The sequence below is a fragment of the Coptis chinensis genome, chromosome 8 (genome assembly GCF_015680905.1).
Source record: "Coptis chinensis isolate HL-2020 chromosome 8, ASM1568090v1, whole genome shotgun sequence".
Classification (NCBI taxonomy): Eukaryota; Viridiplantae; Streptophyta; class Magnoliopsida; order Ranunculales; family Ranunculaceae; genus Coptis; species Coptis chinensis.
The window spans coordinates 73653087-73781119 of NC_141463.1; the positions used below are offsets into that span (position 1 = coordinate 73653087).

Sequence of the window (128033 nt, forward strand, 5' to 3'; positions counted from 1 at the left end):
CATCTTTCTTGGGCACTGCAACCACGTTAGACAACCACTGCGGATATGAAACTAGTCGTATGAACTGAGTTGAGAGTAACCGATCAATTTCCTCTCTGACTTTGAGTTTTCTATCCGAAGCCATGCGCCTAGGCTTCTGCCGAACTAGCTTGATGGTAAGATCTATGTCAAGTGTGTGGCATGCAACTTTTGGGCTGATTCCAAGCATCTGCTCGACTGACCAAGCAAAGATCTTTTTGTTCTTTCTGAGGAGTGCTACCATTTCTTTTTGTTCATTTTCCGTTAGTTCTGCCGATATGAAAGTTGTTTCTCCGCCTAAATTTCCAATTTGAACTTCTAAGAGGCGGTCCTTCATTTTTTCAACTAGTAGTATAAATACTAGTGCGTGATTGATCCTGATTTAGACACTACTTGTGAATTACTGAGAATTATATTTCCCCGTATATCCGACTGACGATATTCCTCCAAGACTTTTTTGTGACAGCTGTAGGAATCCATCTGGTCGCCGTGCATCTTATAAATTTTGTCAAGAGATGGGAATTTTACTGCCTGGTGAAAAGTAGAGACTACTGTGCCCATGCTGTGGAGCCATTCTCTTCCTAGGATTGCATTGTAAGAGGACTTGCAATTCATCAGGAGGAATTCAATGTTGATGGACTTGTCTATGAGCGTGACTGGTAGAGAGATTCTTCCTACTGGGGTTGTTGCGGTTCCATCAAATCCAATGATTGGAGTATTTTCTGCAATAATTAAATTTTCTAACAGCTGCATATTCTTGTAGCAACCTGCAAAAATGACGCTGACAGAACTTCTAGTATCTATCATGATGCGCTAAACTCGCCATAATCCAATGAAAGCTGAGATGACGACAGCATCATAATGAGGATGATGGACGTTAATTAGATCTCTATCACTAAAACATAGGGGACCAGGCTCTGTGGTTTCTGAACGAATTTCTTCAACAAAATCAATGTTATTGACGTGATAAAATTCCCGCAATAAACCAAACTTGGCTCGTTGTTCACACTTTTGCCTTGTTCGTGAAACATCATTGATTTTGGCATGACCAGCTAGTATGACATTGTGGCTAGTCATTGCTACATTTTGCTTCACAATTTTTGAAAGCACAAACTCATCTAATTGTCCCTTGTCGACTAGCCTCTGTATTTTTCCCTTGAGGGATCTGCACTCTCCTGTTTCATGGCCGAAATCATTGTGGAAGTGACACCAAAGATTTTTGTCACGTGTAGACTTAGTGTTTTCAGGCAAGGGTAGCGAAGGAAAAAGTAAGTTGCATCCCTTGATCTTTTCATATATCGCATCGTACTTGGCATATAATGGAGTGAGCTTCATTTCCTCACGAACTGTGTTAACCTTGTTGTATTCTAACTTCTATTGTGGCCCTTTCCGATATGTTCTGCTTCTATTTGCCTTTACCTTCGTTTGAGTCTTTACTCCGAAAGTCTTTGTCTCTTAAGGCTTTTGATCTAACATCTTCCTCTACATTAATGAACTGCTGCATTCGTGCAAACAAATCGGATTTTGATTGTGGGGGGTCCTGTACAAGGGAGTTGTAAAATTCGTTTTTATTGAAATGGACTCCTTCCTTGAATGCATGAATGATCATTACGTCAAGGACATCGGTGACCTCTGCTTGCACTTGGTGGAAAAGAATTACGAACTTTGCCAATGCTTCATCATTTTGCTGCTTGGTGTTAAGCAAGATGTTGACATCCTTAGGACGTGTCCAATTATGCTTAAACCGATCTGTGAACTGGTTTGCTAATTCCTGAAATGACGCAATAGATTGAGCTGGCAAGCTGGAAAGCCAATGTAGAGCTTCTCCTTTTAACGTAGACGGAAAAAGTTTGCACAAGAGGGGCCCCATCTTTGCGCCATAGAATTACCCTGCTTTTAAACTCTATAACATGATCGTTCGGGTCTCCTCCTGCTTCGTTGAACGTAAAAGGTCTGGTTGTTTGAATCCTTTCTGATGCTCTGCATTTTGTATCTTTAGGGAAAATCTCCCGACGACATCTTCATTCATTGCAAGGTCTTTCCATCGTGCTTCAGTGATACCCACATTGGTCATTATTTTCTTGATGATGTCTTTGATTTGTTGTTCCGTGAATGGTGCACCTGTGGCTTCTAGATTTACGACTTAAGGAGTAATTCACTACGTTGCATCTCACGGTGTTGTCGCCCCCAGTTGTTGCTTGCTTCTATATTTGGCTGGTTCCTTGGGCTGCGAGACCTATGCCGATAAAACGGGCTAGGATGTCGAACTGGGGACCCATTTCTTTGGTGTCGCCATATTCTGGGATGACCGTCGTTAACCTGTCTGTATCGGTTTGCTGCATTCAAGCCATGTCTAAGGTCATGTTGCAATTCGTCCTTGAGGTCCTGATCTTGGCGTCCAGCATTGCGTCTTATGGTGGATATTGTCCACCATCCTGGTGCGCTATGATCAACATTCAATGATCTTGCCATGTTATGACCACTTCTACGCCTAGTGTTGTTGGTATTTCGAGATCTGGATCGTCTTCTTGAGTGGGATGAATGCCTGCTTGACCTTGAGTGATGATGCTCAGGGACAAGCTCCAATGGACGGGATGTACCGTAATTAAATTGTAATCGGTTGGATACACTCCGGTTTTCACCGGATCTGGGAGCTCTTGCCATGTGGAAGATGCAGCATCGGCGTCATTCTTTTGTACTTGCTTCTCTTTGTCCAGTTGCTTCTACAAGTAGTTGCTATGCTCCTTCTCTCTTCTGAACCTTTGACGCAGTACTTCTAACGGCATGTCTTCACTACAAGAAAATTGAGTTTTTGCCACAGGTACAACCTTGTTTTAGCCACAGTCATCAGCTGCTGCCAGGGTCGAACGGCCTATAGCCGTGGCCAAGTTTTTAAGTGGTCATGGGGTATTGTTTAGGTAGTTGAGTTTTAGTTCCCATTTTGGCCACGGCTGTGTCCATTTGTTTTATCCACCGTTGGATCAAACTTGAATTTTGATGTCCGTTAAGATCTCATGAAACCCTCATGAAAATAAAGAGGAACCATGAAACAACTATCAAAAATCAAAGAAGAAGACTCGAGTTATTCGAAAGAAAACTCGATATTAAAGCAACAACAAGATTTGGCTTCCTTCTCTCTCTCCTCTATAAATAGTACTTCTATTTTATTCACTTCTCTCATCTAACAGAACTTTCCTCCTCCCCCTCTCTCTGTCTCTCACCCAGGTTGAAGATGGACGAAAAGCATCAATTTTCCTCCCTCACACACTCTCTCTTTCACGCTAGAGTCACGAGGACCAGGTTGGATTGCACTCTTATATCTGTTTTTTTTTTTTTACTTATTTTGATGTTAGTTGCTAATTTAGGGTTCCTTGATTTTAATTTTTGTAAGAAAATTTTGTTTTTTTTAACACCAATTAACATTACAAAATGTAATTGAGAAAAGTTCACAAGTTCCTTCATATGAAAAGGGTGAATATATAACTGACCGAGTCTCTCTCTCTCTCTTAAAATCTCCAAAGTACTAAAGATCAGTAATTTCCGACAACTTCATCAAAATTGCTCGATGGGGATACAATCCCACTCCGATCGACTCACGCCATAACTCTAACCATATGACACATCATTCTTGAGAAGCAACAAAAGACTCATCTTAAGATTGTTCTGAATCTGAAATGACAACCATCTTCTGAATTGAATCAACATCCCTAGCTTCAGAGAGCGTGTGTGTCAGAAGAGTAACTGCATCCTCGTCTGTAACTCCAAATATCTCTTTGATGATTAAGGAGCTCTCCCTTGAACAGAATTCTGGCAGCTCATATAGATAAAATATCTTCCCAAAGAGTGCCTGCACAACAAGTTTTCTCTTAAAACCCTTCTCTGAGTATCTTGAAATATCCATGACAACTGGACCTTTGTCCCTTACAATTCGTCTTGATATCTCGTTTAGAATTTTAGCAACCTGGGCATCATTCAGCATAGAAGCTTTTCTGAGTTGGATCAAGTCTGCCAACATGTCTGGGTTGAAGGGTTTTTCATTCATTGCATGGCGAATGTACTTGCGCAAAATTTCCTCCATGCCAAATCCTATCTGCTGCACAAGTTCCAGTAGAGCTTGATTCTGAACTTGATTTCATCCTTTGAGGAGTAAGTCATCTATGGATTTGCATAAGAAAGCATTTTTGTTTACCAGTTTGTGTCTCTTAGCCTTTGGTGAATTTGACTTTCTGAGGGTCTTGACAAAGGTAATAATGAAAGTGAGTCCAGCATAAGCCATGGGAACAACTAGGATCCAAGGGAGAGAGCTCTGACCCCAGACCTCTACAATTGGTTTGGGATATATTCAGTAATCTTCTTTAATCTCACTATTTTGTTTTCTTGTTATCTGCTTTTGATAGACTAAACCTCATGGCCATGGTGATGTCCATTTGCTTCTTTACTCTAGTGGTCTTCTACGTTTGGTATCGTTACCTTTCATAGAAACGATTCGATTTTCTTTTTGTTGTTAGAAGTTATTTTTCCTGTTAATAATGTATTAACCTTATTATGTTGATTGATGATGTTTAGATTCATACTAGTCTTAGGTTCCATTTTTATATGGTATTTTTCCTGAGTTGCCTCTAATATGACAAGTTTCATTACTGTCTTAGGCATGATGCAGGATTGAAGTGGGTTCTCTTTTATTAAGATACGAATGGATTACTCTTCAAGGTTAGATGAATGTGTTGTCATGACATATTTGACTTGAATGATTATCTTATGAGCTTATATGGTTTTTTTAACTTACCACTTCTTTTGAAATTTTAGTGTTGCTTCTTGGTTCCGTTTGAAATACCCCCACATTGCTTTGGCTGCTTGGGCATCTTCTGCTCCTATTTTATACTACCTGGGTGATACCAAGGTCAATTAAATTTTGAACCTCAACCAATTCCTTGTATGTAATACCATGTAGGAAACAAGCGTTAACTGTTATGAGACCATAAAGAGAAGCTGGGACTTGATCGATGGTATTGGATCCAGCGGCAACGGTTTGAAGGAACTTAGCCAGAAGTTCAAATCTTGCAGGTAATCTTATAAATTACACAAGTATTATGCATCAAATACTGTTCTCATTATTTTGTATCTATTCTACTTCCTATGATAATTGCTTTCAATTTGCTGATTTTATTTCTTTTCTTCCTAGCCTTTTGAAGTCATCCAAAGAGTTGAAAGATTATCTTCAAAGGAAATATCAAGATGTTTGACAAGACATTATCTTCAATCGGAGGACACCCCAGTGGAAAAGATATGCAGTGTTATAGATGCAATGTCTACAAATTCTGATGTTCTTAGCAGAATATTTGCAGGTGTTGTGTTTTAGATTTTTAAAGTTAAATATAAATATGTGTTTTTTCTAAGACAATCACTATATATAAACTGGTTTCTCAACTTATTATTCTTCGTTCGTTCGCGGATAAAGTTTGGTTTACACTAACAAGTAACAACTCTCTGTGTAGGAATTGAAGCGATTGAAGGAAATGAACCACCTAAATGTTACCCAATATTAATACTTACGACTTATGCGAGCATATATCAATGGACGTGGCAAGTATCTCAAGTATACTATCGTCTCAGGCTCTCAGCCATAACATTTTCAGATGGATTTGCTTACCTTATTGTTTGTTGTGATACTTCAGATAGACACGGAGCTGATAGAACCAAGTACAACGAGCACTAATGAGACGATGTTCCAGATTCCCAGTGCAAGTTACAGTCAAAAGGAGTATTGTGAAGAACTGTATGGACCTCTCAACCATCCTGCCTTAGTGTTCATTGAAGCCTGAAAATTTATTGAAAAGTTATAGGAGTGATGCCCAGGGACTTGAAGCCTGAAAATTTCTTGCTAGTGAACCGGGGTGAGGATTCTCCTCTTAAGGCCACCGATTTTGGAGTCTCAGTGTTCATTGAAGAAGGTTAGTTTCTATCAAGCTGTGTTTGGCATTGCAAAGTCTAGAATAACTTACAATATGTTAAATGAGATAATTGATGTACATATCTTTTTATGCTGACTATTCGTTTCAAAATGATTGTCCAGGCAAAGTTTATCGTGACATTGTAGGAAGTGCTTATTATGTGGCACCTGAGGTATTGGGTCAGAGCTATGGGAAGGATATAGATGTATGGAGTGCCGGGGTAATTTTATATATTCTCTTGAGCAGTGTTTTTGCTTGAACCAAGCACTGCCTCAGTTTAGTTAGTCTCATGTCTCGGTTGTTGAAATCAATGCTCAAACAATATTCTCGACTGTTTTACTCGGACACTTAAATGAATGAACCTGACGCAGAGACGTAAAAAGGGATATTTGAAGCCATCTTAGAAGGTAAGATTGACATCGGTTTAACCTTGGCCTTCTATATCCGACTGCTAAGGATCTTGTAAAGAAGATGCTAACATGGGACCCTAAGAAACGGATTAATCTTGCCCAAGCCCTTGGTGAGTACCATGGAAAAATGATAGAAGCTCTAATTTATTTACTTTATAGTCACTCCCTGTTACATCGGTCTCATTCTATGAAAACTTCGGGGTGCTTGTTTCAAAGAGTAGTAATAATAACTAATAGAGCTATATAAAGTACAGCTTGAAACTTCACTCATATTGCATTAACAGTGATCTTCATCCCGCACTCACGATGCCCAAGATAATTGAAGATAAAAGAGTTGGGACCCTTTGCCAATCTGATCCGATCAGTCCCACTCTTAAGCACTTTTGCACCCCTTGGAATCCGGCATGTGTTGTAGCTCCTCGGGTCAACGGCAACCACGTTATGGAATGAAGGGTTGTACTTGAAAATTACACCATGAACACACGCTTTAGCATGTATGTGAATTTTAATCTAAATGAGTCAAGACACACAAAAGAGCATTTTCCGCATGCACGCCCCCGGCGTAAGTTTGATTTCATCTTATTATAATAATAAAATTAAAGTGCTAAAAACAAAAACTAAAATGTTTTTATGTGAATATGGTCAATATCGCCTTTTTTTAAGGATCAATATTACAACCCGTTGCATTCACCAAGAGCATCCGAATCTTATCTTTGAAGTTGCTACCGAAGCTATCTGTAATAACTGTTTCATGTGTAGTCTTAGCATGTTTTAAGGATGTAAGTAATGTATACTACTTGGGATCAAACTCATCTGGGTAGATATTGGGTTCATTTGTTGACGATATAATAAGAATAAAGAATATCATTTTTCTTTGTCATTTTTGGAATATGATCGGAAAGAGACAATGATCATTTTGAGTGTAAGCAAGGGACTTGCTGACATTGTCATTTCCATCAAAGACCTGGAAGAATTCAAGGGATTTTACTCTTTATTAAATATGGAAACATGGTTTGGTCAGGCTAATGGGATTTAGGGATCCTTACCCTGGCTTTGCCGTTGTTTTGCTTTTCTTAGTCAGTCTGTTTCATCTACTTATGTAATTATCGTTGGTAATCTTTGTTTGAGTTCAACTGTTTTACATCTTCACATTCACCTTCTGTAGTTCTCTGATTTCCAACAATTAAATTCTCATTTCAGACTTCGAGAGAGCATTGAGGAAGTTAATCGATTATTAGAAGCAAAGGAAAATGCTCTTGATGGGTTGCAGAACTCTCTTTTTGAGAAAGAACAGGTTTGGACATTCAAACATCTTTTGAAATACTTTAGGGTTACTGCTTCCTGAGAATTTGTGGGTTCATCTTGTTATACAATTATTATCCCCATCACACTACTTATGTGGGATTGTGTCATCAAAGAGTGCTGATTAATGAAGACGAACAACAAAAGAAATATATTATTAGTTTTTATGACATATTTCACATATTTTGGCAGGGGACAAACATAATGTCGGGTGGTGCTACAAGTTTTGGGAGACTCAGCTGGATCGTTTAGCTACCAAAGATCAAACTTACCAAGTACATCACCAGCCCCGACCTCTTTTCCCAGTAGGCCGACTTTACTGATGTTAAAGGTCCAACCACGAGCATCTCCAACTGTGTAGATTGCTGCATGAGCAATTTCACAATGAACCAGTAGGACTAGTAGTGTGACTGCAATGGTCACAACATGATTTGCACTGCCTGTTATTCGCACCATCTTAAGAAAAACAATAACTATAAGTGAAAGATGAAAACTGAGAAACTTGAGGTTTTGTGGTGATGGACTTCAACTGAGGAGATCAGCATGCTCCGCCAGGTGCTCTGTCATTTAACGTTACATAACTTATTTTCACATTTTGTTCAAGATGAGATGATTGACACACGCGGTGTTCTGTGATGTTTGGTTTGGCTAGCTGTTCAGATTGTTGTCGATTGCCCTAGGACTGTACCTGATGTTACTTTCTTTCAGCAATTGGAGGTTCATAAATCCTTGGAACGAATTCTATATACGTGGTGAGTTCCTTTACATGATTATATGGGATAATTAAATGTATACTATTATGTAGACCTTTAGGCATTTAAAAGAATACTATTACGATGTAGACTTTGGCAGGGATTAATTAGAACAACATTCCATATGTAATGGTTAGTACTTTCTCCTTCATTTGATATTTGCTATATTAGATGATTTTCATTTCTAATGATTGCTTTTAAATATTGTAGAAATATCTTCAAAGCCTACTCTAAGGCAGGATCATGAAGAGGTACAAATGAGGAATATCGTCTATCGAGTTTAGGCACTATATCTCGATGATGTTTTCATTTTTCTTAAAAGTCATTCTAAATAGTGTTTAAATTTTTAAAAGTGTTATATTTGTTCTTTTATGTAAGTTAGGATACCTAATGGGATCTATGTTGTAAAAAAAACTTATGCCAAGTACATATTGAGTATGAAATATTGAATTGTGGATAATTAAGATTCTTGTGGGTTTGATTGGAATGATAGAATTTTGTATGAACTGCAGTGATCGCGAATTGTATGAATTTTGTGCGGTGTTAGAATCAATTTTTTTATCCAACAAAAGACATTTTCCACGGCCATAAACTGTGGCGAAATTTTAGATACACTCCATTAAAGACATTTGCCACGGCCTAAACCTGTTGCCAAATTATAGATCCCAAATCCACAAAGACATTGGGCACGGGTCGTGTGAGGAATGGCTACGGTTTAGTGCTGTGGCAAAAGGAGACATTGACCACGGCCCTTGTAACGGTTTATATCCGTGGCCAAAAATGAAGCTATACCTACGGTCTTTAGATGTGGCCAAAGATTAGCCACAAGTGCATTGGCTACGGTCCTGCAACAGCTATAAGCCGTGGCTAAAGGTCTTTTGCCACAGCTCATGACCGTGGCGAATACTCGATATTCTTGTAGTGCTTCATCTCCTATCTCCATATTTTCCGGATCTACTTCGTTTGCATTTGTAACATCTAGATCTTGAAGGTGAGTTACTGGAGCCTGAGATGGCAGACGTCTAGATCTGGGTTGTCATGGCACTTGGAGTTGAAAAGGTTGATCTTGCAGATTTGTTGCAGCAGGTTGTTCTATCACCTCTTGATTGATTACTACTTCCGGATTTTCGTCTTGTTGTTGTTGTGTTCTTGCATTCTTGTTCGCCTGAGACCTTGTAGTTTTTGCCATTAATGGTGTTTGGAAGAAGGAACGTGGAAGAAGGCCCGTCAATAAGGACCACGGACGGCGCCAATTATGTTTGGGTGATAACTCACACAAACACACCAATGATCTTGTTGGAGAGGTTGATAGAGAGTGAAAGAGACTATACCACCAATGACTACCTACGTATCTAAATTGTTCTCTGGAATCAAGTCTCAAAAATGCACGTAGTTCTTTGTTTGAAATGATTGTTGGGTATTTATAGGAATCTTATTGCTTAAAATACCCTTTCCTTATTTGATGAGATATTTTTCTCTTTGTATGAAATCTTTTCCAAAGCTTCATATGGAAAAAATCCCTTGACATATCTCCGGACCTGCTATATATAACTTGGTGCCATATTAGTGGGCAGTGTCATTGCTCCAATAGGGGGCATGCCCGAATGCCACACTAGTAGGCAAGCGGGACTGCCACAGTAGCGGGCAAGCAAGCCCGCCTCACTAGTAGGCAAGCGATGCCACAGTAGCGGGCAAGCAAGCACGCCTCACTAGTAGGTAAGCGGGACTGCCACAGTAGTGGGCAAGCAAGCACACCTCATTAGTGGGCAGCTCTTATAGTAGTACCCAATGATGGTCGTTCGTAGGGGTATGAGTACACTAGTACATACACTATCTAAATTCTATTAGTGCAATCATGCTATGGCTGAAAAGGTACCAACATGAATGTAGGTCACACGTCGCAACTGTTTCGTGATTATATGGCTTCTGGATGCAGTCACTGAATTAAAAAAAAATATCCCTTTGAACTGCATGTATTTAAAATAATACTACACCGACCCACTTATTTGACCTACCCAAAAGTCCTAATCATTGATTTATATAGAGATAAGTGTCCGTGTATATTGCAATGCAAACCGACGTTATCCAAATAATGAGTCGCAATAGTAGGTCTAAAAAGTAGATCCATGTAGCACAACTCTAGTGCTTAAAATATGTAGTTCGATAACCAGGAGGATCAACCAATTCTAATAACAAAACCCTTGTGCACGTTAATAGTTTCTGTGAGCTTGGTTGGTGGATCATCTCACAGTGCCTTTCCAAGGCCCATTCATTAAATTGAGTTATGAGGAATCCTTGTGAGTGCTCTACCCATTATTGGTTGGTAAATGCCCAATCCAATGATGTATGGCCAAAGACAAAATCCTAGTTCACATTTAAAATAAGTACGTAAGTAAAACTTCATCTAGACTATGAATTCAAATGTAATATTTTGTCGGTATAATATATTCACCATAAAGATCATTTCCACAAAATTTTAGCTCATTTGGAAACCTCTAACCTAGATAAAATATGATTGCAAAAACTTGATATTTCTAGACTATTAGATTTCTTCTTAAAGATGACATCAATTTTTATCTAGGTTAAAATTTTCCAAATGAGCTGAAATTTTGTGGAGATGATGCTTTATGGTGAATATGTCATATCCACAAAAAATTACTTTTGAATTCTATTTCTAAGTGAAGTTTTACTTACATACATATTTTAAATTAAAATAAGTATGTACTTCTAAGATCGGCCCTATATATATACTTGCAAAAAATCCCATCTCGGATGAACAGTATCGATAAATGTAATGCATCTCGGATGCCAATGCATGTGCTAGAAAATGGTCAACTTTACCGCGGGGAGTATCACAATGGTGGAATGACAAAGCCCCGTTCCTAAGCAAGATTGAGCATCTGGATCTGACTTACTACATATTTATGAACTAGTGTTAAAAACTTGTAATGTTGAATGTAATGCATCTCAGCCTTAAATCGAAATATTCTTTGTAAATTTCTACTTTATATTAATACAATTATCTTAAGAAAAAAAGAACAGTATCGATAAATAGTATCGGATGTATAGTATCGAGGAATAGTATCGGATGTACAATATCGATGTACAATATCGGATGTGTTAGAAAAATGGATTTGTACAAATCCATTGAGATATGAATGAGTAATTTGTCTCCCAAGTTATTCCACATTGAGATGAAATGAGTTTCTCTTGAAACAGTACGTAGTGAGAAAAACTTTTTCAAAAGGGTGCACTAGTTCAAAATAGTGCATTATGTCGAAAAGGTGCGACCTTTCAAAATGTGTACTGGTTCGAAACAGTGCATCATGCCGAAAAAGTGTGACATTTCGAAATAGGCACTGGTTCGAAACAGTGCTTTATGCCGAAATGGTGTGTCCTTTCGAAACAGGGGGGGGGGAAGAGCCCTTCGTGGAGATGATGTCCAATTCAAACTTTAGGGCAAAGAGAGTTGCCCCAGCAGGCTCTTAGGGAGAAGGGCCTCAGAGCATAAAGTGTGCAAAATAATGATAAGAGAGACAACCGAAAAGCAAGGGTAGAGTAGGAGAAAGAGTATCGTATATTATTTTGTAGGGTGCATGTGTCACTATGGAAAGTTGTCCAAACCCAAGAAGCTAGAGAGGAGCGGGAAGGAGAAGCTACAGCCTCGAAAACCATTGTAATAAAGTAAAATATGAGAGTAAGAGCAAACAGATGCCAAGTGGGATTAATACTTGAGTACTGAAAAACAAAAGCAGTAAAGGATGTAACACTAGTACATGAAAGAAAACATCCATAATGTCAAATCCCTAACAGAAGGAATACAGAATTCACACAAATGGGCACACAAGGTAAAATAAACAAGTTGAGTAAACAAAAAGCCAAGACTAGGAACCCCTAATCGGAGTCTCAAAGTATTTCGGAGGGTGGTTCAATGGAGGTGGTGTCCGCAGCAAAGACCTCCGTAGTATTAGTTACTGCTTCATTGGTGGTATCTTTTGTGGTGGATCCCAACACCTCGACTCCCACTACAGCTTCAGGGTTCCCTTCTGTGGACTCCTCAACAGGGGTGGACGACTTCTTAGGAAGAAGGTGTCCCTCCTTGAGAAGTCGAGCATGTTAGTTCTTCTTGTATTTTCTTGGCCACCCTCTTGTCCGCCAGGGCCTTGAAACGACTTTGGAGAGTGACCATGTCTGCATTGTGTTGTTCTAGAAGGGCCGCGGTACTTTCTTGATGTTGTAGAGCAAGAGCGTCAAGACTGGTTTGGTGTTGCAAGAGGAGGGTTGCACGCTGATGACTCAAGCGATCGTTGACACCGTCCATATATTGCTGGTGGTTGGCTTCCGCAGTTTTTAACTCGTCTTGAGCCTTAGTTTTGGCTAGGTTTGTGGCTTCTAGTTCCTGCTGGAGTCAAGCACAAGTGGCTCTTAGTCCATTGGGACCGCTGGATTCTTTCTCCAGGGAATCCACCTTAACACGAGCGCCAAAGAGACCGCGGATCATGTAGGAGATGTCAAGGCTCACCTGAAAGCAAGAAGGACAATAAGTCAAAGGTGAGAGGTGAAAGAACAAGGGCGGAGATAAGAGTCGGTACCTTCTCCCAGTTGGTGTATAGGGAAGTTCGGTGCTGTTCAAAGGTTCCCCCTTCTGCGTAGGCCATATCTCTTGGAAGGTGAGAACCATAGAAGAGGGAGGAGGCCACGGCCGGATTCTCAAGAGTAGAGTCTGCAACGTTAACCTTACGGTTGGGAACTCTTCAGGTGTGGTATCTTTGCTGGAAGGGAGGCCGAGCATGCTCTTTACCGTCGACGGCCGACAGGTGAGCACTGAAGGGGCCACAGAGTTAGATGCCAAAGTTGTAGGGGCAGGTTCTTTGGACACAGAGGTCCTTGGTCTTTTGCTTTGCGGCCCCTCAGCAGAAACAACCGCCTCAGTGGGCGTGACTTCCATCACTTCATCATCATCGTCATCAGCATCACTGTCAAATAACTTTATTTTGATAACATCCATATCTGCGGAGGGAGAGAGTGGAGGGGTGTATTGGTCTTCCCAGGTGGAAATATACCTATAAGAGGGAAGGGGTTCTGGAGCGGATGAGGAAAGAAGCTCACTAAGTACAAGAGCAGTGGGAGAGTGGGAGGAGTTTCAGATATGGTGGCTGATCATACTGTATAACAACGGTCCGGGTTTGCCATTTTGTTCGCTTTTCAATAAAATAGCAAAACGTTATTTATAAACAAAACTAATATGATCACGTGAATTTGTGAAAGTGAATTTATGTGAGAAAATAATGAAAATAAAATAAAATAGACTTTGATTTCGTAGATAGAAAATCCGTTTGAGTGAATCATATCTCCGTTAAAAGAGTTAGTCTCGATTTTTGATCTCTAATAACAACTCTTCATCTCTGAACGAGCGTTATTAGCGTGTGGAATCGATTCAGAACTCCATCTCTGGGTGAACTTACTCGGTTCCTAATCATTATAATTATCGAAACACCCTCCCTAACAGATATAATCCTCACTCGGGCAGAGTTTCTACTCCGAGATCAAAGAAACTAAATTGTTATTCTAATTAACAGAAAATAAAACTGAATTAAAAACTGGAAATTAAATTCTTTATTACACAAGGAAAATAGTAAAATACTCTACTGTACTCCTACTGATGGAATGCTAACCATTCCATGAGAAAAACTAAAACTATACCCTTCTATTTATAGTTGAATGGATGGTCGTGATCGAATCTCAGAAATTTTATCCAACAATTGAGATTTTATCACTATTCAACTTTTTAACTTTAAGGAATAGTAATCACTATTCAACACTATTTGACACTATTTGGAACTATTCATCTTTTGACTTTACAAAAAGTTAAATAATAAAAAATCTAAAATATCTACGTAGTCTTCAATGAATAGTGACGTGCTTGACTTTATTTCTAATTTCAAACCATACGTCCATTTTGTAGAAGCAATATACCGTTGTGTAGAGTTTTTTGTGCTGATCATTTTGACAAGTCATATGCTTCAATCAGAGTTAGGAGACGAAGATGTCGCCGCCGTTTGAACTTTATCCTGATTCTCGGGTTGTTTTAGGTCAGTTTGACCAAGACTTGACCCGAAAATGACTCCTTTGACTAGCTCAGGGGCTTAAGTTTTGTTCTTTTGACTTGTTTCATGACTCTTTCCATGGTGAGGTCCATTCCTGTGGTGGGACCTGTAACTTTTACCAGTAAGACTTGAAAGTTGACTTTTTGGACAATCTAGTATTGGATATGATAGAGCATGTTGCACTGATCTTCTGGGTAGGTCACTTATAGAATTTGGAGTTCATAATAAGAAGATATGAGCTCTGGAATTTGGTTGACTTTTTGGGACTATTGACATGTTTTGGCCCGTTGAGTCCATAAGCTTTATTTTGGCATCTGTGAGCTTTAAACGGCTGAGACGGAAGATTTCAAGACCAAGCTTTATTCGACCGTATTATGTGTTAAAATGCAGGTTTTGTATGCATTTTATCGTTGACTGTCGAAACCTGTGAAAACATGAAAATACAATTAATTTACATTTAGTAAACACATAATTGACCCAAATGTAATGTCTCTATGGGGTTTAAAACAGTTTTGGGTACTTATTAGCGGCGGGGAGTATGGAGGCGGGAGCGTTTCTTGGGAGGAGGCGATGCTTGAGGTTTCCTTTCTTTAGGAGGGGGAGGACGGTACAAGGGAGTGGAGAATCCGGCGATGGTGTGGAGTGCTGGCACTTCTAACAACGAGTACCCGTGGTCGGATGGAGGTTCAAAAAGGCAGCTTGGGCAGATCCTAGCTAGACTGCGGAGTCTTTCAAAAACGGAAGAGATTGTTCCTGAGTATAAGCGAGACTTGGAATCAGACCGCCAACCTGCAAGGAAAGACATCCATAAAATTGTTAACAACATGGGTTAAGTGCAAGAAGAGAAGGAGGCTACAATAAGACTCACCATTGGATTGAAAAGCAAGATGGTTAAGTGTCAACCCGGAGGGGAGGTCTGCGGTTAAGAAATTCCCAAATACATACAACGGGTAGTGATGCCACATTTTATTAGAGGTGGTGATGCGAAGGACAAATGATTTCTTTTTAGGGCGGACACAAAAAGATTGGTACCCCACGCTGACGTCTTTGGTACTTGTCTTTATGAAATAGTGATAATATCATAGTATGACAGTTTGGGATCACCCGACCTATTGTAGTAGTTCGCGAGCATACATCAACCTCTAGAAGTTCCCATTGCCATAGTTCTTAATGCCTTGGCAAGGAGGGATGTTGAAATGATTGCACACCTCAACGTCTAATAATGTGAGGGGAAGCCGCAACCCGGTGACAACCTGACTGACGGAGACTATAAGAGACCCCGGCCGCCGGGGAACCAAATGAGGTAATGGGTGACAGATGGCACATGTTCTAGAATGATGTCGTGGGGGGGATTCCATAGGCAGCCCTAATCACATATAACGGAGGGATGAGTCGCCCTAATGTGGACGGGACTGCAGCAGCGACCACTGGAGGTGGAGAGGCCACCTCTGTAGACCGGGAAAAGGAGGAGTCCTTGGAGTCCGATGTCGACATCAAGAGGGGAAGATGAACAGACTCGAAGAAAGGGGAAGACTCAAACAGTTGCTATGTAAAGGGAAAAAAGGAATTAAAGATAAACATTAAGCCAAAAGGAGAGGGAAATGACAAACCTGAATTAGAATCCCAATAGAGAAGAGTTGTACCGGAGCAATCACCGAGGGTCTAAGTGGATCGGAATGTGTGGAAAAGGAGGAGTTGTTGGAGAAAGAGAGAAGAAAAATGAGAGAAGAACGAAATGAAGAGAGTAAGGGAGAAGAAATGAGCAGGACTTTAAATAGAGGAAGGACAAAAGAGTAAAATCCCTAGGGTGAAGAAACCGAAAAGTCGGCAGGTGGTCCAACAGATGGGTGACACATGGAGGCTCAGAATACGAAGAGTTACTGAAAAGACGTGTGTGATGAGTACTCTCTGCAGCACATACATACCGATGAAGAGTCAAAAGAGGAAGGCCGGGTGCAGAAGCAAAGAGTTGAGGAGAATTCTCGACCCGGCCTATATATGGCCGCGAATAGTTGGCCTGATGTAAATGATCAGGGGTAATATTGGCCCGATGTAAGTTGTGGTAGTGGAAGCCAGGGTGTAGAGGATCAACAGTAGGATGGGCCCGAGGCAAGATATGTGGAGAACTCGCGAGCATAGGATCGGTTCGCGGTCTCACATGTACGCGGTAGAAACCCTACACGTGGAAGAAGAGTGAGCGAGGGATGAGGGAACAGGTGGACGACTACGATGGAAGACAAAGGTGTATAAAGAGAAAATGGGGAATGGGGAGAGAGAAAAAAGGACTTTTGGCAAAACTAGATAGACTAGACCTAGGAAAGAGAGGAGAGTAGAGGGTTGAACACTAGAGCTCCAACAATAGAGATGAATGAAGGTGCCTTCAACAATCTAAATTCTGTTAGTGCTATGGGTGCAAAGGTCCCAACAGGTCACAAGTTTCAATCTGTTTCGGAACTTCGGGATTACTTGGCTTCTGGATACAGTCACTGGCTTGACCTTCGTTTTTCCTTTAAACTGCATATACGGAAATATGTAGGAAAATCAACCAATTCAAACACGGGAGGGGTTCTATGGACATATTTTATCTTGACATTTAAACAAACTCAAAATCGTTAGGGCATTTATAAGTTTCGGATTAGGCTAATATTTTGTAGATATGATCTCCTAACTATTCTAAACATTATCACAAATAATCAAAAAAATAAAAAATTTATAAACTTGTAAAATATAGTATCAAAAATGATGAAATGAACGGTCTACAATTAGCCAAATTTTGTAAATTGTTAACTACATTTTGCAAGTTTGGAATTTTTTGATTTTTTTTATTATTTGTGACAATGTTTAGAATAGTTAGGATATCATATCTACAAAATATTAGCCTAATCCGAAACTTATAAATGCCCTAACGATTTTGAGTTTGTTTACGTGTCAAGATAAAATATGTCCCTAGAACCCCTCCATTCAAACAAAACCCTTGTGCGGACATAAATACTGTTGATGAATTTGGTTCGGGGACGAATGCGTTTCCAAGGCCCAAACATGTTATGGGTCGTTTTTAAGAATTTACGCGTTTTATACTTATGCAGTTAATCAGTTATGCATGGTACGTACGGATATACACCACACAAGAAAATGAGTAGATCTAGTTCGACTATTAAAACTGAATGTGGTATCATCCCTTCACTGTTGAAATGGCTTTCCCAGCATATCTGTTCAAATGGTTGGCAGAGCAACAACTAAAATATTCTTATCATCTCTTCCCATTCTCACTTCTGATCTCTTTCTTCGTTTTCATCCTGCTTAGGCTGATCAATGGAGCTTGGTCGCAAAAACCAAACTTACCTCCTTCTCCACCGAAGTATCCAATTATTGGAAACCTTCACCAGCTAGGCACACTTGTACACAGGTCTCTTCGAGATCTATCGGACAAGTATGGCCCCATTATGCTCCTGCACTTAGGTGGTGCACCAACTCTTGTTGTTTCATCGAAAGAGTGGGCAAAAGAGATTCTGAAGACTCATGACATTACCTTTGCAAACAGACCTCACACAACTGCAGCTAAGCTACTTTTTTATGGTTGCATCGATGGAGCTTTCGCACCCTATGGTGAATATTGGAGACAAGTACGAAAGATTTTTGTGATTGAACTCTTGAGTATCAAGAGGGTGCAGTCCTTCAGTTTCATAAGGGAAGAAGAAATCACCAATATGATCGAAAAGATATCTCATTTGTGTTCAGAGGGAGCTACAATCAACTTAAGCGAGATGTTGCTTGGTCTGTCCAATGACATAGTCTCGAGGTGCGTTCTTGGCAGGAAACGTGAAAAAAAGGATGGTGAAAACAAATTTGGAGACTTGTCCCGGGAATTGGTGCACCTCTTGGGAGCTTTTAGCTTTGGAGATTTTTTTCCATGGCTGGGATGGATGGACTCACTCACTGGCTTGATTGAGAGGATTAAGAAGGTTTCAAGAGACTTGGATACTTTCTTAGACGAAATCATCGATGAGCATGTGAAGCAAATGAAACAGGACGGTTCAGACGACAAAAATGATTTTGTGGATATTCTCCTCCATGTCCAAAAGAACAATATCCTAGACACCAAATTTACCCGAGAGAACATTAAAGCCTTAGTATTGGTATCTTTGCACCCTGTTTTTCTACCTCTTTTATGCTTCTGTCAAGGTTTTTATATTAATTATATTTCTAACATTGCATATTTGCATACTGTCAAATGGTCAAACCATCTAAAACTTTCTTTTTTGTTCAAATTAGGCAGTACTAATCGATTTTTTCTCCTTTACAGGACATGATTGTAGGTGGAACTGATACAACATCAACAACAATAGAATGGGCAATTACCGAGCTAGTAAAAAATCCGAACATAATGAAAAACGTGCAGGAGGAAATAAGAAGAGTGACAAGTAAGAAACAGAAGCTGGATGAAGAGGACATTCAACAAATGGACTACTTAAAATCTGTCGTGAAAGAGACTCTAAGACTACATCCCCCACTTCCTTTATTGGTTCCACACGAGTCCTCTGCAGCTACTAACTTGAAAGGCTACCATGTCCCCTCCAAAACAAGAGTCTATATTAACGCGTGGGCAATTCAAAGGGATCCAGAAATGTGGAACAACCCAGAGGAGTTCAGTCCAGAGAGATTTAGCAGTGACAATATAGTTGATCTTAAAGGCCAAGACTATGAATACTTCCCCTTTGGCTCCGGAAGAAGGGGTTGCCCTGGGATGTTATTTGGCCTGGCCGTCAGTGAGTTTGTCATTGCAAACCTTTTATACTGGTTTGATTGGGAGTTGCCTGGTGGTACCAACAAGGAGGACCTAGACATGACTGAATATTTTGGGCTTGTTGTGACTAAGAAGATTCCTCTTCATCTTGTTCCTACATCTCATTGTTTTTAGGTAACTTGTTAATAATGCGCACTTTTGATCTATATTTGTGTGTACTGTACGTATTTGGTTTGTATCACAACAAGCAGTGGCTCTGGTAGACATTGATTTGTATCACCAACAAAGCATAAGAGATTTTAAGCTATAGTAGAACAGGGGAAAAAGTTATTACCAGAGTAAGTAGTTGTTCCAATTAAGCTAAATATGCACAAACAGTACCAATGTTCTGAATTGCAACTGGAGTAGCATTGATCTTTGGTATTTTTGAAACAATAAAACCACATATGAAATCAGAAATTTAAGCAAAACTGTGAAACACAAGAAAACAAACACTGAAGAAAAGCAGCAACAACAAAACAAGATCGAGGACAATTTTGTGCCAATCTACTAAAACGTAATAGAGCAACAAAGATAACATCTTGGTAATCGTACGAAAAACGCTTTGGGCCAACCAAGATCAGCCTAGTGCAGAAGTTGAGATGATGTGTTTTCATTACCTCTCTTTCGGTTTCAGCAGAGCTAATTATTAATGACTACCATATTTGATATTTCTTGGAGAGCTTCCAAAAAGAACGGTAAGGCAAGACTCCAAGTTGATGCAAGTTACCTATGATGGGAAGCATAGGAGGGCTAGGTGGAAGATTGGGTTTGCTTTCTTGATTACTCTTTTTCATAATACACATTAATTGAAGGAGAAGAAGAGGAAGTAGGAGAAAGATGCACAGATACAAAATTGGGAATGCATCCATTACGATTAGTTCATTTGTTATCCCTGCAATGTGGATGGAGCACTGCATCATCAAACTATAAATAACAAAGTATCTGCATGGCAGTTGTTATTACGGAATTCCAAGAAGCAACCATCTTCTTGTATCGTTAATAAAACTAAAAAAACACCAGTATGCGTTTACTGGAAAATGATTAACACTTTGAAAGGGGAGCTTCAAAGGGGCACACCTAACCCTATATATAGAACTGAATGTTGCGCTAGACGTCTAGTCCTGGACAGTTGGACAGTTGATCAGGTTCTACTTAGAGACAATGCTTATTTGGGTAAAAGCCTCAAAGGCGAGAAAACAGTGACTCTAGACTCTAGACAGAGAGAGAGTGGTAGATATGATTCTCCGTGGGGGTAGATATGCCGGAAACGAACCTATCGGGAATTCACGATCATTATTCACAACTTAATACACTGGAAAGGCCATTAAATACTGCTAGTCCGACTGAAAAAACCATTAAATACTTTGCTGTCCAACTATGTTGGACGCTAGAATAAGCGAACAACTAATGAAAGAAATCATGTGAGCAAAAGACGCACCGAAGTAACATAAGATGGTTTGGAGTGAAGTAAAGTACAATGTTGGTCTCTCACACTCTCTCAGTTTACTCGGTACAACCGTACAAGGCCCTGCAATTTTATTTCCACTGAAGAAACAATGGATGATTGACTAGTCGAATTATTATTGTGGCTACTGATAATAACGCCACACTGCAAGATAACCAAACTTTTCAACCAAAGATTGAGACGTGGTGATTGTGATTTGTGTTCATTAATATTCGGATTTTACTATATTGTTGATACTTCAGTAGTAATTTTTCTTTTACCAGCTGAGTTGATAACATGAAATGATATACATGGCATGTCAAATGCAATATATGTTGGTCTCAATTCTAGTTTTCTCCATAATTGAACACTGTTATTTCTCCTACTGTGCTCACTCAACATAATTGAAATTTATGTTGTATGAGACCACCAATAGGTAAATTGTGACATATGGCAATCAAGAGTCAAGACCATCAATTTCCATATGTATGACATTAGCTGTAGTGATCAGATCTGCAAACAGATCAAACAAAACTCAAATGGCCCCCAGTTTTTCATGTTTTGCTCTAGAGACAATTTATACTGTGATGCAACACAGATATTCAGGTCTGCATTAGGAACAATGTATACAAGAAATACCTAAAGAGAACAATTTGTGGTCGTCATCATTCTAACCCTTGAAAACACCTCTCTCTCTTTGACCTGACAGATTCTGCTATCTGCAGGCCAAAATACAATGAACGAAAGAAAGGTCATGCTAGCTGAAATTGGTATTGCTACAACAGCTTCAACGCACCTGTGACATCATCAACCAAATCGGCAGGTCCTGCCAGTAGAAAACACACAAAAGATATAAATAGAAAGAACTGAAAACTGTTCCTCCTCATTAAGTTCTGCACAAACAAGTAGAAGAAAGAGTAATTAAGTGCTAAACAGAGACACCCAAATGCCATCTAGAAGAATATTTGACGAGTGCCAGACCAGAAGAAGGGAATTCAGGTAGCTCAACCCAAGTATCAAAAATGAAAAATTGCAATATTTATCGGGTGATTTACTAATAAAAGTACAGTTATCTTGGTTGGATAGAAATCTTATATGGCTTCAATAAATAAAATGCAAAAGGTGAGATAGTAAGAGGGACTCGGCCGTTACTGGTGCTTGTTTTCATCTACTAACAGAGCAACACTAACACTAAAAAAGATGACAATGACTGTGTTGATGATAATGATGCCCAACTTAATCACAACAACTTCTCATAAGAGCTTCTAGCTCAATTGGTTGTGTACCCCTTTCCTCATGGGAGAGGTTGCAAGTTCAAATCCCACCAAGTGTTGGTTGGAATTTCTTTCTTGTGTAATTATGTGATGGGCCAAGTGAGCCTTCGGGTAGAGACAAGGTGCTGCTATGATGGGTGGACCGAGCAGCGAAAGCAAGTCTTCATGGACAAGGTGGAGGTGGTTGCGTCTATTCAAAATGGCGCATCAGCGAGAGCCTTCGGGGTTGGTGAGCCTTCGGGTAGGGTCCTTCAATGTAACCGGTGTGGGTCTGCCTTAACCCTCTAAATATTTATAAAAAACACAAAAAACTTCTCATAAGGAAAATAAATTCCCAGGGAGTGTTAAAGTCCTTATGGCGGGTAACACCTAACATAATTTCTAATTCTCCAAAAAAATTCACTGCATCAGCCATTCAGCTCCTTCCCGTTGTCTGCTACAGGTGTCACCTTATACTCTAAATTTTTTTTTGTGAAGTACTAGGTTTAGACACACATTAGAGCCAGATTCACAGATTCACCCCCTACCAAAAACACCTTAGGTCCCAAATTATCAGTCTGTAGTCTCTATACACACCAATCCTTGCAAATCACAAAACATTCAGCAAAAGAAACTGTGCAACACCTCCTTTAGTCCAACCAACTTGCTTCCTGCAGTGACAAAATGCCCATAAGCATAGTGAAATTCCCTATAAGCACCATCAACAATGGTCTTGTCGAAGATCCTCTGAGATGAAATAGGGAATTTCCACTGAAACGTCAAAGCACATACAGGTTATTCAGTAGGGACTATCGTTTATAGAGATTATCTTTCAAATGCTCGTCACATAATCAATGACAATATAAGCACAGCATGGAATGCCTTAGAAGTCAATATATTCACCAAAGCCAATAGTGTCATTCTAAACTACCATGTGGTACCACAATGGTCCACTTCAGACAATCAATAGCCATGAATGTGAACTTCGGAAAGCTCCCTCATTGGTCAAAGCTTCAACGAGTGCCCTGGGTGCCAACCTTTTATTATTCGTAGGTCTCCGTAAGTAAACCACCTTTAGCTTCTCCCTAAAGAAATCTCTTAACTGAACATTTTCTTTTCTCAAATCTGAACTTCAGAGATCGTGTTTTTCAGCATAGAAATATCACTGCAATGAAAGTGAAAGAAAATACAAAGCAAAAGGACGAAGAAAACGTTAAAGAGGTCTCAATGAATATGGGGGTCATCATTCTATACGCTCTATCCATATTGTCATCTCTTTCTCTGTGTTCACTATTCGAGCCAAAGGTGTTTTCTTTTAATGGATGGAGTCTGTAGATAAATATATTTATCATTTTCATAACAGAGAAAATTCCTTTAATTTTTTTACTCTGGTAAAAGAGAGGAACTCCATTACTGAACGATAAAAAGATTGCATGACACACATTAATGTGGTCTCTTATCTCTGATTAGATTCTTTCCTGAATATCAATGGTCTCCATCTTGTAAAACACTAATTTGTTTCTAATAATAATGGAGAAAAACAGGGAGATCTTTTCCAGCAACGATAAAACGATGATAAAAAGATTGCATGGCACACATTCATGTGGTCTCTTATCTCTGATTAGATTCTCTCCTGAATATCCACGGTCTCCATCTTGTAAAATACAATTTTGTTACTAATCGGTGTAAGAAGATAGCGTTTGACTCTCTATCAGAAGAAAATTAATCCCAGTCCCATGTTTTTGAAGAAACTTTGTCTTCGAGTTCACTCCACAGTCGAGATATATGATTGCTCTGCAAGGTGCTTCGCATGGGTGCATGGCAATGTTTTCCTTTTTCTTTTTGGCTCACTACTATGTCTTTGTGTGTGTGTGGTGGGGGTGTCATTTAAGCAAATATTCACTCAGCACTGCTTATGTCAGCCCTACAGCATCCATGACAATGGTTTGTTGGGCCTTCTTTTCCATAGTCCCTCCCCCCCCCCACAATCTTCCTTGAGTACATAAGTACATAACAATACTCCTAGTACAATTTACTTCATTATTACAGTCTATCCACATTTTAATATGATCAAGATCTCTACCATTTTTTTTTTTCAATAACCACCACCCTTATAAAGATCTCTACCATTTTCATAATCATCGTATGTAATGGTGCTGTTTCAAATAGTATTCATATTTTTGGTACTACTGCCTACATACATCAGTTCTTAACCATGCATGAGCAGATTACTACAAGTTTTAATAATATAGCGGCTGCCCAAAAACGCAAATACATTTCAATATTCAAATGATATTACCAATAAAAATTACCACAAAACCCAATTCAGATTGAAACAGTAAGACTTCCTATAGAACTTGTGTCATTTAGTCAAGTCTAGCTAATAAGTTTCATTTGAATGGGAAAGGTAAACCACTCACCAAGCAAAGCCATCACTGTCCTCGAATCTGGAAAAGGAAATAAAAAAATAAAGAAAAAGAGAAGGATATTAATCAAGTTGGAGAACACAACTAAGGTAAAAAATCAATCTAAAAGTTATGTAATTACTTTTGCGGTGATATATCCTTGTTATTTATTTTTCAGAAAACTGGTATAAATTCTAAGCAAATTCAAAACTGTCAGCTCAATGTCCAGCACACAAAATGTATTGAACAAATTTGTAAAAGAAGTTTCATGCAAACCCACTCACTTGGTGCAATCTGTGTTCTTCCAGCATCAATTGTAATATGGGTTGGTAAGTTCAGTGATTTGGCCCTTTCCTGTAACAAATGCATCCATACAATTAATTCTAAGATTCTATTATTTCATGATTTGCTATGGTGCTTGTTTGTTTGCTGGTGTGTTCCTATTTTAGCTTAAGAATTTGCTCTTACTCCTTGATAGAAGTTTACAACCGCATAACAGATACAAGTTGTATTACTAGTAACCATATGGCATATGCATGAGATGAAATTAGAACTACTGATTTTCTTCTGTTCAAGGTCATATTTCAAGTTGACTGTATCAGGAAAAGGATGAGAGCTAGTACAAAAGTGGAATAAGTTGGACCACATGATGACATTTAGAAACATATCGTGTTTGACCTATTAGACATTAAAACATATTAATAAGCTGTAATAAGTTTCGGAATATGTTTCATTATCAGGATACAAACTGGGGGTAAATACTGTGTTCATTAGCTAACCATTCCAAGAAAGCATGAAGAAGAATAAAATGGTCGCTATAGGACCTCCTAGATGTCAAAGAACACCAATAACAACTCAACTATATGCATACGCCATATAAACTTACTTGCAACACTAGCAAATCATCCTCACTTTCACTTTTCAAAACCACTTTCACTTGCCCACACATCTCCCACCTGCAAATAACAGAACAATAGAACTAAGGACTTCCACTGAAACCAAATTAAATAACATTCTTATAGTGGTAGTACGAGCGCGTACCTGTTCAATGCTTTAGGTGCTCTATGAAGAAGCTTCTTATAAAGGCCCAATGTCGCATGACTACACGTACAACAAAAAAAAACACATGATTAGACAAAAAAATGCAAATGAACATCCTAAAAAACGAGGTGGGCAAGATTGACAGACAAACCTGCATTGGGCAGCGATCTTTCCTTTGCCCATCTTTAAGTCATTCCTAACAACCAAAACCATTTTAAAATCTTCCAAAATCTCAGCAAGCTTTTCAACCTCCACAAGACTCGATTTTGACTTATTATTTGTAATAGTATTATTACTCCCCGCTGCTTCTTTCTTAGTAAGAGAAGCCCCCCGGAAAGGTAGGTGAAGTAGTTTTCTAATAGGAGTAGCAGCAGAAGAAGTACCAAGGATGTATCCAATTGCAATGCAGCCCGCTGCCCCAAGAAGAATGGCACTCAACCAGGACACATCCATTTTTATTATTCCTTTAATCTAATTCTCCCTCTCTTTTCACATTACACGAACTGGAGTTAACCCGCAAAACAGTTTAAATTTTAAAATAAAATCCGTTAATAGTTCGGAGATGTTACCTGAATAATAATAAAGCACGCGGTCGTGGGTTTCAGACTTTTAAGTCTGTGCCTGCTTGCTACTGATTTGGACGCCGTTTTATGTTTTCCGAAAATCAAGGGTTAGCACGAGATTAACACGTGTTGATTCTTTTAATATTCCGATTCCTTATTCTGGAGAAGAAATAGAAATTGCTTTTATTTTTGGGCCTCAGTTTATAGTTTATACTGTTCCTTTTGCTTTCGCCAATTTTCAAGTACAACGAAAATTTTGGATTTGCATACTAAGTACAGGTCTGTCTGAGGCTAACTCCAATGGTTTGGTGCACCAAAACACCAAACCACAATATTAAATATCGGTTAAAAAAAAAAACCAAGCTTTTTTGTACGCCATCACCAGTGGCGGGCAAGAAATAAAAAAAAAAAAAACCAAACTTTTTTGTACGCCATCACCAGTGGCGTGTAGTTATTTATCTTCCAATATTATCCTTTAAAAAAAAAACCCCCATAACACAAAAAAGAAATAAATAAAAAAAAAAACCAAAAAACCAAGTTTTTGTACGCCATCACCAGTGGCGTGTAGTTATTTATCTCCCAAAAAGAAACCCCCAAGAACACAAAAAAGAAAAAAAAAAAACACTCTCTCTCACTAAAAAAAAAAAAAAAAAAAAAACTCTCACCGCTCAACACTTCCTCAAAAAAATCGTGGGCACTCTCACTCTCACCGCTCAACACTTCCCACAAAAATGGCTTGAAAAAGATGGAGGCAAAAAAACTGCAGCAGGTAATTCTACAAGCTTGTTTATAGTACCCTTGTGCTTGAAATCCCTTTGTTTTTTTTGATTTATAGTTGTTTTAATTCTCCAAGTTAAAAAACTATTTCACTCTTCAGAAACGTCAAGTTACCAATTCAAGCATAAGGTTTCACAAATAACTTTTCAAAATAAACCTGAAATTTGGTAGCCTCGACTAACCTGGAATTTGGTAAAATTTAAAAGAATGGGTTCGCGGTTCAATCTTTTCAAGTAACATGGTTAATTGTAAGGACTTTCTTCAATGGAGTTGAAACATAGCCAAAGTATTTGCATTGAATTCAGTTGCAGACTTGCAGGAGTCCTGGCCTCTCAAAACTCTTTGCGTCTCTCTCTTGCTTGCTGAACCTCCTAATGAGAGAAATGGTAAGTACTCATTTTTGTATCTCTGTTGATGGTGTTTGGTTTCACACTGTAAAGGGTAGGCAGTAATAGCTTACTTAACGTTTTAATTTTTTATTCACCGTTTTGGTTCGGCAAGGTAAGTTTCCCTGCTAAAATGTAGTACTAATGACAAAACAGTATTGGCTAAACGGTTTTTGCTTCTTTGATAATATGTGATACTGAGTGTATGGATGTTTGTCATCAAAATAAAATAGTTTGGCAAGATCAAGTGTTCAAGTGTGATCAAATGTGAGTCACACTAATCTTTTGGTTGAGAGTCCACCAGCTTGCAAATAAAATGGGTCTCAAGTGGTAGGGTATAATATCATATGTATACCTGTTTTACTACTGGGATGATTCGAGCTAGTCACATTGTACTTAACCATTCATAATCAAGTGTTGGCAAAAAATGATTCTATGTGATGTGTTATAGTGGTGAAACTTTGTTATTCTTTGCAGTATAAATCTCGATTTTATACCCTATGTTATGAAAATGTAGTAAATTTTTTATGCAATATAATTCCAAATGCACGCTAGTCACAATGTACTGTTGACAGACAGTGGTTCTGGGGAATGTTTTTTATTGCAAGACTTTATTAGTTTGTGATATTTTTATTGTTAGTTAATAGTATTGGCTTTGCGAAGGTATTCAGTACAATCTTATAGGAATCTAAGTGCTATAGTATGTACAATCAGTCATCTTTATGTGATAGCCGAAATGTTCAATCTCTAAGAGCTTCAATTGTTATTTATCAATATTTCACTTTGATGTTGTTCTCTCAATTTTGCTTTTATAATTTCACTTTCTTATCGTACACAATTATGCTTTTATAATTTGGTTAGATTTTCGTTAATTTATAATGATGTGTTATAAAACCATGGCAGGTTTCAATTGATGTGCTACAAGTTTTTGTGGGACAATTTAGTCACTAATAACTTCCCTGCAAGCCAGTTCTTCAAGCAGTTTGACTTGGATTCTCAATACATATTAGCGAGTTGCTCCTTCATTTGAAGCCAAGGTTAGAAACACATTGTCTAAGTCTCAGCAATACGATTGTGTGTTGATATACGTAGAATACTATAGTGTGGTCTAGTTTTGTGTCATACCATTAAATGAACAAGATGGCATGGGGGGAACACCTGATTCTGAAATGCAAAGACTTGGTTCATCAAAAAGACCGGATTGTGGAAGAGACAAATCAAAAAAAAAAAAAAAAAAATTGATAGTCAAAATGAAACTTCTCTCAAAGAATTAACGCGCAATCTCAACGGGCGATGGAGGCCATTGAGGCAGCAACTGACCGTGGGAAAAAATTCTATGAAAGTGAAGCGTTTAATCCTTCAAGGATTAAACTTGCAGAAAAAAAAAGAATTCCGTGAGACATTGGCATGGGAAAAGGAGATCATGAGCACAAATACATCGACTATGACACCTCAGGGAAAAGAATGGTACAAAAACGCAAAGAAACAAATTTTGAAAGATCAAACTCTTCGCAATTCACGGACTCCTTCAAGAAATTTGCACTTTGAAGAATACGGAGAAAGCGATTGATTAATTTGATTAAGAATTTTAAATGTTTCGTACGTATTTGATGTATTTTTAATGTATTTCCTTTTAATTTGTTGTTTTTTTTTTTTTCAATAAATATTTTATTTAAATAATTAATTAAGTTGTTGCAAATCGGAATAAATTTAATCTTAAAATTGAAATTATAACAAAGAGATACAAATAAATCAAAAAAATTTAAAAGGGTAGGATAGAATGGTAATTGCATAAATTAAGTTATTAAAAAACGAAAAAAAAAAAAGAATCAATTCTAACCGCCATTGGGAGTGGCGGGTGGAAAATCATAATTGAATTCTGTACGCCATTGTGAGTGGCGTGTAAGTTATTATTTGAATTAATTCACATTCCTACCCGCCACTGGCTACGGCGTGCAAGACTAATTTGGATTTTTTTGATTGCCCGCCATTGGCAATGGCGTACAGAGCATACGCTATAACGTTAAAATTGACTGCAAAAATAGAGAAATTTATGAAGATAGCGTTGGCGGTATAACGTTTAACGTACCATTGGATCACATTTTACGTTAAATTTGATGTTTTGCAGCACCATTAGACTTAGCCTGAGACATTTTTCTTGTGGTTAATCTCTTATGATTACATTGAGCGTAATGTCTAACAAAATGCCTCCTTAATATTCTTTTCTCCTGTTGTATCAGCCAATGGCATATTAAGACTTACAAGCAGAATAACAGACACAGGTAGGAGAGCAACACCCTTGAGAAGTAGATCATTATTCATACTTTATTATGTGTGGATCAACAACCATCAAGATAAACTATTCCATTTACCATCAAGATAAACAACCATCATTATTCATAAAAACACTTGAAAGAAGCAACATTCCATTTACCAAAACAAAGATAAAGTCAGATAAAGATAACTACATGTTAAATAAAAACAATTAACAACTGCCACAAGATTCTATACAAAACACACCCTGCCAAGAGTTATGGAAGACCATGTCTACTTATTTTCATTCAAAATTACAATAAAGATCAAAGGGGTTGAAAGCAGGAGAGTGATGTCCATTCCAGCCTTTGTGAGTCATTCTCCAGATTTCTGTTGATAAAAAACCAACATTAGCAACAGTCAATCCGACGTTAACAAGAAAAACAAAACAAAACAAATTATAAATAGACTATCAAAACATTCCTCCTACAACTATGTCTTTTTTTTGACAAAGGCTATATTTAGAGTAGAGTCATCGCCTTGTGCAAATGTAAGATGATGTAACACTGTTCTTCAAGAGTTGAAAGTGAAAATTGACAAGCACAAAGAAAAGCTTTCCCCTACAGTGGGAACAAGCATCTTACATGCCTATGAGCATTACTACATATTGAACAGAATAAAAATCCACAGGAAACGGACTGAGAAAGAATAGGAGCACTGCTCGGGATACATAATTTCTTGGTAAAGACTCTTGAAAACAAGAGATAGAGCGGAATAAGATATTGAAGAAGCATAGGAAAGAAGAGTTACACTACATCATATGCTCCTCTTTAAGGAGAGTGGATTACTTTCAATTAAAAAGTATCTTGATTTCCCTCAGTTTGGTACCCTTTGCAAGGAGCACGATATGTGGCTAAGCTTACAATCTATCCATGATTACCAGCTATGTGTTCTTTGTTTGCAAATATAACCCTCCCGGGTTTTAGGATTCGCACAGCTATACATATCTGAAAGAGGAAGTGCACGACCCAGGAAAGATATGCTAACCAAATTTACCAAGTAGGTGCCTGAGAAGTACGCCACAATGCTACAACACATGTTCCTAGAAGAAACTGATGTGAAATATCCGCAACAAGAATTACTGTTTAGTATGCAAAATAAGTGCATACCCCCAAATATGAATTCCCATGAAAATAGTGATGGCTTATTTATTGTAGCAGTCAATATTCATGTGCCATCAAAATCTACAAGGTTCAAAGATACATTACGATCATTAGGGCAAAGCTAATGGACCCCTTAATCGGTCTCTATTTTCATATTTGAGGGAGCAATTCAAAAAACACCTCTCCCATGCACCCCCTATATGGGCCTCTATTATTGCCAATATACCACCCTTGAAAAGTGTCTTTCTATTTTGAAGACATAATTTATGGTGTTTGGGCATAAAATAAAGTTCCACACGTAATTTCTAGTTATGCAAATTTATGAGTGAATATATCATAAATTTCTAGATAAGTTGGTAAAACCTTTGGGTGATGATATCAGAGGTCTGGGGTTCGAACCCTGCTACACACTATTGAGTTATTGATCTCTTTAAAAACAGGCTTGCCCACACATTTGCAGGTGCCGACTAGCAAAGTCGGTAAAACCTTTGGGTGATGATACCAAAGGTCTGGGGGGCTCGAATCTCGCCAGCATCAAAGAGTTAATGATCTCATTTAAAACAGGCTTACCAAACAAAAAAAAAAATTATGAGTGAAAGTATTTCATGCAAACAATAGCAGCTTAGTTGGTCAAGGTCATTGTCATTGGACTTGCAATCTTGAGTTGGAACACCCGCCCCAGCATAATGGATTGTTTTTATAATTACAAAAAATGGAAAGAAAAGGTGTTCGTATAAGAGTCGCACATGCGACCTACGGGTCTGTAGACCAATTACACATGAACCGAAAGGTTTTGCAGAATCCAATCAATATTTTGAATGCCTGCGCTTTGGAATTCCTCTTTCACAAGTCCACTCTTTCATAAAGAACTTTAAAGGCTGATGTGGCCCTTTATATCAGTTGGCGATGCCCTTAAGGTGTTTCTTCTACCACTCCTTTATATGCATCATCTCGAGCCCTACACTAGGGTCTAGGAACGGTTTTGACTAATAATGACCAACTCAATGTCATGAAGGGAAAAGTAATCTTCCAGTGACACCTAAACTAAAGTAATAAGATAGAGAGGTGTGTATCCCACACACATGGTTTAAACTTTAAAGGATGCATAAGCATTATCCTCATTTCCCCTGCCAAACTCATCTTCATACACAAAAAGAAACTGCATCCAAAACTTCACTCACACAGTCACACTACCAAACTACAAAAACTAATCTAATCCCTCTTCCATAACATCCCCAACTAAAAAAAACGTTAGATGTTTTAAACCCCAACCCCTGTGGCAACCACTTGAATATTACAGAACAATAGATAGTGCAACAAAAATGCACAAATTTTCTCTACGAATTTTTATTAATACCATTGTACTCTTAACTTTCTTGCTAAACTATATTATCCCATACAGTATATACTACTAAAAAGCCCAAATACTCTTACTTCCTATCCATATTACCCTATACTAGTATTTGTTTTTCATAAAATAGTATTCCTAACTGTAACCTCACAAATGATGAAATCTATTATTACTCCACCACAAGATCAAAATAACTTGTATTTCTAAAATGGATCTAATATAAAGAACAAATCTTTTTACCGACAATAACACGAAATCAATTAAAACAGACCTTGTCAGATTTGTCCTTATCGGCAGCTGCTTTCTCTTTCTCCAACTTCTTCTTCGCTTTCTCAATCCTTTCTCTCTCCATTTTCTTCAAAACAAAAATGAAACTTCAAAAAATCAATCAAAACAATTAGCAAACTGAACTGACTGACCTTAATGTAGATGTTCTCAGCTGCTTTTTCTTCTTCGCTAAAAACTCTCCCATCACTACTAAAGTAACGAGGAATCATCTTTCGTGAACTTTCCATTAGGCAAACTTGACTCTTCACAGCTGCAGCTCGCATCGCCATTTGATCAAACTCCCAATAATGGTCAAATGAGACAGTGAAATGAAAATCCACTTTTTTATATTGGTTTACAGTTTTCGATATTTCGGTGAATTTCGATTTTGATGGATGAGATGAAATGCTGCTAATAAGCAACGCCTACTTTAGATCGTTGCACGCGACTGCAATTGTGCAGTTCATGTTCTGTGCTCGGGCTTTTGGGAGAATAATGCTTTCAGAAGAAATTGTCAGACGCATACTCTACTTTAAACTCGAGAAAGAGAAGAGTTAAGATATGATTTTTTTTTTCCGCGCATATATTGCAACAGCTCTATTTCTGTTGTTGCACGCAGTAGATTTGCCAAACCAAGTTCTGCTATTGACGTTCCCATATTCATTCCAGGACACTCTTCTACCTCTCATCAGCACCACTTTATTAACTATGTTCCTTAGGTAAAAGTGTAAAACCATTGCTTCTATGGAAAAGTTGGTACACCAACACAGAAACAAAGTCGATAAAGATAACTACATGTTCTATGAAAGCAGTTAACACCTGCCACAATAATTCTAAACAAAACACACTCCTGCTAAGAGTTATTTAAGACCATGTCTGTTTATTGTCATTCAAACCACCAAGACCAGAGCAAAGGGGTTGAAAGCAGGAGACTGAGATGACCATGCAGCCTTTCTGAGTCATTCTCCAGATTTCTGTGGATAAAATTACTAACATTAGAATTGAGTTGGCAGTTAACGATAAAACTAACATCAAATAAATTATAAATAGACCGTTAAAGCATTTATTCTACAACGTTATACTGAGTAGAGCTGTGGCCTTCTGTGAATGCATGAGAAAGTAACAATGTGCTTTGAGAGTCTGAAACTAAAGATTGAGATGCAGAAAAAAAAAATGCTTCCGGTTACAGAGGGAACAAGCATCTTACATGCCTCTGAACTTACTACATGTTGAAGAGGAGAAATCCACAGAAAATGGACTGAGAAAGAATTAGGAGCAGTGGATGTATACATAACCTTCTTGGAAAGACTACTCTTGAAAACAAGAGATAGAGATGAAAAAAAGAGGTACGGTACACCATCTGCCCTCTAGCCTTTAAGGAAAGTGGATTACTTTCAATTAGAAAGTATGTTTGATTTCTCTGATTTGGGTGCCCTTGCAAAGAGACTTCTTTGGCGATGCATACTGCTTACAATCTATCCATGATTGCCACTATACCCTAGAAATTCTAGGAACTAAATGCAGCCTAAGTCATTCTGCCGAATTTGGGATTTGCATAGCGTGTACATATCTGAAAGAGAAAGTGCATTACCAAGGAAACATATATAAACCAAATACCAAGCAGGTACCAGAGAATCATGCTAAATTGGTACTACACATGTTGCAAGAATAAAGTAATTTGAAATATCCCCAATAAGAATTATAATTTAGTATACAGAGTAACAAGGATTAACACCCCCAACACAGAACCTTAATGAATATAAATTTCAAGAATGTGGTGATTGTTTATTTATTGATAGCAGTAAAAATTCAGAAAAAGAAACATGTTTTTTAGCTCACCAGGTTCAAAGATATATTAGAATCATACTCATTAAGGTGTTTATTAAACTATTTTTTTATTTTTATTTTTGATAATGAAATAACAGAGAAGTGAGGGAGATCCTTATCTACTGCTGAACCTAAATTACACCCAAAAGCACTAGACGAGCTAAGTACACAATAAGCTAACACCACCATGCATCAAACATATAAAATTGTTTGCTCCAAATCAAGAATTGAGTCCCTGAAATGCAGTCTTATTCTTCCTGGTGAAGTAGATAGCCAGAACCACAAGAACACCTTGGCCTCGATGTTTGCTCTCAACCAACACCTCCTTCTGCCTAAAGAACTCGTTGTTCCTCATCCTCCATAGAGCCCACAACACTGCATAGGGAGTTAAACTCCACATCTTTGTCCCTAAGCTTCCAATACTTAACTTAGACCAAAAGTAGCCATTCCTTTCGGGACACTACTTTGGCTACTTATGGCAAGGCGAACAACAGAGTTGCCCACCGGCTGTAACATGCTACACCAAAACTCCAGCGCACATAAACAAGGAAGAAAGAGATGAGAAGAAATTGACTCATTTAGCATGCCGCACATAGAACAAATTGGGGAGACATTTTTTCTCTATGGATGAGAGTCAATTGTAAGCGCGTGACCGGTAATGCAGACCACAGCAACACTTTCACTTTGAGAGGGATTGGAGCCTTTCATATGAGCTTCACTGGGAACACTTGCCGTGTAGCATTTCCATCTCTATTAGTTTCCACCAGCACTCCATAAAATGATTAGGCAGAAAAAAATACCTTTACTAGTCCAACGCTGCCTCCAAGAATCATTTCAATTGGCCAAGTTGACTGATTGATGAAGAACCTTGACATCAACAAACTGCTGTAACTCTCAGTCGTTACGTGCCCTCCTTAAGTGAAAATTCCATGATATACCGAAGTCGTCCGTACTTGCAAACTCATTGATCTTGCCGCCTTTGAGATTTGAAACATTAAAAATCAAAGAAAATTGCTTATAGACAAAGGTCTCTCCCCCAACCAGGTATCCAACCATTGCCTACAATGTAAGAAATGCCAGTCCATGTCATAACCCCACAACCAACAGCCTAAAAGAGCGTTGCTTGTGGTTACCGTGTCATGAACACCAAGCAGTCCTTTTGATAAGCATACCGTATCCCAACTAAGAAGGTGATATTTCCTTTTCTCTTCCACTGAACCCCATAGGAATCCATTGTTGTTTGCTCAATTCTTTTGGCTACACTGACTGGAATTGTTACCCTCGAGATATAGTTTTGCTTAATTCTGTTGGCCACATTGACTGGAATCCTTAACATCAACAAATAGTACACCGGTATATTGGCCAAGACACTTTAAATTAGAATGAACCTTGCTCCTTTGGACAGCAACTTGCCTTTCCACCCTCCCAATCTTCTTTGCACATTGTCAATCACCGAATCCCACATCCTTCTGTTTTTGTAAAAAGACCTTAAAGACAAACCCAACAACCGGTAAGGTAGTTTACCTGTTAACCCAATAAGCGCGCCATCTAGTCCATGTTATCCGCCACACCATCCTCAAAGAGAGGTTTTTGACATGTTAGTCTTAAGTCGCGACAAAGCTTCGGCCACACGGAGAATAACTTTATCACCAAGAGCTGAGAGATAAATGCCTACAACATAAATAATGTGGCATCCGCAAATTGCAGAATAGCAACTTCTAGACCACTGGCAGCCATTTTAAACCCTTTCACATACCCCCAACTCAAGTTCACATACCCCAACTCAAGTGAATTAGACAGCAACCTGTTTTTAGCCTCCATAACTATATTAAACAAGAATGGAGATATTGGATCTCCTTGCTGTAAACCTTGTTGATTTCTGAAATAACCCTAGGGTGAGCCATCCACAAGGACTGGAAAAACGCAGAAGAAATGCCAAAAAGTCATCTATTCATTCATGGGATTAGGATGACTACGGACCCCAAATAAGTTGACCTTGCTCCTCGCTTCGAGATTAAGGTGATAAAAGTGGCATTGTCTTCTGTCCAGCGTCCCTGAATACTACTTCCACAAAATCAGACCGAATCCAACACTTTTAAAGACCATCATCGGGAACTCGTCTGGACCAGGAGCTTCTATCACCTCCCAATCCATTGATAACAGCCAGAACTTCATTCTCCTTGATAGGATTTTCAAGCCCAAGCGCCTGTTCACTAAAAATAGTATCAAACTCCATGTCGTTCATACAAGGTCTCATAACGGGATCTTCAGTGTACAAAGATACATAATAATCAATGATATGCTTTTTGATTATTCCACATCACTAACAAGTTCTTCCTCAATATGTATTCGGTTTATGCTATTGACTCAGCTCCTTATGCTGGCGGTCTTATGAAAGAAATTGTCTTGTCTTCGCCTTCCCTGAAGTATCGAGTTCGGGATTACTGCCTCCAACTTATCTCCTCCTTCCTTGTAAGGACTTGTAATTTAAAGTGCTGGCTCATTGGACTTCTTCATATCGAGACAGGGCTTGATTATTCTCTATTCTATCCAACATTTCAATCTCTTGCAGTTTGGCCTTGATGACTAAGTCTACCCTGCCGAACAACTCTCTATTCCAAGTACACAGCCTGCTTTTAAGTTCCTTGATTTTGCATCACCAAATATAACTAGGTGGTCCTTCGAATGAAGAAGACGCCCACCACTCTTCGATCAGCACTACTAAGTTAGTACCTCCAAACCGCATGAGTTCAAAATGGGAATGCAATGGACCTCTAGAAGACTGGCAACAATCCAGGACAAGCCCCCTGTGACCATAAAGAAATTTGGCCTCAGCTATTTCCTTCACTTGAGGGAAGTGTGCATCCCAATCTGTCGAGGGAAGTGTGCCAGAAACCTGTCAATTCTACTCAAACGTCTTCTATCCGACCAAGTATATAAGGTGCCATTTAGCGGACAGTCTACCAACGAATTTCTGGAAACATTGCATGGTACTTTATTATCCTACACCTCCCAGTTCTTTCATGCCTGAACCTTACGAAGATTAAAATCCCCAAACACCATGACCACTCATAACAAGAGCTCATATCCTCAAGTTCTTCAAAGAAGTGATCCCGAACACTCTTCTTAGTAGGACCGTATACCCTAGTTAATAACCACGCAGACCCATTTGTTTTCAGCGAGCATTCAATGAACAAAGAAAAGGCACCAAAAAGGTGGTCATTTACCTCCACAAAGATCATAATACCAAGCAAAATAACACACCCTCCGAGAAACCAATTGACAACATATGAAGGAACTGCATGGATGTCTCCATAGTCAGTAGTAAAGGGTGTTGTTTCTCCTGCAACAAGAAAATTGTCGGATTCTGAGTCCTCTTCAAAAAAGGCGTATACTATTGCAAGTCTCATCAATACTAAGAGTCTAAGATCCTTAGGTTCCAAGATACATTCTTAATCGACATTGGCACCGCCCCCCAAACAAAAAAAAAATCCACTCCCCCTTGTGCCTGCTTTCCCCAACTTCAATCCCATACGATTGGGCTTCTACAGCTGGCTCCTCAACTTGTGGCCCAAGAGATCCTGTGCAACCCTCTTCATTCCGATGGACAAGGTTTCAAAACCTGTTTATTTCTATCTCTTCTTGAAGTGTCAAATTGCAGGGAAAAAACACTTCTGGGGTTGGGAGGTCCCTTTTCTGGTTTGAATTTTTGAAATTTAAATTAAGTTGATTTGCTGCCTATGAATCACCAAAAACTGATGGCCTAGATAAGTTTGATGTGGCAGCAACATATATCACAGCTGGACTATGGGTCACACACATGTTGTTCCTATCACCTTCCAAAACAGCACCTTCGTCAGAAAACATGGCACTTCCCGGACCTAGATTCATCTCTGCCGGCCAAGTTGGGGTAACCTCCACCATCTTCGCATCCAAGTCTATATCCACCAAGATAGGGAACACATAACCCCTCGCTTCAAGATTAATTACTCTCGCTTCTACCCTTACCTCTTTGACCTGAATTTTCAAATGGATAACTTTTTTGTCCCAGCTCAAAGAGCTCTCATCCTGTACCACATATTTTCCACGGGCCTTGGCCAAAGCTAAAGCAACTTGCTAAGTTTTAGGTGAAGTGGAACTCCTAAAAAGTACAACCACAACTCTCTTTCTCTCGTTAAGAGAGATTGAATTCAAGATACCAGCTTCTGGAGCCACCTCCTAAACACGATTTTCCCAACCCCAGAATTGGAGTTTAGGCATTCAGAGTAATTTTTCAACCTCTTCTTCAGATGGCAGAAATACTAAAGCACCAAATTGCATTTCACCCATCTCCAATCAGGAAAGCTATTTTCTGAAGACCATAACAACGTCGTCTTCCACCACGAGGAGTGGAAGACACCTCCAACAGATCTGACCAGCACCTTTGGCTTTCCCCATGTTCCAGAGACTACAGTCAAGTTACCACTTCATTCTTTGAACCCTGCCTTGCATCAGTCGTTGTGTTCTGCTAAGGGACACTGGCCACTTCAATCTTTAGTGCTGGTCACTGGTTGAGTGAAAGAGATTTTAAAAGCTTCAAAATCTTAGACCCAACATCCTCCCAAGTCCCAACCGTTACCTTCGTTACTGAACGGCAAAAAGAGGGATTTATGTCTGCGTGAAACAGATCGAGAATATAAGATTACGTGAAGATAGTTCTCCTTTCTGTTTCGTCGCACAGTCCCGATCAGTTGGCTGAAGTCGTCGAAGTATCTTATAGGTTGGCCAGGACTAAGCACAAAGAACTTGACAGATTCTCCATCCACTTGCCTCCTCCAATGGAAGTGGAGCATTCAAAGATCCCTCCCCTACCTCTTTCAGTGAGAGAAAACTCTTTGGCACCAGAAGAATTCCTCCACCACTCAACGTCAAACAACTCGTTCTCCACACAGCAAATACCCTCCTTCTCAGCCCCGAATAACGGCTGTTCACCATTCTTGACCCTGAAGACTGGCTCTCAAATCTCAGAGTTAGTTTGGTATCTTTTGTTGGGCACTAGCTCAAAAATATTTGCTCAACTTTCTCTGCACTGAATACATTGACACATTGTCTGCATTAAGGTGTTTCTTCTACCACTCATTATATGCATCACCTCAAGCTCCATCACTAGGTGTTAAAGAACACTACTTTTCACTATTAAAGACCAACTCAATCTCATGGAAGGGAAATTCATCTTTCAATTGTTGGTCTATCACACCTAAACCATACTCTTAAAAAACCACCCTACTGGTGCTTGAAGGGTTCATTACTACTAACATACTTATTTCCATGACTAAACTCATTGTCATAGAGAAATAGCTGACGAGTAATTCATTCAAAATTTTGCTCACTACCAAACAATCCATGATTGGCTATACTAGTACAGTACCTAGCAAATTGGTTTGATTTCCCTGATTTGCTTACTCTTTAAAAAAAATACAAATTTGAAACTTTTGTTGCTATACGAACAAGGTACAATTTCAATCTACTCATGATCAGCAATTTTGTGTTCTTTGTTTACGAAAATACGCTATAAACACCACGAACACAGCCTGAGTCATTCCACGGATTTTAGTATTTTGCAAAGCTGGTACGTAAACTGAAAGAGGGAGTGACTGACCCAGGAAATGGAAATCCAACTGAAATCACTAAGCAAGTACCAGAGAAGCATGCTAGACCACATGTTTCAATAACAAATTATTTGAAATGTATTCAATAAGAATTACGATTTGGTATATGGAACGACAAGTTCATACACACACCCCAAATCTGGATTCCATGAAAGCAGCCACTATTCATGTACCATCAAATTCACAAGCATTTCATTTAACTCACCAGGCTCAAAGATATAGTAGGTGTTGAACGCTACTTTTCACTATTAATGACCAACTCAATGTCATGGAAGGGAAATGTATCTTCCAATTGTGGTCTATCACACCTAAACCAAACTCATTTTTCATAGAGAAATAGCTAATGGCTATTATAGATTAATCTAATCCGCCTTCCTTGCAGTGACTTATTAAATGAGACTTATACCACGACAATAATCATCTCTACAAACTTGTCCCACACGAGAAGCAAAACTAACTAATAAACCATATCACAAATAAATCATACTTAAAAACATAAGATTGCAACAAACCTTGTGGGATATCAGTTTTCTCAGCCGCTGCTTCTCGTTTCACCAGCTGCAGGCTCCATTTCTTGCAACACCTTGGACTGAGGAATGTGAGCAATAGTAGGTGCATAAAACATCACTGCTTTCATTGTTCTATAATTCGCCTCCAAATAATGAGTGGGTAGTTCTATCTTTTTTATTCTTCGTCTCCTCGAATTCTAATTCATCAAAATAATTAACACAAACAATTATTAAATCAATTAATAAACAAATAAAGATTTTATTTTTCTTTTACCATTCAAGTTATTATTTATTATTATTACCTTGATATTTTGCCAGCCTTTTCCATCACTACTGAAATAACGAGGAAGAACCCCCATCTTCATCATTGTGTTTCGTGAGGCTTGTAGTAATAGGTTTAGTGAATAACGATTTGAAGTTGCCATTTTGATGGTGAAAAAATGAGACGATTGTTTTTTGTTTTGTTTTTATAGTGTTCAAGATATCGTCAAATATCGGTGATTTATATGCCGATTTAATTTATTAGAAAATGAAATGCCGCTCATAAGCATCGCCTATTTTATTTTATTTTGAATAGTTGCAGCACACGTGACTATAGTGGAAGGGGGTTGAACAAGTTGGAGAAAGCAGCTAATAAGACATTTTTGAATGGCCAAATTCCATGGGGATATATTTGAGTATTGACTGAAGATCACCTTGATTTGATTTGGAGGGAGGCAAACTTCTCGGATGATGCTTTAGCAAAAGCAGTGACCAGTCTTTCTATCACAATGTTCCGGGAATGGGAGGTTTTCTTTAGATTCACATGATGTTAAAATGTTAAATACCCCAGTAGTTATAAATGGGACTAATATTTTGCTTCTTCTAGTTTGAATTCCCTTAGTTTTCTATTTTCTCGTATTTAACCTCTTTATTTCTTATAGAACTTAAACTTACCCAGCAGAAAAAACAAATATTATTGCTGGGGATGTTGCATGCCAGTGAACACTAATAATGTCCGACAGAAGGTGTATTATTATATTTACATCGATCATTATTGCGACATTACAAATACAGAATACAAAAATAGGCTCAAATGGCTAGACATAACACCTGACACGAAATTATGTAATGTTAGAACCGATTATGCAATGTTAGAACCGATACACAGCTCAAATTGCTAACTCAATTATGCCACTTATAAGTAGTAGAGATGCTTCAATTAAAAAACATCTAGACAATCTTCTCAATTGACTGGCAATTGTATTTTTTAGATACAAGGTAAAGTGGATGTTTCTTATGGATTGAAATACCAAATTTCTCATCCATGTTTATGTCTGTAGTTTTCATTCCACTAGGCAATTCCCAGTTAAAGCAATAGAGTAGATTTGCCAAACCAAGTTCTACTATTGACAGTCCCATATTCATTCCTGGACAAACTCTTCTGCCAGACCCAAAGGGTAACAACTCAAAATCTTGTCCCTTGTAATCAATGCAGCTATTCTTGAACCTTTCCGGATAGAAGACATCAGGATTTTCCCAATCTTCAGTACTTCGCCCGATTGCCCACACATTTACTAAGACTCTTGTTTTGGGGTATATATCAAATACATTGATCTTACATTGGTTCATGCATTCTCGTGGTACCAGTAAAGGCGCTACAGGGTGCAACCTTAGAGTTTCTTTCACTACCATCTTCAAATACTGAAGTTGGTTGATATCGTTTTCTTCCACCGTTCCTTTATTTCCTACAACGTTTCTAATCTCATCTTGAACTTTCTTCATGGCTTCCGGATTTCTAGCCAACTCTGTCATTGTCCATACCATTGTCAAAGCTGTAGCCTCCACCCCAGCCAGAAATATATTCTGATATAATAACATACAATGCAAATATATGAAAAAAAAAATAGTTTCAATGTTATCGAAATAGTTTGAAAATAAAAACATTAAGCGAACTGAAGGTAGCTCACCATGAGGATCCCCTTTGATATGACTCTCAGTGAGAGGAGTTGTACTAGATTGATTTGCTTATAACCGAAGCATGACGTCGATAATGTCTTCCTTCTCTGGCTTAAGCAGAGGAATAAGGAGAAAATTACATAGATAATAGATGAATGTATCCATGAGCTAGGATTTTGATCTGCAATGAGTATCAAAGAATGTATCCTCTAAATAAATAGACAAATGTATGTGCATCAATGCATGGATTATCAACATATATCAATCGAAGCACCCTTATTGGCTTGGAGAAAACACATACATACAGTTTATTGGATTTTAAATTAGAAAACCTGTTGTGGATATATATATCCTTCTTGTATTTTTATTTTTCTTATTCAAATCACTATAGGTAGTTACTTACTTTCATTTAGATTTGATGGCATTATTGCTTTCCAAGTTATGGATATATCCTAGGAAAAATAATCTCTCTATAATTGACATTGCAAATGACACTTTGCTTAAAAAAATAATAATAAATAAAGAAAAAATCACACTACAGGGACTAAAATATTGCTCGAAATTAAGACTCCAAAACATAAACAACTGGCAACCAATTGCTTCAAATATCTTTAGCATTATGATTTTAAAGATATTTACTTCTAGATCATTCACTGCCAAAATTCACTACTTAAACCATAGTCATTTGTTCGATATAAGAAACCTATGGTCATTTTTGCATCAGAACCATATTAATTGGTGCTAACGCGGTGTAAATAACATGAATAAAAAGATAACAGAAGTAGAGATGGATCAGCAAGACTGCAGTGAGGCGACGAAGTAACTATTTTAGTTTTGAGTGAAGTATAGTCCTTGGTTTCCAGATTTCTTCTGTAAATAAAGAACGGATGATAGACTCCTAAATATGGTCAGTGAGGGATAAACAGGACTACTAATTGATTGTAGAGTGCCACCGGCTTATACGTTATAATCAGAACTCCTTACAAAAAGAAAAAGAACTGAATTTGTCACACACCACCTGCTACAGAACCAACTTTCTCACCAAAAGATTTCATAATTGTGGCAAAGTTTTTGATGGGCAATAGTTGATAGTTGTCGTATAGATAATTATTTTTTTCTAGTTAGTTAAAAACATATGACTTGTCATTTTTTCAAAACAACGACTACTGGATTAGACCACAATCTGGACTAGACACTTATTGTTCAAATGTTAAGTTCTTTCGCTCCTAGCAGATTTGCAAGTTCTTTGAGCATGTCCTGTCCACATAGCACGAACAGCGGGTTTAGATCCTCTGCCCATTGCTTGAAGGAGCCTCTGATCTCCCATTTTACTTGCATTTGTTACGATGCATTATGACAGTTTGGGTTACTTGTTGATTAGCTTTCATCATATTAAGTTTACACTCAAAGTGAAATTCAGATGAGAAAGAGCATAGTCGAATATTCGACACTGTGGAGGTTCTTTTTAGGAAAACTGCAAACAACCTTACAGATACTAGAGAAATAAAATGAATTATCTACTAGCAATGGCAGGAAATTAAAAGGTACAACAAACCTGTTGCTCAATGCACTTACATTATTGTACCACTCACAAGGCACACTATATATCTTACATCCCATTCTAGCATTACATTTGGAAATATAAAGAGACAAGACTTTAGCAGTAAGAACAGGCGAACGCTCTCTACCCAAAGTTCTCTTTTCATTGCCAATTGTAGTCTATAGGTACAAGGTGAAGTGGAACCTTTTTATGGATAGAAATACCCGCTTTCTCATCAATGTTTACATCTTCACTTTTCATTCCCCTAGGCAATTCCCAATTAAAGCAATAGAGAAGATTTGCTAATGCCACTTCCATTGTTGCAACTCCCATGTTCATTCCAGGACAAGCCCTTCTACCTGACCCAAAGGGTAAGTACTCAAAATCTTGTCCTTTAAAATCAACGGAGCTATTCTGGAACCTTTCTGGGATGAACTCATCAGGTTTTTCCCAGTATTCACTGCTTCTTGCAATTCCCCACACATTCACTAGGACTCTTGTTTTCGGGTATACATCATATCCATTGATCTTACACTGACTCATTCTCTTGGTACTAATAGAGGTCCTGGAGGATGCAATCTTAGAGTCTCTTTGACTACCATTTTGAAATATGGAAGTTGATTAATATAGCTCTCTTCGACCTTCCCATTTTTCCCTACACAATTTCTGATTTCCTCTTGCACCTTCTTCATTACTTTAGGATTTCTGGCGAGCTCTGTCATTGTCCACACCATTGTTAGAGAACTTGTCTCTACTCCAGCAAGAAATACATTCTGATATTTACAAGAGATGCAAACGAATAAATCAAATCAGTTTCGTTGTAATATGTAGGAATTATATCTAATAGGAGCTACCTAAGTGAATTTGCCCAAAATGTACGTAAAGATGGCTTACGTACCATTAGGATCCCTTTGACCTGACTAATAGTAAGACGAGTTGCGCCAGATTGATCATGAGATTGTAACCCAAGCAAGACATCTACAATATCTTCCTTCTCTGCCTTTTTCCTCTCAGGATCGAGGTGCTCATCAATGACTTTTTGGTAGAAAGTGTCGAATGAAAGAAATAGCTTTTCAAGTCTTGAATTGAAACCACTGAGCACATCAATGATCCACCCATAATATGGGAAGAAATCTGCTGCAGCAAAACTACCAAGCATTTTCATCGCTTCATAGACAACATCATGAAATTTACCAACATCAAAGTCTCTTCCTTGATAACTCTTTCCAAAAGCAACTCTACACACTACGGTCTGTAAGCGAAAACAACTTCTCAGTAAGATTTATAGGACCTGAAGTTTCAGATATAGACTTCACCAGAATTGCAACTTCTTCTTCTCTTACAAACCCAAAAGATTGCACCCTCTTCAAGCTAAATAGCTCAACAGCACAAGTTCTTCTCAGCTCCCTCCAGAACTCACCATAGGTACCAAAAATGATATCTTGACAATCGTAAGAAAGACGCTTTGGGCCGACTAGGGAAGGCCTATGGCAGAAGTTGAGGTCATGTGTTTTCAATATCTCACTTGCAATTTCTGCTGAAGAGATTATCAATGTTGGCTTACGGCCAAATTGCAATAGCATGATTGGACCATACTTCTCGGATAACTTCCATAATGAACGATGAGGCAAGTCTCCAAGTTGGTGCAAGTTACCGATGATGGGAAGCTTAGGAGGACCAGGTGGAAGACCTTTTCTATTCTTTCTCATGGAAAGCAATAGTGGAAGGAGAAGTAGAGGAAGAAGAAGGTAAAAAGGATATGAAGAGCTGAATGTATCCATTAGAGTACTGTCTCTTGTTCTCAATGCAATGTGCACGAAGGGTGAATCCTCTAACTTAAATAGGGTGCATATGTGCATGGGTTTATTATCAATAATAAACAAGTACCCTTAGGCCTTATCTATTGATTGTTGGCCCTTATTCAATGTATGCAGTAAATAACAGATCATGAGTTATGCCTGAAAAATAATAGAAGACCTCAAGGACAAGCTGATAGATGGTAGATGAATGTTTTCTAAACATAAATTATCAGCATTTTATTTCTTCAGCTACAGCCTACAACTTATAATACTAACGGATAAATGGACAAATAAACATCAAAAGTATACTTCTTAATTTCTTTGCATTCTTAATTAGCCATGTATCATGCGTGCTAACTTAATATAGCGTTAGGCCCTCCTTCAATAAACACGGGTCAAATCAAACACATATTAAAGCACTTCCAGTCTTCCCCACTCCACACATGTAACATGTGTGACTTCGACAGCAGATGCTAACAACACTACTGGAAGTCTGGAAGGCACAATGCTACGCTCAAATAATCCATTACAAAAGCAATTTGGAATCGATAATCCATAAATATCTTTCACTATTCTAAAATGATATTACAAACATTTCGGAGGTCATAAAACTCTACTTATGGTCATTAGGATTTTCTTCAAATGGTCGTACAAAATAAATGGGATACAACAGCAATAGTTAGAATAACTTACATAGACTCTCTGTAAGTCAGTAGAATACAACAGCAATAGATAGAATAACTTCAACCCACACCAAGGTAAACACCTATTTTTGTTTTATTCCTGGACTACTTATCAACTTTATCAGAACTATCGGCTCTGGACCAACACTACAATAAAAAGCTACAATATACAGACGCACACCCAGAGAAGGAAGAAATACACGGTCAAAGCAGATAAAGCAAACGTCATACTTCATCGAACTACAAATAAATCCGTTTCTGAGTTCAGTCACCCATTAACCATCTGCCCATCTCCGATTTCTTTGTCACCCATGAACCATCTGCATACAGATGCATAACATGAATCAGAATCTATAAGAGGATAGTTAAGTTATTTACACTGGTGTAAAACTGCAAATTGCAATGTGTATTTTTAAGGTTCTTATTGTTGTGTTTAGGAAACAGAACAAACAAATCATAACTGAGAACTGAGATGAATGCGAAATAGATCAAAATCTTGGCAACCTAGCTAGCTTCGAATTTTCCTTTCTTCTTTTCGAAAATTTATATCTCCTTGATGTTTTTGTTCTTTATAGTCTCTTCAGACTTTCCTCTGGTACACCCAACTACCCAAGACCTACTGCAAAAAGCTTTTCTGACAAGAATGCTGATGAAACCCCAAAATTCATAATCATAATAAAAATTGCATACAATTAACAAGATCATATGAACCGAAAAGAAGCCGATTAGACTTAATTGGTTACACTTAATTCCACTAAAGGAAGATGAGCTGGCTGTGCTAAAAACAATCGGATATCATCATTTTTAGAGGGGAAATAAGACAAGCAGTTTGTTATGCTGATGGTCCAGGGTCCAGACTTTTTTCTTTTTCTTTTTCTGGTGTCTACCATGGATTCTTTGAAGCATTCCAGTGTATCCAAAAATCAAAAGGATACATAAGATAAATCATGTAGTAGTGGACTAGTGGTCAAGTGGTCAAATGTAAAAAGGAAAAAATCAAGTTTGATCTCACCCAAAATGTTTCAAAAATAAATTTAAAATATCCACAATGAAGCAGGTAAAAACAAAAGAAGGATAAACAATTAAACATGCCATGAATGATAAGTACATACATCTATGCACATATGCAAAGTGTATGCACCCATTTAAATAAGGCTTCGCATTTTCGCCTCAAGAGATCTGTCTAAACGTTAGTCCGTTTCGGACCGCCATAAGTGACAATTAACTCCATGAGACACACGATACACTCTCATTTTTTTTTTCAATAATACCAACACCACTATACACTCTCATTAAAGTATGAATTTATGCAGGTACAATTCCAAATATTCAAAAAAGTAGCCCTCAGAAATTAGAATCATACAAAGATGTGCCGATGTCCTAAGCTCCTATCATGATTCAGGAATAAGTTTCACAATACACCCTATATTAGATGTGGGGAAAATAAGGGATATAAATAAATAACACCAGGGATGTTAAAGGAAGTTTGTTTTACCAGATTAGTTGAGTATCTGTTTTTTAAAGTCGTCATTGCTGCTTCAGCAAAAGCTTGTGCCGCATCTGCATCAGCTTCTGCTGCCTCTGCCTCCTTAGCTGCCTCTTCAGCTTCAGCCATTGCAGCTTCAGCCTCAGCAACTGCTCGGGCAGCAGCTGCAGCAGCCTCCTGTACACTCATAGTTCTCATTTTGGCCAGCTCAGCATCAACTTGGGATTTCATAAGATTACGGATATCATCTTTTTCAGCTCTAATTGAATCTCTATGCCTTCCTTCCAGGACCGGCATCCCAGGGTTTCTTCTTACTTGAGGGAAAGCTGCAATCGGTGCAATCCTGTACTTTCGATTCACCTGTTATATGAAAAGGCCAGCAACAGGATCAACAAGCTTAAAAAAATTGAACAGGCATACCACAACGATGTCCATAACAAAAGACAAGAAAAAAAGAGCATCAACAAGGCTTCACATTGGGTGAACATTTTCTAGGGAGAAATTGTAAAATTTTCATTTGAAGACCCTTGAAAGTTGAAAACAACTGAAAAATGATAATATCAACAGCATAAATAAAATAATTGATCAATGTGATGTAGCACAAAATACACTCAGAAAGGCCACAATGTTATGAAATTTTCACCCAAAATACTCATAAAGAAATCATCTCTTTTCCTTTAGTAGATAAATTACAACTTACAAGTTAGTTTGGTGGCATACCAAAACAGAAAGTCTTTATTAAAACAAAAAGGACGAAAAATCACAAACCTAACAGATTATAACTAGATATTGGAAAAACTCTAATAAAATTTATTTAACCTAGAGTGCTATCCTTTCGGATTAAGTAATGGCCAAGAAGTATAGTCATACTGTGTATGTGCAGCTCACATCAGATGGCCTTAGGGTCTTAATTTGTGCAACCCAAATTTTCCTCTACTATTGACACATACCGAAAATAAACCTCCAAAGTATCAAAACAAAAACTGCATACTGAAAAAAATATTTTTTAAAAATTAAAAAAACCTCTCTGCATTGAAATCTATCTAACCTTTAATTAAAGGATATGGAATGTAGATACTCCGAGGATGTTCTTTTCTTTCTAAAAAGTTTGTGGAAAAGTTGAAAACAATCACGTTCAAGTGATATGAAGTGTCCAGATTAATAAATATGAAAACCAGTACCTTAATCAATTTACCACTTGCAGCCAAAGCCTTTAATTTTGGTGACAAGATCCTCTTAAAGTTCGGAGGTGTGTTGTATTGATCCTGCACAAGAAAAATTGGGAACATTGTGAACAAGATGAAACTCTGAACATCACATGTTTTGGAAAAGCTTCTGCAAAGTTTGAATGTTTTCTCTTGGTAACATTGAAAGTTTTACTTTGGGGAAAAACCACATTTACTTTTTACCAGTGGAGGAACACGAAAACTCCACAAAAACTATAATAGCGAAAAACATATGCCCTAAATAATAGCCTAGAGGAACATAGGCAATTATAAATAAAGTGAACTGTTATCTTCTTTCTTCAAGTAAGACAAGAATAGAAGTATCCAAAGCATGCTTCCAAAATACAAGAAAGCTTACCTCTATGTACATAGCAATATTACTCTTGTTAGACCCACTAGGCTCCTTCAGACTGTTTATAGCTTCTATAATTAGATTCTCCAGCCTAACCATGAGACATACGTCAACATGTGCAACCAACAATTAAACTAAAAAAACATGTTAGGCTTCTACAATGTTAAGAATGAAAAACATACATTTACAATAGGGAAAAGCAGTAACGCAATCAACACTCATAGCTTACAAGTATAAATACATATAAGTCAATCCTAAAACAATAGAAGAAAGAAACAATGGAACGAAAGAGGGGTGTTCAAACATCCAGAAACACAGGTTCGTAAACTTATAGACAAGATCAAAGAACAACTTTTTGATTATATAAGTGCTTGTCCAAGATTTACTGATTTAGGGGTGTGCTTTTTCAAGTTTTCATGTGCAACAAATAGGATTCACTTGTGTTACGAGTGTCTGATGTTGTAATGCGGTGCTTCTCTCTTTGGCCTTAGGTAGGTCCTTGCTATGACGGGCTAAGAATGTTGTAGACTTGTAGTAGTCCATAAGCTTCGGTTACTTTGTTTTAAAGATAAAATTGGATTTTATTTTGAAAAATTTAAGAATCCTAATAACAGGAGGAGCCCCTGCACACTAAGGGTGAACCTAGCCTACACAATAAGCTTTGGCGAGCCTCTGACTGCAAAACGTTGTTAAAAGCACTTTGCACACATTTTAAAAACGCTTAAAATTTTATCCATAGAGAAAAACACTGCAATTATTTTTACTTTCAATGGGAAAAACATGAGTTTAACAGACTCACTCAAATTAATCTTGGCTGTCACTCTTTCAGTGTCCGATATCCAAAATAGCGGACTGTGATCCAAATCACGTTGTAGGCCTTGGTTAGAACTTCAACCCAACTGGCTACTGACCCTAACCTAGTTAAATTGTAGATAGAATTGCAAGTTGCAAGAGAAGCAGTTGATTATATAGATCAAACCCTAAAATTCTAAATACTTCTATTTTACAACCCTTTCAGTAAAACCTTGTCTTCTCAACTTCTTCGCACTCTAAACTCCTCATTTGCAGGGTTAAGCCCTACACAGAGGGGTTTAAACACTACTTAAACCCTACACAATAAACCTCTAAACTTCTCACTAAAACTCCTTAAACTTCTTTGTCGAACATTTTACTGGTGACCCCAAGGAACCCCTACCCACAAGGGGTGAACCTAGCCTATGCAGTAGACCTTGGCAAACCTCTGCATAGTATTTTATTACGTGTTCATAAAACTTTGAGGCTTAATGATCCATAAAGCAAAACACTGCAATTCATTTTTTTCTAATTGGTACCAAAACACCTTATTTTCTAATTTGGCTTCAATGAACTGCATATAAATGCTACGATATCCAACAAAATGCAACTAGCATGGCCACACTAATTCGTGCTTATCCAAGTAACCAGCAATGATCAGGGGTGAAATCTATCGTCTTTCTACACCTCACAACAAATTATCGCAACTACAAAAGGTAATTTTAAATTTCGTAACACTATGGCCCTGTTATGTAACATTTCCATTTCATGACAAAACAGTTTATTTTGGTCTTGTTAGTCCCTCCGACTTCCACATATGAAGTGTAGACGACAATTACTTATAATGAACAAAGTGACAAACCTAGAGACTGGTTGCTTTGGAGCAGCAATCTGCAACAGTCCATTAGAAGTTGTCAGAGACTTAACTTCTTCATCATCGCTATCTAACTCTAGACTAGCAGACGTGTCCTCATCACTTCTATAGATATATTGACTCCTCCGGAGTGCTAACCTGGCCTTCTCACGAGACCCCCATCCGTTTGCTGTCACACTCATGTTTCTCCACTTGTCCTGTTAAAAAATTGTGATAATACATTACCATGAAAGTGAATGGCATCATATTGTAACGAGAACGAGAACTACTTGTAGAAATTACACGACATAAATAAATAAAGAAATAATACCTTTAGATCCACATTGGAACGCGAGGACAAGATAGCACTGAATTCTGGGTCTTTAAGTATTGTTCTCCATTTTCCTGCCCCATGCTTAACTACACCAGCTTTCAAAGCTGATTCTTCTTCCGATGTCCATTTTTGCTTTGGAGCACCCATTAAGAAGACAATCTTAACAAACCAAGTGTCCTGTAAATAAAATTTCTTTCCTTTTATCAAAATATTATCTTACAAGCTCAAATCCAATCAGACACAAATAACAAATCAATTAATCATAATAAACCCTTGAAAACATAATTAACGAAACAAAATAAAGAGGGGAGCTGAATTTTGCTTACGTTGATTCACATGTTAAAAAGCTGACTGGATCTGGTTGGAGAGGTTTTTCCCTTTTTTTTTAGGCTGAAATAATTTGGAGAGAGAAATTGTTGTTGGTTCAGCCAATTTGTTGCCCGTTTGTTTGGGTTGGGCCCAGGATGTATGGGCTTGGGTAGCTGAAAAGGACTAGCCGAATTATCATTGTACATATTCTTGGTATTTCTCTTTTGTGTATGGAGAATCTTTAGCATGTAATAGACATAAAGTCTGAAATGAGCTAAGGGATGTGGCCCTTATGATCCTTGACCTTGGTGCCTGTTTGGGGATTTTAACGCTATCACATCCCTAGAAGAAAAAATAGGGAGGAAAAGTATTTTTGATAAAAACATGCTAGAGTTTAATGAGTTGATTAATGACCTTAGTCTTATTGATCTGGGATATAAATGCTCAAAATATACTTGGAGCAATAATAGATCCCCGCAAGATCATATTATTGAAATATTAGACAGAGCTATGGCAACTGATGCCTGGCTCCTAGCCTTTCCTCATATGCAAGTTAATAATCTAGTAAATGTTACCTATGACCATCTGTCTATTATGATCAATCTAAATAAAAATGATGATAATAGAACTGAGCATGAAAAACATTTTAGATTTTATAATATGTGATTTTCATATAGTACTTGCATGCCTGTTATAGATACTACTTCGAAATCTATTATGCATGATATGCCTAATGTTAATGTGATTCTTAAGCTTAAAGTTACTCAGTAACATCTAACCATTTTGAATAAAAAAGTGTTTAATAATATCTTCACTAATATCAAAAAAGTGTAAAAAGAGTTGGAAAATATTTTGGTCAAACCTTTTTCTCCAACCAACTATGAGAGAGCTAAGGTGCTTAAATCTTAGTTGTTTGATTGGTTAGCAAAAGAGGATAGTTTTTGGAAATAAAAACTCATTACTCACTGGTTGAAAGATGGAGGGAAAAATACTAGATTCTTCCATCTCTCCACCATATATAGAATAAGAAAAACAAGATTGAGAAGCTCAAAAAGAATGATGGGGGTTGGAGCTTGGGGATAGCTAAAATGGGTGCTAACATTAGTACCTACTTTAGAGATATATTCAGTTCAGACCACCCTCAGGATAATGAGAGTATTCTCAACTTGTTTCAACCTTGTATTACTGAAAGGGAGAATAATATCCTTACTGTTGTTCCTACTAATGAGGATATTTGGAGAGTGGTCAGGAAGATGAGAAGCATGAAGGCCCCTGGGCCAGATGGGTTCCAAATATGCTTCTATCAAAATACTTGGAACATAGTGGGAACAAGTATCTCTGCCTTTGTGAATGATTTTTTTTCATTACTGGGGTGCTTAATCCTACCTTTGATGAAACTTTTATTGCTCTTATTCCCAAAGTAAGTAATCTCGAGGCTATGACAAATTTTAGGCCTATTAGTCTTTGCAGTTTCTGTTGTAAGATTATTTCAAACAAATTAGCCAATAGGCTTAAGTGTCACCTGAATAAAATAGTCTCTCCCTTCTAAGGGGATTTCATAAAAAAAAGATGAAATATTGGAGATAATACTGGCTTGGCTTGTGATTTGTTTCATAACATGAAAAACATGAAATCTAATAATCATGGTTGGGTTGCCTTAAAGATGGATATGGCCAAAGCCTATGATAGGATTGAGTGGTCATTATAGATAAATTTTTTGATAGGCTGGGTTTTAATAAAAAAAATGGAGAACTCTTATTCATCAATGCTTATCTACTATGTATTTCCAAGTTTTGCTTAATGGTATTCTCTAAACAATATTATCCCTGAAAGAGGACTCAGACAAGGGGATCTTCTTTCCCCATATCTCTTTATTATAGTGTCTGAGGCCCTATCCAGGATGATTGCTAAAGCTGAGATGGAAGAGAAAGTCCATGGGATTAAGATTAGGAGAGTTTCTCCTCATATCACTCATCTCCTCTATGCAAATGATTTGATTTTGTTCACCAGAGACAATCTTGAGGATCGGGGACATCTAAAAACCATCATCCAAGATTACTGTACAGTCTCTGGTCAGCTAATTAACTTTGCCAAATCTAGTATGTTTTTTAGTAGGAATGTTAACTTTAGGAATAAAATCAAGCTTAAGAAGTTCTGAAATATGATATTGTTTGACCAAAAAGATAAATATCTGGGTATCCCTATTATGTTATCTCATAAATTAAAAGGCTGAGAACTTTGATTATTTAATTTGGTAGATAAGATTCACAATAAGATCAAATGGTGGAAGGCTAAGGTGTTATCTCAAGCTGGTAGGGCAACTCTAATCTAATATGTGGTACAAGCCACCCCCCTGTATGTTATGGCCATGTATATGCTTCATGTGTCTACTTGTAATAAGATAGACAAGGCTTGTAGAGATTTCTTTTGGCATGACACTGAATACTCTAAAAGTGTCCACACCATTGGGTAGGATCACATTTGTAAACTCAAGTTTGAAGGAGGCTTAGGGTTAAAAAATATGAGGGATATGAACTTGGCAATGCTAGCCAAACTCTCTTGGAAAGCAGCTACTGATATAAACTCTATATGAACAAAAACTTTAGCAGGTATTTATGGAAAAAACTGGATTGGAGACATCTTGAAGCCTCCTGAGTATGCTTCCAACTTTTGGAAAGGCATACACATAACTTTTAACTTCATTAGTGGGGGTTTGATTTGGGGAATTCACAATGGAACCTCCACTTCAGTCCTGGATGATCCTTGGGTCTTATGTAATGGAAGACCTAAGACTTTAGGGAGCTAGGAGTGGAGGATACCAGATTGAATGGCCTCCATGTGGCTGATTTGTTTAAAACAAATGGGATTGGTTGGGATGAGGCAAAACTAGCATCCCTCTTCCCTCCCTTTCTAGTTCAAAGGATCCAAGAAGTTTTGATAAGACCTTTGAGCATTGGCAAGGATAAAATGGTGTGGAGTGAGGACAAGTATGGGAGGTTCACTGTGAAATCTGCTTACAAATTTATTACTAAGGTAAAAGATGTAAGGCAGAGCTCCAGTTTCAACTCCCACACTCTTAAGCTTATCTGGAAAGCCAAACTATCAACCAATATCCAATTGTTCTTATGGAAAGTTTTCATGAATGTCTTACCCATGGGGGATAGGATGGCAACAAGGAATATGATTGGTGATTTTTCCTGCCCCTTGTGCTTCAAGACCTTAGAAATTTATGGCCACCTGTTATTTGACTATGAATGGTCAAGAGCTATGTGGTTCTCATCGGGTTTGGGTCTAAGAATGGAGAGTCAAGGCAAGAATAAGGCAAATACTTGGGTTACTAAGTTCATGACTTGGTGTCATAGCAAGAATAAAGAGATATACCAAGCTGGGACGAAGGCATGCTACTTGTTATACAACATATGGATTACAAGGAATTGAATGAAACAAATTAAGTTTAAAATATAAGGCCTAATTGGGAGAGAACTATCAGGAGAAGTACTGTGGAGGCTGAAAAGTGCTACACAGCCCTTGCAATAGGGAACCCTGGACATCTAAACCCTAATCCTCAATTTTCTTACTCTGAACAAGCTGTTTTTTATTCTATTTTTCCTATAATCCCTAATGAATGTATTAATATCAGGTTTGATGCCTCCTTCCAGCCTACAATAGGATGGGCAGCAGCTGGAACCATGGCTTGGGACAACGAAGGAAAGATAGTAGAAGCAGGAACCAGAAGATTCAAAGCCAGGCCAGCAGAAGAAGCTTAAATGGTGGCAGCTGAGGTAGCAATTTTGCTAGAGCTTCCGAGTGGACTGCTGTTCTTTTGGAAGGAGATTGTACAGAGGTTATCAAAGTGTTTAATAGCCCTACTTGTTCATGGCTACTAGAAAGCTTGAGAGACTCTGTTTTAAATTTGATTACATCCTTCTCATTTTGTAAGTTTAAGTGGATCAATAGGATGTCCAATGGAGAGGCACATTTGCTGGCGAAGTAGGCTAACCATCAGCAACAAGTGTGTCAGTTGGAAAAAAAAAAGGTAATAAAGTTTGATTTCGTACTTAGTTTAAATATTACAAAGAATGGGTAGGATATTATCACACCCCAAATTTCCAGACAATATTTAAAACAATTATATTTAATTATCTGGAAACCCGAGGTGAAACAAAACCCAAAACACTGTTATCAAACACGATATATACAAAAACTGAAATCAAAAGAAACGAAAAGGAAAAAAATCCTTAAATTACATTATTAAACTATAAAGAAACTAACCCACTCTTCAGAAAATCTTAAACCAAAAGACTCCAAGAGCAACTCCAAATCACGTCTCCTTATCCACTGCACTCCACCATCTATGTTCCCAAGAACACACCCACGTTGCAAAACAAAGCAAACATGGGTCAGCAAATTGAATTTGCTGGTATGAGTAGACTAACAACAAAATATATAATAATCATTTAAATGAATAAATGTAACATTTCAAACAATTTCAACTTGGAAGACAATATAGTTCCGTTTTCCAAAAACGGCGTGTAGTTTCTTCCCAAGTAAGATTTCACCCCCAATATACAAATTCCAAGAATCTCATATAACAGTACTCGTCATTCCAACTTTCCAAAATAACTCACAATACAATATCACTTACATTCCATTTATTAAATGCACATATGACAACCTAATTAAATATGTGTTTGGTATACCTTACCTTTAAGCCAACACGTCGTCTTAGGGTAGGATATTTACGTCCCTCGCAGAAAAAGATTAATAGATCATACCCTCCCCGCAAAACGAGTTAGACATCACAATAAAATGATTTATCTCGGCCAAAATTCCATTCATAACCAAACCTCATTTAAGACAATTAAGTCTAATTGATATTACCCGGTTCGTCCCATATTATTCGGGAATACCACTTATCATAATACCTTCATCAAGGGTAGTCATTCATATGACATCATTACGTCATAAAGTTTCTCAAAGGCATAACCATAGATCTCGGACTATCACAAGTCATTAATAGTTTCAGTAATAACATATCAAGTTATAGTCATTTCACGCGTCACATAGAAATCACAATCATTTACTAATATTATTTACCGTTACACTTCATATCCATAACATTACACAATTCATATACTTTTACTTTAGTATCACTCGTCTACTTATGAGAACGAGGAAAAGTCACAACCAAGGAGTACATTCATCCCTTGTGAGTATCAACTCATACAAACCACGTAAGCATTTATCATAAGAAATCATATACATCATATGCAATAACTCCATCACACGTAAAATCAATATTTTACTTTGCTTATTAATTATCTCGTTGACTCATTTATTCAAAGACACAGCCCAACCTTTAGTTCCTACTCCACGATTTGCACTACACACATTTGCCAAATCACACATATCCGTGTGCCTCACTCACACCGAGTACCACTACAAGACATATGTCCCAAGCGGGATATCGCCTCCAGGAAACATATTTTTATCTTGTAAACTCGTAACTTGTGAGTCACAGCCATCTCTGGGCTTTCCATACACATAATCACAAAGCCTCCTTTGGGCATAACAAAATATCAGGTCATTCATGGCACATTCAATGAATACCTTGGGTCATTCCCGCCACATTCAAGGAATACGACCAACCCGCAAGGCGAATACCTTAGTTCCTCTCTAGGGCAGTCCAAACTATTGGGTCATTCATGGCACATTCAATGAATACCCATCTATCACATGACATCACAAGTCATAATATCTCATTACCAAATCGAGGCATGGAGAGTTCTAAAGATGTAGGCGACACTTTAAAACATTATTATCACTTATAATTATACTAGCATTACTCATGTCAAAACAGGACCACACATGTAGAGAGTCATTTTCACGTGTCAAGGCAAATCAAGCACTTAAGCATCATTTAATGTAAACGGACTTATAATTAAACAAATACAATTTACATAACCACACTCATATATACAATATTGTAAACAAATAGTTCATTAACCCAAATTCAAGTCCACACACACTAATGTCCAAAAACGGATCTACATATACTAAAGTCTATATTCATATACAACTTCTATCTCACACATATATATTTATGTAGTATCAAAACAAACAAGATTACTTTCTAACACAATCACATAGTTATCACACAAACTAATATATATATTATAGATATAGTGATCTGCACTGTACATAAAAGAACCTACATTATCCAATCTTTTAAGATTAGAATCAAGCCTTACGTAGCTCTTAACCAATTCTCCAAATATTTTAATAATCACGCGATAAAATAAAACATATAGATATATTTTCATTCCACACCAATATTTTCACGATAGTAAGAATATATCGAAAGTATAATAACCACTGACCATCTAATGCCATCATGTAACCACCCAACTATATCTATTTTAAACTTGAGCTAATTCTAACAACCTTGTTAATCCGTGCCTTGACAGACAACCCACCATTGGATCTGCCTAAAATTTGTATATGTCATTTAACTAGATATCAAGAATCTATGGATTAAATTTGAGGTCAATCCAATAATAGGTTGACCTCCATCTAAACAGAAACAAAGGACTGCACCCATCAGTTTTCTGGTGTAGTTTCTACTACGACTAGTCCCACTAATGGAAGCCTCGACAGATATCAAGCCATTGGATAAATCTAAAAATCTAATATGGAAGACTAAAATGTGTCAGGAAACTATAGATTAAATTTCATACAAATCCGAGTACGGAAAGGTCACCATCTAAGAAGAAACAAAAGACTGCACACTGCAGTTTTTCTGGTGTAGAAACACTAGGACCTGTCATGCTTATGCGCACCTCGACAGAAATCCAACCGTTGGATCTGTCTAAAATTTTAATATGTCAGACTACAATGTGTCAGGAAACTATGGATTAAATTTGAGAGACATCCGTGTGCGGAAAGATCTCCATTTGAATAGAATTAAAAGACTGTGCAGACAACTTTTCTAGAATGGTGTTTACTGTTAACTGTTCATCTTCTTCACAAAACTCTATACAATTTATTAATGACTTTATCCTCCCAATATACAATCCATATGATCACACATAACAAACAACATATCCTATTTCTATGGAAACAATAAAAGAAATAAATATAACTCACCTTATTAAGTCTACAAGATGTAAACAACTATGAATATCAATAGTGCGGTGAGCCCAATACTTTGCGTCCCCTTTTTTCTCTTTTCTTCCTCTTCCCCTTCTTTTTATTGGAGGCTAGGGTTTTGATTTTGAATAATCATATTTTTACAGAGAAAATTCGCAGCTCTTATTTATTCCATGTTTTAAGTCTGTTTAAGGTAACCTATGGGCCTCCAATGGGTCTAAAAACACCCAAGGTCCATACCTATATGAATGGGTACATTTTAACAATGTTTTCAAGCCCAAAATGATTATAAAATACCCACATAAGTTCTAACAAACAATTCAAGTAAAAACATTAACTTTTTTTTTTTGAAAATCAACAATAGCTAAACAAATTCTAGAATAAGCTAGACTTCATAATATAATAGTTATTTTCAATCAAATAATTTAATTTATGTTGTTTAAAAATTGGGGTTGTTATAGATATATAGTTTTATGCCGGATTTCTAGATGCAAGTCTAAGTGAGATTGTTAATAAGGCGGCTAGTTACTTTAAATACGGGAAATAACAAAAGGTTATACCCATACTAGAAATAATAAAAAAATATTGTCAGCTAATAATATGTGAATATGATGCAACACTTCACAAACATCGGATATTTTTAGTTTGTAGTAAAAGAGCAGTCGACCAAGAGACAATTAGCTTCACGGGATCTGGGAAGTTGAAGATATTAGATAACATTGAATTATCTAACTCTGTCCAATCTAGGATTTACATTAAATTTTTTTGTAGAGGGTATGTTCAATGGCGGTGTCATCATGTATCAAAAAAATAAAATTAATCAAACATAGCCAAAGTAATTTCAATATTGATTTTTTATTGTTATCCCAATTTCATAAAAAATATAATACCCCTACTAAAAAAAAAAAAAAAAAAAAAAAAACCAAAACAAAACAAAAAAAACAAAAAAACAAACTATAACCTCTCTAAAACTCTTATGTCACGAGAATGTTTTTCACGACAAAGTGAAAAGTTTACTTTTAATAGAGAATACATGTAAAAGCAAGACTTAAAAAATAAAACCTTCTAGAATATCATACTTTTAAGAGCGCACGGTCTTTTTTACTTTGAAGATTTTGTCTAATATAAATTCATTATCCATCTCAATTTCATCACATTATCTTCATATTCACTTTCCTAATCCAACATAATCTCCATTTCCATCTCCACCAATAAAATCTCATCTCTCACTCTTTACAACCAACAAAATATCTCGATCTCTCTCTCGCCAACACAAATCTCCTCTCTTTAAAACCACAAATATGGTTTCTATAGTATTTTGTAAAAACCAACTCATTATGACTATTATATTTTCATTTATATTCAATAGTCAATAAGTCTCTCAATTGGCTATTCAATAGTATTTATGTATTATACTATAATTATCTAAATTGTATAAAAAAAAAAATTATTAAATTAGTTCTCAATAGGAGATAAATTAGAACATAACATAACATATGCGCTTTTGTAATTGATTTAATGATAGGTATATAAGTCATACATAAAAACAAATCCAACTTAACAACATAGTTAAATATGAAAAATATAGATGTTTTAAGAATATCATCTCTTCAACCATCTATATCTTTTTTTTTTTTTTTTTTTTTCTAAAGACATAAGAATTAGTTTTGTATACTTAGTTAAAATTGATAATCATAATCAAAGTATGATATATATATATCACAAAAAAAAAAAAAAATAGACTAGTAAAGTATAATTAGATTGGGCCAGACCCGGCCCTCATTTGGCCCTAAAAAATGAGGGCTGAGGGGCGGGTTAAGGGCTTGAGTTTTCATTCTTAACCCTACTCGACCCGGCCCTCAATACAAAATAGGGGCAGGCTGACCCAACCCTCAATCATGCTTTTATGGTTTGAGGGGCAGGCTAGCCCGCCCGCCATTTTATCACCCTTATATCAAGTTAGTCACGTGGCTAGTTAAGTCCATGGGCCCATATCCTTTTAATTCTTTTGTGTCATCTTTTACCTAGTTGGGCCCAATATCACAAACCCAACCAAAGGCCCATCCAGCGATCCAAACGCAAATAATAACCCATTTCACCAATGCTCTTTCGGGACATCTCCAATGAATAGTAAAACCAATGTTAGCCAACCAAATCTCGGACTCATGCATTTTTGTTAGTTTCTAAACATTTAATCAACTTAACTTCAATTCCTACAAAATCACCGAAAACACACTAATTAGATCAAACAAATAAAATAAATGGACTAACTAATATAAAATTGTGCGTAAATAATGTAACATTTACGTGTTTATCAATATTACACTAATAAATACCATTTTGTAATATATAAATGAACGTTTTGAGTTTTTATATTTTATATTTTTGTATTTTTATATTAAAAGTACGATAACGTTTGGTTCCGGTTCTGGTCCGGTTTTTTTGTTTAAAAAACCATTCTTTTTCGGTTCTATATGGTCCGGTTTTTTTAGTAACTATTTTTAAACGGTTCCTAAAAATAAGAGTCGGAACCATCATTTTTTTCTACGGTTTCATTTCCGATTCCGGTTAAATGGGTACCTATCGACACCCTTAGTTTAGTGTACCTGCAACTCAAAGCCATCAGGGCCTTATTTTAATTGGGCCCATCATTCTGGGAAACATTGGGCGCTTAGGGTTTTTAGATCCAAGGGCCAAAATGAAACTGTCCCAAAACTTGGTTTGACTAATTTTGACTAAAATTTATTTTGACAAAAAATCGACTTACGCTGCTTAAAACAATATAAATAAGACATATTAAAACAATATGTTAAAAGAAGATGAAGATTTAGAGTATAAATAAGACATATAATAACAAAGCTAACTCAATTGAGAGACTTCATTCTTAAACATAGATCAAAACATATAATAATCGTAATGAGTTGGTTCTTAGGGCATCTCCAATAGAGAGTGGATATATACACCTCCACAGAAGCGCCAAAGAAGCTAAGTGCCACTAGGATTTTATGACCCATACTACACACTAATAGTTTCCACTTCCAAAATGGTATCCAATGCAGAGAAGTTGATGAGTTTGTAAAATTGAAAAAACAACGGTCAAAATCCATTGCAAATATATTTAACTAAAAAGAAAATAAAAGGCATGTCACTCCAAGTAACGTCCGTGAATGATTAAAATAGACGGCCCATAAACGATGGTCTTTGGCCGTCGCGAACATTAAAAAATCTTTAAAAAATAAAACAGACGTGAGTTAATGTGATGTGTGAGATGAACTTAAGTTCAAACGTGTGTTTGAGTGTCGCCCGGGATATTTATCAACTAATAGTGAGATGGGAAATTCCCTACCTCGTCTATGATTTCTATCAACTAATAGTCTATTACCTACGGTATAACACCCCCATTGGAAATAATTTTTTTTGACACTTGGAGTGTAAAATTCCCACTCTATACGGTTTATACTCTCCATTGGAGATGCCTTTACAAAATACTAGAGAAGCCATATTTATAGATATGGTTTATTGGACTATAAGCAATGCAAAATAGAAACAACTTCTAATTCTAATTCGACACAAATTAAGAAATAAGGTGTGTTTGTTTAGTTTGCCACCTTTAGCGGAAAATTTTGAGATTTGTCAGTGTTTTTCCACTAGAGATTTGCCATGCAAATTTATAGTTGGAAAATTACACTTTGCTAGTGTTTGTTTACAAAAATTTATAATGGAAAAATATGAGATTTGTCAGTTTTGTAGGAAGTAGTTGTAATTTTAGTTCATGTTTAGTAGTTTGGGGAATTAAAATTTTATTTTTTCAAATAAATTCTCTTCTTTTTATTTTATGGTCTTCATCTTAAGTAGTTGTAATTATTTGACCATGAGTTAACCACTCTCTTGTGGAGGGTTGGTAAACCCATGTGAGGATGACTCCATTAATAAATTAATGAAGATTCAATTGCTTTATTCAAGTTTAACAAGTTTGATTTTTATTTCAACTACAAAATAGTTTGAAGTGGAGAACAAACTAGGGGTTGAAGAAGTGTTCTAGAGATGAGGTGCTAATTTAATTTCTGATGCTAGTAGAATTGTTTTTTTAGAGATTTAGAAATTTCTATTAGGGATCAAAGTTTGATTTTTCACTTTGATTTGTCTATGAATCAAAGTAAATATAAGAATTAACAATTGAAGTATTCTCTATTAATGGTAGTTTGAATCACATGATAAGTCAATTCTCCATACTTCTCGCCATCTTCTTTAAATTATTTTAATTTAAACACCTTTAATTTATAATCTTCACAAGAAAAATCCTCCTCTCCTCCATCTTCCATGATCGATTCTAAAAACTTTAATCATGATTTTCCTTGCTTTTGAGGTGGGAAGATACCTTGACTCTAATGAATGAATGTTGAGAGTATGGACTTGATGGATATTTGGACAATTGGACTTGTATTATTTCCTTTGGACATGCACTTAAAAAAAAAACAATCCATTAAATTGGCAATAGAACTAGGTGATTCCATCGGGCACTCATCAAATTGGATTGGGTAACCCCTAAAAAAAAGAAATTTTATAAATTTGCCATCAAAGCCCAAGCCCAGCAACCAATTCAACCGGTATCGCCAAAACGAACCCACCGGGTTGTTTTGTTTACACTCAAACGACTTGGCCAAGTCGTTTGAGTGTTAGTTTGAGTTTGAGTTACACTCAAACTACATGGCCAAGTCGTTTGAGTGTTACTCACACTAACACTCAAACTACGCGGCCATGTCGTTTGAGTGTACACCCACATGGCCGCGTAGTTTGAATATACACTCAAACGACATGGCCGCGTAGTTTGAGTGTTAGTGTGAGTAACACTCAAACGACTTATCCATGTAGTTTGAGTATACACTCAAACGACTTGGTCATGTAGTTTGAGTGTACACTCAAACTACTTGGTCACGTGTTTGAGTGTACACTCAAACGACGTGGACACGCACTCAAACGATTCCAAACGCACTCAAACGATTTCAATTGAATTAGAAAAATTGAAATCCGATTTAAAAAATTGGGTTAGAAACAACACAATTACATCAATAAAACTACATGCACTATGCACTCTTTATCTGTTATGACATAGTATCTTTATAACCAAGTTAAAACATGTAATCAAACATGCTAAAATCTAAAATAATAATTTGTTTTATATCTAAACTTGTTATTATTATTATTTTTTCAATTGTTAATCATAAACTAGTTTGGGGTTTGGAGTTCAGAGTTCAGGGTTTAGAAATTTCGTGACATAGTATCTTTATAACCAAGTTAAAACATGTAATCAAACATGCTATAAAATCTAAAATAATAATTTGTTTTATATCTAAACTTGTTATTATTATTATTTTTTCAATTGTGAATCATAAACTAGTTTGGGGTTTGGGGTTTGGAGTTCAGAGTTCAGGGTTTAGAAATTTCGTACCAACATATTTCACTTAATTATTTTAAATAATAATTTGTTTTATATCTAAACTTGTTATTTTTTATTTTATTTTTAAAATTGTGAATCATAAACTAGGTTGAGATTTAGGGTTTAGGGTTTAGAGTTGTTTACAAATTTCGTGCTAACATATTTTACTTAATTATTCAAAATAATAATTTGTTTTATTTATAAACTTATTATTTATTATTTTCTTTTTCAAATTTTGAATCATAAACTAGTTTGGGGGGTTTGGGGTTTGGGTTTAGGGTTTAGGGTTTATAAATTTCATACCGACATAAAAAAAAATTTAATTTCAAACATATTTCACTTAATTATCCAAATCTAAAATAATAATTTGTTTTATATCTAAACTTGTTATTATTTTTTTTTATTCAATTGTAAATAATAAACTAGTTTGGGGGGTTTACAAATATATTTCACTCAATTATTCGAAATATATCAAAATTTCAAATATATATAGAATACTCATTCACTCAGTTTAGAGTTTAGGGTTTACATAGAATACTCAAGTTTCTCTACATACTTAAGTTTCTCTAAATGGAACATGAAGATGAAGAAGAAGTATTTGAGGTAATGTTTGAGGTACAACAACAAATTAGAGAAGAACAACAAATTAGATAAGAACAACACATTAGAGAAGGAGAAAATAGAAGATATGTTGAAAGTGAAGAAGTGGAACAAAATGTTGAAGGTCAAGGTGAAGAATTTGAAGATGCGACAAGTCGAGCAAATGAAATGTCGAGAAATCGTCGACGACAAAATGCAAACCTAAATAATGAGGTAACACTTGATTAAAATGAATACAAAACACTTGATTGATTGAATGAATGAATGAATGGATGCAAAATGAATGAATGCAAATCCCGAGCCCAAACGACATGGTTGGGTCGTTTGGGAACACTATCAAACGACATGGTCGTGTAGTTTGAGAACACTACAAAACGACATGGCGGTGTTGTCACAGCCCGATTTTCTAAACAATTAAAATAAATGAATAATTGAAATATAAATATCTCAACCATCACTTTGTTCAATTGTCTAAAAACCCAGGCTATGGCGGGGGGATACAACAAATGTAAAAACCTAAAACCCACCTCACAACAGGATCAACTTAACAACAATAATCTCCAAATTCCTCAACTATCAATTTATTAAAAACTTTCTTCCATCCCAATACAAACATAAACAACTTTAAGAATAACAATTTCCAACATCGTATTCTCATGTCATATAAAAATGTAACCTACGTTATTACATCCTCCCAAAAGATCAGACCTAATAAACTAAACTCCCAGACGGCTCCAGGCGAGAATCCCAATCACACGCCGCGGTTCCACTGCCTTCCACCTATGTTCCCAAGAACACACCCACGTTGCCAAAACAAAGCAAACATGGGTCAGCAAAATGGAATTTGCTGGTATGAGTAGACTAACCACAGATAAACATTATCATATTTTAATTATCCAAACAATCACTTTATTTTATCCCATAACTCAATCATTCACAGCTTGGAAGACAGGTAGTTCCGTCATTTTAACCGGCATAATTTCTTCCCAAGCAAGACTTCCATTATATAACTCATTATAATACCTCCTTTTAATATCTAAACCATTGAATTAAAACTTACCGATATCCACTGGCCAGATAAGGGTAGGACCGTCCTCAAGACAAAATGTTATTAAGTCCTACCCTCCCCGCAAAAAGAAAGTTAGAACTTCTATATATCATATGTATATATATATTATATTAGGTATTAAAAAAAAAACCCAAACACTCACATAATCAAATTAATACCACTAACCCGCAAGGCGAATACCTTAGTTCCTCTCTAGGGCAGTCCAAACAATCTGGTCATTCATGGCACATTCAATGAATACCCGGGTCATTCATGGCACATTCAATGAATACCCCTATATAACGCTTAATCCGCCATTTATGGCACATTCAATAAATGCCCACCTAACATATGACATCAACAGTCATAAAACTAAAATTTCCAAAACTTGAGTCGTGGAGTTCTAAAAGAGTGCGGTAAATTTATTTACGCATTATTGAACTTTATTTTATGTATCATTTCAGAGAACGAATGAGTATTTTGATTCCTGTATTTTTTTATTGACGCGTTATTAATTTCAGAGATGTCTTAGTGTCATAACGTTGCATATCATAAAATACTGCAAAATCACATAGTAGTTAATACACATACACACGTATATATAGAGGTCTTAGCCTAAAGTCAAGTATACTAATAGCCCTAGACCTACCTTAATAACCCAAATCATAATCCGAGTTAAAAGGTCAAATGGTCAACAGTCAACTCTGGTCAAAGTCAAAGTCAACCATCATGGTCGAAGTCAAACTGTCGTTTCCATGTTCAGGTTCGAGGTCATAGCCATGGTTCATGGCTAAGGTCAATGTGCATGGCTCATAGGCTCATGACTAAAGTAATGGTTCGGACCTAACCGCCAAAGCCCAAAACTTAGAACCCGAAAAGTCTAAAAAGTTGAAAGACCCATGTAGATCTATTTTAAGTCCAATGGATGCCCCCAGCAATAATATTAGAAACGGCCCAAAACACCGACCGAGTTCGGCCCGAAAATTAAACTGAAACCGGCCCAATCAAAACTAAAGTGAGCTGGCCCCATCAACTAATAAAATCGGCCCATAGAAACAAATCAAATAAGGCCCAACTAATCACAACTGAAACCGGGCCCAAGGAACCAAGCCCAAACCCGAAATCGAAATTACTGTTCATCTTCACCAAATCCTCTTCCTCCAGCCACCAAAACCGGCCACCACAATCTCACACGTCCACCCATTTTTAACCAAGCAGTTTTAATCCCTGCGAAAAACCCACTAACTTTAATTAACGCCAAATCCTCAATTCTTGAATTTAACATCTCGACCAAAACTAGATCTGAGACAAAATTCCCGCCGCCATTAAAACTTGTTTTAAGCTTCCAACAGCCTCCACCACCAGCCCGAATCGACCACCACACGATGAGTGCTGTTCGGTCTTCCCATCACTCTTTGTATACTCTTGGAGGATTTAAGGATATCCCAAAATGAGAGTGACTAGACAAGTACAGTTATGACCGTTAACTGCATCACTGAGGACTACTTCAGTTCTAATCAAAGGCAAATGCTATGCCAAAAACTCTAAGCGGATGGAGTTGAATGATAAAAAAATATTATTCATGTCACCAACCCCCATATCAATGACACAATCTGAATGATGGTGAGCAAAATCTAACACCTAGTATGATCCATAAATGATAGGGACAATCAATGACACAACATGAATAATAGTGAACAAAAATAACACCTGCTACGATCCATATATAACAGGGACGAGCCCCTACTCGCCCTACCCGCGAGATGAAAAGTCATATACTTGTTAGTGACTGAACCAAACTTTACTCTTCTGATAGCTAGAAGATCAATAGCTATGACAAGTTCACTTCAAGCTTTTAAATATAATCCAAAAATCATGAGTTAGACTCACAAAAACAGTTTATATGGACAGAAAATTCGTAAATTCTAACAGATGAAAATCATAGTTCTAGTAGTGGTGAGAGTTAACTCTACTCACCTGTAGCGCTCTCCGATTATCAGCCAGACTACCAGAAAAACCTTCCTTTCCTTCCTTCAGTAAAACTCCCATTTTTTTTTTTCTAAAACCCTTGCTGTGTTTTTTTTTTCCCAAAACTCTACGTGAGAAAACTCCCCGAAAAACAAGGACAACACTTATCCATTTATCTACGGGCTTTTATCCTTAACTGATAGTTATCATCTATCCATTTTATCTATTTTCATTATTATTATTATTTATTATTATTCTTCTTAGGAAAACAAATAATAAAAACACGGGGTGTTATAGGTGTAGTTTGAAAACACTACAGAACGACATGTCTGGGTCGTTTGATTACACTATAGGACTACATGGCTGGGTCGTTTGATAAAACTATAGAACGACTTCTCCAGGTCGTTTGGGGACACTATAGAACTACATGGCCGGGTCGTTTGGACCCTCTATGAAACTACATGGCTGGGTCGTTTGGACTAAATTTAATTAAAAGTTTTTTTTTTTGTGACTTTGAAACTAAATGCAAATTGTTTGAGACTCTTGTTTTATTCTTCTATATGTAGAATTCTTTGCCGCTATCCGGGAACCGATCCTCTGCAAACTCGAATGATGTGGATTGTCAACCGATTTTAAGTGATACAACAGAAATTTTTACTACGGAAGAGGTATGATTGAGTAGGCATTGATTTCATTTTTTTTTTAATTTTCTAAATATAATTTTATTAGTGTATTAATAATAGTTGTTGTTTTTTATGTGTTTAGGTCTTTCATACACCTAGCGAGGCAATCGGTTGGGCAACCGCTAGAGGAAGACAAGTTAATGTTGTTGTGGTCATTGAAAAGTCGGAGTATGCCAAAGGAAACCGAGTAGCAAGAATGAATTTGGCTTGCGAGTGCTCGGGTGTGTATCGGTCACACAAGAAGGAAGGCGAAGAGATGGCTAATAAGAGAAGGTTGGGAACCAAGAAATCGGGATGTCCATTTAAGTTAAAAGGTGTTTTCCAACGCGGCACTGTCGATAGTTGGAAAATTGTCGTTCTTAATGGTGTTCACAACCATCCATTGGCGAAGACCCTTGAAGGACATGCATTTGCTACTCGACTAACCGTTCCAGAGTTCGAGTATTTGTCAGAGATGAGTAAGTGTGGAATAAAACCTAAACAAATATTGGATTCCATCAAGAATAGGTATCATGATAACATCTCTAGTATATCCCAAGTCTACAATCGCAAAGACGCCGGTGAGGAAATTGGATATGAGCGGTCTCACACAATTCGCAGAGATTGCGTGAGTTGTTAGCAAAAGAACATTATTTTGAGGAGTTGAGGCGGGATGAGAATACCGGGGAGATAACGGGATTGTTATGGGCCCATCCGAAGGTGTTAAATTGGCTCGGACTTTTCCAACGTTTTTTTTTTTTTTTTTTTTTCATGTTAAACGCTACCTACAAAACTAACGGTATCGGTGGCCTTTCGTCGCGGTTTGTTGGGGTGACTTCAACGTGGAAATCTTTCACCGTGTGTCAGGTGCTGCTTCAGTCTGAAACAACAGTCGACTATCAGTGGGCCCTGCATCATTTTAGTGGCTTGCTTGGTGACATAAGCCCATCGTGATGGATCGTGTCGGCGGGGACTTAGCCCTGATGAGTGCCGCTGACAGAGTTTTCCCTAACGCACACAAGCATCTATGTAGATGGCATATCGCTACGTGTGTCCTTTCAAAATGTTACGATATTTTTCCAACTACAAAACTTGTAGAGAAGGCCCAGTTCTCGTGGAATACTGTAGTCAAATCGAAGACAGATGTTATTTTCCAGCGTAGATGGGATGCTTTGGAAAAATATTACAGGGTTGAGTACTCCAATTTTGTTTGTTATTTGCGAGAGACTTGGTTTCCTCCACGGGGATCGATTCATATGTTGTTGGACTGACCAACACATTCACTTTAAGAGTACAACGACCAATAGAGTTGAAGGGTCTCATGCTTTCGGTGAAGCGTGTACTAGGAAATGCAAACCGTCATGATTTTTGAGTATGTTTAGCTTAATCCACCCAATTCTAGAGATCCGGATGTCCGAGATTAGAGCTACCTTCGAGAGAAGTATGATTGTAACTTCGGCACCACCACCGATTCCTTTGTTTACGCGGAACTTCGGAGGCCTTGTCTCCACGCAAAGTGTTTAGACTTGTTATTTGAAGAAATAGATACCCGCGTAAAGTGTGTTAAAGATGGAGAGATAAGGTGTTGGTGTTATTTGCGCACGAGCCATGGACTGCCATGTGCTCATGAATTAATTGAGTTTGAAGAGCAAGAGCGGTCCATCCCTTTGACTGCTATCGACCCCTTTTGGAAAACATTGTCTGCTTCTCCTAGGGGTGTCTCTTTTTGCCGAATTTCCGATTTTTCCGAAATCCGACCCGAAATTGGTTTGGCTTTGGGTGTAGTTTTTATGGGCCGATTTTCCGATTTTCCGATTTCCGAAAATTCCGAAAAAAAATTGGATCGGATTTGGATATAATTCTAAAATCCGATCCGATCCGAAATTTCCGAAATTTCCGATATTATTGCCAATTTATTTCGAAAATATATACTTATCTCACTATCCACTTGATTAGATCTCGACCGTTCATTCATTTTCTAGTTTTTTACTTCCAAAAACAAAACAAAAACATAACCTAGCCGCTACTTCCCCATTTGAATTGGACCACTCTACTGTCATTACACCGTCTGCCATAACAACAATGATATGAAAAAAAATGTTATTGAGTCATACAATGACTTCCAGACCAATACAAAAGCCAAATTCCAATAGATAGAATATTATGTAAAGCTACTTAGAGTCCAAGACCATAATCCATTATTTATGCAGACACTTCACGCTTTAATTTCCACACACGAAAAAAGATTTAAACATTACAAATACCCAGACCTCAACAGAATGCAATGCTTGCTATTGGTGGCTGCATGTTATTTTTCTTGGATCACTTGTTTGAATGAAAATGGGTTTTCTCAGTAAACAAGTGCGTATTGTTGTTGGTACATTGGTGTTGTGGACATGGTTTTCTCTCCCTACAATGAACATTGGTATGATATTCAAAAATAATTGAAAGTAAAGAGATCTTTGAAAATTTACCAAGTATTCGAAATTTCGAAGTTATTCGAAATTTCCGAAAGTTCGAAATTGGAAATATATTTTGAATCGAAAAAAATTGGATCGGTTTGGCTAGCATATTAGGTTCCGAAATTTTTTTGGAAAAATTCCGAAGGAGGTTAATCCGATCCGATCCGATCCGAAGTCACCCCTAGCTTCTCCCAATGTGTCAGTGGGTGTTGGTCCCGATGTTGCACCTTCGATGGACTTGTTCATGAATAGGTTTGCAATGGTTTCGAAGAAGAGCGAGGTTATGATTAGGAAGCTTATGGAGATTGCCGTACCCGAAAAGTACATGGCTAGTACCGCCTTGTGAGGAAGCAAAACCAAAGGTCGGCCGAAAGGTAGGCTGCAGCAGAAAGCTTCAAACTGGAGATGATAACTCTTCAAAGCGAGATCCATCTCATTTTGAACATTCTCAACGTGACCATGAAGAGTGGGTCTCGTCACAACCAAACACTGCGCCCACCCAAAACACCCACACTACACCAAGAAAGAAGTATTCTCCAAAACTACCAACCCAAAACATCCACACTACACTAACAAATAAGTTTTCTCCAAAAACACCAAAAACAACCACACCAAGAAATAAACCTTCTCCTAAAACACCAAAAACAACCACACCACGAAATAAGCCTTCTCCAAAACAAACACCACCAAATGTGAGAGATGGCTTTCTTTGGAAAGACGAGGGTCCTAAGGATTACGGGTTGGATATTCCCGAAGAGAAATGCATAAATACATTGTTAGAGTCCATGACCACGTTGGCGATGGCAACTGCGGTTATAGAGCTTTCTGCATTGCATTAGGAAGAAGTCAAGAAGAATGGCCACGATGAGAAGGGAGTTGTGCGAAGAGCTTCATCGACAACCTCCCCTTTGTTGTACTTTGTACAACAATCAAAGTGAGGTTTTTATTCGATGAAGGAAATCCTACATGAAGAAGGTTACGCACCCTTAAATAAGTGGATGAGCATGCATTTTGTTTGGATACTTATTTGCTTCAAGATTTAATGTTGTCCTTATGCATTTAGGAGCTCGTCGGTTAGCTTCCTTCTCATGCCGTGAAACCTAAGCAAATCCTCGAGAGTGACCCAAGTGTTGGGTAGCGCATGTTGGTGGAAATCATTTTGTCAATGTTGAACTTGTTGAAGATTGTTCGGTTCCTCGATGTCGCCAATGGCTTAGAGCTCGATATGATATTGCTGAAAGTTGAATTTGGCCTTAACAAAGCAAGGCAATTGCAATTTATGGCATTGAACATTCCCAATTTAATATGGGAAAAGGAGCTCGTTGAAGACCAATGATTACATGTTATCGACTAAGTTGTTTGTATGTTGTCGATATGATATTTTGATGTAATTTGTATTTTGATGTAATTTGGAACAAGTGTAATTTGATTTGATTTTTATGTTATCAATGTTAGGGCTTTTATTTGATTTGATTTGGAAATCGAGTAATCGACTAAGTTGATTCGGACGGCAATCGAGTGATTTGGAAATCGAGCGATCGACTAAGTGATATATTTATGTAATTTGATATTTATTTTGATGTAATTTGGAACAAGTGTAATTTGATTTTATTTTTATGTTATTTGGAAATAATGTTAGGGCTTTTATTTGATTTGATTTGGAAATCGAGTGATCGACTAAGTTGATTCGGACGGCAATCGAGTGATTTGGAAATAGAGCGATCAACTAAGTTGATTCGGACGACAATCGAGTGATTTGGAAATAGAGCGATCGACTAAGTTGATTCGGATGGCAATCGAGTGATTTTGAAATCGAATGATCGACTAAGTTGATTCGGATGACAATCGAGTGATCGACTAGTTGATTCGGACGGTAATCGAGTGATTTGAAATAATGTTCGTATGTTGACAAATAATGACCGAAACTACACGGTCAAGTCGTTTGGCTTTAATCCCAAACGACCCAGCCACATCGTTTGGGATTAAAGAAAAACGACATGAACAAGTCGTTTGGCCTTTAGACCAAACGACGTGGCCATGTCGTTTGGTATAAAGGACAAACGATGTGGGTGGGTCGTTTGAGATTAAAAGAGAACGATCTGCCGAGGTCGTTTGGTATAAAGGAAAAACGATCTGCTGAGGTCGTTTGGCCTTTATGCCAAACGATGCGGCTGGGTCGTTTGGAAAAAAAAATTCAAAATTCATTTTGTTTTTACAACACTTTCATATTCATCAAATTCCACTTTTCCATTCAAACATCAAATATCAAACACTCTCATTCATCAAATTCATCCATTCATATTCATCAAATTCCACTTTTCCATTCAAACATCAGATATCAAACACATTCATCAAATTCATCTATTCATATTCATTAAATTCCATTCAAATATTAAACATCATTCATCCATTCAAACATCCAACATTCATTCAAACATCATATCCATCAATTCATTCGAAGTTAACAAAATTACAAACCCTAAACTGAAACAAATTACATCCATATACTGAAACAAATTACAAACCCTAAACTGAACTGAAACTAAATTATGAAGTTACAAACCCTAAACTGAAACAAATCAACTATAGCGCCCACCAATGTACTTGCACTTAATCAAGTTGTACGCTTCCTCTAGCATATCATTCCCAGCCAATTGCAGACCTCTCTCTAGCAAACGACTGGTTTCATCGATGACGTCGTTCTGTCGAAAAAAGGAAAATCAAGATAAGTTACCAATCGAATGCAAAAATCACGCTTAGAGAAACTCAATTAAAAATCACAATACTTCTACAATCGGGTGAACGGTTAAAGTGATTGTCTCCGGGGATGGATGAATAGGAAGAAGCTTCGGGGTTCACCAAAACTACATGAGAATTCCTCGCGATACCAAGTCATGTAGTTTTGATGACACTTCCATGGATAAGACGAAATAGGTCCTCGGTTGCAGAGTTGGATCACGTGATTCTCCACGACTCGATAAAAGTGGCCCAATATTGGTTCAAATTTCCTCATACCAGCGTCTGCCACACTTCTTGTTCTCCAATTTGGTATTGGAGGATCTTTAGGTACAAGTTGCACGTGACCCAACCGATGCATGCACCACCCTGCGGCAGAAAGCTCGACAATGTTGAAAAAACATAGCAATCCCTCAAAAATGCAATGTCATCGATCGGGTTTGTATCTCTCGATATTTTTTTGTAGGGATGCCAAACAACTGAAACAAAATCAAATGTGTCATTAACAACTCTAATGATCAATTACTAAAAAAATATATAAAACAAACTTAAATACCAAATTGTCATTGAATTTAATACTTACATTGAACTCATTCAAATCATCAATTATCGCCGATAAAACCGCAATGCATACGTTGTGTCGTAATAATAGTGGGAGCGGCCGGATGTGTTTATGAGCACGCCGGTGAGACGAGATATAGTTGAAGTTTGGGACCGCCATGAATACCGAAAATACTCATAGATCTATGCCTAGATATACACAAATAGTTAACATATTGATATAGTAATAAAATTAACATTAAAAAATAAACTCTAAAAATACTCAAGTTTTAGTCAGAAGAGTCATATAGCACCGTAACCCCTTTCACCTTCGCACATGTGGCGGCCCCAGACCTCTATATAAAAAACGCCAAAATTGCTGCACCCCATGCATACTCTTCTATCTCACTGAATTTCAACAACGGCCTTAGATAACATATAGGCACTCCAGTCCCAGACTTGTCAGTAAAAACGGCACATCCAAAGAAAAATAGAATAAAAGCTCTAACAGTCCGTTGAACATCTTGGAAACTCGAGGCCTTCTCTACCACATTCCCAGCAGCGTCACATATAGGGCTATCATGAACCTTGTTCACAAAATGCTTCCGGATGAATTCTAGCCTTATTTTTGAAGTGAACCTGCTAGCTTCCATCTCCACCCTAATCAAATCAATAGGGAGCCCCAGACCAAGATGTAAGAGATTTATCGATTGTTGTAAGTTCACTTTCATTTGTCCCCTTGCACCGCTCTTCCCTCTAATGACTCCACAGATTTGGACAACATCGTCCAAAGTCACAATCATCTCCCCAAACCGGCATATGGAAGGTGTTGGTCTCCGGATGCCATCTCTCCACAAACGCAGAGATCAATGGTGGATCCATATGCTCGTGATAACCTTCCACGAGATCAAACAACCCGATCCTTCTCAATTTGCCGCGCAAATCTCGAGACCTTTCACATTCATTTTTGAAATTCCATTGGGATAACCGGCTAAGTGTGAAACACACTTCAACGCTCCGCGATCCTCCTGAAAACAACCGAAGCACGCATTAGATATATATGAATGAAAACAAAAGATTTTGTAAAAGAAAATCAAAGTACACAAGAAAAACAAAATATTACCCTTCTCTCCCAAACATCGCGGTGACATGCACCGCGTAGTCATACAACAACTCGACTCATCACGGGCCTCCCCATACACACCTCTTTGAAACTCCAAATCATCATTGGATTTTCTTACGAAATCAATCTGGAGGTGCTTCTTCCAATTGGTGGTACGTCTTCTACCACATATTCTTCAACATCATCATCCCTCATCCTCCTCCTCCTCCTCCTCACTCTCCTCTTCTACTATACTCTTCCCTTTGTCCATATTTACATCTAAACCTACATTAGTATCACTATCTACACTATCTTCACTAAACGAATCAACCTCAGGAACCTCTTTTTCCAAATGGTCCCCTCTTACGCGCTGATGCCGTTAAGCCGTCTACCCTATGTCTTTTTCTTCCAACTGCGTCACCGCTAGAGGAACCGCCACCAAACAATTTCTTAACACCCTTGAATGTAGTTTTCGCTACATTCTTCATATTCTTTGATCGAGGACCCATCGCTACAAAGAAAAATAAAACAAGTATTAGTAAACCATATTTAAATAAACACGCTTTGATGTGCTTCATACTTGCACTACAACTATAAACAATTAATAAAGAACTTCAAGCTAAATAGGGGATCTGCTAAGGAGACATGGTAAATAATGGTAAACCTATAAGTCAAGCTATGTTTCTAACAACACTCATAGACAATGCTCATCAATTACAATGGACTACAACTTGATTCATCAAAGAAAAACTCGATGGCTCAATTTGATTGGGCGATTTTCAATTTGATTGTGCGATTCTCAATTACAATTGTATCGATTCTAATTGAATTGGGCGAGAATTGGAATGGTTTTTGGATTGGGCGATTTTAATTCGTTTTTGGTTAGGGTTCGAAGGCCGAGTGTGCGAGAGAGATGACCGGCTAGAGAAGGTTTTTCCGGTTTCGCGATGGAAGTGGGGGGTGTACTGGGCTTTTTGTTGGGCTTCGCGATTTGGGATTGAGCTGGAGGCTGCCCAATCCAATTTTGGTGGCGCCCAATACAGGACCCATTTTAAAAACCTGGTTGCTTGCCATTGCTCATTTTACCCTGCTCTTACAACAGAGGCTGACCGTCCAAAGACAAAAGTCAATAGCACGAAACAGAGCAAGGATTTTTGAAAGTACACTGGCGACCAAAGTTTCTAAGCCAAATTTAGCCAAGAACATACCCAAACTAAGGAATCATGTGACTTATGTCACACCAAGTATTTGTTCTTACTCAAGGAATAAAGTGCTACTGATTACACGCTACCAAAAAAAATAACTTAGTTAGCCTAATTACAGCGATAAGCATTCCATTGGGGATAGAATATCCCAACACGCAAAGTGCATGAATTCAAGAATTTGTTGGTCTAAAACTCTAAATGCCATTGACCAAGAACGATGTTGGTACTTAGGTAGTCTAACTAATGCAACAATGAACTGCTACTCTTAATTGTAGCTACGAAAAAAAGAAGACCCACATACATACCGAATTCAAAACGTTCGGTGGCAATCGTGGCGATGGCAAAATGGAGACTCTAATCATAATTACATTATCCGGATGACAAGCCAAGGATTCTGGCGCATGAAATCAATGCATATGGGTAAGACAGTTTCCTCAATAGGAATGGTCTATGGTGGATGAATCTACGTTTTCGAAGATCACCATTTTTAAGTCTTCCAAAAAAGTACATATAACCAAAGAAAACATGGCAAGGAGATTATCAACTGATAATGCACACTACACACCAACTAGATATTACTTAAAATTTCCAATAAACTGAAACCAAACAAATCCCAGGATTTCAATGAAACAAAAGTAACCAAGTCTCTCAAGTTGCATTGAATCAAAAAGACATAAAAGTAACCAGCAATAAGTAGACTTCTAAGATGAGGTAAACCAAACCATCACTGCAGGACCAATAAGTACTCAGTTAGAATGAGTTTCATCCAATATAACAAGATTCATCACAAACTTCATCTAAAAATAACAACACTAGTTTAACACTCAGTTCAAACACAAATAAATCAAAATGATAACTGAACCAAATCAAACACTCAGTTCAAACACAAGTACACTTGCATCTGTATTACCTCTTCTTGGATAGAGTCATAGAGTCATATTAATAATCCATATATAACATTTCAAAGCAACAAACCATGATCATATCACATATATATGATTACATTATAAGAGAAACTCGCAAATTAAGAAGAACCAACCTGAATTTCAATTGAAGAACTCGCAAATTTTAAGCTTTCACCGCTCTTCCAACTTGCAATTTTGATAAAGCTCGAATTGAGAAACTCAAACGAATTGAGAAACTCAAATCTAGTTTTCAGTGACAAACACATACAAACACATCAATGGTGGATCAATGGTGGATCAAACTGGTGGATCAATGGTGGAGATTGTTGGAGATTTTGATCAATGGTGGATCAAACCGATCGTGTTGGAGATTTTGATCAATGGTGGATCAAACTTGAATTGTTGGAGATTTGTTGGAGAAACTCGAATCGGGCACTCGAAGGTTTGCACTCGAATTGAAATTCGAATTTTTAGGGTTTCGAAGGGTTTGGGCGAAAGAGATGACCGGTAAGGAGTAGGTTTTCCCGGTTTCGATTTGGTGGGGGGTGTATTGGGCCTTGTTGTTTGGGCTTGGGCTGGAGGCTGCCCGATCTAATATGAGTGGCGCCCAATACCAATACAGCACCCTAGAACTATAGAACATTACAGTCACTTTCATTTGGTATATATTTTTGAAGTCTAGAAACGGGTCGGGTTTGAATATGGATCAGAATATATCCATAAACACAGTGTACCCGACCCTTTGTTTTCCCCCTTTTAAGGTTAGGAGCTTCGGTCATTGGACCAAAAGCTAAGCGAAACTGATTTGTAGCTGAGAGAGAAGATAGTAAAAAAAAAAATGTATCACCCTACAAGAGGAGGTGTTCGCGGCGGTCGAGACCGTAAGTTTTTTTTTATTCCCCTGTTAATTAGGGTATGTTTCAATCCTAAATTATCATTCATTGATTTTATGGCAGAGTTCAAGTGGGATGATGTGAAGGCCGATAAGCATAGAGAAAACTATCTTGGTCATAGTCTTAAGGCACCTGTTGGGAGATGGCAGAAAGGTAATTTATTCGTCATCTATTCATTTATTTCTGCTTTCGATATTTCAGTTTCAAGTAACTATTTGTATTATAGACTATCTAACTGCCTGGAATCTTGATGTAGTCTATATAGCCCGACCACTTTGATCTTTTGGTGTGACGCACCATGATGGTGGGGTCGAAATCCTAAATTTTATTGCAATCGATTTTGTAAACTTTTAGAATGGACAGGTACTTAGGTAATACAGACGTTTAGGATTAGGTTAAGCATATACAACTTAATTTGTTAAATCTTTAGGGAGTCTCTGTTGACTGCTGCTACCCTTTTTTCTGTTAGTAAATTGATGGACAAAAAAATCATACCATAACTCCCCCTTTTCATGTTTTTTTCCAACAGGCAAAGATCTAAACTGGTATGCTAGAGGTAAGAATTCTTTGGATGTGGATACAGAGGCAGCCAAAGCTGAGATAAAAAGAATAAAGAAGAAGAAGAGTTGGCAATGCAGGAGGCTCTTGGTTTAGCTCCCAAACGTTCTGGTCGTCCTCAAGGTAATCGACTAGATAAGCATGAATTCCAGGAGCTTGTTAAGAGGGGATCAACTGCAGAAGACTTGGGAGAAGGTCATGCTGAAGCTGCACATGTGCAGGGTCTCGGATTTGCTAGGTATGATCAACAAACGTTTACTTAGTGTAATTATATTGCCATCTATGGTGGAACTGTGAGAGCAGGTCTCAGTCTACGCATGGCCAGCTTTCTTGAACTGGCTTTTTTGTTTTTAATAGGTGTGCTTAGAAGTTAGATGCTAATGAGAAATTTGCCCGACTTTCATATTTAGAAGATACGAGCAATAAGTCGCTAAGTGCATTATAGGAACTATTCATCACAGGTGCCCCATTAGACAATGGATTCTGAAAAAATTATTTGATAGCAACATAATACTGCTGCTTCCTTTGGAATTTGGTTCCTTTTATACTCTCCTTTGGAAGATAGTATACTCAAGTTTTTAAAAGATTCAGTTATTAACAAGTTTTTTTTATATAAATTGTTATAGCAATTTTGAGATTCTGAAAGTCTAAAATACAACAGTTTCTATCTGTCACACACTCACATGTACATCCCCTCTGCCATCAACACTTGCATGCTACTCTTGACCTGATTTGGCCTTTAACGTCCATATATCTAGTGAGATTCTGACCACTTTTTTATGTATATCCCTGTCACTGAATTGTAATCATGACACGTCTTTTACCACGTAGAGTGACATAATCTATAATCTCAATTACTGTCATATGTGCATGTTACTTACTTGATTTTCCCTTTAACATTCATATGTATCAAATGAAAGACTTAAGATTATTATTTTTTGTTTATATCCCTATACTGAATTGTAATCATGACACGTCTTTTGCTCCTATATTGACACAATTTATTATCGAAATGCTGTCATGTGTGCTGATGTGAATGCTGCTTTTTATCTGATTTTTGGATTTGGCATCCATATACTTAATGAATTTGTTACCACTTTTTTGTTTGGTGATGCACCCCTCAATGAACAATAGTGGCAATCAATTATCCTTTGTGCAAAAAAACAGACCACTTGCAATCATGAAACATCTTTTACCATTTTGGTGACGATAAATATGTTATCTGAAACTATGTCATGCTGGATATATGATATATCCTAGAACACACTTATTCTTAAGGACCCTGTAATGGACTGGTTTCTCAGCTGGAATAAAAATATGGTCTCCCTATCCTCGTGCATTAGGCCTGTGGTTTATAGTCGCTTGGTCTGCCTTATCTGTGTTCTTTATTGTTCTCTGTATAAGCTTTTAAAGAAGAAATTTTCCAGAGGTACTGATTGTATGTGTTCTTTTTTCTGGATTATTATTGCAGAGCTCCTCGCAGTGGTGGTATGGAAGAATCAACTTCTCTTCCTACCAGCCAAAGGGATGCTTCGCCTGAAAGGGTGAATGCGGTTCTGCCCAAGCCACAGGTGCAGAACACTAAAGATGAATCTTCAGATGATGAAAGCAGCCGGAAGAAAAGGAAGCGTGAGGAGGGGAGACACGAGAAGCGTGAGCATGGAGATAAGAGACACGAGAAGCGTGACGAGAGGAGACACGAGAAGCGTGAGAAGCGACATTCACGTGATTCAGATGACAAGAGGAAACACAGAAGAGACAAGGAAAAGAGGAGACATGATTCTGATTGATGTATCTGTCATAATCATCTTAAGTTGCTGCCTTTTTTTCTCATTGTGCTTCCAAATAGAGTAAATTCTGTCTCCTCACTAAGGGATGCTCCTGCTAACTACGTTTTCAATTTTTTTTTATTGAATATGTACCTTCTATCTGTTATATAATGTTGGAATACTGAAAATTGGATTTTGAGGATGCTAGTGCACAATTGCACCGTATTGTCGACATTATACTCAGAGTAAAACTCATCTGCAGGATTTAGGTGTTAAAATTGTTCATCCTTAAAGTGTTCACCTCTACAAGTCGTGTAAGCTGGAGCTGCTACGTACTTGTAAGCTGGCTTTTCATGTGATCTACGTAAAGCTGCCAGCTGTAGGTCGTAGCCCTCGGAGATAGATAATTGAGCATTTGATCCCGGCCACTTTGAACTGATATCAATAGTTCCGATACATATCCACGATTATTGCCTTGACCTGATTTCATTTCGGACTAGGTTGCAGGCATAATTTGTCCTCAGAAGTTTTATCTGCATCGTTACACAAGTAGTGTGTAGCGGGTTTATCCTTGAAAGTTGAAACACCATTCTATATTTATGTTTCGTTTTCATTGCAAGAAGCTACTAGTTCAGAAAAGAGATTTGTTATTCAATCCAAATTCAATATATATTAGATCCATTTCTTGTAATCCAACACATGACAACTCATTCACAGTCTCTTACCTGGTCGATTCATGTGGATTATCTCATGAGAAAGCTGTTTCTGTGTCCAAAAGAGTCCAATTTGAAACCTGTGCCAAACCAGATTCCATTCTTAACCTTTCAAGAAACTATGGATTCACCAACACCCACATCTCCAAATTCATTAAAGACTCCCGGAAACTACTATCATTTGATGCTGCTAAAACCCTTAAACCCAAACTCGAGTTTTTCAACTCGTCTCTCTGGTCCCGACCCGACCTTACCCAAGTCATTTCAAAGAACTCACGCATCTTGATGAAAAGATTAGATAACAAACCTATACCATCCATTGCTTTCCTTAAAGATATTTTTCATATAGAAAGTGATGTAACAACTGTTTTTTCAAAAAATGTTTTTTCACTAATAAATATTTTTTCACAATAAATAAATAGGATCCAAACACCCTCTAAAACTTATATTAAAACCATTAATGGAGGAAATACGAAGACATTCGAATCCATCATAGACTGTTGTAGATTATTAAAGTCAAATCAGTGTAAAATTCTCTTTTAATTACGAGTAGCACGAAAGAAAAGTAATCCTAGCTTTCTTGAAGATGTGAACGTTGAGCTTTTATATAAATCTATATATTGGTTTGATTGAATTTCGACAAACGAAAATATAAATCCCTAGCAAAAGTTGTCTTCTTACAACACAACTTCTCAAAGACTTAATTAAACGATAAAAACGATACCTTGATAAAAATAGAATATTAATCCAACTATTTGTTATAAAAATGGATTTGCACAAATCCATTGATATATGAATGAGTAGTTTGTCTCCCAAGTTACCCACTTGAGATGAAATGGGTTTATTTTGAAATAATACGTAAAGTGAGAAAAACCTTTTCGAAAGGGTGCACTGGTTCGAAACATGCTGAAAAGGTGCGACCTTTCAAAATGTGCACTGGTTCGAAACAGTGCATCATGTCGAAAAGGTGTGACCTTTCGAAATAGGCAATCGGTTTCAAAATTGATGCTTTATATGCCGAAATGGTGTCTTTTGAAACATGTGACTTTTCAAAGAGTTGCTTACTTTTTTCCAAAAGTCACTGTGTTGTTTCGAAGATGCACTACTCACCTATAAATAGTTGATGAATTTGGAGAGAAAGACACACCAGATCACACAGAGTTCTGATCTTTCTCTTCTCCCTCTGTTCTTAGTCAAATACTATGTTGTGTTTGCTGAGTCTATAAAATTGAAGTGGTAGCTTTCTATAGAAGGAAATCCGTTCTATCTTGGGAGATAGTTTCCCATCAACCTTCAAGCACCGTGAGGGGGAAAATCTATCTTAAGGACATAGTGATCATCACTAGGCTCGGATTTAATCATTGGTAAATTAAGTTTATTCGTTGAACTAAAATGTTTGTTTGTTTGTTGAACTAAATGTTTGTTCATGATATATTTGTTATATCAATTTGATTTTTCTTGTTTACTTAACAATAAATATATTTTTGGAATAAGTTTCCTACAAACTTAAGACATATTTCCTTCTTCTTATTCTTTACCGAACATAATTTGTTTCTATTTTCTTTTATTTTTTGGTTATACTTATTGTTAATGCACTAACAATCCTAAAACGGATTTTATTCACGTTTCGTTGATAAGCAGTATAAAAAAGGATTGAGATGTGGTAGAAAATATTGATTTTCAGTAACATGTAGAAAAGATGTGAAGGGGTGCAACCTTCACATACATATAAGTTTACTTCTCTTGAAAGTTATTTGTACATGACTATTGTGTAAGCCCGCTTCACTATTTTGCACTTTTAGCTACATATGTTTTCATTAAGGTTGGTAATGGTCTGAAATCAGTTGAGTTTTACTTGTGCTAAATTCTTGATGTCACCATATCAAGCACGTACTTATTGTACTTCTAAAAGTCCAAACAGTGCATGAAATAGATATAGGTTATGGGTTGACATTGCATGTGCTTAAACACTTGGACATAAAGTTTGGATATAGTCAATTATATTTGAAAAAAAAATTAGTTAGTAAGAGACGGTCGAAAAAGTCAGTTATACTTGAAGCGATACCACCTATTGGCAAAAGACGGTCAAAACCTTTACACAAGGCAACTGTTTGTGCCATATTTACAAAAGGCAACGATTGAAATACATAAGGGACAGTTTTTCATGATTTTTGGTTTTAACAGTTGCTTCAACAACTTCATGTTGTTTTAATATCAACAATCTCTTGTCTTTGTATGAACAGAAAGTCAGAAAGTACGTCAATATCTCTTTCAATAGAATAACAAAGTGTGTTTCTATTTCAGAATAGAAATGACAACACCACTAGGTTCTCCTATTCATGTTGTTCCTATTTCATTTGCTAGACCTACTAATTTGTTGAATATTATGGACATTTTGGTCCCCGATGAAGACCTTATGTTCGTAGAAGTGGAACTCAACAACTACGGGTGTCTACTAGCAATGGTGGATACTGGTTCAACTCATACGTTAATCTCTGAGTATATATATCCGAGGTTATTTGATTGAAACTCACAGAATGCAAAGGCTCTATGAGAGGCTTGAACCAAGAAGCTGAACCGGTGAAAGGGATTGCTTTGGACGTTGACATTAAAATGAACAACTGGCAAGGAAAGGTGGACCTGATGATAGCTCGCTTAGACCATTTTCAAGTCATTTTTGGAATGGACTTCTTGAAAGCAAACAAGGTGGTGGTAATGCCACACTTGGGCGGGATTATGATCCAAGATTTCGAGAATCCTTGTTTCATTCCAGATGTTAGGAATGGCGAGTGCTAAAAAGGTTCTAAAATTATTTTATTATTTATAAGATGTATGTGTTTTACTATTGCGCCAAAGAGTGTTAATAAAGAAGATTGCTTAAGGTATTGTTTTGTAAGCATACTTGTAAGCAAAATTGAGGTATTATAAGTGTTTTCGACACTATATGAATGATATGTGACATTCTTTAACAAGACGCCTCACTTGCTAAACATATATCTAAATGGTTTTCCAATTTATTGACTTTGTCATGAGAAATTGGAAAATGTGGGGGATTATGAATCACCTTGAATTAATCAACTCAAAATTGGAAATTTGTAGAGGCATTACTCAAAAGACATCAAATGTGGTGTTTTACTCTAGGAGAGATGCATAAATTTAAAGGAAATCCTCAAAGCAAACGTGCATAGCAAGGTCCACTATGGAATCAAAATTCATAGCGTTGGATAAGGCTGGAGAAAAAGCTGAGTGACTTCGAAATTTCTTAAAGGATATTCCAAACTGGGCTAAACCTGTGCCAGCAGTGTGTATACACTGTGATAGCCAATCTGCTATTGGTAGAGCACAAAGTAGCATGTATAATGGGAAGTCTCGACACATATGTCGTAGACATAACACCGTTAGACAATTGCTCTCAAATAGAGTTATCTCAATCGACTATGTAAGGTCAAAAGATAACATTGCGGATCCGCTTACAAAAGATTTAACAAGAGAGCAATTGGAAAGATTATCAAGGGGAATGGGCTTAAAGCCTTTGAGATAATCAACAAAGAGTCCTCATAATAGAAAAACCAACCTAGTTGACTGGAGATCCCAAGATCTAGGTTCAAAGGGTCAACTGAATTATGTTTGTGACTCAGTTAGCACTGGAGAGTAATATTATACTCTAACTCATTCCTATATAAGACAGTGCATATCTGCCGCGAGAACCAGGATAAGTCAAGCTTTTAATAATTTACTATATCTTGAAAAGTTATGTTATCCAAGTAGAGTATTGCAGGATGCTCTTTATAGAAATCACCTATGTTAGTGCGAAGTGGGGCCGCTTCTATGAGAATTTTAAAGGCAAATGTCTCAAAAGCACTATCTGAAACCAATAAGTGTTAAAGGCCAAAATGAATACAAACGTGAGAACCAACAATATTCGAGAAGATGATTGTCTAGGTTTATACAAACGGCTGACAGTTCAAGGACATTAATTGAAGTCTACTGATCATCCAATTAAATCCGATCATCTTTCACTAAGGCAAGTTCAAGGCCTCCCATGCTACTTGACCTGATGCGGTATCTTTTCATTTGTAAAAGAATAGAAATCCGATGTTTATGATAGAAGAAGCCAAATTTTCATTCATGTGGGGGATTATTAGAAAAATGGATTTGCACAAATCCATTGAGATATGAATGAGTAATTTGTCTCCCAAGTTACCCCACTTGAGATGAAATGGGTTTATCTTGAAATAATACGTAAAATGAGAAAAACCTTTTCGAAAGGGTGTACTGGTTCGAAACAGTGCATTATGCGGAAAATGTGCGACCTTTCAAATGTGCCTTTGGTTTTGAAACGATGCATCATGCGAAAAAGGTGTGACCTTCGAAATAGGCAGCGGTTCAAAATGTGTTTTATCTTAAAATGGTGTGTCTTTTTGAAAACATGTGACTTTTCAAAGAGTTGCTTACTTTTTTCCAAGAGTCACTGTGTTGTTTCAAAGAGGCACCACTCACCTATAAATAGTGGATGAATTTGGAGAGAAAGACACACTAGATCACCCAGAGTTCTGATATTTCTCTTCTCCCTCTGTTCATAGTCAAATACTATGTTGTGTTCGCTGAGTCTATAGAATTGAAGTGCTAGCTTTCTATAGAAGGAAATCCGTTCTATCTTGGGAGATAGTTTCTGTCACGCCCCGAGACCCAACACACATCCCGAGGATGCGAAGATGAATTTCGAGGCAGCCGCTATCCTGATTCTATCGAAATTTCGGCAGAGCCTCATTTGTTTAATCGACATTTCGTATACGAAAAACCTGTCATAACCTGGACATCGCATAAAAAAAAATCTTCCAACAACCATTTCCATATAAAACCTACTTTCTAACAACAGAAAGATATATATACATATCCACAAAATGATTGAGTGTAACTATTACTCCAATACATCGTTTAGTACATCAAAATGACCTAGCTCTCTATATATACAACAAAAGAAACTAGTCTCTCTCTATACAACCAAAATCACTCGACTCTGTCACTTGTCAAGCATAAGGGAAACCCCCCAAATCTCCATAACCATCATCCCCAGTGGTAGGGAAAGTCTCCTCCGCAACGGGCTCGGCTGAAAGGTTAATGTAGGATGAGCAAAACAACTATGCCCAGTAGAAACGCACATAACCAATAAATAGACTACTTATAGTAAAACATTTAAAATATGCAGGTTTTCATAATAATATCCAAATATCGTGACTATATAGTACATCACTAACTAGCATAAATCATTTTGACATGCTTCGTTAATATTCAAAATATAGTTTTCACAAACATCATACAACTATTATGGCCGCTGCATTCTATTAGAATGGTGAGGGTACGACTGGTACTTAGCCCGATCCAAATATAGGCATATCTCGGTTCAAGCTTCCCGGTGTGAACCCATGCACCGTTGTTTTCCCGATTTTACCTAGGGAGGGAAATGCCGTTGTTGTGTTAAATTACACACAAAAATCCCCAAAACTTTAGGGCTCGGGGCCTCACGGACCACGACCCCCATACGGCCGTCACCTAACTTACGGTGGTCAACCGTTCGACGACCTGCAGACTGCTTTCGGGGATCGACACACATCGAGGAGGGACTAAACTCTCACTCCTCGGCCTAAACCTCATCGAGATAACATGTAACCTCACACAAGCTAATCACCATACAAAAAGTGACACGCATAAAACATGGTTATCTAGAAAAGTAGAAAAGGAATTTTCGGACTACATCCGATGATGCATCCCTTTAAAGGTGGCCAACCACCTCGAAGGTGTACACCACCGTTGGAATCTAGAGCTTAACTGCCGTCTCTGGAAATGCGACAACAGTTCCTTCTTTATAGGAATTCACAATTCCTTTTCTAAATCCCCTCGTGATAAGCATAGTAATATATATATACTCGTATTACCGGTTATTTCCAAATACTATAGATACATATTTAGTTTTTCTTTTAAAATTGTTGGTTCTGTATGTGTGAGTTCCTGGATTTCTAACAATCGAGTAATGCAACCTATGATTCCCAAACGGGCCCGTCATAGTAAATGCCAACCGATGATTCCCAAACGGCGAATCATCGTAAATAACAACAAACCATCCATGGACCAATCCATAACCTCACACATAGTTACAAACAACCGGGTAATCCTTACCCGCATTACAAAATCCATCTCTTTGTCTCCTTACTGAGACAAGAGCCGAGAACCCTTCCCGAAACCAGTTTTGCTCTTTTAACAAAGAAAATAAATCCCCGCTACCCAGATTTCGCAAAACCATTTCACACGAAAGCTATTCATATATTTAGTTTATATTGAGTAAATACAATGCAAAACATGAATATCACATATATATGCATGGTTGATACACAAACTATCTTTCCCAATTTAAAACAATCAAATCATGCATGAAAATAAGCATGCTATATATTGGTATGTAAGTTCCTACCTTAGCAAGCTCCGTTCTCCTCAAGCCCACTTAACCGAATCCAGCCCGCTTAACCGAATCCACTCTTATTTAACTCCTATAACATCATAAACATATACGTCGGTTATTAGAATTGATAAACTAATGAGAAATTTTTATCTAACGCAAGCCGAGAAGAAATCTCGATACTACGAATTTGGTTTCCGGAAATTTTTTCTCTAACTACAGTTAACAGAGCTACAGGCCATTTCTAGCACTGTACCTCACGTCAACACCAATCATATCACTTCCAAATTTCCAACTACAACAAATTCCCCACCCTACGATTCCTATTAAATCTAGCAACAATTACGGTTGTGTTCCTTATTCATTATTCCTCACTCGACCTAATCCTAACCAAGTATATAACTAACATAACTTCTCAAAATAGAATGAATATATACATTTCTTACCAAGCCAACAAAATCTCTTCTTAGCTTTCAGCTCCACCGATATTCCACTCAACTCTAGCTCCTCCAAACTGCTACTGCCGTCATTCAACACCCCCAGTTAAATCAATTTCATCAATACACCCTCAAGCTACCGAAATTGAATCTAAATATTAATTTGAAACGAAATTAAACTCACCTTTCGCGGGAATACGATGAAATTCCAATCAATTTTTTTGAATCCCCACACTCGCGTTTACTGTTGTTAAGGATTGGGTGTTCGAATTCTTTGTTTTAATCATTGAAATTGGGGAGAATTGAGGGTTCTCTCTCCTAGGTTTTAAGAGGTGGCGAAATTGGAGAATTGGGTGCGATTTTGGTGTCGTCGCGTTTTGTTTTGTTTTGTTTTTTTTTTTTTTTCACATGTTTTGGTTATTAAGGCCCAAGCCCAATTGTCTAAATTAGGCCTAAAGCATAATTCACTCCTAACCACTAACTAATTTGACTTAGCGTCGAAATTATTTTTCGGCTCATCCAGCTTAATTTAATCCCCTACATTCTATCCCACCGCAGGCTATAACGATAACTCACTCATGCATGTAAGCTGTTAACTCGTGCCAGCTTTGAACGCAGAAAGCCGCTAACCGACATTTTGTTAAATTTTTCTCATATGATTTGCTTATCTAACGTGGCTTATAAGGTTGAGTTAAGTTTCATTAAATTACGTCAGTTTGAAATGTAAACCCGACCGACCAATTACCTAAATGTCCCTAGGTTAACTATGAAATTTACAAAAATACCCTTAACAAGAATTTGAGTATTTACAGTTTCCCATCAACCTTCAAGCACCGTGAGGGGGAAAATTTGTCTTAAGGACATAGTGATTATCACTAGGCTCAAATTTAATCATTGGTAAATTAAGTTCATTTTTGGAATAAGTTTCCTACACTATTAACTAGTCAAGTCATGACATAACATGCAATATATAATTAATGAAGGTATACCATTGATATCAATATGAAAAAATCAAGTTTAATTGCTAAGTTGGAGAACAAATAACCAATTCAACAGTATATACCTACACAAGTCTAGGGCTTAATCTAAGCCCTAACTTGGATTTAGCTAGACATGAATATAATATTAAGACAAAAACTAAAGCAAGTATAGATAAACTCATGTTGGGATATTTGGCCTTTACAAAGGCAATGAACATTTATTGATTATACATGATGATGTTTAATTAAATACACAAATCTTATTATTACGCATATGGGTGAACTAATATCATATGATGAAACCATAAGTTCCATAGGTCATAGAATTAGAACAATAAAGCATATGAAGAGTCATGTGTGGGAGATTTGATTATACATATTTACCTAGAATACTCACAGTTAGGGGTGAATGAAGTCGGACACTTCACTTATAAGACTATAATATACATAACTGCTATATGATAGGATGATGATATCTCAATCATTTGAGTATGACTCTAAGTTTGTATATTGGTGTAGTCACATGACTGACACTGAAGGGATCAAAGTGAGAATACACTATAAATTCGCTGTTAAGGTTAGTGTGCAAATCTCACTCTACCAATTAATCCCTAGACTTGAGGAATTGTGAAAATTTATTGTGTCTCAAATTTATTACTTTGAGACGTTAAAAAGTAATGTCTATTCATAGACTAGACTTGACGTTTTGGGTAATGAATGTAGGACGTCTTGAATCATGAATTCTAATAAAGGATCCACCGCTCTATGGAGTTATGTATTAGGAAATTGTGACATAACTAATTGAGCTCAAATCCGGCCGGTATAAGAAATAGTTTCTTAATGCACAATTAATGTTAAATGTCAAATTGGGTCAATTAGACATGGGTGTGACAGTGAAGAACAAATTCCCAATGGTCTAATTGTGAATACAAGTAAGGTGGAGGGACTTAGATATAATTAATGGTAGGAAAAGACATTCTTGAAAGTTCCAAGGGCCTTATTGTAAATATGGATTTGTTAATGGGCACTTTCCATATTAAAGAGATATATATTAAAAGTGTTTTAAAGAGATATATATTAAAAGTGTTTTAATATATCAAGTACAAGTACTTGTATGACAAGGACTTGTCCTCTTAAGATAAGATTTGGAATCCTAAGTGGATCCCACTACACACACAGTTATGTATTCTCAAAGTTTCTCTATATAAGAGAATGCCTTTTTGGAGAAAAGGACCATTAGTCTTTCAAAGAAAAGTACAACTAAAAGTAGGAGAAAAGCAAAAGTATTTTATGGTGTGTTGTGTGGTGAATACTACTAGAAGGCTGAAGACTAAGTGACTTGGATTCATCTTTGGAAAGTTTCTATTTAGGGTGAACTAGTGTTACCCCCCCACTAGATGAGCCAATTAGGATTTCCCCACTAGATGGGAAATTAGGGGTCTTTTCAACTTGGTTTGACCATTAACTTCAAGTCAAACAACTGAAAATGATATAAATGCCCCCACCTAATTAAAATTGAATATTTTCTTTTTGAAAACAATGAGGGGCATTTGTGTAATTTTCAATTATTTGACTTGAAACGGTCAAACCAAGTTGACCGTGTGTTTTGTTTAGAGACCCCATCTATCTCTATGGGGAAGAATCCTAATTGGCTCATCTAGTAGGGGGGTAATACTAGTTAACCCTTCTATTTACTGTCAATATTCAATTCGGACGGCTTTGAAGGTATTTTTCTTTTAATTTCTTTTTTGATCAATAATATATTAGCATGTTAAAGATGTAGGATTAAAGTAATCCCAACAGTCGACAATAGTTTTGTTTCTCCATCTCTTTAAACTTCTGATTCTCTTTCTTTTATATTGTTCTGTTTCTTGTGTTATGGAGAGGCTCCTTTCAACTCTCTGTCTCCCTTGTTTATATATCCTTCAATTCCAATTAGAAGTTTATGAATTCAAGCTCCAAAGGTGTGTGAGAAATTTGGATTCTTTCCAAATTAGAAAACTGCCGGTCTCCTTTCTTTCCCTTCAAGTTTCTATTCGAATTAGAAGTCTGATCAGGTGGTCCAGATGTATGGTGAGTTGTAATGGTGTGTCTTTGGACTGCATATGTCTGAAAAACATTGGACAAAATTCTGTGTCTGCTCGAGATGAAGATGAAGGGTACTGAGGGCAGGCTCCCTGGAATCCAGGTATAATGAAGGGCATGCGCCCCTTTAGTTCAACTATTGGTTCCCTTTCCACTTGCAGCTATGATTCGGTGGTAGTAGGAGTAGTTAGGCTTGTGTGGTTGGTTCACATGGAAGGTTCGGTGTTCGATATTGAATTGCCGGAATTTGAGGAGCTTTTGGGTTATGTTTTTGTTTGGGAGAATGAATCGGGGAAGAAAACTAATTCTTTGATTCGGTGGTCTGGTTCTAGTGTAACTTGAGGGGTGTTGGATCATAAGCTAATAAATCTTGATATATCAAGTTAGTCACGTGACTACTTAAGTCCATGGGCCTATATCCTTTTAATTTTTTGTGTCATCTTTTACCTAGTTGGGCCAATATCACAAACCCAACCAAAGGCCCATCCAGCGATCCAAATGCAAATAATAACCCATTTCACCAATGCTTTTTCGGGACACCTCCAATGAACAGTAAAATCAATGTTGGCCAACCAAATCTCGAACTCATGCATTTTTGTTAGTTTTGAAACATTTAATCAACTTAACTTCAATTCCTGCAAAATCACCGAAAACACACTAATTAGATCAAACAAATAAAATAAACGGACTAACTAATATAAAATTGTGCGTAAATAATGTAACATTTACGTGTTTATCAATATTACACTAACAAATAATATTTAGTAATATACAAATGAATGTTTTGATTTTTTATATTTTATATTTTGATATTTTTTATATTAAAAGTACGATAACGTTCGGTTCTAGTTCTGGTCCGGTTTTTTTGTTTAAAAAACTATTTGGTTCTAGTTCTATATGGTCCGGGTTTTTTAGTAACTATTTTTAGACCGTTCCTAAAAATAAGAACTGGAACCATGATTTTTTCTAACAGAGTTTGGGCCTAAAGCCCACAGTTCCAGTTTAATTATGGATAAAAGACACCTGGTTTTTTATTTATGTGTAAAGCCCATCCGGTTGACTTTTGAGTTAGATTACCACTTTGCCCTTTAAGACAAAACAAATAATGCCAAATATGAAACCCGGCTTAACTTTCTCATGTGAACTTTGTCTTGAAATTTTGTGAAATTTCAATCGGTAATTTTGTCCTTAAAATTTCCTATTGATTTCTCTCCCGAAATTTCTCCCAAACACTGCAACATGGATGTCTATTAATATTACAACAACCATTGTCAACTCCCACTGCAACATGAATGTTACATTGTCAATTATACTGCAACATGGATGTTGCACTATCTATTACTACTGCAACAACCACTACAACATGAATGTTGCATTTGTCAACTATCTTTTGATGTTGCCTTTATGTCATTACTACTTCCGGCAAGAACTCTTTTAAACATGAATATTGCCTTTGTCAACTCTACAGCAACATGGATATTGCACTGTCTATTACTACTGCAATAACCATTATCAACTCTCACTGCGATATAGATGTTGCACTATTAACTCTTCTACAACAACATGGATGTTGCACTGACTATTACTACTGCAAGAATCACCACTGGCAACTCCTACTGCAACATAAATGTTGCACTGGCAACTCTACTATAACATGAATGTTGCACTATCAACTCTAATGCAACATGGATGTTGCACTGTCTATTACTATTGCAATAACCACTATGAACTCCCACTGCAACATGGATGTTGCACTGACAACTCTACTACAACATGAATGTTACACTATCAACTCAACTACAACATGGATATTGCATTGTCTATTACTACTGCAACAACCACTGTGAAACTCACACTACATACAAGTCATTTTATTATACTCACACTAATGGACATACTTAGTAGAAAGTTTGTCACAGAGATATGGATTAAAACGGTGACAGAATTAGTTGCAGTATTAAGGGCTCCAAACATGAGACATTCTACAAATGACAATTTGTGCATGAGGAAGGTACTTGTAACAAAGTGTGGTATTAGAAAAGCAAATTAAAAGCTTGATTTTTTTTAGTATAAAACAAAAAAAGAGATGTTAGCTTATCTAAGAACAAGAATGTGTTTTTTTTATAGAAGTATCAGGATCACCAATTTTCTCGAGGATGACTCCTACAATTTCATACAAGTTTCCATGGTAAATAAGTCTTACTTGCAAAAGATTATCCAAGACTGGCGCAACGCAAGACCTCACTTTTGGCTCCTTATCTGAAATACATTCAAATGCGTAGTAATCAAATTATCACATATATTAACAAAGCCACTTTCTTCATGATGATTTTTTTTATGAAACTCACATCACCCTTTACAATTACCATAACCTTGCAAAAGCTATGAACCCATCGCAGGGCTTCTAATTTAACTACGAGAGGAGAAGAAGCATGGAGAGACTTAACAAGGAATATGTTGTACTTCTTTAAATACTCAATAGCCAAATTAAAAGCTACATTCTTGGAAGAATAATGACCGACAAACTTTTCAGCATCAAGACCAGCACGAGTCTTCTTGCTTAAATTTTTTCTTACAAAGAACTTACTTAAAAGTTCAACTTTACAAAGCTTGTTTAAGGTCCTAAAAACACTGACTTGAACCTCAATGCAATCTTGAATTGGTAACTCGAAAGGATCAAGCTTTTTAAGAATACTAAATGCCATTTTCATTAATCTCTCGCTATAGCACGCCGCAACCTATGGCTGGCCCAACAATCTCCAATCACCACTTCCTAAGGAAACATTGCCCAACAAGACCTTCAAATCAAACTTAAACACGAATTAAGCTCTTTTTTAAAATCCAAACTTATTTGAACCAGCAACTTTAATAGTTCTAGCTTCTCAATCAATGATGAAATCGACTATTCGACAACTTCATTACTCTCATGCTTAAGCAAGAACAGATACGTAGCTGCACAACCCCTTGTCACAAGGTGATTTGGATGCAAATGCAGCTGACTAACTGACGAATCTAACAATAGTATTTTCACCACAGCCGATGGAAGAATACCAAGCTTTCGTAAAGAAAGTAAATGCAGGTTCGTCTCCAAAATACCATGGATCTCAACAGATGAAACCTTACTAGACTCAATTATCAAAAAATTGACAAAGATGCAGAAAGAGATCTAGAAAAATTACCTCAAACTTACGATCTCTAAAAGAAGATCTCAATAACAAAGTCAAAAGAAAAGAATGAAATCATGACCACAAAATCTCATTAAATCACAAATCACGATCTCAAACTCAATAAAATAGTGATCTTTTCGAAGACGAAGCTACACTAAGAACTAAATAGGTAAATTGAGAAGAATTGAGAAGAAAAGGGTAAATTTGGTATTATAAAAATCTCTAATTGCGTCAATGACCTTATTCCGCAATTTAATTGGCTGACATTTTTTAATTCACATCTAAAATAAGCAGGTGGGCTTTAGCCGTAATTCCAAAAGTCAATGGGTTTTAGGCTAATAAAGATCGGAATCAGGGTTTTTACCCCAGTTATATCTAAGACCATTAATACTCAGTAGTTGAGAATGCTCCCAGGCACCCACGTCAGCCCCTCTTTTTTCTCTGGGACTGACACATCAGATTTTTCATAAAAAAATGAATTCTACGCCCTTTTTTCCCTATTTCAATTGTTCGTAGTAGATAAGTAGATAAAAATCTTTCTTAAATCTTATCTCCATTATTAAATTTTATCTCCATTCTTACTCCTACTCCGTTCTTAAATCTTATCTCCAAACAAAACAAGAAGTTCTTTTTCATTTTAGTACTGTGTTTCAGATCAAAGGTTTATCGTGAATCTTGAAGCAATATCTTTTTTGCCGATTTCTAAAAAACAAAACCCTTTCTTTCCATACTCTTTTTTCAATTCTACACGACACACCCAACTCACGAAACACCCAACTCAGAAAAAAAAAAAAAAATCATCTCTTCAAACCTCTCTCTTACCAACATTATTGAAGTTTTAAGTCTCTTTCACACACCAAAAAAAGAGATGCATCGGAAATCCAAGAGGCGATTCTTTCCTTCCAAGTATATCTCTCTCGCTCCCACTAACCCCATTTCATTCTCTAATCGAATCAGAAGACGAACTCTAAAGATATGGAGAAAAATAACGCACTTTGAAACACTCTCACTCCAACTCTCCAACTCACAATGCCGCAACAGCAAGGAAAAACAAATCTGGATTCAGGATGGTTAGCTGCAAGATCCACACAAGTCCAACTAACTGGAATCCAGCTCACCACTACTCATCCTCCCCCTACCACTGGAATTTCATCTCCCTGGATTCCAGCCGTTGTTCCCGGAACGTAATAACTCTCTCTCTCTCTCTCTATTTAACTCTTTATTTATAATTAAAATTTGTTTGAACTGATAGTGACATTTTTTTTTTGTTGATAGTGTTTTAGGAACTTTGTTAAAGAATAAATTAATTTCAGATCCTTTTTTATGGATTGGAGAATGAGGCTATTATTGACATTGCTGATTCTCGGGGAGAGATTATTATACCTTCCGGTTTTTTACCACTTTTGATTGTCTTGCATTTGGTATGCATTATGTAATGAAAAACATACTTTATTTTATTTTATTCTATTTTAGGGCTAAAATGTTATTTTTGTTTTTTGTAGTCGGGGAACCAAAGATGTGGATTTAAAGTTCCGTGCAATTAATTACTCTGCACAAGTGTATTTGAATGGGCATAAAATGACACTCACAAGGGGATGTTCCGGAGGCATTTACTTGATATTACTCTTCTACATCCCATGGCAAAAAAATTTTCTATTTGTTATTGTTTATCCTCCTGACCATCCTGGAAAAATTCCTCCCGAGGGAGGCCAAGGTGGTGATCACGAGGTATACATTTTTCTTTCTTCATATGTGTAAGTTTATTTTTCTTTCTTTCTTCAAGGTGGCATTCCCAGTGTAAGTTTATCTTCATATGTAAGTTCAATCTCATTTCACTGTAAGTTCCTCCCTAATTTCCGTTCTTGCTTAATTTGGTCATCTTCATATGTATCCATTTCCGTTCTTGCTTAATTTGGTCATCTTCTCCATATTTAATTTTATGTGTACATATATTTATCATTTTGTTTGTATCATTGTATGTGTTTACCTCTATAGGTCAAAGTGGCTATAACTCAAAGAAGGAGCTTTAATACGGCTCATCAAGTTGAGTTTTAACACTTTGAAGGTTTTGTTTTTTCAATTATGAAATCTACTTTCAATTGGTGTAATATGATATTTCCATGGTGCATGACTAAGGAAGCTCATGCAAGGATGGAATGCTAGAATGCTTCGTCCTTTTCATTGAAATCAGTGGGGACAATATCCATATATTATATATATACTTCGATTTTTTTTATCCATTTCGGTGTAGACACCCTCCTGACGTTTACTAAAAGAGCTATAACTGCATCTATGATATATAGGTCGATAAAAGTCTTGTGAAACCTACCTCCTCCTACTTTTGGCTATTTTTTTGCTTCAATATATAAGAGATCATCAAGATTTGTTTTTACGGTGTCATTCCTTTCTTTCTCCATGCAAGACTATATTGAACCAATACATTAAAATACTTAAGTTAGATGCTAAGTTTATTGACAAAGGCCTCGAATTTGCACATCGCGATTTCGTAATACAAAGTTAAAAAAGCGGGACAAGATCAATATCGTGGAAATCTCGAGCCTCTGTAGAGTTACTACCTAAAGCCGCGACCATCATCTACGCCGCCAAAGATACTTTTTGATATGAATGAAAGCGAAAAGGCAGAAAAACCGGTAAATCAAATGATTTAAGTTTCCTTCTTTGAATGATTTTTTCGTCATCAACACCCTAAAACTGGATTGGACTTTTGGTTTCTCTCTCCAAATATGGTTTTTCTGGGTATCGGGTCATCCTTTATAGCTCTAATCGATATGACAAAACAGAAAACAAAACATTTTCTTTAGGACTAGAGTACTATACTGGTGTTAGTGAGCTCTCTACTTCTTTGTTAGCCATGAACACCTTTTTAGTTGTCCTTTTTTTTCATTCATTCGATATGGTAGTAACTATCATTGACGATTGTTGCTATTTTAATCACTGAATTGTTGAAAATTATAGGATTAGGTATGCTTGGAGAAGATTGGGCCCGCACTCTCGGGGGTTCTCAAGTTCTTGGATCTTTGTTTCTTCCGAAATGGTTCATGGAAAATCAAAAGTTTTGCTTTGACTTACGTGAAGCCACTTGCATCGAAAAAACTAGATAAAGGAACCATCTATTGCAGTTGTTTAATTGGAGAAGGGGAAGTAATCCGTCTATCCATTCCAAATGCACAACGCAGCGATTTCTAACATGAGAGTCGGGGTTCTCTTCACGAAGGCTTCTTTGATGGCATGGATATCGATGCAACAACAACTATTAATGGTTGAATTTGCACAGGCGATTTCAAAGACAAAGTTAAAAGCGGGACAAAGCGGAATATCGAAAATCCGAGCCTCCCGTAGAGTTACTACCTAAAAGCACGACCATCATCTACGCTGCCAAATGGACTTTTTGATACAAATGGAACGAAAAGGCAGAAAACCGGTAAAACAAATGATTTAAGTTTCCCTCTCTGAATGATTTTTATGTTATAGGATTTGCTTTTGTCTATATGGATGATGAGCGAGATGCCGAGGATGCAATTCGAGGACTTGACGTATGAATTTAAGACAAAGCCGGCATTTGATTTACAATTTAATACTTTGTACTTGCATTATGCGAGAGCTTGAAGAATTATCCTCGAAAGTGCTGCGGCTAAGTTCCAAATGCAAAATTGCGGGGAAATTAGGCGTTGAGGTTGGTGGTGCTCATGGTCTACCAAATGATCGCAACACACCGAGTAATGTTATGTCAATTCATCCCGGTCTTAGTAGTCATATGAACAATAACAACCACATGGTTGGAAGTGGAGTCTTGAATACTTCAAAGACAAACCGCATTGGCTCTCGGCAATTATCGAACTTATAGTGAGAACTCCATGAATTCAATCCTAATGCGCTTCAACAAGAGGCTTCTCCTTCAATACTCCAATTCGGAACAAACTTCTCCATTTCAAGGTCATGAATCTTCGATTCGGGGATCAATGCAAAACATTCCGAAATGGATTGTCAACCCCACGCCAGACCTCAACAAAGCAGACCCGAATAAATGGTGCACTTCTGTGAGAACCGTTCCACAGTCTTCTCAAGGCAGCCAATTTGCTTGATCCGATCCAAAGAAGCTTCATGAGATGATGAATAACAGTGGAGGAAGGGTGCAACAACAATCACCAAGTGGGCATAATGCAAATGGACTTAGGTGAGGCAACCTTTAATGTATTAAATGGGGCCACAAATGGAGATCCTTGCCAATTGCTTCTGAGGCATGGTTGGGATCTGCGAATAGGAACATCGATAATGCTCCGGGCGGTATTATCAATGAGATGCATTAGGAACAACGGCTTTAAGACCTTGGCTAATATCAACCCCATGTTTGGTGGTAACGATAATCTCGAAATCTTCGGATGACACGAAGAATCTTCACTTGCCCGAATTGGAACAAGATATAACTAACGAATTCCCCGAGTGGGACGTATAAAGGCTCCCCGCCATGGCTTATGGCTGGAGGACAAAGCTGATGTCATTGTTGTTGTGGGTGCATCCGCATTTGTTGCAAGATGCACCGTTTTGTACAAGACCATTAGGCAAATCGATGATTGTGGGGATTATATAACCCGGATAATCTGGGATTTCTAAATTAGGGGTTTGGCGGTTTTGCGGGTTTGCCATTTCTAATTCATCAAGTGTAATCTATAATCGGGCGGTTGATGTGACTCCATTAATATCTTGATATGATATTGCAAACCCGTCTTTGTTTCAACCGTTTAGTTTTAAAAAGTCCAGTGCTCACACAACACTTCAAAAATGCTCTTTCATTTCTTCCCCAAGATCTTACTGTTTTGAAAACGTTTATTTGTTGACTACTATTTTCATGTAAGTTCTCCATGTAAGTTTCATGTCTTCTATACAGAACATTCGTTCACGGTTCATTACCATATATATAATGGGCACATCGCCCATGGTCTAGGACCAGGAATTTAATAAGGCGACATGACTGACTCCTATTCTACTTGGTGATAATTCTTACAGGAGACCTTAAGTAAGACTAATTCTCTGGAGTCTAGGATCAGGAAAGCCACCAAAGAAGCACTCAAAACAACAAAATTAGCTGGAACGACGGTCTTTGTAAAGCCGGTTACAATAGTGCCATTTGCAAGTTCAAATGGAGAAACTCGCCAGATATGACTCTTTTATGCTTAAAATAGTTATTAATCAGCGTGGAAAAAGTAATGTTGCAATAAAATCGTATAAGATTCATATAACTATATATTTTAGGATAGTATCATTATCTCATAGTCGTCCTTTTCCAGATGTAATTAAAAAACTTCTAATTACAAAGACTCTTCACCCTATGAAATATATATATACCAACCACATAATGCTAAACACAATTTATTCCATGACAATATATGTTTTTTATTAAACTACTATAATAAAAAATAAGATAATCAAACATACAACAAGAATCAAACATACAACAAGAAGATCGTGGAGTACAAAACAAAACACAATGTTTCAAAAGAGTGCACTTAGAAAATTTTCAAAAAGAAAAGATTTATGAAGAACCATTAATGATTTGAGAACTATCGATGCGTAGCGGATGTCGCAATCAATGTGCCTATACTAAGAGAATACCATCAAGATCCAAATTATCCTAGCATAGAAACATCATTTGGAACATACCAAACCAAGAAAGTTGACTCAAAAATGTTGTTTGTGTCATACGCTATCTACAACAGATATACAAGTTTGAAGTACTAGATGTGAATTACAACTAACTCATGACTAGGCGTGAAGAGCTCTATGAAGCAAATATTCAAGTAGAAGAACTTCAAATCTTGAGAATAAAGCATTGTGCGTAATGAATATAATTCGGTTATCGCTAAACATATGGTATGTTTTGAGTGCGTGTTATATTTCTTGATTGTTGCTATATTTTGATATAGTTTATATAGGTGGATGATAAGAATTGTTATTTAGAATAATAATAACCCAAAATAGAAATAAAATCTTTTGTCAAAACCATTCTAAAAAAATTAGAAAAACATAAACCCTTCAAATAAAGTATACAATGAATCATTAGCTATAAATATACATATATTATTTATTCAAGTAGATTTTAGGCTTTTGAGTCATTAGTTATTTTATTTTAGGCTAATCCGGCCATAGGCGGGTTTTACCCCAGTTATATGTTTTTCTAATGTTTCAATTCCGATTCAGGTTAAATGGTACCCACTTAGTTTAGTGTTCCTGCAACTCAAAGCCATCATGGCCTTATTTTAATTGGGCCCATCGGTCCGGGAAACATTGGGCTTAGGGTTTTTAGATCCAAGAGCCAGAATGAAACTGCCCCAAAACTTGGTTCGACCAATTTTGACAAAAAATCGACCTTGACTGTTAAAACCCTCTCTCGTTTTCATTCCAAGTTTCAGGTTTTGCAGACAAAAACCGCCTCCATCTGGTAAGCGTTTTTCTAGCTGTCTCCTCTTTTCTCTTTATCTCTAAAGATTACTTCTTTTTTGCCATGACGCTTTGGTGTCCTTTCTTATTTCAAGATTTTTAGAGAACCAATAGAAAGATAGGTACTGATTGATTAATGTATGAAAGTAATTCGCGACATAAAGATTTATTGGCTTCCAACCAGTATTATACCCCATTTCGAAACACTTATATTTCATAAACCTGTTTTTGGAGTCATGGCTTCAAGCAATGGGGATAATTCAACCAGTGGTTTAAAGGAAAACCTGTTCAAGGATTTGATTGTTTCCAAATTGGCTCAAACCGAGACTACGGGTGTCATTGGGGTTTGATGTACAATTATCTAGTTTTTTAGTGCGTCAATTACATGCTCTTTCTGGTTCTTACTTTTCTGGTGAATAAATTATTCTTACTGTTTAAATAAAGGAAAAGGAGAAGATAGATTCTCCATATAGTTATTATTGGATGATTAGTATTAAAAAGAAATTATCTTACATTTACAATTTATATTCTTTAAAGGTACTAGTATTATGGTGGACAGTGCAGTTGTATTGTCTTTTGCATGCTCTTACCATGTCGTAGTTAACCTTTCCCAACTTCCCTGCAGGGAATTCATTTTCTTCTGACCCTCAAGTGCAATGAGATTAGAGAAGTGTTGGTTCTGTTCCTCCACTGTCTATCCGGGGCATGGTATACAATTTGTACGCAACGATGCAAAGGTAAAGCTTTCTGTAAAACCTAAATAGCAATTGCATACACTTAGGTTTGAAGTCTTTGGTAATACTACTGACTTTTGACACGCGTTTCATTTCCAGATATTCCGATTTTGCAGGTCGAAATGCCACAAGAACTTTAAGATGAAGAGGAATCCTCGAAAGGTGAAATGGACCAAGGCGTACAGACGGTTGCATGGGAAGGATATGACACAGGTAATGGCGGTCTTTTCAATTTTTCTGTGATCCTGTAATTATGAAATTTACTACCTAACCAAGACAGAAGAGAGCTTTGATGTTTTTTGTTCTCTCTTTTTCCCCTTGTACATTTGTCTAGGATTCAACCTTTGAGTTCGAGAGAAAGCGAAACAGGCCTGAGAGATATGACAGGGATATTGTAGAGAACACCTTGAAGGCCATTAAGAAGATTGATAAAGTCAGAGTGGCTAGGGCGGAAACCCATCATAAAATCAGGTTAGTTTTTCCCCCATCTTTCTGTTTGATTGTAGAACATAATAGGATCTTGTTGAACATTGGGCAAATGGTATTGGCAGGATGGGGGGAAAGAAAGAGAAGGAGCAAAAAGAGGCAAAAACGGAGTTGGAACAGAGCATCAACATGGTCAAAGCTCCTGGTGCTGTCTCTCTTCTACCAGCAAGAAAACACAAGGTTCCCCAACAGCAGACACAGGAAAATCGTGCCATGGAAGAGTAATGTTATGTATCTTTTGGATTTTGGTATTAATCCTCCGAATTGTTTTGGAACTTAAAACTAGAGATAAAGATTTGTTATTTGGCAGTGATATTTTTCTCACCTACATTTCCCTAAATTATCATCATTAAGTTATGCTCATTCAGTAGAGTAATCTGTAAACCAGGGCTTCGAAACTAGGGTGTCCGTTTTATCTTTCATTTTCTTGGAATATGTGTGTCGTTTCATTATGTATCATTCCTCTTCCGGAGGCTATCTATCTCAAAACCTTGTTTATTTTTTTATCCAAGTGAAGAAAATTTTGGAGTACTAGTTTTTTTTCTTTTATGGTCCTGATGTCTTGTATTGTGATTTGTTGAAGAGTCTGACCGGAAATGTGAATTTTACATCATTTTTGGCACTGTCCTGGTTTCCTGGACTCTTGGTCCTAGATCCGTGTATGGCTATTCACCAGTGTACTTTAAGAGCATGCTGAAAACGGTGTGTGGTGGTGGTGGGGTGTCTGGTGATTAGTTTTTTGAGTTGTTGTAGAATTTGGGTCTAGTGAAGAGTTTCCCTTTATCATTGGCGCCAAATTCCTCAGTAATACAAATTTCTTCACCTGACGGGAAAATTTTGAGTTCTCCATGTGTAGTAATATACAGGAGTAGGCTCAGTTGGTAGCTTTCTCTGACGACTGTGCAGTCTCTGACTGACAAGGGATTAGGCCTTTATTTTGCTGAACGTTTAAAATTCAGTAACCTCAAGATTAATTGACAAGACAGTAGGTATCTATTTTACTGGAGGGGAAAACTCAGTGATCTCTAATTAGGCCGGACACTAATAACTTAGTTCAGGCGTACAAGTAATTTCGTTTGCAAAAATTAATCTTCAGAACTTCAAAGCTCATACTTATTTGACTGTGTCATATCTAAGCCAGTCGTACTGCGGAAAGAACAAGAACAAACCACCAAATTCTGGTTGCTTAAATTTATCTCTAAACTTCTTGGTATTATCATTGCTGATTTTAGTTCTTGTGTTGCATCTTTTCTTTCCCGTGGTTCCCTTTCTTGCTTGACTTGTGGTTGCCCCTGTAGGGAGATACTTCAACTTAGTGGAGTGATAGTGGTAACATCAACTTAGCAGCCGACAATTATTTCGAAGCTAGTACGAAGAAATGTTAACACGTTATTGATGGATAGGTTCAGTGAGGCTGTCGAGGAAACTAAGAAAATGAAATTTAATCCTTCACGATATCAATTTATTAGAGCAATCAAGGTTTTGCCATCCTTGAGCAAATCTTCCTGGGATGCAAAATGTGACATTTTAAAGAATTGGGGTTGGTCTGAGAAGGAGATATGCATGGCGTTCAGAAATCAACCTGTCTTTATGTTGTTATCTGAAAAGAATATTATGAGCACTATGGAGTTTCAGATGGGTACGGTTACGATTCGTTACTAATTTCCAAAACCCCAGTGGTGCTGGTGCTCAACTTCAGTTTGGAGAAGAGGACTATTCTGAGGATCTCAGTTATCAAAGTTTTAGTCTCAAATGGTCTTGTTAAGAAAACTTGCAGCTTACATAGAGTGTTAACTTTGACTGATAAAGTCTTCCTGGAAGAGTTTGTGATGAAATTCGAGGGAAAAATACCTGAACTGTGAAATGTATATTAGGGAAAGATGATTGTTCTGTAACTATCGTTTTTGTTATGAATAATGACTTTTTTGTAAAAGTTGTTGATTGCTACTGAGGCAAGATCTTTATTTCCCTGTCATTCAGTATTTAGGATTCAGTAGTGCCTGGTCTCATGGAATGATGGGGGGTGAAGTTTCATCAAATTTTGCAGGATTTGCAAGTAGGCAGTGGATATGCTGTTACTGATGATTCATGGGACACAACTGAGAAATAATGAGAAAATGATTTCTGTCTTATTGATCACTGAATCAGTATTACATTTATATAGTGGACTCTTAGGTCTATTACATATTGACACCGGTACATTCTATCTAATGATCTAGTGGTACTCCTATATATATTGAGTTATATACTCTAATACACCCCCACAAGATCAGTTGAGATGAAGTCCAAATGAGCTTGTTAGTAGAGAAAATGCACCCCCTTGAGTTGTAGTTGTTGGGGCTTGTAAAACTGCCAGTCGTTGTTGAAGTTTAGAGAATCTTGCAGAAGACAAACCCTTGGTAAATATGTGTGCAATTTGATATTCTGTGCAGATATGTTGAAGCTTCATAGAACCATTTGTAACTTTTTGTCTAATATAATGAAAGTCTACCTCAATATGCTTTGTCCTTGCATGAAACAATGGATTTAAGGATAATGATATAGCACTCAAGTTGTCATACCATAGTAGTGGTGGTTGAGGAAGATATACCTTTAATTCTTTAAGAAGAATGCATAACCAATCAATTTCTGTTGCTATGTGAGCTAAGGCTCTATATTCTGCTTCTGTGCTTGACCTTGAAACTGTATTTTGTTTCTTTGAACTCCAAATGATTGGACATGATCCATAAAAAATGATTAATCCTGTAGACTTTCTATCATAAATACAACCTGCCCAGTCAGCATCACAATATGCTATAATTGTTGGAGAGGCTCTCTGTAGTTGAATACCATGAGTGAGATTGAGTACCTTTAATATACCTTAATATCCTTTTGACTGTAGCCATGTGTGGAGTTCTTGGCTTATGCATGAATTGGCAAACTTGATTAACTGCAAAGTATAAATCAGTCCTTGTCCAAGTTAGATACTGGAGTGCTCCAACTAAGGATCTATATTCTGTTTGTTCTGACAAAATGTCACCATAAGTGTTATCAAGCTTTACTGTATTAGAGCAAAGAGTGTTGCAAGGCTTAGCTCTTTCCATCTTTGCCTTTTTCAGGAGATCTAAAGCATATTTAGACTGTGACAAAAACATCCCTCGAGTTATCCTTTTAACTTCAATGCCCAAAAAATAATGAAGATTACCCAAATCTTTCATATCAAATTTCTTTTCTAGTTCAGAGGCTAGCTGAGTACAGTTGGACATTGAGCTTCCAGTTAATATGATGTCATCTACATAAATTAGAAGAAAAATAACATATGTTGATGTTATTCTTATCATTAGAGAAGAGTCTGCTTCATAAAGTGTGAAATCTAAATCCAATAAAACATTTACTAGTTTCTCATGCCAGGCCCTTGGGGCTTGTTTCAAACCATAGAGTGACTTGTTAATCTTGCACACATAATCCTTCTTTATTGGATAAACAAAACCAGGGGGTTGAGCCATATATACGTCCTCTTCTAAATCACCATGCAGAAAAGCATTTGTGACATCCAATTGCTTAAGCGGCCAATTATGTTGCACAGCTAATGCAAGAATCATTCTGATAGTTGCAGGTTTCACTATGGGACTAAATACTTCAGTAAAATCAACACCAGGCTTTTGGTGATATCCTTTTGCAACATATTTGGCTTTGAACTTATCAATGGACCCATCAACCTTTTCTTTTAGTTTGAAAACCCATTTGTTGCCAACTATATGTTGTGATGGATGGGGAGGAACAAGAGTCCAAGTGTTTGTTTTAATAAGAGCATTGTATTCAATTTGCATGGCTTCTCTCCATTTTGGATGTTTGACAGCTTGATAAAAACAAGTTGGAATTGGGATTTTGTTTTCAAGTTTTGAGAGAAGGGCTTGTGAAATATGATGTTTAGTTGTGGTTGAAATATGTCTTTGGCTTAAAGATTCCATGTTTGGATCTTGTTTCCATATGATGTTGTGGAGGGTTGACAATTTGTTGAACTTGTGGAATAGTATTGATTAGAAGTATTATTCTATAGATGAAGAAGAATGATTTTCAGGTGAAGAAATTGTAGTGGATGGAAGTTATAAAACTGAAGTAGGAATACAGGACTTGTATGGAAAATGAAGTTCATTGAATATGACATGTCTTGAGGTAAAGATTCTTCCAGTTGAAGGATTGAGGCATTCATAGCCTTTGTGGTCTAGACTGTACCCTATGAAGACACATTCAGTGCTTCTTGACTGAAGTTTATTTGTACGTGGTATAAGTCCTTAGCTAGGGGAAGCAAGCACATCCATACACTCCGAGAATAGAGTAGTTTGGAGTTTTGTTGAATAGTTTCGCCCATGGTGAGACACTTTGAGAGTTTGGTTTTAGAGAGGGAGTTCTGTTTTTGAGAAATGTAGTTGTTTGAAACACCTCAACCCAATATTGTGGTGGAAGATTACTCTTGCAGATAAGAGATCTGGCCATTTCAACAACATGTCTGCTGAGGAGTGTGTGGGCAAGAATATTGTAAAATGATGCCATTTGCTGGTAAAAAATATTTAAAGATAGTACTTTTGTATTCTCCCCCTTCATCACTTCTAAATGTTTTGATTTTTCTTTCAAGCTTGTTTTCAACAGTAGCTTTTAATACTTTGAAAATGAAGAAGAAGTCAGACTTTTTATGTAAAGGAAAAATCCATGTATATTTGGAAAAATCATCTACAAAAGACACGTAGCACAAATATCCATTGATAGATGGAATAATTGACAGTCCCTATAGATCACTATGAATCAATTGAAGAGAAGTATTAGTACATGAAAGAGAATGCACAAAAGGAAGTCTTGTCATTTTTCCTTCATGACAAGCATTACAAAATGAAAGAGTATGTTTCCCACTAACAGGTAAACTAGAAGATGATATTATTTTGATGAAAACAGGATGAGATGGATGTCCTAATCTGTCATGTCACACTGAAGCAGTAGTTTTTACTCCAATGTAGGCATTATGATTGATTGTGTTATTTGAAGAGTGAAGTTGTGCTGAAATAGCTTGATGAGATGAATGAGCTGGAGACTTGTAATGATCTGAAGGTGGTGAAATTTCATTGGGTATATTCCATTTTCAGAAGTCCCTTGCAAAAGAATCTTCCTCAATGCATTGTCCTTGGCAATATAAGAAGTAGGTGAAAAAGTAATTACGCAATTGTTATCCGTAACAAATTTTTGAACAGATAAAAGATTTTGTTAAATGTTTGGAACATGTAAAATGTTAGAGTGGACAATATCAACATCACTTAGAATAGTTCCAGCTGCAGCTAATAAATCAGAAACTTCTTTGTATTGCTGTAGATAAACTGACATGCTTAAATTTCCTTTCTTTGTATTTTCCAATCTTAATTTCAGCTGACTCACGTGTGCTTTAGTCATAAAAGCAAACCTCTCTTCCAAAACAATCTGCAATGTCTTTGAGGTTTATGTGCCAATGATGTAAGGACGAATAAATTTTGATATAGTAGCGTGCATCCAGATAAGAATGGTCTGGTCTTGTTTCATCCAATGCATATGCTTTGAATTCACAGTACTAGTAGTTGTTCCAGTTGAATCAACCACATATTTTGAGGGACATGATTCACTACCATCAATAAACCCTAGTAAATTGTTGCTAATAAGAATTGGAAGAAAGAGTTGACGCCATTAGAGGTAATTATCCTTTGTTAACTTTACAGTAACAATGTTTGCAATGTTAACATAACTCATATTTGAGATTGATGAAGAAGTTGGAATTGTTGTTGTTCCAAAAGTTGTCATGATGACTTTGTCATAACAAGAATTGTAATTTGAGATGATGAAATTGATAACAAGAAGTTTAATTTCTAATGATTTCTATCAAATTGAAGAAAATAGTAGAGATTCAGAGAAAACTTATCGTGAATCTTTGAGATTGAAGATAGATAGATTGATCAAGAAACTTAGAGATCAAGAAATGAGATGTAGTCAATTTCTTGAATTCTTGATCGGTGAAGAAGAAGATTAGTTGATTTGCTAATTTAAAGAGATGATTTGCGCGGAAGAAAGCTGATTAAGAAGCTATCTAGAATTCATTAATGGCGGATCGTTTTTTTGCTTTTGAGCGCACGGCTCTGATACCATGACAAATAATGAGAAAATGATTTCTGTCTTATTGATCTCTGAATCAGTATTACATTTATATAGTGGACCCTTAGGTCTATTACATATTGACACCTGTACATTCTATCTAATGATCTAGTGGTACTATTGTACTGTATATATTAAGTTATATACTCTAATACACCCCCTCAAGATCGGTTGAGATGAAGTCCAAATGAGCTTCTCAGTAGAGAAAATGCACCCTTTCAAGTTGTAGTTGCTGGGGATTGTAAAACTGCCAGTCGTTGTTGAAGTTTAGAGAATCTTGCAAAAGACAAACCCTTGGTAAATATGTATGCAATTTGATCTTCTGTGCAGAATGCATAACCAAGCAATTTCTGCTGCTGTGTGAGCTAAGGCTCTATATTCTGTTTCTGTGCTTGACCTTGAAACTGTATTTTGTTTCTTTGAACTCCAAATGATTGGACATGATCCATAAAAAATGATTAATCCAGTTGTAGACTTTCTATCGTAGATACAACCTGCCCAGTTAGCATCACAGTAGGCTATAACTGTTGGAGAGGCTCTCTGACAACATGTTGTACCCCCCTGAAAGTCGACGCCTTCTTCATAGGTTTCCCTTTTGCCTTAATATTACTACCATGCACCTTCCCAGCCATGTAATGCCTCAAGAATTCTAACCTTACTTTTGATATGAAGTGGCTAGCTTGCAACTTTGCTGATAAACGTAAAATTGAATAATTTACCTACGAAATGAACGATGAAACTCAAAACGTAAGTGAAACTAAACTTAATTACGCGTTGCTATCAAAGATTTCTATACTCTCAATTTTATCGAAATAGAGTGGAGTAAAAAGTTCGTTCCACTCTTAGTTCTTTAGCATTCAAGTTTCCTAGATTGACTAATCAATTCAAAGTCTAATGAGAGCAATGATGGGAATTATACTACGATGTGAATTAAAACTAGACGTAATATAAAGATTATAACTTTATTAAATTTAACTGAACAATAATTGAATTCTAAATTAATAACTAAGAATTGAAAAACAACAACTGAAATTAGATCTAACAATTTTAAATGACAAAATCGAAATGAACAAGAAATAACTATTTTATTTATCTAATCAATGAAGAACTATGATTCAAAGAATTAATCTAAAACAATGTATGAAACTAATTAATTTAACTAATTTAATTCCAAAACTAGATCTAGAAGCTATTCTAATTTTTTTTTTTTTTTTTTTTTTTTTTTAAAATTTAAACTATCTAACTATCCCTTTCTTAAGAACTAAGTCTTGTTTTATGTAAAGGAGGAGACCAGATCCACAATTTCGTGCATAGGCTGAGGAGCCATGTTTTGGGCCGGAAAATTGAGCCTAAAGCCTAATTTCTTCAGTCCACAGAGCCCGTTTCAGCTGGCTTTGACTTAACCAGACTTTTCATCCACTTTCTGCTCCTCTGATTGGGTCAAGGCTTGGACCATTGGAAAGTTCTTTCCAAGCCGGTCGTTTTGACGTAAGGTAGGCCCAAATCCGAGGCTTGAGTCCAAAGATATGGTCTTCGGAAGTTTTGCTGACTTGTGCACTGTTTTTGCCTGTGTTGACTATTTCAGCTTTTGATAGGGCTTCATAAAGGCTTTGTCTCCTTGAATCTTGGCTTTTATCACAGAACTTCTTAGCAACCAACCCTTTGCTCCTTTATATCGCCAAAGTGGCACATTTCTACACATAATTGAGTTCTATGCCTGAAATACATAAAAGCACGTAATTAGCATTAACTCTTATTTATTACTCGCATAATTGGTCTAAAAGTAGTATTATTAAGGGGTTAAAACTATAGTTTTGGGCTCTTATCAAACCACCCCCAAACAGCATTTTGCTTGTCCTCAAGCAAATATGAGAATTTAGCATAAGTGACCAAAATGGAGTTCTAACTAATCTCGTTTCACCGAGTGCGATTGCATTGACCATATGCAACAAGGCCTTAAACCACTAGGAATTCCCTAGTAGACGAGTTATAGCCTTGTGAGAGTTTTCCAGTGAAGGTACTCACAAACTTTATCTATACTACAACGACTCAGAAATAAAACTATTATTTCCTTATCTATGTCTCAATTATTTATACATCTCACTAGCAATGAATACAGAATAATCAAGTCTAAACCTAAGCTAATATATGCATAATAATCTATCATCTACAAATAAACATATTTACAATGAGTAATACTATGAGATGAACTAGCAGGTCCTTTTCTGAAAACTCGGAATAGCGTCCTTAAGTAGGTCCTCACATGAATGTCAAGACAAAAACCACTTTGATTTTTCCGCTCAAGTTTCGCTACTCCAGTGTGCAGTGAGCACACTTTACCTTACAAACTCAATGACACACAAGGAAGCCGAAGTCGATCAAACACATCTGCCACTTACTATCACACTAACCTATTCCTAATTGAGCTAGAAGTCTTTATTAGGTGTTGCGGGGATTAGAAGATGGTTTAAGAAGGAAGGAAATGGATATTCAAAGAGAACAAGTCTGAGATAATAGAGTCGTCATATTATGTAACTAAAGAAAACCTTATTATTTACTTTTGCTTTTACACTTTGTTTCCATCTTTAGTCATATATTTTTTTTCTTTGGCTTTTGACTCCTTGATTCTATTTTTGGAGTTCTAACTCTTTATTTATTTTTTTTATTTTATTATTTGGATGGAAACTTACTTTTCTCTTCTGAAGCGACTAACGAATTCTTGATTTCAAAGGTTATTCTCTTTTCTGTTCTTCATCTCTATTCTCAAACTTATTCAAAGAATTGGATAGGTTGATTTTTTATTTTGTTTTGTTTTGTAACAGGGTAAACGATTTGTGGTTTATGAAAGGCTAAAGAAAGGCTCGAGGGGCTTAATTAGCGGAAAATAATTCATAGGTTGGAATTTCTGGCTATATCGATCCAAAGAGGGCCTAAATTTCTCGCTTAGGATATGGTATAGTGATCAAGCAAGTGGACGTGTGATTTTTCTATCCGGATTTTACTTCTCCATTGTGTCATTTCTCAAATGTTCACTCATATAAGGCTTTAGGCTATATTCTCACAGGATTTGTAGAATAAGTACTCTAGCCTAGATTTCAGAAACTTACTGCCAACAATTATAGATACTCATGTAACATATTTATAAATAGATGCAAGGATTATTACCTACATATTAGCCTAAGTTTCAAAAAACTATTCTAATGCAAAAGCTATGTGAGACTTCTAGATTATTGAGAGCATAGAGAAAGAAAACAATACCAATATTCCTAAGTGTATAGCATACTTTTTATTTATATTTTTAAAATACTTGAATTTTTTAGCTAGAAAACAAGTGCATATTATACATATCTATATCCTAACAGATGCCTTAATTACACGTGTTTCTATGCCCCCAAACAAGAAGCATGCTTTGTCCTTAAAGAGAGGGTAGAAAAATACCATTAAAACACGTGAAATTCCAGAACATCTGCAAAACAAGGTTATAACATACTAATATAGAAAACAAAACTGACACAACTCTATAAGAGTTCCACCTGTAATGGGGTTAATGAGAAACAAATTTGCTTGGGACATAAGCAGACACTAACTGAAATAAATACTAACCTTAACTCCCATTTAAGCATTTTCATTTCCCTCTACAAAGAGAGGAGGTTCCTTCGCGTCCTGCCATGCCATGATAACTTGCCAAGCCCACCGCTGTGTGTCGTCAACTTGTGCTAACCTATCTAGTGTTATTATGTCTGATGCGGTGTAAGGAGCAACCAAATGAGGTTGCACCTGCCATCCCAGCCAAGTCATTACTCAAAATGAGCGAACCACCCAATTGGTGGGTCTCATGACTTCAACCCTTTTCCAATCCGTGAACTGGGTACATAATTCAGGTAGACAACTGAGCATGATACAACAAACCAAAACAGGCATAAGAAGATACTTATGCCGCATACTTTGGGCTCTCTTAAGACTAGCCACTAATACTCAGGGACTGTCATATCGGCGACGTCCCTCAGCTAAAGCAAGGAAAACGTCACCAAATTTACTATTTACGAGATAAACCGCCAATCCCCTAAAATATTCATCGATGAATAACATAGTGGTGCCTACGTTTAGGGACAGGCTACCAAGGGCTATGTTGTAACGCCCTTGGTCCATTATACGAAATACCCCTCCCCCATAATACTCATGGAAATATGTATAGTCATAGAGGTATGCATTATCGGTCATATATCCCCACGTGTGAATATGATCAGGTATAAGTATTCCTGAAACTAAAGCTACCACATACTTATTGAATTCTAGTGGTGTGTCATCAACCGTGACGGAGAATTCTTGTTCTCCATCCTGGTTATAATAGAACTTAGCATTATTGTAAAAAAAATTCAGTAAGCTTAGGTGAATACGAGTCGTCTTCACTTACTAGAGGGTGCCTCCATCCGAACTGCATGATCCTTTCACGGAACCAATGTCCATAAGTCTCGCTCCCCAACAAGTGTTCAAAAGACTGCTCCGGTATTACTATAGGAGAAGTCATCACAAAACTACCCTCTAGAACAGCTGCAACTATATATCCCGGAACAACCCTCGGAAAACTTGAAATTTTTGGTGCCCATTGGGGTCGGTATGCCAGTCGCCAAGGTATGCAGGATTGGCGCTGGTGCTTCTGTTGAGTTTCAATTCCGGCACTTGGGCACATGTGCACTCAGCCTTTGTCTTTGGAGAAGGCGCAGTCGCTACTTTCGGGTAGAATTCTCTCCGACAGGCTTAGGGCAGGTGGCGCTCCATCTGATGCAAAAAGGCCGGGGAGGGCTCAATTAGGCGGGCGCGAAGGAAAAAAATAAGGTAAAGTGGGAATGAAACATGAGAGATGAATGTGAGATGTAGTTGGGGTTGTGAGTGTAGAATGAATGCAATTTTTATAGGTTTTAAATTGCTAAACCGAATCGGAAATTTGCCAAAAAGCTTTAAGGCAATTTCCGAAAATAATAAAATTTCCAAACCGAAAACGGAAACAACTCATATTCTCTATTCCAAAACAACCCTAATATCTTTTAGGTTGAATTTAGGATAGAAACTGCCTAACTAATTGAGATTTCATCCTACCACCATATCTATTCATAGGGATGCCCATAGCGGCAATATTTTCAACCCTCACTCCAAAACAAATCCTAAACTGGGGGATCATATCAGAAATCATGCTAGAGTAAATAATACAACCCCCAAACAATTCAGGAAGGTGAGATTAACGATAAAAACAATGTACAATTTGAAAAGAACCATATTATATTAAAATTGAAATCAAACACAATTAACTGCCGAATTCAAATTTAATCTACTGAATTCAAATTCAACATCCGAACTAATAAAAACCATAAAAACAACTAAATAACAGCGAAACACAACAAATTTGTCTAAACAACTAGCCACGTGATGAAGTTGGACCTTGAGGTGAATATTAGGTATGGGATGAGGATGGGCCATGAGGATGGAAATACCACCACCCCACCCCCAAACAAATTTTATAGAACAGAGTTTAGAAAATTTGTTTTAAATGTGGGTCTTTTAAAGTCAAATTCCTAAATTACTTTTAAATATATATATATATATATTTTAATATATATATATTTATATAATATATATATATATATATATATATATATATATATTTATGAATACGGATTAATATAAGGGAAAACAAAAAAGCAATAAAGACATAATTCACACCATATAGAAACATGACTAAAAAACTGATAAAACATGCAAGAGTGGAAAACGTGAATTATGTTAAACGTGGACTTAAGATCCGGTACTTACAGCCACACACTCCATAGGGAAGGCCCGATTACCTTAATAGTGCACTTACCAATATATGGAAATGAAAGAAAGTACACCAATGAAAAAGGCCAGTCCTCATAGACAGGATCTTGTAAAAGGACTTCCTCTACATCAGGGGACAATAGCTTGTGAAAATATTTCAACCGTTGGCCATTTACTTGAAAGGTACTGTTGTCCTTGGGATTTACTAAGGTGATTGCCCCGTAAGGGGTGACTTCAGTAACCAGAAAAGGACCAGTCCAACGAGTTTTTAATTTTCCTGGAAAAATATGTAGACAAGAATTGTAAAGTAAGACCTTTTGACCTACCACAAACTCTTTGCTGTAAAATTTGCTTATCATGAACACGTTTCATGTTAGCTTTATAATCCTTTGCGAGCTCATAAGAATCGCTACGGATTTCTTCAAGTTCATTCAATTGCAACTTGCGCTTGACACCCGCCTCATCAAAATTGAAGTTAAGGCTTTTTATAGCACACATAGCATGGTGCTCCAATTCAATGGGCAAATGATAAGATTTCCCAAATACAAGTCTAAAGGGAGACATACCTATAGGAGTTTTGAAAGCACTCCTATATGCCCATAGGGCATCAGATAGACGCTTTGACCAGTCTTTCCTATCAGGATTTACAGTTGTTTCTAAGATCTTTTTGATTTCCCTATTAGAAACTTCTACTTGTCCGCTAGTTTGTGGATGATACGAAGTTGCTACCTTATGTGTAACTCCATATTTCTTCACAAGAGATGCAACAACTCTGTTGCAAAAATGTGTTCCACCATCACTAATGATGGCCTTGGGAATGCCAAATCGACAGAAAATATACTCTTTAACAAAAAACACAACTATTTTATGGTCATTGCTACGGCAAGCCATGGCCTCTATCCATTTAGACACGTAGTCCACGACAACTAGAATATAGATGAAGCCGTGGGAAACTGGAAAGGGACCCATGAAATCAATGCCCCATATGTTAAAAATTTCTACCACCATGATTGGATTCAATGACATCATATTACGCTTCGTGATTCGCCCAAGTTGTTGGCAAAGAATGCACGCCTTGCAATGCACTTGGGCATCTTTAAAGAGAGTAGGCCAATAAAACCCACATTGTAGAATTTTAGCAGCTGTTTTCATACCACTGAAATGGCCACCACACTCTTTTTCATGGCAGAATGAGAGAACCTCATTATATTCCCACTGGGGAATACAACGATGAATAATCTGATATGTACAATACTTAAAAAGGTAGGGTTCATCCCAGTAGTATAGCTTAACTCTGGCCAAGAACTTCTTACGTTCATTTCTTGACCAATCATAAGGAATAGCATCAGCCGCTAAATAATTCATGATGTCGATACCATGGTGTAGAAAAATAGCATACAAATACTCATCAGGAAAAGAGTCGGTTATGGACTCCGAATCACTATCATCGTCGTTTGTCAGTCTAGATAAGTGGTCGGCAACTACGTTTTTGACCCCTCTTTTGTCCTTTATTTCTAATGTGAACTCTTGCAGGAGGAGAATCCATCGGATTAATATCTTCTTAGCATCCTTCTTTGCGAGAAGGTACCTAAAAAGGTCGCATGGTCGGTGTAAACTAGGGTCTTAGAACCAACCAAATAAGGATCTAAACTTATCTAAAGCATAAACAACATAGCTAATAATTCTTTTCAAGAGTAGTATAATTCCTTTAAGCATCGTTTAGAGTTTTACTAGCATAATAAATAATAGTGGATTTATTATCTAGTTTACGTCCCAAAGATAGCACTAACCGCATAATCACTAGCATCACACATGAGTTCGAAAGGTTTAGACCAATCGGAGGTCAGTATAATGGGTGCAGTTAAAGGCGGCTTTTAAAGTTTCAAAAGCCTGTTTATAGTTAAAATTAAAATCAAAGATGACATCCTTTAAAAGCAGATTAGTTAGCGGCCTAGCTATTTTCAAAAATCTTTGATAAAGCCTATAAAACCTCGCATGGCCTAGAAAGGCTCTAATATCACCTGACAAATCCGGTATAGGTAGAGTCGCTATCTTATCTAGTTTGGCCTTATCAACTTCTGTGTCATCACTAGATACAATGTGACCTAGTACTATGCCCTTTTTTTTTACCATGAAATGACATTTTTCCCAATTTAAAACTAGACTCTTCTCTTCACACCGTGTCAAAACCTTAGATAAGTTAGATAGGCAGTCAGTGAAAGAGTCTCCATAGATAGAAAAATCATCCATGAATACTTCCATGAAACACTCTGCCATGTCACTAAATATATGAAACATACAACGCTGGAAGGTACCAGGAGCATTACAAAGGCCAAAAGGCATTCGTTTATAGGCGTATGTTCCAAAAGGACATGTAAAGGTAGTCTTTTCTTGGTCATCAATATCAATAGTAATTTGGAAATAGCCAGAGTAGCCATCCAAAAAATAGTAAAAAGCATGACCAGCTAAACGTTCTAGTATCTGATCTATAAAGGGTAATGGAAAATGATCCTTTCATGTCATGGCATTTAAACGTCTGTAATCAATACAGATCCTCCATTTCAAAGGACCATGTGTGACAACATATTCACCCTTGGCATTATGTACCATTGTAATCCCTAATTTTTTTGGAACTATATGAATGGGACTGACCCATTTGCTATCAGAGATTGGGTATATGATACCCGCATCAAGTAACCGTAAGACTTCTTCCCTGACCACTTCTTTCATGGTCGGGTTCAAACGATGCTGAGGTTCACGAGAAGTCTTTGCGTTATCCTCCAAATGGATACGGTGAGTGCACACATTAGGGTAAATTCCCTTAATATCGGCTAGGGACCAACCAATCGCAGAACGATGTTCCTTAATCACCCTGATTAAACGTGTCTCTTCCTCCTTAGATAACAGAGAAGATATAATTACCGGATGGCTACCATCCGGATCAAGTTGAATATATTTTAACTCATGAGGAAGAGGTTTAAGTACTGGGGTGGTTGGTATGTCGATAAAAGCTTCTGGGGTGTCCTCATCTTGAGTAATGAATACTTGCTTAGGCATTAGGTCTTCAAACTCTGTATATGGAGCAGCCGAAGGGTTTACGATTTGTGTAGACTCAAAGATGGTGTTGACTTCTTGTACGTTGGAATCATCGACAAAATCTGAACTTCCAAAAGAAAGGAATTTATGCATATGGTTTTTCTGGAAACGTGTTATTAAAGTAATCTTGCGCTAATCTCTCGATCATGCTAATCTCTCCATCTATAGACGAATCTGGTAATTGTTTCATCATTTTAAAAACATTTACCTCAACCGAAAGATGGCCAAAAGACAAGGACATCGAACCATTTCGACAGTTTATAAGCGTGTTGGCAGTTGCCAAAAATGGACACCCTAAGATGATCGGAACAGAGTCATTAACGACTTCTGTATCGAGGATAACAAAATCAGCAGAATAGTAGAAATTTTGGACCTTAACTAGCACATTTTCAACCACACCCTTAGGGTACTTAATAGACCTATCCGCTAATTGCAACATCATTTGAGTAGGTTGCATATCTTGTAGACCTATTTGTTTGTATAAATAATACGGGAGTAAGTTGACACTTGCCCCTAGGTCTAATAAAGCGGTGGTCATGTGAGAATCTCCTAAGGTGCATTGTACAGTAGGACGACCAGGGTCCTTGTACTTCACAATTCCATTATGTTCTGTTAAAGTTGGAAATTGTTCATTAGAAAGGCGCCTTTAGGAATATTTGTCCTACGCCTAGTAGTGCACAACTCCTTAAGAAACTTAGCGTGGTGAGGTAATTTTTTAATTGCTTCGAGAAAGGGTAGGTTAATCGTTAAATTCTTGAATTACTTCCCTAATCTCGTCAAAGTTTGTATCTCTATTTAACATAGCTAATTTTTTGGGGAAATGGTGGTGTCTCTATTCTTAGCGCGTATGGTTCAACCGATGTCTAACCTTTGCTTTTGTTTCTTAGGTTGTGGTTTAACTGGTACCTCTACAGGGGTAGGCTCTTCAGTTTTCATTTCGGTATCTAGTTCAATCTCCTGTGTAGGGACTACTTGTGGGGTAACTATAGGCATAGTTACATTGTTGTCAACCACTCTACTAGAACGGAGAGTGGTGATGGCATTTAGCTCACATATGTTTACATTTTCCGTACTAGTATTACCGTTCACCTCAAAGGCTGTGTTTGGTGTTTTAGGATTAGGTATCGCTTGTCCTGGAAACACACCTTTGGGTTGTACTTTCTCTTGAGCTAGCTGCTGTAAGGAAAGTTGGATGGCTTGCAAAATCTGTTGTTGAGATTGTATAAAGGTATCGAAATGATCCGGTTGTGGAAGAATGTTAGCTATAGGTTGTGTGACAGGAACTATGTCACGTTGATTATTTATGGGTGGGTTGTGATAGTTACTATTATTAACCGGAACAATACCTTAATTTGCATTATAATTATTATTGTTATAATTATTATAATTACCTTGACCTTGTGTTTAACCTTGTTGTGGTTGTGCTTGGTTGTTATAATTATTATAATTACCCTAACCTTGTCCTTGTCGTGGTGGAGGTTGGTTGTAATTGTTTGCTTGCCTAACATTTTGATTATTAAATCCTGGAGTTGTTACTTGTTGATTATTTCTCCAACCTGAAGTTGGGGGTGTTGTCTCCAAGGGTGTTAGGAATAGGATAACTATTAATTGAGCAAAACGTTATCTTGTTGTAATGCTTGTTGTTAAATAAAATGAAAGGACAATAGAGTCGGGTGCTCTGGACTCAAACAGAAATTACATGTGTTGGAGTTGACATTCATGATGGGGATATATTTTTGTTGGACAGAAATAGCCTCTACATTTTTAGTTAGAGATTCGATTAAATTTTTAAGTTATGGATCGGGTTTCATCTCAAACATACCGTGCGCTTTAGAATGTTGTAGAACTAGCGGAACGGGAGATGTCATCACTACCTCAAATTATTATTCCGCTTAGTCTGATCTTCTAAAAATTTATAAGCCTCCGAGGCTCCTTTACTTAAGAAACTACCCCCATTCATTATGTCAAGGACTTCTTTATGGTGGTGTAGAAGTCCTTTGAAAAAGGCACAAACTAACATGTCTTTAGCGAGGTTATGGTGTGGACACTCTATAAGTAGATTGGTGAAATGATTCCAAGCCTCTGAAAATGATTCATGAGGATTCTATCGAAAGAAATGAATCTTGGAAAACATTTCATCGGTCTTCAGTGGTAGGTAAAAATGTTCCATGAATAGTTGAACAAGTTTAGCCCACGAGTCCACGTAATTAAGGCCAGGCGCTTAACCAAGACTCCGCCTTATCGGCTAAAGTGAAGGAAATACCCTCAGTTTAATTTGTTCAGCACCTACCGTAGGATGGTGGAAAGTAGTAAGGACTTGGTCAATCCTACGCATGTGCTGATAAGGTTTTTCATGGTCTAACCCATGAAAAACGGCTTATATAAACGATGCAAGATTTCGGGCTATCGCTCAAGGCTTTGTAAAAGTCCGAGAGAGGAGACTCTCTTTCTTCACCATAATCTCGGTGTGGTGTGTGGTGTGCTAGCTAGAGGTGAAGTGAGTGGTATACTAAAAAGGCGTGTTTGTTGACGTTGTCGGTTAATTATATTAGGTGTTTTTCTTCGGCCTGACCTTAATCTCATGTAAGGCTAAGACCAATCTTAATGCAAAACAACAACACTCCAAACAATCGATATGTTAGTATGAACCTCTAAATGTAAGATGCGAGGTGTGGAAGAAAAAGAGTACCGAAAAGCCTCCTTTGCTTCGCTTATGAATAGCGTCTTGTTTATGCCGCGTGCTTTCCGGTGTATATAACAAATTAGAACACCGAAAACTTTGAAGAAATGGAAGTTCAAACAAACCCGTGGAAATCGGCGGTTTTGAGAGGGCTGGTGCGCGGGGAAATATGCCTAGACAGGGTGCAAGTCGCGCTTAGGCAAAAGTTAGGATTCCAGGCGTGTGAGCGTGATAAACATAAAAAATGATAGTTTACCTACGAAATGAACGATGAAACTCAAAATGTAAGTAAACTAAAACTATTTATGATGCTATATTTATCAAAGATTCTTCTACTCTCAATCCTATGAGATATAGTGGAGTAGGAAGTTCGTTCCACTCCTAGTTCTCTAGCATGGAATGTTTTCTAATCTAATTAGTCGGTCTTAAGTCTAATGAGAGTTTTACGAGGGGGAATTATACTACGATGCAATATGAAATTGATTATTTGAATTTAAACTACTTAATGCTATGGAAATATGATTGTTTTGAATCTAGATAAGGGTTAGAGGGAATTGAATCTACCTCGAATCCAACTTAATAACCTAGCATAGATTGTTGTATCTCGATTCTTACGTTCTTCGGCAAGAATTTCGAGTTCTAATCCCTAGTGTTAAGTGGCATTTCTACCAAATACTAACTAGCATGTGAGGTCGTCCACCCATTCTCATGGCGAAACACGACCTTCTAGAGTGGAATAGAATCTACAAACAATTCTACACTAACAACTAAGTTTTCATCAAGGCTTCATCAACCCCTAATGGAGGTTTTAGCCTTGATTCATCAAACTAACATTTCCCATTGAATCTAAACTAAACATAATGTAAAGAATTGAAATTTACTTAATCAAACAATAATGACATCTAATTTAATGACTAAAATGAAATAAGAACAAGAATTGAAATTAGATCTAATAAATTGTAAATGACAAAAATCGAAATTGACAAGAATAACTATTTTATTTATCTAATCAATAAAGAACAATGATTTAAAGTTTTAATCTAAAACAGGGAATGCAATTCTAAAACTGAGATCTACAACTAATAATGGAGGCTACTAATCTAATTTCTAATCTAGGTCTAACTATCTACCATTAACAAAGAGCTAAGCTTTGGTTTTTATATGTTCAGATCCAAAAATCGTGCATGGGCTTGGATCCATGTTTTGGGCCAGAGAATCAGGCCCAAAACCCAATTCTTTCAGTCCAAAAAGGCCTCTTCAGCTGCAGTTGGCTTCCACAGACTTTTCGTCCACTTTTGCTCCTCTGATTGGGTCAAAGCTTAGACCATTGGAAATCTCTTTCCGAGCCGGTCGTTTTGACATAAGGTAGGCCCAATTCGAAGTCCGAGTCCAAAGATCACGGCTTTGGAAGTTCTCACGACTTGTGTCTTTGTTTCAGCCCGTGTCGACTTTTCAGCTTTTGGACCGGGCTTTAGGAAGGCTTTATCTTCTTGAATCTTGGCCTTTAATCACGGAACTCCTTAGTAACCGACCTTTTCTCCTTTATCTCACTAAAGTGGTACATTTCTCGCACATAATGGACTTTGAAGCCCGAAATGCATAAAACACGTGTCGGTATTAACTCTTACTTATTATTCACATAATTGGTCTAAAAGTACGATTGTTAAGGGGTTAAAACTACAGTTTTGGGCTCTTATCAAACCACCCCCAAAACAGCATTTTGCTTGTCCTCAAGCAAATATGAGAAATTAGAATAAGTGACCAAAAATGGAGTTCTAACTACTCTCATTTCAGTCGAAAGTTGCATTGACCATATCGCAACAAGGCCTTAAACCACTAGGAATTCCCTAGTGGACGAAGTTATAGCCTCGTGAGAGTTTTCCAGATGAAGGTACTCACAAACTTCATCTATACTACAACGACTAAGAAATAAAACTATTGTTTCATTCATGCTCTAAATTAACTATACCTCTCACTAGCAATGCATATAGAGTAATCAAGTCTAAAACCTAAGCTAATATATGCATAATAATCAATCATCTACAATAAACATATATACAATGAGTAATACTATGAAATGTAATAACAGTCCATTTCTCAAACTTTGGAATAGCGTCCTTAAGTAGGTTCTCCCATAAAAGTCAAGACAAAAATCACTCGATTTTTCCACTCAAGTTTTGCTACTCCAAAGGTGCGTTGGGCATACTTTACCTTACAATCTCAATGACACACAAGGAAGTTCAAGTTGATCAAACACATCTGCCACTTACTATCCCACTAACCTATTCCTAATTGAGCTAGAGGTCTTTATTAGGTGTTGCGGGGATTAGGAGATGGTTTAAGAAGGAAGAAAATGGATATTCAAAAGGGACAAGTCTGAGATAATAGAGTCTTCATATTATATAACTAGAGAAAACATTGTTATTTACTTTTGCTTCTACACTTTGTTTCCATCCTTAACCATATTTTTTTCTTTTTCTTTGGCTTTTGACTCCTTTTATTCTATTTTTTTGGAGTTTTTATTTTATTTCTATTTTTATTTTTCTTTTCTTTGGATGGAAACTTCTTTTCTTTATTTTCTGAAGCAACTAACTAATTTTTGTTTACACATGTTTTTCTCTTCTTCTTTCTTCCTCATTCTATTCTAAATTGGGTAGGTTGTTTTTTTAATTTTGTTTTGTTTTTGTAACAGGGTAAAAGGATTTGTGGTTTATGAAAGGCTAAAGAAAGGCTCGAGGGGCTTAATTAGCGGAAAATAATTCATAGGTTTGAATTTACGGCTATATCGATCCAAAGAGGGCCTAAATTCTCGCTTAGGATATGGTTTAGTGATCAAGCAAGTGGACGGTGATTTCTCTATCCGATTTTTACTTCTCCCTTGTGTCATTTCTCAAATGTTTCACTCATATAAGGCTTTAGGCTATATTCTCACAGATTTGTAGAATAAGTACTCTAGCCTAGATTTGAAACTCAATCGCCAAACCATCATAGATACTCATGTAATATATTTATAGATAGATGCAACGATTATTACCTACATATTAACCTAAGTTTCTAAAAACTATTCTAATGCAAAAAAGCTACGGAGACTTTTAGATTATTAAGAGCATAGAGAAAGAAACAATACCAATATTCCTAAGTGTATATCATAAACTTTTTATTTTTATTTTTATTTTTATTTATTTTTTTAAGACAAATAATAATGTAATATACAACCTAATATGTGCTTAACATTTACATCGTGTTTCTATACCACCCCAAACAATTTGGGAGAAGGGGTTCATGAAACAATTCAATAGCACAATTAAATTATGTAACTAACTAATTTTTATAATTTTTAACATTTTATAAATAAAAGTGCTTAATTTACATCCTAAAAGTGTCTAATTTTTGCAAATGTTTCTATCCCACCCCCAAACAATCAAACGCTTTGTCCTCAAAGTGTAAAGAGATAAGGAAAGAATTTACCATAGAAACGTGGCAAAAATTGGCAGTACCTATAACATAAATATTGTAAAGATGATATGATAATATGAAGCACAATTAAACTGTTACGTACTAACTAACACAAACTCTACTGGAGTAAACATGACAGGCTTAGGGTGGCAACAAGATTTGAAATGAATACCAAAATACGCCACCCCAAACAAAATTGGAAAACTCTTTTTAAGTTTGAAATTTTGTTTGGCCTATACTCGAAAAGTTGGTATTGTATGCGAAAACTTGGGTCTTTTAAGGTCGATTCTCGAGACTTGCTAGATTACTATTTTTATAGCTTTAAACTTTTTACTTTTATGAATTAGGTTTAATATAAAGGAAAACAATAAGCGATAAAGACATAATTCACACCATAGAGAAACATGACTCAAAACCAAGAAAACATGCAAGAGTGGAAAACGTGAATTATGTGAACCGTGGACTTAGGATCCGGTACTTACAACCACACTCTCCATAGGGAGGGCCCGGTTACCTGAATGGTGCATTCACCAATATATGGAAATGAAAGGAAATGCACCAAACACAAAAATTGAGTCATTTATAGTCGATACTGAGACTTTATCTAAATATATGTATGAATATGCACGGTTTATCATATATCAACAACCTAAATAGTTGTGGATCGTTCCATAAATAAATATCACAGAAAATATATCCAAACACAATCAAGCACCAAGATTTCCTACGACGCAGACCCTAGTGGAATGGAAGGCGAAGTCGGGATAGACCTATAACATAACCGAGCATGCACCTTATGTTTCATCTTTGAACGAGGGTGTCCTAGTGAATAAGTGTGGAAAAGTTAATGGTTGTGGAAGATATGGTGGATTGGGATAAGTTTTAGAGAAAAGCATGGAAAAAATGAGGATGTGGGTTTAGCACAAAACTCATTCATGGTGTAGTTAGGGGACCTGCCTCAAGTCTGAAAATGACGGTGTCAAGTGGTTTATCCTTGGGAAGTATTTGTTTACTAGGTGGATTTAAAAAATCATGAAGCACAGGGAGAAACTAAAGGATCGAAAGTGCAAACTTCGAGGTTCCTTTGAAAATGTGGAGGTGGGGAATATTGGTGATGGAAGGTGAATGATTCTCAGCTAGAGCTCTCAAGTCCATATCATCGAAATCTTGATATATGCAAGACATTCCTCAATAGTTGGGTCAAAAGGGTCACCGGGATAGAGATTGAAAAAATTCATCTTCCGTCATAGCATCAAGGGATGAATGGTTGTTGGCAAGGGGGACTCGCTGGTGGTAAAGTAAAGCGGTGCAAAAGAGTTGCAGGAATTCTTCTTCGATTTCGATCTCTACTACTAGGGAGTCATTGTTAAAGTTGGAATTTCCGAAGGAAAGGAATTTGTTAATCTGTTTCTCCGGAAACATGTTTTTGAAGTAATCTTGAGCTAAGCTCTCGATCATGCTAACCTCGCCATTTGTAGATGAATCGGGATACTGTGTCCTCGTTTTGAAAACATTTACCTCAACAGAAAGATAGCCAAAGGACAAGGACATCGAACCATCGCAGTTTATGAAGCGTTGGCGAGCTAAGAAGGGGCCCTAAAATGATAGGTACAGAGTCGTTAGTGACTTACGCGGTCGAGGATAACAAAGTCGGCCGGGTAATAAAAATTTTGGACTTTAACCAAAGACGCGTTTTCAACCACACCCTTAGGATACTTAATAGACCGATCAGCTAATTGCAATGTCATTTTAGTAGGTTGCATCTCCTCTAGACCTATTTGTTTATACAAATAAAAGCGGGAGTAAGTTAACACTAGCCCCCGTGTCTAGTAAAGGGTCGCCATGTGAGAATCTCCTAAGGTGCATTGTCTGATGGGATCTACTAGGGTCCTTGTACTTAACAATTCCATTATTTTCGGATAAAGTTGGGAACCTGTTAAGTTAGAAATGCGTCTTTAGGTATGTTGGTCTTACGCCTAGTAGTGCACAACTCTTTAAGAAACTTAGCGTGGTTAGGTAGCTTTTTATAGTTTCGAGAAAAGGAAGGTTTATCGTTAGATTTTTTGAAAACGTTCTAATCTCCTCAAAGTTAGTATCCCCGGTTAGCATGGCTAATTTCTGAGGGAACGGTGGTTTAAAACTCTATATTTAGCGTATGGCTCGACTTGATGTGTAACCTTGGCTTTCTGTTTCTTAGGTTGTAGTTTAACCGGGTACCTCTACAAAGGGTAGGTTCTTCGGTTTCTATTTCGGTATCTAGTTCGATATCCGGTGTAGGAGTCTTGATGGGGTAACTATAGGCATAGTTACTTTGTTATCAATCACTCTTCCGAACGGAGAGTGGTGATGACATTTAGCTCACCCACGGTTGTAGTTTCCATACTAGTATTACCGTTTACTTCAAAGGTCGTGGTTTGTTTGTTCTAGGGTTGGGTATCGCTTGGCCTGAAACACGCCTTTTGGTTGGGCTTTCTCTTGGGCTAACCGTTGGTTTAAATTATTAACGGATTGTAGAATGTGTTGGTTAGATTGAGCCATGGTTTGGAAAAGTTGTTGGCTCACTTGTATGAAGGTGTCAAGACGATCCGGTTTGTGTGGGTGTAGTAGTCACGGGTGGTGTGGATCGGAACTATCTCGCGTTGATTATTTATGGGCGGATTGTGATAGTTATTATTTACCCGAAACGATACCTCTATTAGCATTATAATTATTATAACTACATTGACCTTGTGCTTGACCTTGTCGAGGTTGTGCTTGGTTGTTATAATTATTATAATTACCCCGACTCGCGCCCTTGTTGTGGTGGAGCTTTGTTATAACCGCGGCGTTGGCCTAACATATTGATTATTGTACCACGTAGGTGTGACTTGTTGGTTATTTCTCCAACCAAAGTTGGGATTTTGTCTCCAAGGGGGTTCACTATTAATGGAACAAGAATGTTCATAGGCTATAGGGCGATGGAGTCGGATGCTCGGACTCCAACAAAACTACATGGATTTGAATTTACATTCATGACGGGGATAGGCTTTTGTTGAATAGAAATAGCCTCTACCTTTTTAGTTAGAGATTCGATTAAATTTTTAAGTTCTGGATCGGGTTTCATCTCAAACATACCGGCGGCCTTAACTGTTGAAGAAGAACTAGCGAGGGGGATATCATTACTCCCCAATTGTTATTGCGTTTAGTTTGTTCTTCTAAAAATTTGTAAGCCTCCGAGGCTCCTTTACTTAGGAAACTACCCCATTCATTATGTCAAGGACTTCTTTATGGTGATGTTGAAGTCCTTTGAAAAAGGCACGCACTAACGTGTCTTTTGCTAGATTATGGTGTGGACACTCTATAAGCGGATCGGTGAAAGCGATTCCAAGCCTCTGAAAATGATTCATGAGGATTACGTGAAAAGAAGTGAATCTTGGAAAGCATTTCATCCGTCTTTAGGGGTGGGTAAAATGTTCCATAAACAAACAACAAGTTTGGCCCATGAGTCCACCAGAATTAGGGCGCCAAGGCGCTTAACCAAGACGCCTTTATCGGCTAAAGGTGAAAGGGAATACCCTCAATTTAATTTATTCCGCACCAACCGTAAGATGGTGGAATGTTGTAAGGACTTGTTCAATCCTACGCGTGTATGTGATAAAGGTTTTTCATGGTCTAAACCATGAAAAGCGGGTAACAAATTAAATATATTTGGGGGATCACGGAAATCCCCAATCGGTCTACTAGAAACGATGCAAGATTTAGGGCTATCGCCAAGGCTTTATAAAAGTCGAGAGAGGAGTCTCTCTTTCTTCACCATAATATCAGGTGGTGTGTGTGAAATAGTAGCTAGAGGTGTAGTGGGTGGGAAACTAGATAGACTTGTTTGTTGGCGTTGCCGTGTAATTACGTTAGTTGTTTTTCTTCGACCAGACCTTAATCTCATGCAAGACTAAGTCGAACTTAACTAAACATGCAACACTCCAAACAATTATGATATACTAGTAGAAACCTCTAACTGGAGATCACGCGAGGTGTGGAAGAAAGGAATACCTGATTAGTCCTTGCTTCGCTTATGAATAGCGTCTTGTTTACGCAGCGTGTTCGGTGTAAATAACAAGTTAGAACACCGAAAAAAAAACTTAAAAAATCGAAGTTCAAACAAACCTCAGAGAAATCCGCTTAAAATTTTGCATAGGCGCGGTCGCTCCTTGTCCATGAAAGTGAGCTGGTCGCGCTTTGGTATGAGGGCGGTCGCTCGAAGTCCAATAAGTGAGGGCGGTCGCTCAAGTCCGTGACTATAGGGCTTAGGCGCGCTCCTTATAGGCGCGATCGCGCTCCGTGTAATTCTGTCCCGGAATTTTTCAACGCTGAAACGAATAACCACAGTATGAATCAAACAAGGGTGGGTGGGTTTAATAGGACTTAAAAATGACTAATTCTACTATGAAAACAATGCTAAAGTGCAACTAAGATGGCAGCGGCGCCATTTGATAAACATAAAAAATGATAGTTTACCTACGAAATGAACGATGAAACTCAAAACGTAAGTAAACTAAAACTATTTATGATGCTATATTTATCAAAGATTCTTCTACTCTCAATCCTATGAGATATAGTGGAGTAGGAAGTTCATTCCACTCCTAGTTCTCTAGCATGGAATGTTTTCTAATCTAATTAGTCGGTCTTAAGTCTAATGAGAGTTTTACGAGGGGGAATTATACTACGATGCAATATGAAATTGATTATTTGAATTTAAACTACGAATGCTATGGAAATATGATTGTTTTTTAATC

At 37.1% G+C, this 128033-nt stretch overlaps 7 protein-coding genes, 2 long non-coding RNA genes and 3 pseudogenes across 11 annotated transcripts; 4 read left to right on the forward strand and 8 right to left on the reverse strand.

The window, feature by feature from the left end:
• Positions 1–831: 831 nt before the first annotated feature.
• Positions 832–1353, reverse strand: LOC147482927 (uncharacterized). The gene has a single exon (XM_086579453.1). The coding sequence runs from the start codon at positions 1351–1353 to the stop codon at positions 832–834; it is 522 nt and encodes a 173-aa protein (XP_086435579.1).
• A 2287-nt stretch (positions 1354–3640) lies between these two features.
• LOC147482928 (uncharacterized) lies at positions 3641–4608 on the reverse strand (annotated as a pseudogene).
• A 13052-nt stretch (positions 4609–17660) lies between these two features.
• LOC147482929 (cytochrome P450 71A1-like) lies at positions 17661–19620 on the forward strand. Its single transcript, XM_086580056.1, has 2 exons — positions 17661–18676; positions 18844–19620. The coding sequence occupies exons 1-2, from the start codon at positions 17705–17707 to the stop codon at positions 19456–19458; spliced, it is 1587 nt and encodes a 528-aa protein (XP_086436182.1). The 5' UTR covers positions 17661–17704; the 3' UTR covers positions 19459–19620.
• Positions 19621–21234: 1614 nt separating this feature from the next.
• LOC147482930 (Peptidyl-tRNA hydrolase II (PTH2) family protein) lies at positions 21235–26114 on the reverse strand. The gene is made up of 6 exons (XM_086577674.1): positions 25621–26114; positions 25470–25529; positions 25315–25384; positions 24713–24782; positions 24444–24470; positions 21235–21596 (listed from the first exon to the last, which is right to left on the reverse strand). The coding sequence occupies exons 1-6, from the start codon at positions 25920–25922 to the stop codon at positions 21547–21549; spliced, it is 579 nt and encodes a 192-aa protein (XP_086433800.1). The 5' UTR covers positions 25923–26114; the 3' UTR covers positions 21235–21546.
• Positions 26115–29604: 3490 nt separating this feature from the next.
• LOC147482931 (uncharacterized) lies at positions 29605–32583 on the reverse strand. Its single transcript, XM_086577214.1, has 3 exons — positions 32382–32583; positions 32234–32317; positions 29605–29838 (listed from the first exon to the last, which is right to left on the reverse strand). Exons 1-3 carry the CDS (start codon positions 32517–32519, stop codon positions 29824–29826), a joined length of 237 nt encoding a protein of 78 aa, XP_086433340.1. The 5' UTR covers positions 32520–32583; the 3' UTR covers positions 29605–29823.
• Positions 32584–32908: 325 nt separating this feature from the next.
• On the reverse strand, positions 32909–40656 carry LOC147482932 (uncharacterized). The gene is made up of 3 exons (XR_015204463.1): positions 40516–40656; positions 40217–40410; positions 32909–33203 (listed from the first exon to the last, which is right to left on the reverse strand). It is a non-coding gene; the product is annotated as an uncharacterized LOC147482932 (long non-coding RNA).
• A 769-nt stretch (positions 40657–41425) lies between these two features.
• LOC147482933 (cytochrome P450 71B37-like) lies at positions 41426–42609 on the reverse strand. The gene is made up of 2 exons (XM_086579456.1): positions 42163–42609; positions 41426–42058 (listed from the first exon to the last, which is right to left on the reverse strand). Exons 1-2 carry the CDS (start codon positions 42163–42165, stop codon positions 41426–41428), a joined length of 636 nt encoding a protein of 211 aa, XP_086435582.1. The 5' UTR covers positions 42166–42609.
• A 1098-nt stretch (positions 42610–43707) lies between these two features.
• On the reverse strand, positions 43708–45958 carry LOC147482934 (cytochrome P450 71B37-like; annotated as a pseudogene). Its single transcript, XR_015203711.1, has 2 exons — positions 44590–45958; positions 43708–44464 (listed from the first exon to the last, which is right to left on the reverse strand). The product of XR_015203711.1 is annotated as a cytochrome P450 71B37-like (transcript).
• A 133-nt stretch (positions 45959–46091) lies between these two features.
• LOC147482935 (telomere repeat-binding factor 1-like) lies at positions 46092–51692 on the reverse strand. The gene is made up of 7 exons (XM_086575822.1): positions 51543–51692; positions 51214–51393; positions 50892–51100; positions 49244–49328; positions 48841–48924; positions 47669–48019; positions 46092–46493 (listed from the first exon to the last, which is right to left on the reverse strand). The coding sequence occupies exons 2-7, from the start codon at positions 51361–51363 to the stop codon at positions 46479–46481; spliced, it is 894 nt and encodes a 297-aa protein (XP_086431948.1). The 5' UTR covers positions 51364–51393; positions 51543–51692; the 3' UTR covers positions 46092–46478.
• Positions 51693–78060: 26368 nt separating this feature from the next.
• On the forward strand, positions 78061–80796 carry LOC147482936 (uncharacterized; annotated as a pseudogene). The gene is made up of 4 exons (XR_015203840.1): positions 78061–78220; positions 78296–78385; positions 78762–79028; positions 80262–80796. The product of XR_015203840.1 is annotated as an uncharacterized LOC147482936 (transcript).
• Positions 80797–96021: 15225 nt separating this feature from the next.
• Positions 96022–96527, forward strand: LOC147482937 (uncharacterized). The gene is made up of 2 exons (XR_015203841.1): positions 96022–96123; positions 96391–96527. It is a non-coding gene; the product is annotated as an uncharacterized LOC147482937 (long non-coding RNA).
• Positions 96528–100700: 4173 nt separating this feature from the next.
• Positions 100701–102434, forward strand: LOC147482938 (Ribosomal protein L24e family protein). The gene is made up of 5 exons (XM_086576008.1): positions 100701–100852; positions 101477–101588; positions 101685–101798; positions 101920–102056; positions 102137–102434. Exons 2-5 carry the CDS (start codon positions 101508–101510, stop codon positions 102294–102296), a joined length of 492 nt encoding a protein of 163 aa, XP_086432134.1. The 5' UTR covers positions 100701–100852; positions 101477–101507; the 3' UTR covers positions 102297–102434.
• Positions 102435–128033: the final 25599 nt, after the last annotated feature.

Coding starts and splice junctions, on each gene's coding strand:
- LOC147482927 (XM_086579453.1), bottom strand. CDS start 1,353: ATGAAGCTCACTCCATTATATGCCAAGTACGATGCGATATATGAAAAG.
- LOC147482929 (XM_086580056.1), top strand. CDS start 17,705: ATGTGGTATCATCCCTTCACTGTTGAAATGGCTTTCCCAGCATATCTG. Junction 18,677..18,843: donor ACATTAAAGCCTTAGTATTG/GTATCTTTGCAC, acceptor TCTCCTTTACAG/GACATGATTGTAGGTGGAAC.
- LOC147482930 (XM_086577674.1), bottom strand. CDS start 25,922: ATGGATGTGTCCTGGTTGAGTGCCATTCTTCTTGGGGCAGCGGGCTGC. Junction 25,530..25,620: donor AAGATCGCTGCCCAATGCAG/GTTTGTCTGTCA, acceptor TTGTACGTGTAG/TCATGCGACATTGGGCCTTT. Junction 21,597..24,443: donor GACAGTGATGGCTTTGCTTG/GTGAGTGGTTTA, acceptor TTCTACTGGCAG/GACCTGCCGATTTGGTTGAT.
- LOC147482931 (XM_086577214.1), bottom strand. CDS start 32,519: ATGGCGATGCGAGCTGCAGCTGTGAAGAGTCAAGTTTGCCTAATGGAA. Junction 32,318..32,381: donor CTGAGAACATCTACATTAAG/GTCAGTCAGTTC, acceptor TTTGTTTTGAAG/AAAATGGAGAGAGAAAGGAT.
- LOC147482935 (XM_086575822.1), bottom strand. CDS start 51,363: ATGGGTGCTCCAAAGCAAAAATGGACATCGGAAGAAGAATCAGCTTTG. Junction 49,329..50,891: donor CCAAAGCAACCAGTCTCTAG/GTTTGTCACTTT, acceptor TCTCATGGTTAG/GCTGGAGAATCTAATTATAG. Junction 48,925..49,243: donor ATATTGCTATGTACATAGAG/GTAAGCTTTCTT, acceptor TTTCTTGTGCAG/GATCAATACAACACACCTCC.
- LOC147482938 (XM_086576008.1), top strand. CDS start 101,508: ATGAGATTAGAGAAGTGTTGGTTCTGTTCCTCCACTGTCTATCCGGGG. Junction 101,589..101,684: donor TTGTACGCAACGATGCAAAG/GTAAAGCTTTCT, acceptor TTTCATTTCCAG/ATATTCCGATTTTGCAGGTC. Junction 101,799..101,919: donor ATGGGAAGGATATGACACAG/GTAATGGCGGTC, acceptor ACATTTGTCTAG/GATTCAACCTTTGAGTTCGA.